This window comes from Salmo salar, chromosome ssa14 (genome assembly GCF_905237065.1).
Source record: "Salmo salar chromosome ssa14, Ssal_v3.1, whole genome shotgun sequence".
Taxonomy (NCBI): domain Eukaryota; kingdom Metazoa; phylum Chordata; class Actinopteri; order Salmoniformes; family Salmonidae; genus Salmo; species Salmo salar.
Window position 1 is genome coordinate 15796046 of NC_059455.1, and position 144179 is coordinate 15940224.

The 144179-nt window shown below is 42.3% G+C and overlaps 2 protein-coding genes across 6 annotated transcripts; one reads left to right on the top strand and one right to left on the bottom strand.

Annotated features, from left to right (window-relative positions):
* The first annotated feature begins 7205 nt into the window (after nucleotides 1–7205).
* On the top strand, nucleotides 7206–11097 carry LOC106568884 (LIM homeobox 8a). Of its 2 annotated transcripts, none has more exons than XM_014139665.2 (8): nucleotides 7206–7448; nucleotides 8301–8453; nucleotides 8776–8897; nucleotides 9295–9515; nucleotides 9705–9808; nucleotides 10071–10166; nucleotides 10255–10483; nucleotides 10663–11097. In XM_014139665.2, the coding sequence occupies exons 1-8, from the start codon at nucleotides 7365–7367 to the stop codon at nucleotides 10737–10739; spliced, it is 1086 nt and encodes a 361-aa protein (XP_013995140.1). In that variant the 5' UTR covers nucleotides 7206–7364; the 3' UTR covers nucleotides 10740–11097. The 2 variants fall into 2 exon arrangements, with proteins under 2 accessions (XP_013995140.1, XP_013995141.1); XM_014139666.2 differs by having other exon boundaries at nucleotides 10255–10453.
* Nucleotides 11098–11268: 171 nt separating this feature from the next.
* On the bottom strand, nucleotides 11269–118197 carry LOC106568882 (choline transporter-like protein 5-A). Of its 4 annotated transcripts, none has more exons than XM_014139663.2 (22): nucleotides 117999–118197; nucleotides 58702–58750; nucleotides 49364–49437; nucleotides 36259–36343; nucleotides 33516–33600; nucleotides 32833–32961; nucleotides 22087–22147; nucleotides 21877–22000; nucleotides 21663–21746; nucleotides 21412–21524; nucleotides 18154–18285; nucleotides 17344–17443; nucleotides 17127–17219; nucleotides 16813–16900; nucleotides 16433–16695; nucleotides 16158–16252; nucleotides 15956–16059; nucleotides 15670–15743; nucleotides 15499–15569; nucleotides 14881–14969; nucleotides 14704–14788; nucleotides 11269–11461 (listed from the first exon to the last, which is right to left on the bottom strand). In XM_014139663.2, exons 1-22 carry the CDS (start codon nucleotides 118081–118083, stop codon nucleotides 11328–11330), a joined length of 2217 nt encoding a protein of 738 aa, XP_013995138.1. In that variant the 5' UTR covers nucleotides 118084–118197; the 3' UTR covers nucleotides 11269–11327. The 4 variants fall into 4 exon arrangements, with proteins under 4 accessions (XP_013995138.1, XP_045549931.1, XP_045549930.1 ...); XM_045693973.1 differs by lacking the exon at nucleotides 11269–11461 and adding an exon at nucleotides 13487–14391; XM_045693975.1 differs by lacking the exon at nucleotides 17127–17219.
* Between the last annotated feature and the right edge of the window lie 25982 nt (nucleotides 118198–144179).

Below are 144179 nucleotides of genomic sequence, written 5' to 3' on the forward strand. Positions count from 1 at the left end.
AGGAGAGGCGGGGGGCATGCAAATGTCAGATGTCACCCTCCTCTGATGGGGAGAGGGGAATAGGGGGAGTCAGCCTCCCCCTGGTGTTTATGTAGCCTTGGCAGGATTTCCTGCAACATGATGAAATAATTAGAGGCCCAGTGTGGAGGGGCAACGCCATGCCAGGAGTCTGACCAGGAGGAGGCGGTGAATCTATTACTGGTTCTGTAGAAGATGTGTCTTCTTTCTCTCTGGCCTCTTCAATGCCCTTTGTCTTGGTGAAGCAAAACAACGCTTCGTCCACTAAATGATCTTCAGATCTGAATATCGTTTGAGCTTAAGAGGACACAAATGATTTGTCAATAAAATGCTGGAAAAGTTCATACATTTTTATGATGATTCTATTCTTCAACCTGTCTTTACAGCTCATGAGCAAGCAAAGGTCATTCACTTCTGCAACATCACTGCTCGTTTACTTGTGGATGTTCAGAAACCCTGTCAGTCATTTCATGGTGTATGATTACCCTTTCTCCCCAGATCAGGAGCACTGAGGTACGGTGCAGGGTCAGAAGGTCAGGCAGATTTGGTGCAAGGACACGTGCAACAGATCAGACTTGTCAGTAGAGGCCCAACTCACTGGAGCAGGATAGGGATGACTGCCAGTCAGCCATGTTTGGTTACAAAGCAGCTCAAGTGTTTTCTGAAGACTCAGTCTAACACACATCAATATAAAAGTATTGAGTATGTCAGTTTTAGTTGTACTTATATGAATGTCAATTTCCATGCACGAATAAATTGTAACTACACACTTCGGCTAAGGGCTTTCTGACTGTTTGGCAAGGTAACTCGCCCACATAACAACACTCAACTGTTTTCAGACTGGATGATGTCATGTTTTTGGTGTGTATGTGTGTCCGCCCTTCTTCACATTGTCCATTTGTTTCTCCCCATACAGCCGCGCTGAGGTGTTACCCCAACGCCCTCCTCCACTCCTGGTTTCTCTGCTGGGGCAGCTGCGACAGGTGTCAATGGTGCCTGAGTTCCCTCTGACCTCGCATTTGTTGTCATAGCTGGAATAATTGTGCAGGTTACCGTCATCGGCCTGCTTCATGCCTGCCTTCCTCTCAAAGCTCACCTTTACACCCTTTTCACTTGTGTTATGTTCACACCTTAAAATAGGAGGGGTTGTAGAGAGGGGATGTGTGTGTGTGTGTGTGTGTGTGCTGCATGCATACTCTTACCTGTGGGTGTGTGTAAGCAGGGCAGATTCTGAAGCCTCCAACAGGCAAGCCATTTATCCCCTGGTCATGGCTGTTACCTCTTACATCCCCCAAAAAACACCCAGAATACAAGAGGCATATAAACAAGACTTGACATTTGTGTGCTTGTATTGTGTGGGCTGATGGTTCTGGTTAGTTGGTGTTTACCTTCACCTATGGTAACACAAATGTGAAACTTGTGGTTTCTGTCAACATGCCAGCTACAACATGTGGTATGTACTGTATAGTGGGAAAGACATACATCTTTTGGCTCAGTGAGAGCTCTGTGTGTGTGTGTGTGTGTGTGTGTGTGTGTGTGTGTGTGTGTGTGTGCCTGCACATGCACTTTGTGAATGTATTTGAGTGTGTGTGTGTATATGTGTGTGTGGGGGGGGGGTATGCCTGTGTGCATTATGGGCTGTTTAAATAAGACCAAACATTGTACAATAGAAAATCTGATCAGATGTTATTCAATGGAGAGAGTATTGCATCTTCCGTTCAACGCTTAATGATTTGTACACTCATTGTACAGTAGGTATAAACATTAATGTAGTGAGAGATGCAGACTCCATAGCCCAGCTTGTGTCATCATCAGCAAAGTTGAGAAAGTTGATGCATTTGTCAGATCATTAATATAAACTAGAATTAAAATAATAAAGATCCAAAGATCCCCTGTTGAACACCACACTTGAAAAGTGAGGTAGCAAAATGAAGGCATCAGAAAAGTTCAGCTCATTTTAAATCATGAGGTAAACGACCCTGTCGTGGCAAGCGTCAACAACTTCATGAAAATCCATCAGTCAAAATAGAGGAAATATCATCGGTCATACTTACTCTGAAACACCGTGCCAGTAAATAAGGTCTGTTTGAGTACATACAAGCAGTTTTATTTTCATCCATTTCCTCTGAGTATGCGAATATGCAAGGCTTTAGAGCTCCTCTCTCATTGCTCAATCAAACTAGATCCTGTTCCAGAGCAAGTGTAATGGAGCAGTGCGTGCGACTGCTCCAGAGGGGCTTCCCCTGGCTTACGTTCCCTAGCCTCGGTGACTCAGCCCTGGCCAGATGAAAGGAAGCTGGGCCCTGAGCACTCCTCTTACATTCAGGCCTTTTTCCTCCGGTCGCTCTGTAGCCCAGCCAAACCAACCGTCCCTCTGTGGGTATGAAGTGGGGGGCTTCAGCGGATGTGGGGGTCCAAGGGTGGTTGTCAAGGGGTGTGTAAAGGGGTGTAAGGAGGTATAGATTGGAACCGGAGCGGTGTGACCGAAGCTGAAGCGATGTCGGCTCACCTGGGACGCAGGGAGAAAGGACAGAGTTCAAAGCTGAACGTCTAGACAACATCTTCCTGTCTGGAGGGATCCAGTGTGGCACCAAGATGGTCAACAGGGGTGCAGAGAGGGAGGGGGTTTGTCAGCAACTGGCTGGGCTGACAGAGCTCAATTTACAATCCACATTGAATATGAATAGCATGGTTAAGAAGCCAATGAGAGTGTGCTCTAAAGTTCACAGGTTTCTTGATCCCCTTGTTCATTCTTGATCCCCAAACTTCCCTCTGAAAGTGACTCTCGTTGTGTTAGGGTTAGTGACTATGGAGGGAAAGAGTATGTGAAGAGTTTTGAGTTAATGTCAAAGAAGTAGGGGGTGGGTTCTACAGCACAAAGTGCAATGTTTCACGGAGTCATAATGGCATTAAACATACAACCTTAGCAGCACTATGCACCAAACAACTGAGCCATTTGACAGCCAAGAATGACAACATAGTTCAGGAGGTCAGTAAGGGTTTTTGCAGGACACTCCTCTTAAGCAACAAAACAAACACCAGCTCAGAGACAGAAGGTCTGGGCCAGAGTAGGCAGACCCAGAGGAGCAGGCATTAAGGGCAGTGTGTTTTGGGTCGGACTTCCACGTGGGAGTGATGTTGTATTCTCTGTTTCCTAAGGCCAGAGTGATAGTGGCTGCACAGAGTCGTGTCGCTAGCCAAGGAGCTGTCATCAGCTCCATTTCCTACCACCACAACAACATCCATGGACTGAAGTCCTGACATGCAACACACTAGAAGAAGTGCATTGTTCCGGCCAGCCTGACCAGCCAAGCCATGAACATGGCATGTACAGTAATGCCATAAGAAGCACCATATTTTCATCCCAGTCATTCTTTCTATCCTCAATGTAAACCTTTGCCGTTCCAACAAACAACACACCAGCCTGTTTTATAAGTTGTCAACATGACTTTAAATCAAATACATCTAAAAACACCTACATCTTCACATGGGAAGAGCTGGGCTCAGCATTGAGATCTGATGTCACTGAATGAGACCTGATGCATATGCCGTGACACCAGTGGAGATTTATCTTTCTTCCAGAAAACATGACCTCTGCAGCCCTCCTCTGTCCCCCAGGTTAGCCTGTCACAGCTTATTTGGATGACAGGCGCTCTGAGGGCTCTAGCCCCCCAGGCCTGCTGGGTAATAGGACTCCTGCCCACCTCCACCTTAATTTTCTATATTTCGTATTTTGGTCAAAAAGACGTATACGGTCAAAATTGTGGTTATATGCCAATGGCAAATAGCCTCCTGTTGAATCGTTATCATTTGGATTAACCTCTCTGAAAGTGTCTAGCCTGAAAACATATTTAACAATGTCAAAACTCATCAACATGGCTTGAAATTGTATAACAAACCCCCTAACTTAATGATTAAATAAAAAACAATAGCCATAGGTAAATGTGCTGTGCCTTTCCATCAACACCAAAATAGCAAAACAAGACAATTTCCATTAGGTTTGTTATTCTTCTATGGCCGATGACAAGATGCAATGCCTTGAGGGGTATTATCTTACACACACAGGCATATCTGTGTGGACCAAGCATATCTCCACTGTCACAATAGAGAAAGCCCTACCGAGACGTTGCTGTAAGAACAATTGCAATGCAAGAGGAAAACGGGATGTGAAATGTTTTCAGACTGTTTTGAGGGAGGAAAAACAGCAACAGAAGTCTCGAATAAAGAATCCATTTCCTTTTTTAGACTTTGATCACTTATCAGTTTGCTTTGTAATGTCTATCCTTCACCAGTTGTTGTACTAGTTGCCATTTCTACTGTGCGTAAATGCTTGTCCCTCCTCTTCCTTCTGCTTCCTCCACATGTGTGTAACAGGATGGGGGTTTCACTATGATGGGAAATAGAAAGAACGTTAGAACCACGTCACTCTTGGATTGGGCCCATTTCCCGACAAAGTTCGACAACATAAAGCAGCATCAGAATCCAGAGGACCCCTCTCCTCTCTAGGGCCAATCGAATGGAGCGGACACTGCAATTTATGTCATCGTTTCATATTTGATGTGCAACCCATAAATCTCTAGACTGAGGATCTTTGTCCGTTCTATCAAATCTATTTCTATGGTTGTACCCATCCAGAGCTCAACAAGGTATGAGCTTGGTGTCACACACAGTACAGTGAAAAAAGGGAGGCAGAGAGAAGCCAAGGAACAAATATTCTTCAATCTTCAGCTGTGCCGCAGAACATTTCACATTTAGGCCTACATGTGGTTTTGCAGATAAACTTATCCAGAGCAACTTAGATTCAGTAAGTACTGTAGCAAAGAGTAGCACAGTGCACTTTGGTGATCACTGCAGTTCTATATGAGACAACCCCAAAAAGAATCACCATGCAGGTGGGAAAAACAAAGCCTTTGAGTTTGGAGTTTGGAGCAAACAAACACACACTGATGTCAAGTCAACCAACAGTATTGCCCCAATACATTTTTATATGATGTCACCTGATATGATATCATGACCTAACCAAAAGATTAGACTCAATGCACCTTTATCTGAGCCTTGTACACAATGGTCTGAGTAACAGGGAGCACTAACTTAGAAAGATTACAAAATCCAGATGACTGTTTTGGCAATTATGTCAGGCATACTTTGATTCCTCTTTCACACAATTATGTCAGGCATACTTTGATTCCTCTCTCACACAACTGTATCACACATGCGTTACCTCAAATGGACCTACACCAAAAAATAAGATATCATCTTGTAACCCAAGACAATAGCTTCCTAGTTCCAACAAGACCCTCTAACAAACTCCAGATTAACAGTTTCTACTGTCTGTTTGTCTCAATGATTCAATGAGGTGAGTTATCCAATATAATGATAACGGGCTTCTATGGAAAGAGCTAAAATGTGAGCCATTATTATGAGGGACTCAATTTACATGTTTGTCATCATACCTGTGATGGACATGAATTGTTAGACGTTTGTGTCCATATTGCCTAACCCCCATGCTTTCCCATTAACAGCTTAGGGGAAAACATTTGGAAATAACGTTGTGAAGAGGGTCAATTAGGTTTTTTAAATGGTGAAATTCACTGGCGAAGGATTTAAGTCGGAGTGGTTTACTTGTCTTTGTAATTATGTAAAAAAATAAAAAAACGTTTTTCCCAAGCGTCTGAAAGTTGATATTTTGAACGGTTGTGGGTTTTTATGAAATTCCCGCAAAGGGAGAAACACAAAGATGAAGAGGCTGATATTGTCAATCACACACTCAAAAACGAAATATAAAAATGTGCATATTATATTAAGCATACCGTTCATTTGATCAGATTCAGTGGGTTTCAGTGGTAGCCCAGAGAAAGGTTTAAATGGTTCTGTCTGCTCGTGAAATGTGATAATTACATATTCTAGCAACGGTGAATCTAATAATAATTATGTACCGTCATATTTTTCCATTACAAGAAATCGATTTCTTGCACTTTGGAAAAAATTTAGTTTAAGTCGAATTTATCAAATTATCATTTAAGAATTGTGTAGCTATAATAATAATAAAAAGCATTTGTATGAATGTAATTGGCACGTTTAAAATAGGCATTGCTGATAACAAACAAATAAATATATTTTAAAGAAAGGATAAAAATGTACAAAATACTTCAATAAAATATTTTCAACGGTGATGATAAAAAAAATCCGCTGTGTGTATGTGTCAGAGCTGATGTGACGCGCACAAAGTCAGTGGTCAGGTGCTCTCTTATAAAAACAAAACAAGAAACGAACTTTGTAAAAACAAATAAACGTTTATACAGGCATAAATGTTAGAGCAAGGCTATCACAATTAGCATAACTCAACGTCAATACAAGTAATTATTAAATACTATGCTGGCTATTATAGCAAATGAGCACAATTTCACCACTATATTAGAATTTGCATGCATTTGTATTATGAAAACGAAAAAATGAAAGAGACCTGCTGAAAAATTAATTTAGAGCAAAATTATACCATTTCAGTAAAACAGGGAGGTTAAAGAATTGCTGCAGTGGGCCATACATCGCATAACTTTAACAGTTGCATGATGATCATTGATATACTGCTTTTCCTATTGAAAAGGGTCCCCACTCCTATCAGGTTTAACTAATGCTTTGTGCGTACAATGGCAAAACAAATAATGGCCAAACAAGAAATTATTTTTAAATATTAGAGGTTTCACAAACCTGCTTGTATTTAGCAATTATAGGGCCCATTGTTCATTTAACTACTACCACCATCATAATCAGCTGCAGGTAGCAATAACGATACTGAACTCAGCTGGGATACAATAAGCCAAAATTGGGTGCTGTCCGTTGCTTTCTGCCCAGATGCCACCGGTTAGTCCTAATGGGGTGCATTAAAAAAGAAATGATTGCGGCTGTACGAGTTCTCTCTTTTCTGAAACTAAGGTTGCAAACATTCGGCTACAGTAGTAGTTGTAAGATATACACCAGGCCTAAATGGGCTGTTAAATTTTGTTCGAATTTCTTTTCACGTTTGGCATTGGAGCAGCCTACTGTGAAATGGGAATTAATCATGAGCGTCTTATCCAGGAAGATTGTTGCATATGTTTCCCCCCCCCCCCCCGAAGATCAAAGGTTACATCGAAATACTTGCCCTATGGATAACATGTCATATCCACTGCAAGGCGGGCATGTGTAAAGGAGGTGCGGCCAAGACCGTGATGAAAATGGAGAGGGAAAAAGCTACACCCTCAGTAATGTAAAGACCGCTTTCAGTGGAGCATGGTTGGTGCAGCAGCGTCTGACACTGGAATATATCGGATTATTCTCCTGGTTGATTTGTTCTAGGACTACAAGTAATGTATTGGAAAAGTGAACTAATGTTGGCTTACTCCAAGGTGGACGATATTGAAAATGGGTTCAACTCGATTTCCAACAGCACGGTAAGCCTATGTTCAATATTGGCAAAAAAGTATCGGAGCATTCATCGTGTTTTTGAGAATATATTTTTTTCATTTCATGCTATTACCATTAGTTTAAATGGCCTATAATTGGAACGAATTGTGGCTACTGCAAACCGATAGGATATGAATCGGTTCTAAGTTAACGAAATTATAGTTTTATAGTAGATTTCTGATGTGCCCACCATTTAGTTTTCTGGGCACAAATCAGTTAATTCATTACCTGAGTGAGTGTGCGTTTATTAATCAAAAATAAATCCCTGCAGCTGTGACAGCCGCGGGCTGATCGCACGTTGGTTTGAAGTGGGCTGCAGTGGCGCTAATTGCCAAAAGTCAGCAAACATTTTGTTTCTTTGATTTGGCCATTAAGGCTATTTTTGTTTTTTTAATATAGCCTATTTTGTTCGACCATTTGTCTTAAATTTCACTTTGAGAATTGCCCTCCTGCAGACAACTAATTTGACATCAGAAACGGATGAGTTGGTAATGTGATCCATCCTGTTGCGGAAAGTGCTTGAAGTAGGCTATAACATTTTCTCAATCGTGCAATTTGGTTTGTAAATTCTTATTCTTCGAGATGGCATCTTATTTTGCTCCAGTTTCTTTTGACCCCTCGCTATGCCTAAGGAGTGATGTGGAGGTGCATCTTCCGACCCTCGGAGCATAGGCTACCAGTGATTCGTACTTTTACTTGTAGGCCTATTTTAGTATGTGGAAATTGACAACTTCCAAACTCCGTTAGACCACATTTTGTCAAATATTTTTGTCCGTAGTTTACGCATGGAAAATATTGTCAATTTTATTTGACTTTAATGTACTCCATTTTATATCCAGGGCACCTCGGAAGAAATTTTTGAAGACGAGTCATATTCACCGTCTTCGTCTTTTTCGTCATCCTCGACACTGCAGACGATGGCATCAGCCTCTCTGGGGAAAAGCCTTTGTGCAAGTTGTGGTTTGGAGATAGTCGACAAATACCTGCTCAAGGTAAGTTGCCGAGCCCATGACAGGCTTTTATTAGGCCTATTCAACCAAGGCCTAAAAGTCTTATGTTAAATGGTTGTCCCACGTCCATAAACTAATAGGCCTACAGTATTTACATGTTCAACTGAGGAGAAAGTTTGACATTGACCTATTTGGTAAGTTAGTCTAAATAAAATCACATTTCAGTTGAGATTTGTTTAAAAAAATATTAAATATTTGTCACTGACATCGAAAGATATTCATACTTGCCTTTCGTGTACTGAAACTGTAGATGAAGCTACTATTTCGGTTGAATAAATGTCTGACTGCTATGGCTACGTTTCAGGTGAACAACTTGTGCTGGCACGTGAAGTGCCTCTCGTGCAGCGTGTGCCAAACTCCTCTTGGAAGGCATGTCAGTTGTTACATCAAAGAGAAAGAGGTTTTCTGCAAACTCGACTACTTCAGGTAATTATATGGCCTCAGATTGTGTATCTTAAGCCTGTTTAAATAAAAAAAAATATTGATTCTTAGAAGGAAGTGTTGACATTACCTTGGGCCCTATGAGGCCATGCACCAGCTCAGCCTACAATTTACATTTCTTATGTTTGAGAACAAAGGTTTCAATCTTAAATTTGAACATAAATTTTTACATCAAACAAATTAACTTTTCATAACACATACAAGTTTATAAAAGTAGCTATAAAGAATATTTGCATTCCCCACAGTTCTCCATTATTAGTAGGCTAGAAAGTATTTGTCTATCATGCAAAATTATATAATACAAATGTGTTGAATTATGTAGCTTACTGTAAACTACAAACATAACTGTCATGTAAAAAAATACAATCCAACTTTCTCACAGGAAGTATGGAACTCGCTGCGCCCGCTGTGGCAGGAACATCCACTCCAATGACTGGGTAAGGAGGGCAAAGGGCAATACCTACCACCTGGCCTGCTTTGCCTGCTTCTCCTGCAAGCGCCAGCTCTCCACGGGAGAGGAGTTTGCCCTGGTGGAGGAGAGGGTGCTGTGCCGCATCCACTACGACTGCATGCTGGACAACCTGAAACGGGCTATGGACAGTGGTAAGCAACATTAAGGGTGTATAGAAAGAACAGGAAGGCCTGTATTTTGAGAAAAGGTGTTTATTGTACAATATTCAGACGGTACATAGGCCTCTTTTCTACACATTTATGATGTAGCAATTTAATTGAAGCTTGTTCTTTTGAAACATTCATTGATAACTGAATGTTTGTGGTCGCATGTCCTTACAGGAAAAGTTGTGAATGTAGAGGGGGCCCTACCATCAGAGCAGGAAGGGTCCCAGGCCAAACCAACTAAGAGGGCTCGCACTAGCTTCACTGCAGACCAGCTACAGGTGAACATCATGGCTTTATATTTACTTTTCTGTTCCCCCCCCAACAAGCACTCACTCTACTGATAGTTACTGTACTTTGAGGAAAAATGTACTTTCTTTGCCTGTGGTATGTGGTTGTCCCACCTAGTTATCTTAAGATGAATACACTAACTGTAAGTTCTGGATAAGAGCGTCTGCTAAATGCCTAAAATGTAAGTGCCAAAACCATACCAAGAACAATATTCATGTGTGCATCTTGCATTCTCTGTATCTTGTCTGTCAGGTGATGCAGGCTCAGTTTGCTCAGGACAACAACCCAGATGCTCAGACCCTCCAGAAGCTGGCAGAGAGGACTGGCCTTAGTCGCAGGGTCATCCAGGTGAGCGCGCTAACATTTAGCCTAGTCAAATAATTAGGTGTCCCTGAAATTACAAAGAAGGCTTAACCCATCCCTGTTTCATCTCTAGGTTTGGTTCCAGAACTGCCGAGCTCGTCATAAGAAGCACGTGAGCCCCAACCACCACATGTCCTCCGCAGCAATGTCATCGCTACAGCAGTCCAGGCTCTCTCCGCCTCTCCTGGATGATCTCCAGTACACAGCTTACATCCCAACAGACACACCCATGCACACGCCCATGCTTACCGCACTACACACATACATGGATGGTGAGCAAAGTCGGCACTTGGAGATCACAGGTTCATATTTTTACATGTCTTGTGTATCATGAGTGACATTTTATTTGTTTTGTTAGAAATCAGTGCAAAGATCTGAAGTCACAACAATATTTGAAATCACAATAATATGAATAGTGTATCAATATTACTATAACCAATAATGGGTTTTGGACTAACAATAGCATGTTTGTGTTCTTCAGTGCACTCTCCATCCTCACTGGTGTTCCAGCCTATTATGTCCCATTCCATGACACAGCTGCCAATCAGCCATGCCTGATCGTTATATTCCACCCCCTGCAGAACCGGGTCAGAATGCTGCGGAGCGATACTCACCGTCCATCAAAGGGCGTGTCACCTACATTAAATTATTTGTTGAGGGTTTATCGAAGGAGATACATTGGTCAGAATTTAATGTAAAATAAGGAGGTTGATGTCTAAACTTTTTGTTAATATATATATAATCTATATTGGTTATGAAATTTCATATTTAATTTATTTGTTGCATGTGACAGCACTTTGTTTAAAGTAATGAAATGATTTGATATCTTAGTTTCTGTTTTGTCGCTGATATATAGCTGAGCTCTGTTTTTGATGGCTGTGAAGAAATACTGAATAAAAGCCATATGATCACTGCTGACAATGAGGGACTGGACTTTACTAGATGCTGTCTTGTTCTGACGTTAATGAGGATCATAACATTTGACACACTTCACATTTAACTGATTGAAAAGTCTTTAAGGGGCATATGCCTTAGTCATGTTTCTGTTGCTGGTAAACTATTTAGCTTGGGCGGTGGCACATGCCCATTGGCAAGAATGCTGTTAGAACATTGAGACTTATCCTCCTGCCTTCAGTCCTCTTCATTTCACTCTTCTGAATCTTTTTCTCTCTTCCTACTCTTCTGTCTTTTCGTCCGGCGCCTGCGGAGCATCCTCCTCAGAGTGCTGGTCATGTGGTAGGGTCGAGCTGCTGAACCATCGTTGTACTCTTGGTCCAGCACTGGAATAAGAGTTGAGAAGACTAACTGAAACTGAGTGAGAATAGACTGGGATTTATGGGTTCTGTGAAAAAAGTCTTTGCTGCAATAGCTGTAGCTTTGTATCATGTTTTTACCTTATTTTTATTTTTTTAGGGTGTAACTGCATTGTGGCACAGCAAATGCTGTAAAGCACATGGAACTATTCAAATGCTTTTTATTTATAGAAGTCACTTCATGTTCTCATTGACTACATTTTACAAAAGAAAATCCCAAATGAAAAATACATTAAATACTGATCCCAAAATGTAGAAAAGAGCATGTACAAGTAATTGACAATATTAAAAATGTAGCACTTTTTTCATCTGTACCACTGATGTACAAATTCGACAAATGGCTTTGACATCCTTCCATTGCCAGGAGTCTAAAATATGTTTAGCCTAAAGTAAAAACCTCAATTTTCCACTAGCTAGGCACGCTAACTAGAACCTGCAGTTGTCATACATAACACCTTATGCTCAACTAACAGAACTGCATTTTTTTTTAAACGGGTCTTCATTGCAGTGACACTGACACATCCTCTGTATTTGATAGTCTCCCCAAGTATTTGCTAGAGCCACGGTGATCAAGGTAAAAGAAAATCACTTCAGACAACTAATCCACCAAACATCAGCCAAAACTACACATAGGGATTATTTTGCTTGCAGGCTTTCCTACCAGACAACATACAGTATTTGTATGGCTTATGGAAAGCAGTCCATTGGCCAGGAAGTAACACCATTCAGTTGTAAGGACATCCCATCAAGACCAAGAGATGACATGCCTTCAAATCCTGAGCTCTGGTTGAGGTGAAAAACCAGGTTTGACGAAGTCGATTCACTATTCATACAGCAGGGGAGGAGCATATTAGATTTACAGGAGCCCTTATTTGAAACTGCTTGTCCCCCCCATACATACAGTACCAGTCAAAAGTTTGGTCGCCTACTCCTTCAAGTTTTTTACAATTATTTTCCAAATTTTCTACATTGTAGAATAATACTATGAAACTATGAAATAACACATGGAATCATGTAGTAACCAAAAAAGTGTTAAACCAATCAAAATATTTCAATTGGGTTGAGGTTGGGTGATTGAGGAGGCCAGGTCATCTGATGCAGCACTCCATCACTCTCCTCCTTGGTCAAATAGCCCTTACACAGCCTGGAGGTGTGTTTTGGGTCATTGTCCTGTTGAAAAATCTCTGAACAGTTGAAATTGAGATGTCTGTTACTTGAACTCTGTGAGGTATAATCTGAGGTGCAGTTAATTGCTGATTTCTGAGGCTGGTAACGCTAAGGAACTTATCCTCTGCAGCAGAGGTAACTCTGCGTCTTCCTTTCTGGGGGCGGTCCTCATGAGAGCCAGTTTCATCACAGCACTTGATGGTTTTTGCACCTGCACTTGAAGAAACTTTCAAAGTTCTTGAAATGTGTCTTTGCTTATTTAAGCTGTTCTTGCCATTATATGGACTGTCTTTTACCAAATAGGGCTATCTTCTGTATACCCCCCTCCCCTCCCTTGTCACAACACAAATGATCGGCTCAAACACATTAAGGAAAGAAATGTCACAAATGAACTTTTAAAAAGGCACACCTGTTAATTGAAATGCATTCCAGCTGCTTGAGAGAATGACAAGAGTGTGCAAAGGGTAGCTACTTTGAAGAATCTCAAATAGAAAATATATTTAGATTTGTTTTACACTTTTTTGGTTACTACATGATTCCATATGTGTTATTTCATAGTTTTGATGTCTTCACTATTCTACAATGTAGAAAATAGTTTAAAAAAATGAAGAAATACCCTGGAATGAGTAGGTGTGTCTAACATTTGACTGGTACTGTACATATAGGGTATCACACACATGATGTAGGCTACCTGTGCTATACATTACATGAGCCCATGTGTGGGTGTAAAGGTCATCACAGTTGCAGGTTTTGACTGCAAACTGCACTGTTTTCTGCAGTAGTGGGATAGAGGGCAGAATTTGATCATGATTGTCCTTGACACTGTTGTTGCTTAACATTTATTGGCTGAATATTTGGAACTCCATTAGTACCCAATATTGACTTCGAGTAGCATAAATCAACCGGTTTGAGCATTAGCTAAAAGTCTGCAGAACAAGTATTAGTCGGACTACAATTTAGAGTTCTGTCAGTCTGCTGAACCCAAAAGGTTCCTTTTGTTCTAAATATGGAAGTTCATAACGTGATTGTTTTTGCAGTAAGGGCCATCGTCCATGTAAACTGCAGTTACAGTACAGCTGCTGAGGACTAACAATGATGCTAGGGATGAGACAGTAGTGTACTGCATGTTGGATATGCATAGCCTCTGATCTGTTTGGAGCAAACCAGAAGTGTTTCTCTCTCTCTCTCTCTGGACCAGAGAGTTACAAGTTTGTTTCATTATCAGCACAAGTCACAGTGAAGTCTGACCACCTGAACTTGTTCCAAAATAGTTCCTGCCTGTCAGTCCCTAGTCTTGAGGTAAGGCAGTAGCAAAGTCTAATGGCCACACTATTAGTCTCATTGTTCGACTCTCTAAGTCTAACAGTTATTCTAATGATCACACATGTCATAGTCAATGTACGTGTTCGTATGAGTCTCTCAAAATCAGTCAATGTTAGTTCTGAAGACAATAGAAGTTTCTGAGTTGCAAAAGTCACAGTCAGTGGTCTCATTCTCCATTAGAGACTGATATCTCCTTGTTAGCTGATAGGCAGCATAGTGTAGGTAGCCAGAGTTGAGCTCTGTTCAGTTTAAAGCATGCTAAATAACTTGGAAGAAGTAAAGCTATTAGTTTGTAGGAGAGTGTTGTGTTCCTCAGTGGTGCTCAGTTTTTCTCAGAATACTGTGCAGCTCAGCAGACATGAGGAAGGGTTTCTCAGGGCTCCCGTCGTTCCTCTCCAAGTCCTCACCTGGAGGGGTGTACGGGAGGAGTGGAGAAAGGAATACAGGAGGAAGGGAGAGGTGGAAAGGAGATGAGCGAGAGGGATTAGAGGTGCTCAGATAGAACGTGAAGCAAAGCAAGAGAACAGCCATGATGGTTTTTACAGTTGTAAAAGAAGAAGGTCAAAGCGTTGATATTGGGATCGACTGAATAGCCAAGGATGAGAGCAGGTGTATTTCTTCAGATGTGATTTTTGAATTAAAATGGAAATGAATCAAAAACCAACACCACAGTGTTTTGGAAGCATGTCTATGAAGAAGAATACGTAGGCTTTACTTACAGAAACACAGAAACAGCGTGTCCACACACATTGCATAGACGCTGAAGAATCCATGAGCGATCAAATAGGACCCGAATATCACCGTCTGCCATTGAGAAGACACGATAATACACCATCAATACCCAGCTGAATGTAGGATATACCCATTTCTACACCCTTTCTATTGTTGTATCTTACCAGTAGAGGTACCCAGTAGTAATGCAAGGTCGGCACATCTTCCTGAACAATTGGTATTTTGTGTGTGAAGAAAAAGAAGGCTATGACGCCTGCAACACACAAAAGACACAACATTGTAAATACCCCAGCCAGGTCACCCGTGATACAATTCGGTATTCGACGTCCATCCATGTCTGAGGACGTCGGGAGTTTATGTGGAAACCGGCCACTAGGTGGCACCAGTGAGCGCTGTTAACTTAAAGTAGGTTTCGGTAAGCATCTGCCTTTGATTACAAAGGTTGTACGTTTGAATCCAGCGATAACTATTAACTTAATCATTCAGAGTTAATGACTAACCTTAAGAATTTGGAGTTAATGTCTAAACTTAACCTTAAACACTTGAAATTCAACGTTTGGAACAACTTTGAAATTTGACGTTTGAGAAACATGGATGAACATCTAATTCTGACATGAAACTGTGAGAGCTTGTTGAAAAACCCACAGATATGCTTCATCATTTATTTAGACTTTAAAACGCGACTTTTGACTGATTGCAGTCAAATAAAATATCAATTATTATCCTAAAAGGGTTATTAAGTAGTCACAAGAAAAAATATATGTTTTTTTGCAATGACTCACCTACACTCCCTGCTATTAGCACTTTCCCCAGGAAGAGTAGGAAGTCTGTCACTCTGTCCAGCACCGCCACTCTGCAGGAGAGAGGGGTGAACCCAGTAAGGTTACCCCAGTGAAGTGCCAGCCAACACTGGGTAGCCTAATAATCCAATCCCTGGCTTCAGAGGGCCTTACCTTACTACGTTTCTCATCAATAGGCAGAAGGCATCTCGAGCTGACGTGCAGAAGCACTTCCCATATATCGCAATCTAGAGGGAACACACAGACCATGGGACCATATTGAGTTATAGCATACGCAGTAGCTAATCTACCCTTGATTCAGTTGCTACATAAGCAGCGATTAACACAGATCAAAGCCATGTAATTACATTTATAATTAATTTTTATTTAATTTATATTAATTTATAAATAATTACATGTAATAATATCAATACATACAGACACACATCACACTACTCACCATAATGTAAGCATTTCTGTTCATGAATTTGATGAAGCGCTCTAGACACCAGAAACAGCATTTGAGGCAGCAGAGCAGGAAGCGTGCTGCCACGTTACTGGCACCTGAACACAGACCACCGACCATTAGTGATGAGTAACTCCACAGAGTCACATCCACGACTAGATGATGTACGACTGTGCTTTACTAAAGCCGAACTCACCTTTGAGTTTCGAATCTAGATACTCCAGGATAATTCGAGCCATCTGAACCAGGGCCAGAATCAGAGCACCAAATGCCAGCGAGCCAGTGTGATACCTGTAACCCAGCCACACACACATCTTTAGTCAGTCTATCATGAAAAAAATCAGAACCTCCCAAACACTCCGAAACATCTAAAAACCTGCCTCAAACAATCCCTGAGCCATAGTGAAATGAACACTTCCTGTTAGATTGCTAATCTTCTGTACTGGCAAAATGGTATGGAAGGCTCCTTACCGTATGGCCCTGCTAAATGAAGAAAACAGGGGGCAGGTGGGGATGTCCTGGGGCTTCCTCCGGGCCCAGTAGTAGGAGGCGAAGGCCCCAGCCAGGGTACACTGGCCCAGAGCGATGATAAAGTTGACCAGCCACAGGAAGATGAGCAGGTTGGACAGCTGGAGGATGAAGAGGTAGCGGTGGTAGGGCGTCTCCCCGCCGTAGAACGCAAATGTACACTGGGCGCCCGGACACGTCTTGGACACGTTGGTCTTGTTGAAAGTCTGGGATGAAAATTGTGATAATAAATGACTATTTATACAAATCGGGGGTACTCCACACCAGAGTTTCTGTGTACGTCTGCAGGATACTTAGATTGAGTTGAGAAAAAGGGGACTCACCTCAGGATCGCATGTCTTGTTTGCGTACATGCAGTTGGGCTCAGCAGCCATTACTTTATAGATGGCATCTCCAGAGGAGGCCAGGAATCTGTGTGTAACGCTGATTAAGCATCAAACATGTTGCACAATACACAACAAAACAGCACTTTCTTAGATCAATCTCTATGTCTCTGTTTCTGTATTCCATAAGTCATTCAATACAATATACTTTATAGAATCTGGGACTTAGGTCGGAATCATGAACAGCACGATGAACAAAGAAATGCATCAACAGTGCCCTCTAGTGGAGAAACACCACACCAGTAAGAGGATACACAGAGGTGACGGAAAAGTAGGAGATGCAGATGGCCAGCAGCAGGAAGGTGATGATTGGGTAGAAAAGTGTTGACATGATGTAGCTAACAGCCCTAGAGATAGAGGCACAAGAAGACCATTGAAAATAAATTATTCTCAAAAAACAGTCATGAGGAAAGACGGCGGGAGAACACAAACAGTTACTGCGAGAGAAACTGTTACTATTAGTCGACTTACTTGCTTCCCTCCCTCAGTAGAGCGATAGCGATCCGTACTCTCTTCCTCAGAAAGATCAGAATGATCAAGATGGAGGCCTCTATGGTACACAGAGCTATCACTAACAGAGAGAGGGGGGGGGAACACAGCAGAAGGTTAGAGAGAGTCTGAGCCAAACCATAGTAACATCAACCCATAGTAACATCAACCCATAGTAACATCAACCCATAGTAACATCAACCCACAGTAACATCAACCCACAGTAACATCAACCCACAGTAACATCAACCCATAGTAACATCAACCCATAGTAACATCAACCCATAGTAACATCAACCCACAGTAACATCAACCCATAGTAACATCAACCCACAGTAACATCAACCCACAGTAACATCAACCCATAGTAACATCAACCCATAGTAACATCAAACCATAGTAACATCAACCCATAGTAACATCAACCCACAGTAACATCAACCCACAGTAACATCAACCCACAGTAACATCAACCCATAGTAACATCAACCCATAGTAACATCAAACCATAGTAACATCAACCCATAGTAACATCAACCCATAGTAACATCAAACCATGGTAACATCAAACCACAGTAACATCAACTCATAGTAACATCAAGCCTAACCCAAATTATCCTCTCCAAATGTAATGTATTAAGTAAATGACAGACTGTGTATTTACAGAATATCTATTTACAAATTTTCAACTTTTTCAGGAACTGGTAATCAGGCTAAATTGTTTGAAAGAGGCTTATCCCTAAGACAAAGCTGAGAGAGAGAGAGATTGTCATGAGTGAGGTGATAACATACAGAAGATGAGCCATGTCTGACTGAGATGCAGGTAAACCGTGACGTCTGTCTGGAAGCCGATGTCTACGATGGTCACATCTGCCCCGGGCTGCTGCCTCAAGAGGGAAAACTCCAGGTAACAGTGCCATATCCCTACAGAGACACAGGAAGCAGAGGTTAGAGAGGTGAAAACAGACACACACCGGTACACACTGGTATACACTGGTACACACTGGTACACACTGGTACACGGCCATGCACGCACACGCGTATGTACAGTTACACACACACGTACAGTTACACACACACTTTATTATAGTAAACTAAAACTGAAACTGAAAACTAATCATTTTAAAACATTTTGTAAATAAAATAAATAATGAACAAACCCATTTGAAAACTAAAACTATACTGAATCTATTATCTTTGACCCCAAAATGAACAAAAATGCAATAAAAAGCATAATGAATTATGTTCAGTTTTAGTTTTTTTTGGGGGGGGGGGTAAAAATCAAATAGGTTTTCCAATGGGGTTTTCAAGCTTCTGAATCTGGAGGGTCACATTGAGATTGACTTTATAATTTAAAGGTAGACTCAATGAGATGACGTTGCCACAGCAGCACTGCAGATATTGGTCGCGTTTGAATGGTAAGGCTAAAGCAAACAACTGTAGACACAATTGGGGTGAAGTCGGGGGAGGTGCATCTGCGACAGCTGAAAGTCTATCATTGATGTGTTTTTTCAACAGCAAGGCTCAGATCAACATGGCAGTGTTGCCATTGTTTCTAAAAGGTTTTCTGTGTAATGTTGAAATAAACATGTCTCCAACCCCCATATCACACACTCACAAACTGAAATCATGATATAATATTATGTGTGAACATTGTATAGTCGTGACCAAAAGTTTTGAGAATGACACAAATATTAATTTCCACAAAGTTTGCTGCTTCAGTGTCATTAGATATTTTTGTCAGATGTTACTATGGAATACTGAAGTATAATTACAAGCATTTCATACATATCAAAGGCTTTTATTGACAATTACATGAAGTTGATGCAGAGTCAATATTTGCAATGTTTTTCAAGACCTCTGCAATCCACCCTGGCATGCTGTCAATTAACTTCTGGGCCACATCCTGACTGATGGCAGCCCATTCTTGCATAATCAATGCTTGGAGTTTGTCAGAATTTGTGGGTTTTTGTTTGTCCACCCACCTCTTGAGGATTGACCACAAGTTCTCAATGGGATTAAGGTCTGGGGAGTTTCCTGGCCATGGACCCAAAATATCAATGTTTTGTTCCCCGAGCCACTTAGTTATCACTTTTGCCTTATGGCAAGGTGCTCCATCATGCTGGAAAAGGCATTGTTCGTCACCAAACTGTTCCTGGATGGTTGGGAGAAGTGGCTCTCAGAGGATGTGTTGGTACCATTCTTTATTCATGGCTGTGTTCTTAGGCAAAATTGTGAGTGAGCCCACTCCCTTGGCTGAGAAGCAACCCCACACATGAATGGTCTTAGGATGCTTTACTGTTGGCATGACACAGGACTGATGGTAGCACTCACCTTGTCTTCTCCGGACAAGCTTTTTTCTGGATGCCCCAAACATTCGGAAAGGGGATTCATCAGAGAAAATGACTTTACCCCAGTCCTCAGCAGTCCAATCCCTGTAGTTTTTGCAGAATATCAGTCTGTCCCTGATGTTTTTCCTGGAGAAGTGGCTTCTTTGCTGCCCTTCTTGACACCAGGCCATCCTCCAAAAGTCTTCGCCTCACTGTGCATGCAGATGCACTCACACCTGCCTGCGGCCATTCCTGAGCAATCTCTGTACTGGTGGTGCCCCGATCCCGCAGCTGAATCAACTTTAGGAGACGGTCCTGGCACTTGCTGGACTTTCTTGGGCGCCCTGAAGCCTTCTTCACAACAATTGAACCACTGTCCTTGAAGTTCTTGATGATCCGATAAATGGTTGATTTAGGTGCAATCTTACTGGTAGCAATATCCTTGCCCGTGAAGCCCTTTTTGTGCAAAGCAATGATGACGGCATGTGTTCCCTTGCAGGTAACCATGGTTGACAGAGGAAGAACAATGATTCCAAGCACCACCCTCCTTTTGAAGCTTCCAGTCTGTTATTTGAACTCAATCAGCATGACAGAGTGATCTCCAGCCTTGTCCTCGTCAACACTCACACCTGTGTTAACGAGAGAATCACTGACATGATGTCAGCTGGTCCTTTTGTGGCAGGGCTGAAATGCAGTGGAAATATGTTTGTTGGGATTCAGTTCATTTGCATGGCAAAGAGGGACTTTGCAATTAATTGCAATTCATCTGATCACTCTTCATAACATTCTGGAGTATATGCAAATTGCCATCATACAAACTGAGGCAGCAGACTTTGTGAAAATTTATATTTGTGTCATTCTCAAAACTTTTGGCCACGACTGTACAATCACTTAGTGAGATAGAGCCTCAAATATCAAATTCATTTGTATATATCCACACATAAATTGCGGAAAATTGGTTCGTTTTTCAGTCACGCCTTTGGTCACGTTCGCGTGGGTCAAATAAAACCACCCTAATGATTGGTTGACAATAGAGCCTCCAATTGCAGAAACTTGCGGTTGACTGCGGTCAAAACTTCATGACCTTCGATCACATGATTTTTGTCAAGTTCATGCACCTGACATGTGGGTGCAAGTCGGACCATTTTTATCCCCAGAATGTAACACACATTGAAAGGTGGTTACCAACGATGGTAACCGACTTGATAAAATTGATCCGCTCGAATGCAGCCATTGAGATGAGCATGATGCAAAACCTTGCTCTCACACAGACAGTCAGACAGAGTATCTGCGCATGTGCACGGGTACGCTTCACGCTGGACCAAAACAGAGGAGAAGTTTAACCTCGCGCTTCACCGCTCCTGGTTGTTGTGGAAATTGACCCACTATTACGGTTTACTTCGTGCATCTATGTAATTTCGCTGAGTCTACCTTTAAACCTAACCTAATCTATAACCTGACTCATCACCTTACGCATTACTGTCCCACACTGGCAAGAACTGACATCCCCAAAACACACTAAAACTTCAACTAAATAATATAAAAACAAAATATAAATGTTTTTGTAAAACTTCAACTAAATAAAAACTAGTAAAGTGGATCGTAAAACTAACTGAAACTAAACTGAATTTCAAATAAAAGTCTTAAAATTAATAGAAATAAAAACAAATATTAAAAACACAAACTCTAACAACTTTGACACACACACACACAGACCGACCGTAAGCGATCACCAGTATGACGGCGATGATGGTGAACCAGAGGAGGAGTCCGGCAGTGAAACGTAGCAGCAGGATGAAGATCAGACTGACCACCAGTGCTATCACCAGACCTCTGGAAATAACACACAGTACACTCTCTAAATATAGTATTTTACAGTACCGTAAAAGTACAATAAAGTACCGTACAGTACAATCCATTGTCCGTTATAAGAACTCAACCCAGTGTATCTCTGCCAGTAAGAGTTCTTACATTAAGATCCAGTTCCATGAGGCGGCGTAGTCCTCCACAATCTTCATCCCAACCTCCTTAGCATCCACCAGACCTGTGATGCCACTGCAGGAGACAATACCCATTATAAAACTGCCATAATTACAGAAATGTTTGTGTGTGTGTGTGTACTGTATGTGCCCGCATGCATGTATACACATATCCACATGTATGTGTGGGTGTCTTTGTAACTCACTTGGCGGCGTCTCTTAGTTCAGTCACACTGCGGGCTTTGTCCAGGGCATCTTTGAAGTGGGTTCTTTTGGCCACCGTCAGGGTTCCATTCAGAGTGATGAAGTCAGGAAAACAACGCTGTAGGACTGGTAGACAAGATCATTCAGTATCATAACTTCTTCCTTATTGCCCGCCAGTTGCTGTCATTTTTTGTTGTTGTTGCTGAACTTACATGGTCTGCTAGGCACAATCATTGATGGACAGTCCTCGTCTCGTAACACTTGTGCAACAGGCTTAAAGCAAAAAGAGGAGGAATGTCAGTCATGTCATACTAATTGTCGTTACGCTCTGTGAACAGAAAATTACAAAAGGTGTTAAAGCTCCGTCTTTAATTAATAATCTTTAACACAACGCAGCACAGTTCAGTAGCCTGGGTGTGAGGTATTTGTATTTGTATTTATTATGGATCCTGTGACGACCCTCCCACTCTGTCTGCCGTATTCTCTCTCTTTGTTCTTGTTTCCTTATTAGGATGCCGGTGGGCGGAGTTGGGAGGGTCGTCAGTTAGATGGGAAACACCTGGGCTCGGGTGTGTCCCAGGATAAAGAGACCTCTTCCACAGTCATTGGGAGACTCTCTCCATGCAGACACCTTGTTGTTTTTGGTTGTGGTAGTTGTGGCTTTTTGGCGGTTTGCTTTGGCCCCCTTCAACACCCTGCATTATTACATTTATGCATGCAAGCACTCACTTACACTACTGATTACGCACACCATTGTTAATTACTTTATTTAATAAATATATATTTTGATACTCCTTGTCTCCCTTTTGTTGTGAACTCTGAGCCGGTTCGTAACAAGTGGGGGCTCATCCGGGATTTTGAACATCTTGTGTTTGGGAGGTAATGTTAAATTCTGTAGGTGCTTTGTTTGTATATGTTAGTTTGAGTTTGGTGCTCGGTATTGGTTGCTTTTGTTTGTTTGGTTTGTGTGCTGCGTTGGAGAGTATATTGGTTAGTTTCCAGGCCCCTGCCCAGCCTGGAAAAGCTTGTTCTACTTGCTGTTGGGACATCGGTCTGAGGTGAGTACAATTGGCTGTGTACCTCAGTGGGAGATTTGGATAGGGTAGTGAAACTTACTACCCGGAGCTATAGCCTTTTCCCCCTGATAGGCTTAGCGATGTGTTTCATTTTTGGAATATGTTGGGCATGGATAATGTTTGTTATTTTTGTGTGGTGTCTGTGGACTGAGCAGTTGTCTCGGGGGCACATCTGTGGCTTGGTGGAATCTGCCAGCGTGCTGGGGGGTTACTTCCTTGCCAGCGGGCTATAGTGCATAATTACCCACTGCAAATCTGCATGAAGACTAGGGTTGAGTTATTGTAGGTTTTGGGGAAGCTCCATATCTCATCTCTTTCTGTGGTGCCAGTGTGATTGTTATTTCTCTTGCTGTGGTCTGGTGTGCTCAGTAGAGGGGTTGAGTGAGAATTTTTTTTCTCTCTGACTATGGTGTCTAATGTAGATGAGTTAATTCGCTTTCCATCAGAGGAACTGTTAGACTTGTGTACTAAAGAACAGCTGGTGAAGGTTGCTGAACACTACAAGTTTGAAATTAGTGATAAATGTCTAGAATTCTATTAGGTTAACCTCTTGGGGCTATGTGGGACGCTAGCGTGCCACCCGTGGTGCACCCTATCAACAGCAGGTGCATTTCAAGAGCGGCAAATTTGAAACCAAATAAATGTCAAAATTCAAATTTTTCAAACATACAACTATCTTACACCCTTTGAAAGATAAACATCTCCTTAATCTAACCACGTTGTCCGATTTCAAAAAGGTTTTACGGCGAAAGCATAAAGTTAGATTATGTTAGGAGAGTACATTGACAATAGCTGTGTGTAATGTTTTGTCAATTCAAAGACAGGCGTCACCAAAACCATAAAATCAGCTAAAGTTATGCACTAACCTTTGACAATCTCCATCAGATGACATTCCTAGGACATTATGTTAGACAACACATTCATTTTTAGTTCTATCAAGTTCATATTTATATCCAAAAACAGCGTTTTACTATGGCGTTGATGTTCAGGAAATCGTTTCCCTCCAATAACCGGCAGTCAAGTCAGCACAACAAATTAAATAATTAATATTAGAAAACATTGGTAAAATATTATATTGTCATTTAAAGAATTATAGATTTACATCTCTTGAACGCAATCGACTTGCCAGATTTAAAAATAACCTTACTGGGAAATCACACTTTGCAATAATCTGAGCACTGCGCCCAGAAAAATACGCTTTGCGATACAGACTAACCGCCATGTTGGAGAGATCTAAAATCGAAAATACTATGCAAATAATCCATTACCTTTGATTCTCTTCATCAGATGTCACTTCCAGGAATCCCAGGTCCATAACGAATGTAGTTTTGTTCAAAAAAGCTCCTCATTTATGTCCAAAAAGCTCCGTGTTGTTAGCACATGATCTAAGCCCGCCGGACTTCACTTCATGAACGAGGGGAAAAAATATATTTACGTTCGTTCAAACATGTCAAACATTGTATAGCATAAATCATTAGTGCCTTTTTTAACCAGAACATGAATAATATTCAAGGTGGACGAATGCATTCTCTTTTAAAACATATTGGAACGAGGGTACCCAACATGACCTTGCGCGCCAGAGTCTAATCGGCCATCACCGTTCCAAGGCTCTTGTTCGGTCAGATCTCACAGTAGAAGACTCAAAACACTTTGTAAAGGCTGGTGACATCTAGTGGAAGCAATAGGAAGTGCCAAAAGATTAATAAGCCCCTGTGTGTTTCAATGGCATAGGCTTAAAGGTAATTCAACACATCAGGTATCCACTTCCTGTCAGAATCTGTCTCAGGGTTTTGCCTGCCAAATGAGTTCTGTTATACTCACAGACACCATTCAAACAGTTTTAGAAACTTTAGGGTGTTTTCTATCCATATATAATAAGTATATGCATATTATAGTTACTGGGTAGGATTAGTAACCAGATTAAATCGGGTACGTTTTTTTATCCAGCCGTGAAAATACTGCCCCCTAGCCCCAACAGGTTAATATTGAAGGCCAATCTGATGGAGAGTGGTATTCTTGACGTTACCACTGGGGCAGCCTCTGCTGAGGACTCACCATCTACCCGATATGTTACAATTACCGCTCCATCGGTTAGTCCTAGTAGTCTTCTTGAACAGCAGAAAGAGCTTCTGTTACAACTAGAGCATGATCGTGAGAAGCTAGAGCACGATCGCGTAAAATATGAAAAGAAATTAGCTGCTGATCAGTTAAAATATGAAAAGGAATTGGAATTTAAACAGGATATGGAGCGTGCTAAAATCAAGCTGCAACAAGAGCGACTAGAGTTGGTTAGGGAAGGAAAGCTCTCAGGGGAGAGTTTGCTCTGGGAAGGTGATGCAGATTTACCTAGGAGTCGTTCCTCTTTTGGTCGTGCCCCGGACACATTTGACATTGTTGGGAATTTACGGTTGTTGCCTCAGTTTAATGAAAAGGACTCTGAGACATTATTTTTGTTTGAGCGTGTTGCTGACGCTAGGAGTTGGCCTGATTCTGACCGCACTTTAATGTTGCAGAGTGTGCTGACTGGTAAAGCGCAGGAAGCATATTCAGCTCTTAGTGTAGCCGACAGTGTCAGTTATGATAAGGTTAAAACGGCGGTGTTACAGATTTACGAATTGGTTCCTGAGGCTTACCGCCAATGATTTAGAACTTTAAAAAGGGATGATAAGCAGACTCATGCTGAGTTTGCGTGCGCATTATCATCACAGTTTAATCGCTGGTGTTCCGCCTCTGTAGTTATGACTTTCCAAGGGCTATGTGAGCTGATTATGTTAGAGCAATTTAAAGACACAATCCCTGATCGAATAGCGCCGTACATTAACGAACAAAAAGTAAAGACTGTCGCTGAAGCTGCGGTTTTGGCGAATGAATATGTTTTGACTCACAAAAGTGTCTTTGCAGAGCCCCGTATTCGGAGTGAGTGGGGGCGTTCGGAGAGATTTGGGCCTCGCTCACCGAGATACTTTGGTTCACGGGCAGAGTTCCATTCAGCTAGGGTTGAGCCTGACTCCTGTGGTAAAGCTGACTTTGGTCAAGTGTCAGTACTGTCAAGGTTCAGGTCATTGGAAAAACGAATGTCCGGTTCTCAGGTCTAGGGGTAAATTCAGTTCGTGTGCTAACGTTAAATCTAGGCCTACGGCGTTAGCTGCGCCTGTTCCACATCAGTTCACTGCCGACACATTGTCTCATGCCCAGGGGCATGTGAAAGTCCATATTGATCCAGACTATTTACCTTTCATAACGGAGGGTTTTGTGTCTATGTTAGGAAGTAAGAACCTAGTGCCAGTGAAGATCCTAAGAGACACAGGTGCCTCTGAATCGTTTGTTGGAATCTGTGTTACCCTTCTCTGCTGAGACTGATTCAGGGAATAGTGTTCTAAGTAGGGGAATCGGGTTGAACACTCTGTCAGTTCCATTACATAAACTGATGCTGGATTGTGGACTGGTGAAGGGTGAGGTTGTTGTGGGGGTGCGTCCTTCATTGCCTATTGAGGGTATCGACATTATCCTTGGGAATAACTTGGCTGGTGAGCGTGTGGCCTGTCGTGTTTCCATCTCTAGTGGTTTCCACTAAACTGTCAATTGTAGGGATTCCTGATGAGAATGCGCAGAGTTTCCCAGAGGTGTTCTCTGCGTGTGCAGTGACGCGGTCTATGAGCCATGGTGACCTGGTCACTGCTCCGGTAAATGAGAATACCGCAAAGATGTCTGTCGCTGTTTTCCCTGTTATCCCGTTATCTGTATCCCGCTCCGATCTAATCGACGCGCAACGGACTGACCCCACATTAGAAGAGTTGCGTGACCAAATTGTGCCTGTGGAACAGTTGGGAGATATCGCACATGGTTATTTTCTCCAAGGGGATGTCCTGATGAGAAAGTGGGTGTCTCATGGTAGTTGTTTTCTGGGGGAGGCGATTAGTCAGGTTGTGGTGCCAGTGAAGCTTCGTGAGTTGGTGTTGACAACTTCTCACAACAACGTTGCTGGACACATGGGTGTGAGGAAAACCTACAATCGCATATTAAGACATTTCTTTTGGCCTAGTTTAAAGAGCGATGTTTCTGATTTCATCAACTTGTCACACCTGTCAATTAACTGGTAAATCTAATCAAGCCGGTACCACTGTTTCCTATTCCTGTACTCAGCCAACCTTTTGAGTATTTGATTATTGACTGTGTTGGTCCTCTGCCTCTTTTCTAAAAAGGGTAGTAATTATTTGTTGAATGTGATGTGTCAGACCACTAGGTTGCCTGCTGCCTATCCTCTCCGGTCTATCACCGCTAAGTCTGTGCTAAAAGCTTTGACTCAGTTTCTCTCACTGTTTGGAATCCCTAAGGTCATTCAGAGTGATCAAGGATCTAATTTCACATCTAATCTGTTTGGTCAGGTTCTCCAACAACTTCATATTAAACACAATTTGTCTAGCGCCTATCATGTGCAACGTCAAGGAGCGCTGGAACGTTTCCATCGAATACTTAAGTCTCTGAGAGCTTATTGTACTGATATGGATAAGGATTGGGAGGAGGGGTTGCCTTGGTTACTGTTAGCCGCTAGGGGGGTTTCACAGGAGAGCATGGGTTTCAGTCCAAATGACCTTGTATTTGGACATAGGGTGCTTGGACTTTTATCAGTTCTCCAGGATGACGGGAAGTCTCCCGAGCCTCCTCAGTCCCTGTTATCGTATGTGTCTGATTTCCGGCGACGCTTGTACTCCGCTGGTGGAATGGCTAAAGAGAAGCTATCATCTTCACAGGACAGGATGAAGGGCATATTTGATCGCCGAACTGAGCCTCGTCACTTTAGTCCAGGTGACCAGGTTCTTGCTCTGCTGCCAATTGTTGGTTCTGCTTTTCAAGCCAAGTTTCAAGGGCCATATACAGTGGTGCGCCAGTACACTAAGCAAAATGATCTAGTTGCCACTCCAGAACGGAGGAAAGCACACCAACTGTGCCATGTAAATTTGTTAACCCTATTATGCACGTTCCTCTGCGACTGAACAGTGGGAGTTTACAGAGGATGGTAAACCTGTTCGTTTGGCTGTTACTGTTACTTCCCTTGGTCATTGTAATGCTAGGTCTGTGCATGAGGAGAAAGATGTTCCTGGTCCCGACGATTGCATACTGCAGGGTAGATTGAAAAATTCAGAGATACTGAATATTTTGAATAGCACTCTTACTCATCTACCTGTTGATGGGCGGAAAGAGATGGTTGGTCTGATTCGGAAAATTCCAGGTTTGTGTTCTGATACACCTACACGTACAAACTTGATAGAGCATGATATTGACATTGGAGATGCTGACTCCATTCGTCAGTGGTTCTATAGAGTTTCTGCAGAGAAACTGCGTTGTCTGGATGCTGAGGTCAGGTGCATGCTGGAGAGTAAGATAGCAGAGCCTTCTTTCTCCAGTTGGGCTTCTCCCTATATCTTGGTCAGTAAACCGGATGGAACAAACAGATTTTGTATGGACTACCGTAAGGTAAACGGTGTCACTAAGCCAGATTAATTTCCTCTTCCTCGGATGGAGGACTGCGTTGATCAAGTGGGCGCAGCTAAGTTTGTGAGCAAATTTGACCTGTTAAAGGGCTATTGGCAGGTGCCACTGACGAGTAGGGCATATGAAATCTTTGCCTTTATTACACCCTCTGGTCTGTACTCGTATTCGGTTATGAGTTAAGTAACTGAATCGTTGAGAAGTGACTATGAACCGTTGGGAGATGTTCTTTTCGTTGGAGCTGGTAGCTGACGGCCTCTTGTGTGCCCTGTTCCTGAATGTTATTGGACTGACCATTGTTTGGTTTTGTCATGTTCTATCTTTCCTGTCTGTTCCCTCCTGGTCTTGTGTTCTTCTTTCCTCTTAAACTTGCTTCCTGTGCGTAAAGGTTGCTGAGGTCTGGGGAGGAGGAGGTTAGCTGGGGCAAAGGGAGCTGTGAACACGTAACCCCTCATCAATTTGGGACGGTTTTTATGGGGGGTGGGTGGTGGTGTGTGTGACGACCTTCCCACTCTGTCTGCCGTGTTCTCTCTTGTTCTTGTTTCCTTATTAAGATGCCGGTGGGTGGAGTTGGGAGGGTCGTCAGTTAGATGGGAAACACCTGGGCCTGGGTGTGTCCCAGGATAGAGACCTCTTCCACAGTCATTGGGAGACTCTCTCCATGCAGACACCTTGTTTTTGGTTGTGGTAGTTGTGGCTTTTTGGTGGTTTGCTTTGGCCCCCTTCAACACCCTGCATTATTACATTTATGCATGCAAGCACTCACTTACACTACTGATTACACACACCATTGTTTATTACTTTATTTAATAAATATATATTTTGATACTCCTTGTGTCCACGTTGTCTCCTGACTCTGAGCCAGTTCGTAACAATCCCCATTAGTTCCTGCCAAAGCAGCAGCTACTCTTCCTGGGGTCCAGCAAAATTAAGGCAGTTTATACAATTTTAAAACATTACAATACATTCACAAATTTCACAACACACTGTATGCCCTCAGGCCCCTACTACACCACTACCACATATCTACACTACTAAATCCATGTGTATGTATGGTGCGTGTGTATGCATGTGTCATCTGTTTTTTTTAAATAAAATGTTACTGCTTGCGTCAGTTACTTGATGCGGAATAGAGAGCCATGACTACATGGAACTATGTAGTACTTTGTGCCTCCCATAGTCTGTTCTGGACTTGGGGACTGTGAAGAGAACTCTTGTGGCGTGTCTTGTGGGTTATGGATGGGTGTCCGAGCTGTGTTCCAGTAGTTTAGACAGACAGCTCTGCATTCAACATGCCAAACCTCTCATAAATAAAAGTAGTGATGAAATCAATCTCTCCTCACACTTTCAGCCAGGAGAGATTGACATGCATATTATTAATATCAATTCTCTGTGTACATCCAAGGGCCAGCCGTGCTGCCCTGTTCTGAGCCAATTGCAAGTCCTTTTTTGTGGCACCTGACCACACGACTGACCAATAGTTAAGGTGTGACAAAACTAGAGCCTGTAGGACCTGCCTTGTTGATAATGTTAACCTCTATGGGCTAGGCGGGACGAATTCGTCCCACCTACGTAACAGCCACTTGAAGCCTGTGGCGCGATTTTCAAAACCTTAAAAATCCTATTACTTCAATTTCTCAAACATATGACTATTTTACAGCTATTTAAAGACAAGACTCTCGTTAATCTAACCACACTGTCCGATTTCAAAAAGGCTTTACAACGAAAGCAAAACATTAGATTATGTCAGCAGAGTACCAAGCCAGAAATAATCAGACACCCATTTTTCAAGCTAGCATATAATGTCACCAAAACCCAGAAGACAGCTAAATGCAGCACTCACCTTTGATGATCTTCATCAGATGACAACCCTAGGACATTATGTTATACAATACATGCATGTTTTGTTCAATCAAGTTCATATTTATATCAAAAACCAGCTTTTTACATTAGCATGTGACGTTCAGAACTAGCATACCCCCGCAAACTTCCGGGGAATTCGCTAACATTTTACTAAATTACTCACGATAAACGTTCACAAAAAGCATAACAATTATTTTAAGAATTATAGATACAGACCTCCTCTATGCACTCGATATGTCCGATTTTAAAATAGCTTTTTGGTGAAAGCACATTTTGCAATATTCTAAGTACATAGCCCAGGCATCACGGGCTAGCTATTTAGACACCCGGCAAGTTTAGCACTCACCATAATCATATTTACTATTATAAAAGTTTGATTACCTTTTGTTGTCTTCGTCAGAATGCACTCCCAGGACTGCTACTTCAATAACAAATGTTGGTTTGGTCCAAAATAATCCATCGTTATATCCGAATAGCGGCGTTTTGTTCGTGCGTTCCAGACACTATCCGAAATGGTAAAGAAGGGTCGTGCGCATTTCGTGACAAAAAAATTCTAAATATTCCATTACCGTACTTCGAAGCATGTCAACCGCTGTTTAAAATCAATTTTTACGCCATTTTTCTCGTAGAAAAGCGATAATATTCCGACAGGGAATCTCCTTTTCGGCAAACAGAGGAAAAAATCACAAAGGCGGGGGCGGTCGGGTCACGCGCCTAAGCCCAGAGTCCCTTGATCGGCCACTTGAGAAAGGCGATAATGTGTTTCAGCCTGGGGCTGGGATGACGACATTCTGTTTTTTCCCGGGCTCTGAGCGCCTATGGACGACATAGGAAGTGTCACGTTAGAGCAGAGATCCTTAGTAAAAGATAGAGATGGAAAAGAAGTTCAAGAAATGGTCAGACAGGCCACTTCCTGTAAAGGAATCTCTCAGGTTTTGACCTGCCATTTGAGTTCTGTTATACTCACAGACACCATTCAAACAGTTTTAGAAACTTTAGGGTGTTTTCTATCCATATGTAATAAGTATATGCATATTCTAGTTACTGGGTAGGAGTGGTAACCAGATTAAATCGGGTATGTTTTTTATCCAGCCGTGTCAATACTGCCCCCTAGCCCTAACAGGTTAAGGCAGAGCATCGCTTTATTATAGACAAACTTCTCCCCATCTTAGCTACTGTGTTTTGACCATGAAAGTTTACAATCTGGGGTTACTCCAAGCAGTTTAGTCATCTCAACTTGCCTAATTTCCACATTATTTATTACAAGATTTAGTTGAGGGTCAGGGTTTAGTGAGTGTTTTGTTCCAAACACAATGCTTTAGGTTTTATAAATATTTAGGGCTAACTTATTCCTTGCCACCCACTCTGAACTAACTGCAGCTCTTTGAGTGTTGATGTCATTTCAGTTGCTGTAGTAGCTGACGTGTAGTGTTGAGTCATCCGCATGCATAGAAACTCTGGCTTTACTCAGTCAGTGGCATGTCGTTAGTCAAAATTGAAAAAAGCAAGGGGCCTTAACAGATACCCTGGGGAATTCCTGATTCTAACTGGATTATATTTGATAGGCTTCCATTAAAGAACACCCTCTGTTGTTAGACAAGTAATTCTTCATCCACATTATAGCAGGGGGTGTAAAGCCATAACACAAATGTTTTTCCAGCAGCAGACTACGATCAATAATGTCAAAAGCTGCACTGAAGTCTAACAAGACAGCCCCCACAATCATTTTACCATCAATTTCTCTCAGCCAATCATCAGTCATTTGAGTAAGTGCTGTGCTTGTTGAGTGTCCTTCACTATAAGCATGCTGATATTCTGTTGTCAATTTGTTTACTGTAATATAGCATTGTATCTGGTCAAACACAATTTTTTCTAGAAGTTTACTACGGGTGGGTAACAGGCTGGTTGGTCTGCTATTTGAGCCAGCTTTAATATTCTTGGGTAGCGGAATGACTTTAGATTCCCTCCAGGCCTGAGGACACATGTTCTCTAGTAGGCTTCAATTGAAGATGTGGCAATATCGTCTGCTATTATCCTCAGTAATTTTCCATCTAGATTGTCAGGCCCTGGTGGCTTGTCATTGTTGATAGACCATTTTTTCACCTCTTCCACACTGAGTTAACGGAATTCAAAAGTACAATTGTCTTTCATAATTTGGTCCGATAATACTTGGATGTGTAGTCAGGGTTTGCTGCTAGCATGTCATCCCTAAGTTTGCTTATCTTGCCAATGAAAAGTCATTAAAGTAGTTTGCAATATCAGTGGGCTTTGAGATGAATGAGCTGTCTGATTTAATAAATGAAGTCAAGTTGGCTTATTTTCCCAAAATTTCATTTAAGGTGCCCCAAAGCTTTTTACTATCATTATTTTTATAATTTATCTTTGTTTCATAGTGTAGTTACTTTTTCTTTTAATTTAGTTTATTTAGGTTGTTCCTGCTTTAGACAACTAGTCGTTGTTACACACGATGAAAGCAGTTCACATCCTAACAGTACACACTTCCAAACAGTGCTACGCCTACATGCATACCTTTGTTGGGTTGTTGAATCCTGGTTTGCAGAACCGCCTGTAATATTCCCAGGGGGCTGCAGTGATTTGGTATTGCATCTGCATATCTGTGTAGGTTGCAAATCTGTCCGGGCACTTGGAAACACACATCTGAGGATGTATTGAACACACTAATGAATACTCAGTAAGCTGATATGTCACCCTTTTTTTAAAGGCCCAATGCAACTGTTTTTATATCAATATCAAATAACTTCTGAGCAACAATTAAGTACCTTACTGTAACAGATTTCATAAAAAATTGACAAATTGCTTTTTAGCAAAAAACAATTTCTCAAGCTAGAATTTTCCTCAGACTGTCTGGGAGTGGTCTGAGTGGGGAAGGGAAAACTGAAAACTAGCTGTTATTGACAGAGAGGTTTGGAACTCTCTCTGTTATTGGTCTATTAACCAATTCACTTCATGGTGAGGTCACCATGGAAAGCTGGAACTCCCACCCATGCAAACCTGCTGATTAGAAGGTCCTGTGTAAATTGTATTTTCAACCAGCAACTACCAGGAAATAACACTGATATTTTGTTCTTGGTTTTTACAGTGTTAGTTTCATCTGCTGTTGTACAATATGATATAAAAGAAATATTTTGACTGCACTGGGCCTTTAACAATAACTGTACCAATGTACTCTGAGTCAATATTGTTATGAATACCTGAGTGGTGGGACACTGGAGGTTGATGAGGACAGCAGGGTTGGCACATTTCAGGATATTGAAGTAGAACAGTATGGATTTTTTTCTATAGAGAGAAAACAAACATTGACACAGTGCTGATACAGTATTAGCACTAGGTGGCTGTAGAGTACAGAGCACACATTCAAAGAAAAACCCTCACAAACAATGATGTAACAGTCTCGTATACAATGATGTTAAAATGGACAACTATCTCTTCCCTTCTATTCTTAATATCTCAATGCATTTTTGGTGAATTTCAGGATGATATTCTCTAGTATTTCAGTATAATGGTTGAGAGAATGGTGTAGTCTCTCCCCGACACGTGTTCCAGACTAAACTCTATCGTAATCCTTTAAGCCTGGGAGAACAACACAGTGCTAATTATGAGCGGATGAGATCTGAGGGCCCTAGCTAGCTGGGAGTAAACACACTACTCCCTATCTCACAGCCCGGCTCCACAAACAGCCTTATCACCGCTCCGCAGCCACCACTAAAGAACTACTTTAATCATTGCCAAGGTTACAGCCTGTCAATCACACTTGAGGTTTATGAGGGGAATTCAACACCGAGCTGTTTAGTGTGGGGATCCAGTACCAGACTTTAGATTCAATGGGTTGGATTCTGTTGACAATGGGAACTGTGTGTGTGGGGGTGAGCTGCCTTTCAAATTATAATGGTCAATATAACAACATTGAAGCATGCAGGGCTAAGATAAAGAACCAGCCAATGGCCCAGAGGGCCACACTAGGGCTAGATTGAAGTTAACATTAACAACAGATCTAGGATCAGATTATCCTACATTGAATTCAAGGGGATGAAAACCTATTTAACCCTGTATCAGTGGTAGGGGGGAAATTCTACTACTGGAAGGTGTGTTAATTGGCAGGTATGCACCCATTAATAGCAGCAAATTGGGCACAAGGGAATTATCATGACCTCAAATTGCTCATAGGTATGTCCCTATGGCTGCGTTTACATAGGCAGCCTAATTCTGATCTTTTCCCAGTAATTGTTCTTTTAACCAATCAGATCAGATCTTTTGCCAATAATTGGGCAAAAGATCAGAATCGGGCTGCCTGTGTCAATACAGCCTAATTACTCATATCAAGATATACAGTTGAAGTCGGAAGTTACATACACTTAGGTTGGAGTTATTAAAACTAGTTTTTCAACCACTCCACAAATTTCTTGTTAACAAACTATAGTTTTGGCAAGTCGTTTAGGACATCTACTTTGTGCATGACAAGTAATTTTTCCAACAATTGTTTACATACAGATTATTTCACTTATAACTCACAATTCCAGTGGGTCAGAAGTTTACATACACTAAGTTGACTGTGCCATTAAACAGCTTGGAAATTCCAGAACATGATGTCATGGCTTTAGAAGTTTCTGATAGGCTAATTTACATAATTTGAGTCAATTGGAGGTGTACCTGTGGATGTATTTCAAGGCCTACCTTCAAACTCTGTGCCTCTTTGCTTGGCATCATGGGAAAATCAAAAGAAATCAGCCAAGACCTCAGAAAAAACATTGTAGACCACAACAAGTCTGGTTCATCCTTGTGAGCAATTTCCAAATGCCTGAAGGTACCATGTTCATCTGCACAAACAATAGTACGCAAGTATAAACACCATGGGACCACGCAGCTGTCATAACGCTCAGGAAGGAGACGCGTTCTGTCTCCTAGAGATGAACGTACTTTGGTGCGAAAAGTGCAAATCAATCCCAGAACAACAGCAAAGGACCTATATCCACAGTAAAATGAGTCCTATATCGACATAACCTGAAAAGCCGCTCAGCAAGGAAGAAGCCACTGCTCCAAAACCGCCATAAAAAAAACACACTACGGTTTGTAACTGCACATGGGGACAAGATCATACTTTTTGGAGAAATGTCCTCTGGTCTGTTTGGCCATAATTACCATCGTTATGTCTGGAGGAAAAAGGGGGAGGCTTGCAAGCCGTAGAACACCATCCCAACCATGAAGCATGGGGGTGGCAGCTTTGCTGCAGTAGGGACTGGTGCACTTCACAAAATAGATGATATCACGAGGCAGGAAAATTATGTGGATATATTGAAGCAACATCTCAAGACATCAGTCAGGAAGTTAAAGCTTGGTCGCAAATAGGTCTTCCAAATGGACAATGACCCCCAAGCATACTTCCAAAGTTGTGGCAAAATGGCTTAAGGACAACAAAGTCAAGGTATTGGACAACAAAGTCAAGGTATTGGAGTGGCCATCACAAACCCCTGATCTCAATCCTATAAAAAATTTGTGGGCAGAACTGAAAAAGCGTGTGCGAGCAAGGAGGCCTACAAACCTGACTCCGTTACACCAGCTCTGTCAGGAGGAATGGGACAAAATTCACCCAATTTATTGTGGGAAGCTTGTGGAAGGCTACCTGAAACATTTGACCCAAGTTAAACAATTTAAAGGCAATGCTGCCAAACACTAATTGAGTGTATGTAAACTTCTGACCCACTGGGAATGTGATGAAAGAAATAAAAGCTGAAATAAATCATTCTCTCTACTATTATTCTGACATTTCACATTCTTAAAATAAAGTGGTGATCCTAACTGACTTGAGACAGGGAATTTTTACTAGGATTAAATGTCAGGAATTGTGAAAAACTGAGTTCAAATGTATTTGGCTAAGATGTATGTAAACTTCCGACTTCAACTGTACCTGGTTAATCAGTCACTACAGTAATTACTCACGCGTTTGGGGTGCCCTTCTGCCCACAGAACTGTCCGTAGCTGTCTGTAGGGTAGATCACCTTCCTGGGGTCACCGTGTAGCCACGCTAGAGAGAGAAAAGGGAGGAGGTAGAAGGAGGGAGAGAGAGAGAAAGAGAGAAACCAGTGAATTAATTAATCACCCTCTTGTATCTCTGTATTCCATTACCAAAATAAAAGAGCAACAGATGGAAAGTCTCTTTGCACGACAGACTGAAATCGTATTCCCATTCACTGGATCTAACTGCTCTGATTCTTTTGTGTCGGACAATCTTGATGTGTTCTTCAGCTCCTGTGGCAGGGTTTTAAAGACGAGGTCATTGTGTGTATGTTAGTGCCTCTCTACTGCTCTAGCTGAGTGTTGAGAAGAGTCGATAGTGTTCGCCATAAGCACAATCCCTCTTCTAAGGCTTATTTTCCGCATCGTTTACAGCACTGTTCAGAAAGTGTACAGGAAAGGAGATGGATTTCCCTTTCTAAGACACCGTATGTGTGTGTGTGTGTGTGTGTGTGTGCTTGCGTACGGGCATGTTTATCTGTGTCCTTTCGTTGGGATCAATAGCAGTACCTTTCTCCCTGAATGAAAGCCTGTCAGTGACTACCTCTCTCTAAGAGTCTGACTGACTAATGGGATCATTGATTCCTGGCTGGCATTAAATGAGTGGCAGGTAATGTACTTCACGGCACAGTCTGTATTGTCGCCACATCAAAACTGATGTTTACAACTCACTCCGCGCAGTAAGTACCGTATTCATGTTTTCACCCATGTCTCGGCTCTTTCCTTATTCATTAAGGTAGTATTCCACAGTCACCCATCCATAATGGGGTATCAGAATCCAACTGTAATGTGTCTGTACAGTATCTGAACTACAGATAGAGAGTGGACTGGCATGTAGGGACCTGGACCTGTAGATACACTCACAGTTTATTAGGTACACCACCCTGTTCACGAAAATGGTTCACTCCTACAGACAGTGAGTCACGTGGCCGTGGCATGCTATATAAAGCAGACAGGCATTGAGGCATTCAGTTACTGTTCAATTGAATGTGACCTAAGTGACTTTGAGCATGGTATGATTGTCGGTGCCAGGCACGCCGGATTCAGTATCTCAGAAATGTCCGGCCTCCTGGGTTTTTCACCAATGACGGTGTCTAGGGTTACCGAGAATGGTAAGACGAATAAAAAAGAACTGCATCTTGGAAACCACAACTCGTCAATCCTTGTCACGGATGGGCTATTGCAGCAGATGACCACACCAGGTTCTACTCCTATCAGCTAAAAACAAGAAGAACAGAAATATAAAATTCACAAAAAAATCCATGCCCTGAAGAATTCAGGCTGTTCTGGAGGCAAAGGGGGGTCCGACCCAGTACTAGATGGGTTTACCTAATAAATTGGCCGGTGAGTGTATATAGTGTAGTTGCCACTACTCTACAAATCAAAGAGAATCAGTAATTATGCTGAATTAATTATACACTGTATGGTGTCAGACTAATCTTTTTATTTTGTTCCAAGGGTACTTTAAATCAGTACAGGCAGAGGCTTCCCCAAACCACACATGATGCTTCTGGGGTGAGAGAGAAATTGTGTGTGTGTGTGTGTGTGTGTGTGTGTGTGTGTGTGTGTGTGTGTGTGTGTGTGTGTGTGTGTGTGTGTGTGTGTGTGTGTGTGTGTGTGTGTGTGTGTGAGAAAGAGAGAGAGAAAGAAGTGGGGTGAGTGACCATGTCTGAGAGGATGAAGTCATTGTGGATTTTTTTTTGTGTTGTAGAGAGGGTTGGATTGGAGTAAATTGTAGTAAGGTGTGTGTGTGTGTGTGTGCACGTGCTCATGCTTGTACGCATGCATCCATCCTTTTTTTGTGCAGGTGTGTACGGTGTTTGCAATGCCTGTCTGAGTGAGTTTGCAATGCCTGTCTGAGTGAGTTTGCAATGACTGTCTAAATGTGTGTTTGCAATGACTGTCTTGTGTGTGTGTGTGTGTGTGTGTGTGTGTGTGTGTGTGTGTGTGTGTGTGTGTGTGTGTGTGTGTGTGTGTGTGTGTGTGTGTGTGCGTGCGTGTAGTATGTGTGTGTGTGTGTGTGTGTGTGAGGGTGGGCTCTCCTCTCCTGATAGCATGAGGTCATTTATAGCTGGCAGGCGGGATGAAGAGTAAAGAGTGACTTCATCATCGCTCCGATATCAAGAACTCTACGCTCTATTGGTTATGTCTGCCTGCATCCCTTCTGCTCTTCAAAGGATGAGATCACACTAAAATATGAGACAAGAGCTACAACACACCATTACCGAGGAGAACTCATACTAAAATATGAGATGGAATGGCTGTGGCACATTGAAAAAGGATGAACTTGAGTCTAGAGGACTGGGCTGCAGCAGAGTGGACAACTTACATTATAATGGGTCTGGATGGCACGTTTAAATAATGACATTGGAAGGAATAAGGCCAGGTCGGAGGTTAAAGGTCATGAGTCTGGTGGCCAGTTCTGAGTATGCTGCCTTCATAAATATGTCTATCATCTGTCTCAAAGAAGGGTTGGGATTGGGAAGCTCCTCATCTCAATGTTTCAGAAGCAAATATATATATTTAAAAACACTGATGCCTGCATTCACTCATCTTATTCTGAAAACTGGAGGAATGTATTTGTGTGCTAAGTTGCCAAGGCCATTCTGTGGTTTAATTTGACTACAGGACAAAAGGTTTGTTTCTATTGTGTGCTACTAAGGACTGCAATGTAGGTTTGAACTGAATGAAGCCCTATGTTCTCAAAGGCAATGTCACAGTAATATATATATATCTCTATCTGTCCCTTTTTCAACAAAAAGACCCCTTGCTGCGACTGTCTGAATCAAAGGGACTTTTTAACAAAGGGGCTCTCACCCGTTTTCACTCTCTCCCTGGCTGTCCTTTGCAGCATATCACTTCTCTATTTCAACACTGACCAGATATCAGTCATAACCCAGCTCTCTAGAACCGGAATCAATACACAGGACTGATGTATTTTACATTTCTGCGTTTTATCCTTCTCTCTCTTTTCTCAACAATACAGCTCCCTCTTACTGAGCTACTGTTGGGCATAGGGAGTAGGGCTGCCTATAACGTTTGTACCTAGTGGTGATGCTAATAGAAGGCGAACAGTTGATTGCATCAATAAGTATTCAGAATGGAAAACACATATCCGCTAACAGGGGAAATTGTAGAGCACAGCATGCATAGTAATTAGCTGCTTGTATTCGATGTTTGAAGCAACTTTACCTTCAGTGCAGAGTCACTTCTAAAACTACACTTTCAATTTGCTGGCTGCTTACCATTTCTGAGATCATTACGATGAGAAAAGGTACAGAACTTTTGAAGCAGAAGCAATCATTGACTGATGGATTGATCTTTACCAGAACAGGGGAGGAGGAGAAGAGGAGAGAGGGATTAAAATTCCCCAAAAATGAGAGAGGAGATAAGAAGCACTTCATAGAGCTGTGAGGCATGAAACATTCATTTCTACCAGAGGTGCTGGGAACGTGTTCGCACTCTGTCTCTGTGAATAGAACAGATGCTACACACTTATCTTTTTATTTATCTCTCTCTCTCGCGCTCTTTTTCTTTGTATCTCTCTACTGCACACTCTATGATGGCGATGTTTACTATATCTCTCACACTTGCTACTTCTTTCTCTATTTCTCTCTCTCTCCCACACACACGCACACACTTTCTTGTTTTTACCCTTTTATCTTCCTACTCCACCAGCTAAACCCCAGTAGCTAGTTAGAAAAGATAAAACAGAATACCATTCATTTCTAACACAGAGTTGAGTATTGAGTGGTGGGTTTTCAGAGCCCTCTGTGATCAAAGGTTAATCTGCTGACTCGCACTCAGGGGGACAGTGTGTTTGGGTTTAGGCCAGTGTGGCATCACTGCTTTCAAAGAAGATTTCCAAACACAAGGCTTCTCATGTAGCATCTCCCTTTACACCGCTTGTTAACACCGTTTTTTTTTTTTTAAAGTAACAGAAATTTGACTCAACTAGGACGATGAAATAAGGTAAGGATATAATTTTACAGAATGGGGACCTGGAGGATAATGGCGGGTCATGCTTTTTCAATTTCAGTCAGGGGGAGGGTTTAGTATTGTTTTAAATCTAGTCCAGGGGAGGGTTTAGTATTGTTTTAAATCTAGTCCAGGGGAGGGTTTAGTATTGTTTTAAATCTAGTCGAGGGGAGGGTTTAGTATTGTTTTAAATCTAGTCCAGGGGAGGGTTTAGTATTGTTTTAAATCTAGTCCAGGGGAGGGTTTAGTATTGTTTTAAATCTAGTCCAGGGGAGGGTTTAGTATTGTTTTAAATCTAGTCCAGGGGAGGGTTTAGTATTGTTTTAAATCTAGTCAAGGGGAGGGTTTAGTATTGTTTTAAATCTAGTCCAGGGGAGGGTTTAGTATTGTTTTAAATCTAGTCAAGGGGAGGGTTTAGTATTGTTTTAAATCTAGTCCAGGGGAGGGTTTAGTATTGTTTTAAATCTAGTCCAGGGGAGGGTTTAGTATTGTTTTAAATCTAGTCAAGGGGAGGGTTTAGTATTGTTTTAAATCTAGTCAAGGGGAGGGTCATGAAATTTGTAATTGATTATATTTCAATATTTCTTAGTGTTTTAGAATTAGTCGCTATATATCGATGTGTGTCCAATACCGCCCCTCATCTCTGATTCTTCGCTGGGCGCGCAATACCAAGTGAGCCTATAGGCTATTTAGTGATGTCTCAATAAATGATCTATAGGCTATGAAGTGCATGCTCGGAGAAGCACAGAGCAAAGTTGCATTTCTTAGATAGCTGCTGGCATGGTGTAAATAAAACTACGCTGCATTACACACTGCAATGGATAATCCAAACCTGAGCCCCGGTCCTGCTCTGCTCTTAATGATCAAACATGTCTTTGTGTTCTGCCTAACCAATGGCTGTGCTGTGTAGGCCTACGGTGGCAGTTCAGTAATTTGTGATTAGGTTTAGTCCAAAAAATCTTGCACGAGGACTAGCCTATAGCCTATGTTCTGTTCAGTTTGAGAAGGAGAGCGCGAAGATGGAAAGGAGGACCGGTGGCTACCACTATAATAGATGTTATTAAAAACAATATGTTTCTTGCCCATGATGTATTTATCAGAGTTATTGGCCTCTCAATAAGACAGATTAGAGAAATTTACACTGTGGTGCTGAAACTTGAAGCAGCAGCCGCAGCACAATCAATCGGAAATGGGCAGCAAATATTGCTGAAGTAGGCAAATTAGAGTAGGTATAATTAATTTGAATAATTCATTTGAATTTGACTTTACTAACAACAAGAGGGCTTTGTGTTGGAACCTATTTCTTCCTATTTAAGAAATAAGAGGTAGACCTACCTGTTTGACAGATGAAATCTAGCTATAGGCTGCTATATCCATATCCACCATTTGTCGGTCAATTTCTCCACCCACCATGCACCCTTTAAATAGCCTACCTCCGTGTCAGTTAAGGGCTGTTAAGTTAAAACCAAGACTCGAATTGAGGGGGTATGAGAGGGTATGCCATAGATCTTTCGTTAATTAAAGAAAATGGTAATAAGCACAGGCCTACCACGTGTTAGCTTAAGATTTTAAAGAAAATAAAACGGATCCGATTATATAAAGAGATCAATAACAGCGATTTGGTCCGCGATACTTTATGCTACAAAGACGTGACTCTGATGCATATGGCGATATCATTGTTTCGTTTCTTTGACATTCAAAGGCTGAGCTACAACCTTCTAAAGCCGAGGAGACAAAACATTTACTTTGCTTGGGAAGTAATCTAATTATGTCACTATCCATTGATTAAGCTATTCACTTTCTGTACAATAGAAGATGTTTAAACCCAGACAGCTTTTGGGGAATCACTTGTGACCTTCTCTCGTTGGGTTAAGCAAAGGAAGAAGAGTAGCCAGCAGTTCAAGCTTACGTTTTTCTGCCTCGGTAGGCTTACTCTGTCTGGGGTGGAAAGGTAGGCTTACTCTGTCTGGGGTGGAAAGGTAGGCTTACTCTGTCTGGGGTGGAAAGGTAGGCTTACTCTGTCTGGGGTGGAAAGGTAGACTTACTCTGTCTGGGGTGGAAAGGTAGACTTACTCTGTCTGGGGTGGAAAGGTAGGCTTACTCTGTCTGGGGTGGAAAGGTAGGCTTACTCTGTATGGGGTGGAAAGGTAGGCTTACTCTGTATGGGGTGGAAAGGTAGGCTTACTCTGTATGGGGTGGAAAGGTAGGCCAACTCTGTCTGGGGTGGAAAGGTAGGCCTACTCTGTCTGGGGTGGAAAGGTAGGCCAACTCTGTCTGGGGTGGAAAGGTAGGCTTACTCTGTCTGGGGTGGAAAGGTAGGCTTACTCTGTCTGGGGTGGAAAGGTAGCCTTACTCTGTATGGGGTGGAAAGGTAGGCCAACTCTGTCTGGGGGTGGAAAGGTAGGCCTACTCTGTCTGGGGTGGAAAGGTAGGCCTACTCTGTCTGGGGGTGGAAAGGTAGGCTTACTCTGTCTGGGGTGGAAAGGTAGGCTTACTCTGTCTGGGGTGGAAAGGTAGGCTTACTCTGTCTGGGGTGGAAAGGTAGGCCAACTCTGTCTGGGGGTGGAAAGGTAGGCCTACTCTGTCTGGGGGTGGAAAGGTAGGCCTACTCTGTCTGGGGGTGGAAAGGTAGGCTTACTCTGTCTGGGGTGGAAAGGTAGACTTACTCTGTCTGGGGTGGAAAGGTAGGCTTACTCTGTCTGGGGTGGAAAGGTAGACTTACTCTGTCTGGGGGTGGAAAGGTAGACTTACTCTGTCTGGGGGTGGAAAGGTAGACTTACTCTGTCTGGGGGTGGAAAGGTAGACTTACTCTGTCTGGGGGTGGAAAGGTAGACTTACTCTGTCTGGGGGTGGAAAGGTAGACTTACTCTGTCTGGGGGTGGAAAGGTAGACTTACTCTGTCTGGGGGTGGAAAGGTAGACTTACTCTGTCTGGGGGTGGAAAGGTAGACTTACTCTGTCTGGGGGTGGAAAGGTAGACTTACTCTGTCTGGGGGTGGAAAGGTAGACTTACTCTGTCTGGGGGTGGAAAGGTAGACTTACTCTGTCTGGGGGTGGAAAGGTAGGCTTACTCTGTCTGGGGTGGAAAGGTAGAATTACTCTGTCTGGGGTGGAAAGGTAGGCCAACTCTGTCTGGGGTGGAAAGGTAGGTCAACTCTGTCTGGGGTGGAAAGGTAGGCCAACTCTGTCTGGGGTGGAAAGGTAGGCCAACTCTGTCTGGGGTGGAAAGGTAGGCCAACTCTGTCTGGGGTGGAAAGGTAGGCCAACTCTGTCTGGGGTGGAAAGGTAGGCCAACTCTGTCTGGGGTGGAAAGGTAGGCCTACTCTGTCTGGGGTGGAAAGGTAGGCTTACTCTGTCTGGGGTGGAAAGGTAGACTTACTCTGTCTGGGGTGGAAAGGTAGGCTTACTCTGTCTGGGGTGGAAAGGTAGGCTTACTCTGTCTGGGGTGGAAAGGTAGGCCTACTCTGTCTGGGGTGGAAAGGTAGGCCTACTCTGTCTGGGGTGGAAAGGTAGGCCTACTCTGTCTGGGGTGGAAAGGTAGGTTTTACTCTGTCTGGGGTGGAAAGGTAGGCCAACTCTGTCTGGGGTGGAAAGGTAGGTTTACTCTGTCTGGGGTGGAAAGGTAGGCCAACTCTGTCTGGGGTGGAAAGGTAGGTTTACTCTGTCTGGGGTGGAAAGGTAGGCCAACTCTGTCTGGGGTGGAAAGGTAGGCCTACTCTGTCTGGGGTGGAAAGGTAGGCTTACTCTGTCTGGGGTGGAAAGGTAGGCTTACTCTGTCTGGTGTGGAAAGGTAGACTTACCCTGTCTGGGGTGGAAAGGTAGGCTTACTCTGTCTGGGGCGGAAAGGTAGGCTTACTCTGTCTGGGGTGGAAAGGTAGGCTTACTCTGTCTGGGGTGGAAAGGTAGGCTTACTCTGTCTGGGGTGGAAAGGTAGGCTTACTCTGTCTGGGGTGGAAAGGTAGGCCTAACTTTTAAAAGTACCATGCTCAGATTCCTAGTGACATCTCAAATTTAAATATTTGCAAACAGGGACAGTTTTGTTGCAAACAAGACACACTGATTTGGCATTACAGAAATATAATAAGGTAGGCCTAGCTAGGCCTATTTCTCTGTAGCATCTCCCTTTACACCGCTTGTTAACACCGTTTTTTTTTTTTTAAAGTAACAGAAATTTGACTCAACTAGGACGATGAAATAAGGTAAGGATATAATTTTACAGAATGGGGACCTGGAGGATAATGGAGGGTCATGTTTTTTCAATTTCAGTCAGGGGGAGGGTTTAGTATTGTTTTAAATCTAGTCCAGGGGAGGGTTTAGTATTGTTTTAAATCTAGTCCAGGGGAGGGTTTAGTATTGTTTTAAATCTAGTCCAGGGGAGGGTTTAGTATTGTTTTAAATCTAGTCAAGGGGAGGGTTTAGTATTGTTTTAAATCTAGTCCAGGCGAGGGTTTAGTATTGTTTTAAATCTAGTCCAGGGGAGGGTTTAGTATTGTTTTAAATCTAGTCAAGGGGAGGGTTTAGTATTGTTTTAAATCTAGTCAAGGGGAGGGTCATGAAATTTGTAATTGATTACATTTCAATATTTCTTAGTGTTTTAGAATTAGTCGCTATATATCGATGTGTGTCCAATACCGCCCCTCATCTCTGATTCTTCGCTGGGCGCGCAATACCAAGTGAGCCTATAGGCTATTTAGTGATGTCTCAATAAATGATCTATAGGCTATGAAGTGCATGCTAGGAGAAGCACAGAGCAAAGTTGCATTTCTTAGATAGCTGCTGGCATGGTGTAAATAAAACTACGCTGCATTACACACTGCAATGGATAATCCAAACCTGAGCCCCGGTCCTGCTCTGCTCTTAATGATCAAACATGTCTTTGTGTTCTGCCTAACCAATGGCTGTGCTGTGTAGGCCTACGGTGGCAGTTCAGTAATTTGTGATTAGGTTTAGTCCAAAAAAGGTAGGCCAACTCTGTCTGGGGTGGAAAGGTAGGCCAACTCTGTCTGGGGTGGAAAGGTAGGCCAACTCTGTCTGGGGTGGAAAGGTAGGCCTACTCTGTCTGGGGTGGAAAGGTAGGCTTACTCTGTCTGGGGTGGAAAGGTAGGCTTACTCTGTCTGGGGTGGAAAGGTAGGCTTACTCTGTCTGGGGTGGAAAGGTAGGCTTACTCTGTCTGGGGTGGAAAGGTAGGCCTACTCTGTCTGGGGTGGAAAGGTAGGCCAACTCTGTCTGGGGTGGAAAGGTAGGTTTACTCTGTCTGGGGTGGAAAGGTAGGCCAACTCTGTCTGGGGTGGAAAGGTAGGTTTACTCTGTCTGGGGTGGAAAGGTAGGTTTACTCTGTCTGGGGTGGAAAGGTAGGCCAACTCTGTCTGGGGTGGAAAGGTAGGTTAACTCTGTCTGGGGTGGAAAGGTAGGTTTACTCTGTCTGGGGTGGAAAGGTAGACTTACTCTGTCTGGGGTGGAAAGGTAGGCTTACTCTGTCTGGGGTGGAAAGGTAGGCTTACTCTGTCTGGGGTGGAAAGGTAGGCTTACTCTGTCTGGGGTGGAAAGGTAGGCTTACTCTGTCTGGGGTGGAAAGGTAGGCTTACTCTGTCTGGGGTGGAAAGGTAGGCTTACTCTGTCTGGGGTGGAAAGGTAGGCTTACTCTGTCTGGGGTGGAAAGGTAGGCTTACTCTGTCTGGGGTGGAAAGGTAGGCTTACTCTGTCTGGGGTGGAAAGGTAGGCTTACTATGTCTGGGGTGGAAAGGTAGGCTTACTCTGTCTGGGGTGGAAAGGTAGGCTTACTCTGTCTGGGGTGGAAAGGTAGGCCTACTCTGTCTGGGGTGGAAAGGTAGGCCTACTCTGTCTGGGGTGGAAAGGTAGGCCAACTCTGTCTGGGGTGGAAAGGTAGGCCAACTCTGTCTGGGGTGGAAAGGTAGGCCAACTCTGTCTGGGGTGGAAAGGTAGGCCAACTCTGTCTGGGGTGGAAAGGTAGGCCAACTCTGTCTGGGGTGGAAAGGTAGGCCTACTCTGTCTGGGGTGGAAAGGTAGGTTTACTCTGTCTGGGGTGGAAAGGTAGGTTTACTCTGTCTGGGGTGGAAAGGTAGGCCAACTCTGTCTGGGGTGGAAAGGTAGGTTTACTCTGTCTGGGGTGGAAAGGTAGACTTACTCTGTCTGGGGTGGAAAGGTAGGCTTACTCTGTCTGGTGTGGAAAGGTAGGCTTACTCTGTCTGGGGTGGAAAGGTAGGCTTACTCTGTCTGGGGTGGAAAGGTAGGCTTACTCTGTCTGGGGTGGAAAGGTAGGCTTACTCTGTCTGGGGTGGAAAGGTAGGCTTACTCTGTCTGGGGTGGAAAGGTAGGCTTACTCTGTCTGGGGTGGAAAGGTAGGCTTACTCTGTCTGGGGTGGAAAGGTAGGCTTACTCTGTCTGGGGTGGAAAGGTAGGCTTACTCTGTCTGGGGTGGAAAGGTAGGCTTACTATGTCTGGGGTGGAAAGGTAGGCTTACTCTGTCTGGGGTGGAAAGGTAGGCTTACTCTGTCTGGGGTGGAAAGGTAGGCCTACTCTGTCTGGGGTGGAAAGGTAGGCCTACTCTGTCTGGGGTGGAAAGGTAGGCCAACTCTGTCTGGGGTGGAAAGGTAGGCCAACTCTGTCTGGGGTGGAAAGGTAGGCCAACTCTGTCTGGGGTGGAAAGGTAGGCCAACTCTGTCTGGGGTGGAAAGGTAGGCCAACTCTGTCTGGGGTGGAAAGGTAGGCCTACTCTGTCTGGGGTGGAAAGGTAGGCTTACTCTGTCTGGGGTGGAAAGGTAGGCTTACTCTGTCTGGGGTGGAAAGGTAGGCTTACTCTGTCTGGGGTGGAAAGGTAGGCTTACTCTGTCTGGGGTGGAAAGGTAGGCTTACTCTGTCTGGGGTGGAAAGGTAGGCTTACTCTGTCTGGGGTGGAAAGGTAGGCCAACTCTGTCTGGGGTGGAAAGGTAGGTTTACTCTGTCTGGGGTGGAAAGGTAGGCCAACTCTGTCTGGGGTGGAAAGGTAGGTTTACTCTGTCTGGGGTGGAAAGGTAGGTTTACTCTGTCTGGGGTGGAAAGGTAGACTTACTCTGTCTGGGGTGGAAAGGTAGACTTACTCTGTCTGGGGTGGAAAGGTAGACTTACTCTGTCTGGGGTGGAAAGGTAGGCTTACTCTGTCTGGTGTGGAAAGGTAGGCTTACTCTGTCTGGGGTGGAAAGGTAGGCTTACTCTGTCTGGGGTGGAAAGGTAGGCTTACTCTGTCTGGGGTGGAAAGGTAGGCTTACTCTGTCTGGGGTGGAAAGGTAGGCTTACTCTGTCTGGGGGTGGAAAGGTAGGCTTACTATGTCTGGGGTGGAAAGGTAGGCTTACTCTGTCTGGGGTGGAAAGGTAGGCTTACTCTGTCTGGGGTGGAAAGGTAGGCCTACTCTGTCTGGGGTGGAAAGGTAGGCCTACTCTGTCTGTGGTGGAAAGGTAGGCCAACTCTGTCTGGGGTGGAAAGGTAGGCCAACTCTGTCTGGGGTGGAAAGGTAGGCCAACTCTGTCTGGGGTGGAAAGGTAGGCCAACTCTGTCTGGGGTGGAAAGGTAGGCCAACTCTGTCTGGGGTGGAAAGGTAGGCCAACTCTGTCTGGGGTGGAAAGGTAGGCCTACTCTGTCTGGGGTGGAAAGGTAGGCTTACTCTGTCTGGGGTGGAAAGGTAGACTTACTCTGTCTGGGGTGGAAAGGTAGGTTTACTCTGTCTGGGGTGGAAAGGTAGGCTTACTCTGTCTGGGGTGGAAAGGTAGCCTTACTCTGTCTGGGGTGGAAAGGTAGGCTTACTCTGTCTGGGGTGGAAAGGTAGGCTTACTCTGTCTGGGGTGGAAAGGTAGGCCTACTCTGTCTGGGGTGGAAAGGTAGGCCAACTCTGTCTGGGGTGGAAAGGTAGGCCAACTCTGTCTGGGGTGGAAAGGTAGGCCAACTCTGTCTGGGGTGGAAAGGTAGGCCAACTCTGTCTGGGGTGGAAAGGTACACTTACCCTGTCTGGGGTGGAAAGGTAGGCTTACTCTGTCTGGGGCGGAAAGGTAGGCTTACTCTGTCTGGGGCGGAAAGGTAGGCTTACTCTGTCTGGGGTGGAAAGGTAGACCAACTCTGTCTGGGGTGGAAAGGTAGGCTTACTCTGTCTGGGGTGGAAAGGTAGGCTTACTCTGTCTGGGGTGGAAAGGTAGACTTACCCTGTCTGGGGTGGAAAGGTAGGCCTAACTTTTACCATGCTCAGATTCCTAGTGACATCTCAAATTTAAATATTTGCAAACAGGGACAGTTTCGTTGCAAACAAGACACACTGATTTGGCATTACAGAAATATAATAAGGTAGGCTATTTCTCTGTCTATTCTTAGCCTGTAATTTTGGTAATTTGTGTGGTATTAAAAAAGATTCTGCTAATATATAAAATCACATACAATTGCATTAAATATTTACAAAAGGCAATTTTTTCTTGGACCTACAAACAATATGATAAATTCCTGCAAAGCTTTTACTATAAAGGAGATCTGTCCACCCCTACTCTTGTCCACGGTGGTCTGCGACCCCACAACATTCCTGCATTGCCATGTAATGCTTACAGACAATTACCTTAGATATGCAGTTTTAGAAACTGAAGAACAGTTTCTAAAACTGCATATCTAAGGTAATTGTCTGTCCAAGAAGTGAGGGTAAATGGTAGGCATGTTCTGTATCCACTTTATGTTTTAATTATTATTTTGGGTATAGGGGAGGGTCACTTGTTTTTGTTTTTTTCAAGTGTTAAGGGAGGGTTTAGGTCAAATATATTGTGCTGAGGGCAGGGCCATCCATTTTCATTTCCGAGAGGTCCGATTTTCTCCAAGTAACCCTGATTATAAACAGTGTTCACTCCATAAAGGCAAAAATGTAGTCTGTCCAATGCTAGTCTCACATTGGCATACTTCCTAGACTCATGGGAATGTGAGAGATCGGGTTTTGTCCAATACATGTAGACCTATATGTCATGAAAAGTTGTATAGACATCCTTACACTTTCCTGGTAATAGTGGTTATGGTTTTGTATCCACTCACCCACAGTCCCCAGTGCTATGTATCCAAGGATGACGATGATGAAGATCACACAGCAAAACACGTCTGTACAGCTTCTGTCGAGAGAGAGAGAGAGAGAGAGAGAGAGAGAGAGAGAGAGAAGGTAAATATCCTTGACAAGGCTTTCAATATTCAACATACCCACAGAGAGAGAAACGATTGGAGAGAGAAATTAGAGTGTAAAGAGAGAGAGAAACAAGAGGAGAGCGATAAGTACCCATCAAGGCCTCGTTCATTATTCTGTTTAAGATCAAACCTCAGCAGAGGGGAACCATGGTGATGATGAGATGTTTTCCAAACGTTTAAATGAAATATTAACCTCAACAATCTGCTGCTATGAATCCCTGTGGACACATCACATTCCCACACTCTCTTTCCCAGGGTTTGGCCATTGGAATGGCTCTTGCAGTGTCTGTACTAGTGTGTGTACCAGTGTGTGTGTGTGTGTGTGTGTGTCAAGTGCTTACATGTTTCTCTCCAACCGAGGACTGGATATGGTAACATATCCACAATGGGTAGTGTGCATTGTGTTCCGATCCATGATTTGATTTGATTTGAGATAATTGTTAGCGTGGCCTCCAGGAAATCATTGATCCAGCGACCTATATAGTATCATGTTTAATCACAAAGGGGACTGTGAAGAGACAAAGCCATTTTATATATATTGTATTGTAATTTGAACTGTACTGTATTATGTATTATGTCATGTTTCATGTGGACCCCGTGAAGAGTATCTGATGCTTTTGCAGCGGCTAATGGGGATCCGAATAAATACCAAATTAATCAGCTTACATATCAATCGAATGTGTAGAAATCCCTCCCTTGCCTCCCAGCTGACTACTTATCGAGCACTGAGGTAATGTCTGATTACTCCAATTTGATTGGTTGGGATTGACCTCTATCAATGAGAGTTATGCCCAGCCCCTCTCTAACCTGTCAGGTAAGGCCTTCATAAGTGGCAGCGTTTGTTTTGGGCGGAATTTCCACATTTTAGACCATTCCATTGGTCCTTAAGTGAAATCTCCACCCAGCCCAGGGACCGGGCAATACAAAATGAGAGCACCCAGTCCCTTTCACCAGCAGTATGCTTTCATTGGAATGAATGAACCTCAACAGTCCAGGTTAGTGGGTTATAACAGACCATGACTGTAAGGTGATGTGTTTAGGGAATAGTGATCAGGTTGTGATTGGCAGCACTGGGTCATTGAGTTGACAGTGTTAGTATGAGACCTGGTGTTGAGCTGCACAGCAGGCTTTCACAAACACATTGCTCAACGCTCCCCACCGCTTCCTAGTGCTCAATAATTCAGTCTTTAGCTGAGCAGCACTTTTCCCAGATCCAACAGGCCTGCCGAGACACACAGAACTGTACACAAATACACAAGCACCTGCACACAGGTGCACACACGCATACACACGAACAGTCATGCATGCATGTATGGTGCACGCACGCACGCACACACACACACACACACACAGTGTTGAGCCGTGTGAATAGTTTAGGATCCCCATTATCTACTGCACATGCAACAGCTACTCTTCCTGGGGTCCTCATAAAACACACGACAAAGTACAGAACAGTTATAGACAAAGATGTTACATTCACATAAAAATAAATCAATAAAAATTAAACAAACCAAATAACTGAATAAAATAAGCGTTATATATTGGAAAGACACTAAGAAACAACAAAAGTACTATTTACACACAATCCTATTAAATATTCATATTCTTAAATACAGTTAAGCAGTAGTAGTAGTAGAAGGAATGGTCTAAATGACAGGTTGAAGGTTCTGCCTCCCTAGTGATATTGGGTCTGCCCATAGTACAGTAGTTAGTGTTTTCCTGCTCTGTCCTTTCCAGTCCTCTGGAACGACCATGCGTGATGCTGAAAGCATAACATCAGCTAAACTCAAGCAGGGAGAGAGGGAGGAGGAGAGGGGGAGGAGAGAGAGAGAGAAAGTGTGTGTGTTTGTGTGCAGGATTGTGGATGTTTGTGTGCAGGCTTGTGGATGTTTGTGTGCAGGTGTGTGGGTGTTTGTGTGCAGGCTTGTGGATGTTTGTGTGCAGGCTTGTGGATGTTTGTGTGCAGGTGTGTGGGTGTTTGTGTGCAGGCTTGTGGATGTTTGTGTGCAGGCTTGTGGGTGTTTGTGTGCAGGCTTGTGGGTGTTTGTGTGCAGGCTTGTGGGTGTTTGTGTGCAGGCTTGTGGATGTTTGTGTGCAGGCTTGTGGATGTTTGTGTGCAGGCTTGTGGGTGTTTGTGTGCAGGCTTGTGGGTGTTTGTGTGCAGGCTTGTGGGTGTTTGTGTGCAGGCTTGTGGGTGTTTGTGTGTGCGAAATAAAGTTGGAAAGATAATACTTTTTCAGAATCAGGATTCTAAAAACCCTGAGGACAATAAAATCAACTCAGAGTAGCACACATTGATAATGTCCCTATATACACTACCGATCAAAAGCTTTAGAACACCTACTCATTCAAGGGTTTTTCTTTATTTTTACTATTTTCTACATTATGGAATAAAATTGAAGACATTACAACTATGAAATAACACATATGGAATCATGTAGTAACCAAAAAAAGTGTTAAACAAATCAAAATATATTTAATATTTGAGATTCTTCAAATAGTCACCCTTTGCATTGATGACAGCTTTGCATACTCTTCGCTTTCTCAACCAGCTTCATGAGGTAGTCACCCGGAATGCATTTCAATTAACAGGTGTGCCTTGTTAAAAGTACATTTGTGGAATTTCATTCCAGGTTAATGCGTTTGAACCAATCAGTTGTGTTGTGACAAGGTACAGAAGATAGCCCTATTTGGTAAAAGACCAAGTCCATGTTATGGTAAGAACAGCTCAAATAAGCAAAGAGAAACGACAGTACATTATTACTTTAAGACATGAAGGTCAGTAAATACAGAACATTTCAAGAACATTGAAAGTTTCTTCAAGTACTGTTGCAAAAACCATCAAGCGCTATGATGAAACTGGCTCTCATGAGGACCGCCACAGGAATGGAAGACCCAGAGTTACCTCTGCTGCAGAGGATAAGTTCATTAGAGTTAACAGCCTCCGAAATTGCAGCCCAAATAAATGCTTCACAGAGTTCAAGTAACAGACACATCTCAACATCAACTGATCAGAGGAGACTGTGTGAATCAGGCCTTCATGGTCGAATTGCTGCAAAGAAACCACTACTAAAGGACACCAATAATAAGAAGAGACTTGCTTGGGCCAAGAAACACGAGCAATGGACATCATACAGGTGGAAATTTGTCCTTTGGTCTGATGAGTCCAAATTGAAGATTTTTGGTTCCAACCGCGGTGTGAGTGAATGGATGTGCATGTGTATTTCCCACCATAAAGCATGGTGTGGGGGTGGTTTGCTGGTGACACTGTCTGAGATTTATTTAGAATTCAAGGCACACTTAACCTGCATGGCTACTGCAAGATACACCATCACCTCTGGTTTGCGTTTAGTAGGACTATCATCTGTTTTTCAACAGGACAATGACCCAACACACCTCCAGGCTGTGTAAGGGCTATTTGACCAAGAAGGAGAGTGATGGAGTGCTGTATCAGATGACCTGGCATCCACAATCCCCCGACCTCAACCAAATTGAGATGGTTTGGGATGAGTCGGAGTGAAGAGTGAAGTAAAAGCAGCCAACAAGTGCTCAGCAAACAGTATGTGGGAACTCCTTCAAGACTGTTGGAAAAGCATTCCAGGTGAAGCTGGTTAAGAGAATGCCAAGAGTGTGCAAAGCTGTCATCAAGGCAAAGGGTGGCTATTTGAAGAATCTCAAATCTCAAATATATTTTGATTTGTTTAACACTTTTTGGTTACTACATGATTCCATATGTGTTATTTCATAGTTTTGATGTCTTCTCTATTACTCTACAATGTTGAAAATAGTCAAAAAAAAAAAAAACTTGAATGAGTAGGTGTTCTAAAACTTTTGACCGGTAGTGTATTCAAACAAACAACCTGCAGAGTGCAGTATCTATCCTTCAGTATGTTCCCATCTATCTCCCTCAGAGTGATACAATAGACAGGGTTCCCCAATTACATAGTTAGAAATAATTTGTACACTGCAAATTGACCGCAAGAATCCGAAACAGATATAGTATTTGAAAAAAAAACAGAATTTCAAAAATTGGGATACGATCATATATGCCTCTCTATTTATACCTGGGAATACTTGGTTACAGATTTCCTAAATTAAAATCACATTTAGCTTATTTCCTAATAATTTTTTTATATTTTATGTCCAAGAAAAATTATTTTAAAAGATAAAATAAACCTGCGACCTGGCCAAGATAAAGCAAAGCAGTGCGACAAAAACAACAACACAGAGTTACACATGGGATAAACAAATGTTCAGTCAATAGCACAATATAAAAATATATGTACAGTGTGTGCAAATGTAGTAAGATTAGGGAGATAAGGCAATAAATAGGCCATAGTGGCAAAATAATTACAATTTGTCATTAACACTGGCGTGATAGATGTGCAGATGATGATGTGCAAGTAGAGATACTGGGGTGCAAAAGAGAAAAAAAATAGATAACAATATGGGGATGAGGTAGTTGGGTGTGCTATTTACAGATGGGCTGTGTACAGATACAGTGATCGGTAAGCTGCTCTGACAGCTGATGCTTAAAGTTAGAGAGGGAGATATAAGTCTCCCGCTTTAGTGATATTTGCAATTTGTTCCAGTCATTGGCAGCAGAGAACTGGAAGGAAAGCCGGCCAAAGGAAGTGCTGGCTTTGGGGATGACCAGTGAAATATACCTGCTGGAGCGCGTGCTACGGGTGGATGTTGCTATGGTGACCAGTGAGCTGAGATAAGGCGGGGCTTTATCTAGCAAAGACTTATAGATGACCTGAAGCCAGTTGGTTTGGCGACAAATACGTAGCGAGGGCCAGCCAATGAGGACGTACACGTCGCAGTGGTGGGTAGTATATGGGGCTTTGGTGACAAAACGGATGGCACTGTGATAGACTACATACAATTAGTAGAGTGTTGACAATTAGTGTTGGAGGCTATTTTGTAAATGACATCGCCGAAGTCGAGGATCAGTAGGATGGTCAGTTTTACGAGGGTATGTTTGGCAGCATGAGTGAAGGAGGCTTTGTTGCAAAATAATAAGTCGATTCTAGATTACATTTTGGATTGGCGATGCTTAATGTGAGTCTGGAAGGAGAGTTTACAGTCTAACCAGACATCCCAGGTATTTGTAGTTGTCCACATATTCTAAGTCAGAACCGTCCAGAGTAGTGATGTTAGTCTGGCAGGCGGGTGCGGGCAGCAATCGGTTGAAGAGCATGCATTTAGTTTTACTAGTATTTAAGAGCAGTTGGAGGCCACAGAAGGAGTGTTGTATGGCATTGAAGCTCGTTTGGAGGTTTGTTAGCACAGTATCCAAAGAAGGGCCAGATGTATAAAGGATGGTGTCGTCTGCGTAGAGGTGGATCAAAGAATCACCTGCAGCAAGAGCGACATCATTGATATATACAGAGAAAAGAGTCAGCCCGAGAATTGAATCCTGTGGCACCCCCATAGAGACTGCCAGAGGTCCGGACAACAGGCCCTCCGATTTGACACACTGAACTCTATCAGAGAAGTAGTTGGTGAACCAGGCGAGGCAGTCATTTGAGAAACCAAGGCTATTAAGAATGCGGTGATTGACAGAGTCGAAAGCCTTGGCCAGGTCGATGAAGACGGCTGCACAGTACTGTCTTTTATCGATGGTGGTTATGATATCGTTTAGGACCTTGAGCGTGGCTGAGGTGCAACCATGACCAGCTCGGAAACCAGATTGCATAGTGGAGAAGGTAAGGTTGGAATCGAAATGGTCGGTGATCTGTTTATTAACTTGAAGAGGGGGATGACCGCGGCAGCTTTCCAATCTTTGGGGATCTTAGACGATACAAAAGAGAGGTTGAACAGGCTAGTAATAGGGGTTGCAACAATTTCGGCAGATAATTTTAGAAAGAGAGGGCCCAGATTGTCTAGCCCAGCTGACTTTTAGGGATCCAGATTTTGCAGCTCTTTCAGAACATCAGCTATCTGGATTTGGGTGAAGGAGAAGCCTGGACTAGAAGAATTAACAATAATAAACATCTGCCTGTGAGCTCTATGATAAGAAGCGACCATCTCAGTTTGAAGGGTGATGGACAACTTATTGAGATAAATCACCAAGACAGTCACCTCTCAACGCCGTTCTGCAATTTATGTGTTGCCTTTCAGGAGTTATCGGCACACAAAATGTTGTTTTATATATCACTGCCTCTGAACCAGTCATGTGTGTGGGGGGGCCTGTGCTGTTCGCTTAATCGCTGTCATAAATTCAAATTTCACAGGAGAATTTAGGAAGGAGAGCAACAGTCAGAGTATGAGAATTGATGTGACCTGGGATTCAATAGCCTGGTCCCTGATCTGTTTGTGCTCTTTTGCCAACTTGCGGCAATCAGTGACAAGAAGTCGGAAAGGTAACACAAACAGATCTGAGACCAGGCTAGAGATTCAATAGTCGACTGGTTTAATCTGCGGCCATCTTTAAAATCCCATCATTAAACGACTCCACATCTCTCACTCAAAATAGACATTGAAGAGACTGAATTAATGTCTCTGGTTTTTAATTAAAACCACTGATCCATTCCTACAGGACTGCTTTATGTCTCTGAATAGGAACTTGATTAATGATTCTAACAATGGCTGTGAACGGTAATGAGAAGATGGCAGTTGGCACCCTGAGTGAAATATGGGCTTGAAATTATAACTGCACATAACAAAGCAAATCTATATTTATGAGCTCAAAAAGAACAACCAGACAAAAGTGTCCCCAAATAGGCCTAGTCAAAGTTTTCAGCATCTTTGAGCTACTGTAAATGATTGGATAAACAGACTGGAGGAACAAAAACTATTCCTCTTCTGTGTGGCGAGCCAGAGAAAATATATGGTCAGCAGCAGAACTAGTAAATGGGTGGAGGTGTGTGTGGTGGGTGGGTTCCATACGTCTCATCCTTGACAGGAACAGAGTGTGTTCTTAGAGTCGAGGGTGGGGTGGGGGGGCAGAACTTGACAAATAGAGGGTCGCTAGCTGGCTACAAACCCTTCACTTCATCATGTCCACTCATTGGTTTTATAACAACTTTGCAACACACTGCACTTGTAAGTTTGAACACGGATATCATAAGGACATGAGACAGTCATTAACCAGCACTTACTTATGAAATAGCAAGCGACCCAAGCGGGTATCTTGAGGTATGAGTGTGTAAGACTCTCATAGGTAGCTCTCATTATACAGGTGGGACTCTCACTGTTTTAAAGGTGAAAACTAACTATATTCTAACACAGCAAAAGGTTTAGCAATACACATACACAGCTTTTGAAAACTTTTCAACATAGTCTTAATCATCTGGGGAGGATCTCTGTCTTGCTGAAACATATCTTTAAGAAGATATCCACTGAGCCCTGAAATTGCTGCTGGGGTGAAAACACTGATACAGAGAAATCCTAAAAGAATAAAATAGAACAACACTTATTGTGTAGCTATAAAAAGCCTGGTAATTTAATCATTAACTCCTGTGTAATTTTTGCCACCACAAGAGCTTCACACACACACACACACACACACACACACACACACACACACACACACACACACACACACACACACACACACACACACACACACACACACACACACACACACACACACACACACACACACACACACACACACACACACACACACAGAGGATCTATAATTACATCTCTGCAGCTCCCTACTCTGACTTTAAGGGAAGCCTTCAGTAAAGGATCAATTAATTTTTCACATTCTCCATCGGAATAACTGTAATAATGTACTCTTACCCAATTAAGAACTGAAATATACTTTCCCTCATCTGCTAGCTAAGGTGTTATTTATCGTCAATTGAGCCTTGTGAATATAAGCTGATGAATAAACAGTTGAAGATGGGTTGATGGCAGATCTGAGGTCTGTGCACCCACACCGCTCTTCAAATCATACAATTAGTCCTAATACATTTCCATTGACAAACACTCAAAATAAAACCACAAAGATGACTACCATCTCCACAACACCAATCCTCCAGCACTGTCCCACCATAACAATCAACCACCCAGACACTTTCATTTCCCCTCTCTTTTCCCCTGGATAGGTTTTGTCAGTGACGTCTAATAAAGGACTTGAAGTGTCCTCGTTGCTTATTTAAACATGCCACTCCGCTCCACTCCTTGCCACCCCTGTCTGTCTGGGCTAGTGGGGCTCTAGCCGGTTGACCTGGTCCCTGTTCCAGCTGGTTGGCACTGCAGCCACACTGATTGCAGTCAGTCAGTCACCTGAGTCTCTAATAGCCATCGATTTCCTCCCTTTTTTTCTCCCTATTTTCTCTGACAGGCTTTTAGCTGTGACACTGTCAGACGGGAGAGAAAAGGCTCCTGTCAGGTTTAATGCTAGGAGATGGGTAAGGAAGGGAGGGGTCTGTATCATCTGTGAAGGTTGGAGAAGGAATCTCAAATGTTTGGGTTTGTGATGTAGTGGCAAAGACATGTATAATATGATTGGTATTAGAATAGAACGTTTTATCTCCATGGTTAATAGTCTTTCTGTCTGAGGAGATTTGTGCGTTTCCAAAGCACCAAATAATTCTATTAAATTCTATGGATTAATATTTTGTTATTTCACCAAAGGATCATCTCTTATAATATCTGAAATGCAAGTTAAACACTGGGTCTACACTGACATTTCACAGGGTCTGTATGAGAATAGGCTTAACTCACATTCAATATTAGCTTGAAAGTTAATGGCTATAGCTTATAAAGGTAATTTCCATTTTCAGTTCAGCCAAAGCAGGGATCAGAGCAGACCATGGGCTCTGTCTCAAATTACACCCTATTAGTTCTTATTATTAGCGCACTACTTTTAAAGGGTAAGGGACATAGCCCTTCATTCATTAAAATATGATGTTTTATATCAAATCAAACACTACTGTCGATATGGGCAGTTCCATGGTGACTGAGTCTTTAACATTGATGTGTGGTACTAAAAGTTGTGTAGTACATCACCAAAGCCCTAAAATGTGAGCAGTACATCACCAGTGGGACAGCCCTTTGGCAGCACTCTCATTTCATCACCACTGCTAGCTAATAGCAGCAGTATAGTGAAAACACTCACCGTCTGGAAATGGGATCACACATAGCAACAAGCACTCAGTGCCTCTCACAAATGAAACAAGACCCACTGTTGAGCTGTGAAGGCAAAAGCAAAGAAGGCAAAAGCGGGAAATTACCTGTTGCTGATTGGTCCTCTGAATGTCGGGTCAAACTTGCGTGGTTCTCCTGAAAAAGAGAGGTTTGCACATTAGTCAAAGTGATACGAAGAGTAACGATACGAAACCTAATTAAACCGCCGTCAGCTTACACTTAATAACCAAACAGCAAGACCCAACAGACATGATTCTGTCCATGGTCTGTCTGTGGTGCTCCTGGTCTTTGTGCGAAAAAAGTTGAAGAAGCTACAAAAGAAGAAAAACAAAAGGTAGAAAAGGTTCAAGTCAGTGACCTGGAAAGCTTTGGGGAGAGAAGACTGAGCTGTGTTTGAAGGTATTCTGCTCATAAATTCTGTATCTGTCTCCAGTATAGTTCCACTTGTCTGCCTGTGGTGGTTGCAGTGTGAGAGAAGAGTAGTGAAAAGGGTGATGGTGTGTGTGTGTTGGGGGGGGGGGTGACAGAGGTTAAGAGACTGAGGCAGAGAAAGAGTTTGTGATTCTGGATGGAAAATTACTTCATTGTGGTTTGTTGAAGGTGACTTTCCTGAGTTTGTGTTTTCACATCCTCACTCAGGTGTATGAATGTTAGTCATCCCCCATCCAATTTCTCTCTTCTTGTCCGACTAATGCACCTTGAGTGATTTTGCTGAATGTAAATCCGGCACTTGAAATATGAGTGTGAAAAAATGAGTATGCTCACCCCACAATTATTTAATCTCAAACCAAAAACAAAAGATTCAGTTGATTGGCATGCCGCAGTTTGTAGAACGAACACCTCAATTCAAGTTGCCTTTAAAGGGGAAATGCACCTGCTGATTTGGCCTTGTTTTTTGGATTACTCCTCAAGAAATGCTGGCGGCCATGAAAAGAAGACAAATGTGAGTTGGCTTGGGGGTGTGGTTTGATATTTTTCTTGGGTGTGTCCTTGCCACCACCCAGACACACCCATCTGTCAGAACCTTGCCCGCAGCTGTTTCCTCCCACTCAATCACAACAAATAAACCTCCTGCAGGTTGAGTTCAATAACTACAGGCAGATGTATGGTGAGATGCTGGAGGACGCTTTAAATAGGTCAGTAACCTACAGAGTAATATGATAAGAAGGCAATTGATGAATTTATGTAGATATTCTAAACCAAGTGTTTTGGTACATTTCAAATGTAGTAACAGGTCCATGTAGAGTAAACAACCCTTTACATAATACCATAGAAGCAGTGTTCTGCTAATATAACAATGTGCATGTTTCACCTTTCATTGTCAATCCCAGCCGAAACAGATACTGTGTCCATTTTGTCTGGTGGTAATGGGGCTACCTTGGCAAACATGTCAGAGTGGTCATACCTTCCTGTGTGGTGTCCCGTATACAGCAGGAGTTCCCTGATCCTAGTGCAGAATACACAGGGTTTCTCCCTCCCCATATTGACTGATACCATTCAATTCAATAATAAAAAAGACATTACAGGTAAAAGTTGTCGAGCAAAATTTTAATGCCGAGAGTCAGGTCCCTCTCCATTCAGAGACATTAGTATCAAGCCCGTCTGTCAGTTGACTCCATCACATCATCTTGCAAGTCTCCATGTACTGGCTCCGTACATGTTTCTATGAACACACACACACACACACACAATCACTGTTCTATTACCAATGGCAGTTATGATAGGTGATATCTGACACACTAACAGGTACTATGTCGAAGTTTGAACGGTCAGATAAAGCCTACCTAAATCTGTTCTCCCCATCGACGACCGTTGGTGAGCAGGCAAGAGGTGAGGCTGGAGGTGAGGTCTTTGCCAGAGCCTCATTGATGATCATAGCAGCGTAGATTCGTTCCAACATGCGGCTGACCGTTATATTTATAGGAATTCTCACAGCGAGGACATGTCTGTACGATGCTGATGAGGGTCCCCTTGTTGGTCTTCTCTATGCTGCATGTTCGGCTGCAAACTGGACATGTCTCCAACAACTGCAGCAGGCAATGTTGACTGGGGGGGGCCTATGACAGGGTGATATGAGAGAGCCAAGCCTATGTGTTCGTAGCCTCAACCCCGCAGCACACACACACACACACACACACACACACACCAATTTATTAATGGACTGCAGAATGTATATTTTTTTCTCTAGCTTTGTCTGCTCTTTTCAGTATTATGTTTATCTCTGATAAGCTACCCAGGAAAGGGCTGAAAATAGCCCATATTAATAGAGTTGACGTCGGACGTCTACATACACCTAAGCCAAATACATTTAAACTCAGTTTTTCACAATTCCTGACATTTAATCCTAGTAAAAGTCCCTGTCTCAAGTCAGTTAGGATCACCACTTTATTTTAAGAATGTGAAATGTCAGAATAATAGTAGAGAGAATTATTTCTTTCAGCTTTTATTTCTTTCATCACATTCCCAGTGGGTCAGAAGTTTACATACACTCAATTAGTATTTGTTAGCATTGCCTTTAAATTGTTTAACTTGGGTCAAACGTTTTGGGTAGCCATCCACAAGCTTCCCACAATAAGTTGGGTGAATTTTGGCCCATTCCTCCTGACAGAGCTGGTGTAACGGAGTCAGGTTTGTAGGCCTCCTTGCTCACACACATTTGTTCAGTTCTGTCCACAAATATTCTATAGGATTGAGGTCAGGGCTTTGTGATGGCCACTCCAATACCTTGACTTTGTTGTCCTTAAGCCATTTTGCCACAACGTTGGAAGTATGCTTGGGGTCATTGTCCATTTGGAAGACCCATTTGCGACCAAGCTTTAACTTCCTGATTGATGTCTTGAGATGTTGCTTCAATATATCCACATAATTGCAGCAAAGCACCCCCACAACATGATGCTGCCACCCCCATGCTGCACGGCTGGGATGGTGTTCTTCGGCTTGCAAGCCTCCCCCTTTTTCCTCCAAACGTAACGATGGTCATTATGGCCAAACAGTTCTATTATTGTTTCATCAGACCAGAGGACATTTCTCCAAAAAGTACGATCTTTGTCCCCATGTGCAGTTGCAAACCGTAGTCTGGCTTTTTTATGGCGGTTTTGGAGCAGTGGCTTCTTCCTTGCTGAGCGGCCTTTCAGGTTATGTCAATATAGGACTCGTTTTGCTGTGGATATAGATACTTTTGTAGGTCCTTTGCTGTTGTTCTGGGATTGATTTGCACTTTTCGCACCAAAGTATGTTCATCTCTAGGAGGCAAAACGTATCTCCTTCCTGAGCGGTATGCCGGCTGCGTGGTCCCATGGTGTTTATACTTGCGTACTATTGTTTGTACAGATGAACGTGGTATCTTCAGGCATTTGGAAATTGCTCCCAAGGATGAACCAGACTTGTGGAGGTCTACAACTTTTTTTCTGAGGTCTTGATTGATTTCTTTTGATTTTCCCATGATGTCAAGCAAAGAGGCACTGAGTTTGAAGGTAGGACTTGAAATACATCCACAGGTACACCTCCAATTGACTCAAATGATGTCAATTAGCCTATCAGAAGCTTCTAAAGCCATGACATAATTTTCTTGAATTTTCCAAGCTGTTTAAAGGCAGTCAACTTTGTGTATGTAAACTTCTGACCCACTGGAATTGTGATACAGTGAGTTATAAGTGAAATAATCTGTCTGGAAACAATTGTTGGAAAAATGACTTGTGTCATGCACAAAGTAGATGTCCTAAACGACTTGCCAAAACTATAGTTTGCTAACAACATCATTTGTGGAGTGGTTGAAAAACGACTTTTAATGACTCCAACCTAAGTGCATGTAACTTCTGACTTCAACTGTATATGTAGCCTTAGAAATAAGGTTCATGAAATCAATTACTTGCTATCATCAGATAACATTCATATGTTAGCCATTTCTGAGACTCACTTAGATAATTCATTTGATGATACATCAGTAGCAATACAAGGATATAACATCTATAGAAGAGACAGAAATGCTTATGGGGGAGGTGTTGCTGTATATATTCAGAGCCATATCCCTGTATTGCTTAGAGAAGATCTTATGTCAAGTGTTATTGAAGTGTTGTGGTTGCAGGTTCACTTGGCACATCTAAAGCCTTTTCTTTTGGGGTGTTGCTATAGGCCACCAAGTGCTAACAGTCAGTATCTAAATAATATGTGTGAAATGCTTGATAGTGTATGTGATGTAAACAGAGAGGTCAACTTTCTTGGGGACCTGAATATTGACTGGTTTTCATCAAGCTGTCCGCTCAAGAGGAAGCTTGTTACTGTAACCAGTGCCTGTAATCTGGTTCAGGTTATTAATCAACCTACCACAGTGTTTACAAACACTACAGGAACAAGATCATCCACATGTATCGATCACATTTTTACTAATACTGTAGAACTTTATTCTAAAGCTGTATCGGTACCCATTGGATGCAGTGATCACAATATAGTGGCTACATCCAGGAAAGCCAAAGTTCTAACAGCTGGGCCTAAAATTGTGTATAAGAGATCATACAAAAGATTTTGTTCTGACTCTTATGTGGATGATGTTAAAAATATTTGTTGGTCTGATGTGATTAATGAGGAGCATCCAGATGCTGCATTTGATGAATTTATGAAATTGCTTCTTCCAATTATTGATAAACTTGCATCTGTTAAGAAACTGACTGTTAGAACTGTTAACGCTCCATGGAACGATGACGATAAAAAAAGCTATATTTTTTTATAGGGGACAATGCACATTAATCAACATCAATATTACAATAATGCAACATCCATGTAAATGTGGCGGGGTTAGCCAAAAGCTAAATTTGCACCCGTAGTCTCAGGGCAGCTAAGGGCAATTACACAGCCACAACACACATACTCACTAAAACAATGCAACATACCAATACATTACATCCAATAATATATCATTCTAACGACAACAACAACACTATCATCAACTGTCGTCTTACATATGAGGAACCACAGATAACTCATGTGTACAGGTTTGGATAGATTTTAGACGTGTTTTAAATTCAATTTTAAAAGCATAATAATCAGGGCAGTTTCTCAAGTCCATGGGCATTGCATTCCAGTATATTGTAGCTCTAACAGAGAAGGCCGATCTAGCTACTGCCCTTGTTATCCTGGAGGTGCTTTCCTTGAGCATGCTATGCCGGCATAGGGGTGGAGGAGCAAGACCATGCAGGATTTTAAAGACAAGGCTTGCATCTACATACTGTTTAAAGCTATACAGACAAAATAAATGATGTTTGTAAATTATATGACAATGGTGGTAACTGTTTGGTTTGCTATCAAAAATCTTAAGTTCTTGTTTGTAGAGTGATTCAATTGGTTTCAGAATAGTAGCTCCTGCTTTTGACCAGCATGTGAGGCAATATCTCAGATGTGAGAAGATTATAGCATGCATATATACACTGCTCAAAATAATAAAGGGAACACTTAAACAACAATGTAACTCCAAGTCAATCACACTTCTGTGAAATCAAACTGTCCACTTAGGAAGCAACACTGATTGACAATAAATTTCACATGCTGTTGTGCAAATGGAATAGACAACAGGTGGAAATTATAGGCAATTAGCAAGACACCCCCAATAAAGGAGTGGTTCTGCAGGTGGTGACCACAGACCACTTCTCAGTTCCTATGCTTCCTGGCTGATGTTTTGGTCACTTTTGAATGCTGGCGGTGCTTTCACTCTAGTGGTAGCATGAGACGGAGTCTACAACCCACACAAGTGGCTCAGGTAGTGCAGCTCATCCAGGATGGCACATCAATGCGAGCTGTGGCAAGAAGGTTTGATGTGTCTGTCAGCGTAGTGTCCAGAGCATGGAGGCGCTACCAGGAGACAGGCCAGTACATCAGGAGACGTGGAGGAGGCCGTAGGAGGGCAACAACCCAGCAGCAGGACCGCTTCCTCCGCCTTTGTGCAAGGAGGAGCACTGCCAGAGCCCTGCAAAATGACCTCCAGCAGGCCACAAATGTGCATGTGTCTGCTCAAACGGTCAGAAACAGACTCCATGAGGGTGGTATGAGGGCCCGACGTCCACAGGTGGGGGTTGTGCTTACAGCCCAACACCGTGCAGGACGTTTGGCATTTGCCAGAGAACACCAAGATTGGCAAATTCGCCACTGGCGCCCTGTGCTCTTCACAGATGAAAGCAGGTTCCCACTGAGCACATGTGACAGACGTGACAGAGTCTGGAGACGCCGTGGAGAATGTTCAGCTGCCTGCAACATCCTCCAGCATGACCGGTTTGGCGGTGGGTCAGTCATGGTGTGGGGTGGCATTTCTTTGGGGGGCCGCACAGCCCTTCATGTGCTCGCCAGAGGTAGCCTGACTGCCATTAGGTACCGAGATGAGATCCTCAGACCCCTTGTGAGACCATATGCTGGTGCGGTTGGCCCTGGGTTCCTCCTAATGCAAGACAATGCTAGACCTCATGTGGCTGGAGTGTGTCAGCAGTTCCTGCAAGAGGAAGGCATTGATGCTATGGACAGGCTCGCCCGTTCCCCAGACCTGAATCCAATTGCGCACATCTGGGACATCATGTCTCGCTCCATCCACCAATGCCACGTTGCACCACACTGTCCAGGAGTTGGCGGATGCTTTAGTCCAGATCTGGGAGGAGATCCCTCAGGAGACCATCCGCCACCTCATCAGGAGCATGCCCAGGCGTTGTAGGGAGGTCATACAGGCACGTGGAGGCCACACACACACAACTGAGCCTCATTTTGACTTGTTTTAACCTGTTAGGGCTAGGGGGCAGTATTGACACGGCCGGATAAAAAAACGTACCCGATTTAATCTGGTTACCACTCCTGCCCAGTAACTAGAATATGCATATAATTATTGGCTTTGGATAGAAAACACCCTAAAGTTTCTAAAACTGTTTGAATGGTGTCTGTGAGTATAACAGAACTCATATGGCAGGCCAAAACCTGAGAAGATTCCATGCAGGAAGTGGCCTGTCTGACAAGTTGTGTTTCATCTTGGCTCTTTTTATTGAAGACTGAGGATCTTTGCAATAATGTGACACTTCCTACGGCTCCCATAGGCTCTCAGAGCCCGAGAAAAAGCTGAACGATATCGAGGCAGCCTCTGGCTGAAACACTTTATCGCGTTTGGCAAGTGGCCGATCAGAGTACTATGGGCTTAGGCGCGTGCCCGAGTTGACCGAATGCTTTATTTTCTTTCGTCTGTTTACCTAAACGCAGATTCCCGGTCGGAATATTATCACTTTTTTAATGAGAAAAATGGCATAAAAATTGATTTTAAACAGCGGTTGACATGCTTCGAAGTACGGTAATGGAATATTTAGAATTTTTTTGTCACGAATTGCGCCATGCTCGTCACCCTTATTTACCCTTTCGGATAGTGTCTTGAACGCACAAACAAAACGCTGCTGTTTGGATATAACAATGGATTATTTTGAAACAAACCAACATTTGTTATTGAAGTAGAAGTCCTGGGAGTGCATTCTGACGAAGACAGCAAAGGTAATAACATTTTTCTTATAGTAAATCTGACTTTGGTGAGTGCTAAACTTGCTGGGTGTCTAAATAGCTAGCCCTGTGATGGCCGGGCTATCTACTGAGAATATTGCAAAATGTGCTTTCACCGAAAAGCTATTTTAAAATCGGACATATCGAGTGCATAGAGGAGTTCTGTATCTATAATTCTTAAAATAATTGTTGTGCTTTTTGTGAACGTTTATCGTGAGTAATTTAGTAAATTCACCGGCAGTGTTCGGTGGGAATGCTAGTCACATGCTAGTCACATGCTAATGTAAAAAGCTGTTTTTTGATATAAATATGAACTTGATTGAACAAAACATGCATGTATTGTATAACATAATGTCCTTGGGTTGTCATCTGATGAAGATCAAAGGTTAGTGCTACATTTAGCTGTGGTTTGGGTTTATGTGACATTATATGCTAGCTTGAAAAATGGGTGTCTGATTATTTCTGGCTGGGTACTCTGCTGACATAATCTAATGTTTTGCTTTCGTTGTAAAGCCTTTTTGAAATCGGACAGTGTGGTTAGATTAACGAGAGTCTTGTCTTTAAAATGGTGTAAAATAGTCATATGTTTGAGAAATTGAAGTAATAGCATTTCTAAGGTATTTGAATAACGCGCCACAGGATTCCACTGGCTGTTACGTAGGTGGGACGATTTGGTGCCACCTACCCTAGAGAGGTTAACCTGTTATGGATAGGGGGCAGTATTTTCACGGCCGGATAAAAAAAACAAAAAAAAAACAGATCAATTTGAGTTTTTTCCTGCAAGTTTTGTTTTCCCAGTTTATATTGAAATCACCCATGAAGATAATCTCCTTTTTATGATCACATTCTTTAAGCATGGCATTTAGATTGTCATAAAACAAGATATCAGATGTTGGTGGTCGATATAATCCAATAATAGCAAGAGACATATGAGGGGAGAGGAAGACATTCAGCCCCATACAGTCAATACCATTGGCATGTTTCCATATGATACGATTGCATTTAAAGTTATCTTTCATGTACATAAACAATCCACCCCCTCTGCCCTCTCCCTTGTCCCTCGATATTAAAGGCAGAAATAGGAGAAGATTTCTTCAGCCATGTCTCAGAGAAACAGAAAACATCTAGATTAGATTAACATCTAGTTCAATAAATGAATTGAAAAACTGTATGGTTGAAAGAGATGGGGCAAAAGAGAGGCTAATAAGTCTGGCTGCACATCTGACTGGCTTACTTACTTACTGCAAATTGAGAAATGATGTGACTAAACTCAACAAAAAGAAGAAGAAACTTTATTATGAAGCCAAGGTCAATGATTTAAATTCAACTCCATCTTTCATCGAATCAGGTGGCTGATTCATCACAAAACCATTTGATGTTGCCAATTATTTTAATGATTATTTCATTGGCAAAGTGGGCAGAATTAGGCAGGAAATGCCAACAACAAACAGTGAGCAATTGGATTAATGTATAAAACAACAAGAAAATGAAAGAAATACAGTGCAAGTTTGAATTTTGTAAAGTTAGTGTGGGAGAGGTGGAAAAAATGATTGTTATCGATCAATAATGATAAACCTCCTGGCATTGACAATTTAGATGGAAAGCTACTGAGGATGGTAGGTGACTCTATAGCCACTCCTATCTGTCATATTTTTAATCTGAGTTTATAGGAAAGTCTTTGTCCTCAGGCCTGGAGGGAAGCCAAAGTAATTCCGCTATCCAAGAGTGGTAAAGCAGCCTTTTCTGGTTCTAACAGCAGACCTAAAAGCTTGCTACCAGCTCTTAGCAAACTGTTGGAAAAAATTGTGTTTGACGAAATACAATGCTATTTCTCTGTAAACAAATTAACAACAGACTTTCAGCATGCTTACAGAGAAGGGAACTCAACATGTACTGCACTAACACAAATGACTAATGATTGGTTGTATGAAATTGATAAAAATAAGATTGTGGGAGCTGTACTGTTAGATTTCAGTGCAGCCTTTGATATTATTGACCTTAACCTGTTGTTGAAAAAACGTATGTGTTATCGCTTTTCAACTTCTGCCATATTGTGGATTCAGAGCTATCTATCTAATAGAACTCAGAGGGTTTTCTTTAATGGAAGCTTCTATAATGTCAAACATGTAAAGTGTGGTGTACCACAGGGCAGCTCTCTAGGCCCTCTACTCTTTTCTATTTTTACCAATGACCTGTCACTGGCATTAAACAAAGCATGTGTGTCCGTGTATGCTGATGATTTAATCATGTACGCATCAGCAACCACAGCAAATTAAGTCATTGAAACCCTTAGGTTAACCTCTTGGGGCTAGGGGGCAGTATTGAGAATTTTGAAAAAAATATGTGCCCATTTTTAACTGCCTCCTACACCAACTCAGAAGCTAGAATATGCATATTATTGTTCAGGTTTGGATAGAAAACACTCTGAATTTTCTAAAACTGTTTGAATGGTGTCTGTAAGTATAACAGAACTCATATGGCAGTCAAAAACCTGAAACAAATTCTGACAGGAAGTGGATACCTGATGTGTTGAATTACCTTTAAGCCTATGCCATTGAAACACACAGGGGCTTATTAACCTGTTAGGGCTAGGGGGCAGTATTGACACGGCCGGATAAAAAACATACCCGATTTAATCTGGTTACCACTCCTACCCAGTAACTAGAATATGCATATACTTATTACATATGGATAGAAAACACCCTAAAGTTTCTAAAACTGTTTGAATGGTGTCTGTGAGTATAACAGAACTCAAATGGCAGGTCAAAACCTGAGAGATTCCTTTACAGGAAGTGGCCTGTCTGACCATTTCTTGAACTTCTTTTCCATCTCTATCTTTTACTAAGGATCTCTGCTCTAACGTGACACTTCCCACGTCTTCCATAGGCGCTCAGAGCCCGGGAAAAAACAGAATGTCGTCATTCCAGCCCCAGGCTGAAACACATTATCGCCTTTCTCAAGTGGCCGATCAAGGGACTCTGGGCTTATGCGCGTGACCCGACCGCCCCCGCCTTTGTGATTTTTTTCCTCTGTTTGCCGAAAAGGAGATTCCCTGTCGGAATATTATCGCTGTTCTACGAGAAAAATGGCGTAAAAATTGATTTTAAACAGCGGTTGACATGCTTCGAAGTACGGTAATGGAATATTTAGAATTTTATTGTCACGAATTGCGCCATGTGCGCGACACTTCTTTACCATTTCGGATAGTGTCTGGAACGCACGAACAAAACGCCGCTATTCGGATATAACGATGGATTATTTTGGACCAAACCAACATTTGTTATTGAAGTAGCAGTCCTGGGTGTGCATTCTGACGAAGACAACAAAAGGTAATCAAACTTTTATAATAGTAAATATGATTATGGTGAGTGCTAAACTTGCCGGGTGTCTAAATAGCGAGCCCGTGATGCCTGGGCTATGTACTTAGAATATTGCAAAATGTGCTTTCACCAAAAAGCTATTTTAAAATCGGACATATCGAGTGCATAGAGGAGGTCTGTATCTATAATTCTTAAAATAATTGTTATGCTTTTTGTGAACGTTTATCATGAGTAATTTAGTAAAATGTTAGCGAATTCCCCGGAAGTTTGCGGGGGGTATGCTAGTTCTGAACGTCACATGCTAATGTAAAAAGCTGTTTTTTAAATATAAATATGAACTTGATTGAACAAAACATGCATGTATTGTATAACATAATGTCCTAGGGTTGTCATCTGATGAAGATCAAAGGTGAGTGCTGCATTTAGCTGTCTTCTGGGTTTTGGTGACATTATATGCTGGCTTGAAAAATGGGTATCTGATTATTTCTGGCTTGGTACTCTGCTGACATAATCTAATGTTTTGCTTTCGTTGTAAAGCCTTTTTGAAATCGGACAGTGTGGTTAGATTAACGAGAGTCTTGTCTTTAAATAGCTGTAAAATAGTCATATGTTTGAGAAATTGAAGTAATAGGATTTTTAAGGTTTTGAAAATCGCACCACAGGCTGCAAGTGGCTGTTACGTAGGTGGGACGCAAGCGTCCCACCTAGCCCATAGAGGTTAATTGTTGAGCACTTCCTATGGCTTCCACTAGATGTCACCAGTCTTTAGAAAGTGTTTTGAGTCTTATACTGTGAGAACTGAACGAACAAGAGCCTTGGAACGGTGGTGGCCGATTAGACTCTGGCGCGCGAGTTCATGTTGGGTACTCTCGTTCCAAAACGTTTTAAAAGAGAATGCAAACGTCCGCCTTGAATATTATTCATGTTCTGGTTAAAAAAGGCACTAATGATTTATGCTATACAACGTTTGACATGTTTGAACGAACGTAAATATTTTTTTCCCCTCGTTCATGACGAGAAGTCCGGCTGGCATAGATCATGTGCTAACAACACGGAGCTTTTTGGACATAAATTATGAGCTTTTTCGAACAAAACTACATTTGTTATGGACCTGGGATTCCTGGAAGTGACATCTGATGAAGAGAATCAAAGGTAATGGATTATTTACATAGTACTTTCGATTTTAGATCTCTCCAACATGGCGGTTAGTCTGTATCGCAAAGCGTATTTTTCTGGGCGCAGTGCTCAGATTATTGCAAAGTGTGATTTCCCAGTAAGGTTATTTTTAAATCTGGCAATCCGGTTGCGTTCAAGAGATGTAAATCTATAATTCTTTGAATGACAATATCATATTTTACCAATGTTTTCGAATAGTTATTATTTAATTTGTTGTGCTGCTTGACTGGCGGTTATTGGAGGGAAACGATTTCCTCAACATCAACGCCATAGTAAAACGCTGTTTTTGGATATAAATATGAACTTTATAGAACAAAAAATGCATGCATTGTCTAACATAATGTCCTAGGGGTGTCATCTGATGGAGATTGTCAAAGGTTAGTGCATCATTTTAGCTGGTTTTCTGCTTTTGGTGACGCCTGTCTTTGAATTGACAAAACATTACACACAGCTATTGTCAATGTACTCTCCTAACATAATCTAACTTTATGCTTTTGCCGTAAAGCCTTTTTGAAATCGGACAACGTGGTTAGATTAAGGAGATGTTTATCTTTCAAAGGGTGTAAGATAGTTGTATGTTTGAGAAATTTGAATTATGACATTTAATTGTTTTCAAATTTGGCGCTCTTGATATTTCACCTGTTGTTGATTGGGTGTACCAGGGGTGGGACGCTTGCGTCCCACATAGCCCATAGAGGTTAACAAAAAGTTGCAGTCTGTTTTGGAATGGGTGGCCAGCAATAAACTGGTTCTGAACATCTCTAAAACTAAGAGCATCGTATTTGGTACAAATCATTCCTCTCTGGGAAATGTGGGATGCTAGTGTCCCACCCGCGGGACACACTATTCAACAGCCAGTAAAATAGCAGGGCGGCAAATTCAAAACAACAAAAATCTCATAATTCAAATTTCTCAAACATACAACTATTATATCCCATTTTAAAGATACACTTCTCGTTAATCCAACCACATTGTCTGATTTCAAAAAGGCTTTACGGCGAAAGCATAACATTAGATTATGTTAGGACAGCGCTGAGACAATAAAAACCACACAGCCATTTTCCAAGCAAGGAGAGGCGTCACAAAAACCAGATATACAGCTAAAATGAATCACTAACCTTTGATGATCTTCATCAGATGGCACTCATAGGACTTCATGTTACACAATACATGTATGTTTTGCTCGATAAAGTTCATATTTATATCCAAAAACCCCATTTTACATTGGCGTGTAATATTCAGAAATGTTTGACCTCCCAAAACTTCCGGTGAATGAGCACATCAATTTACAGAAATACTCATAATAAACGTTGATAAAATATTAAACTGTTATTCAAAGAATTATAGATACACTTCTCCTTAATGCAACCGCTGTGTCAGATTTCAAAAAAACTTTACAGCGAAAGCACACTTTGCAATAATCTGAGTACAGCGCTCAGACAACAACAACAAGCAATACAGATACCCACCATTTTGGAGTCAACTAAAATCAGAAATAGCATTATAAATATTCACTTACCTTTGATGATCTTCATCAGAATGCACTCCCAGGAATCCCAGTTCCACAATAAATGTTTGTTTTGTTCGATAAAGTCCATCATTTATGTCCAAATACTTGCTTTTTGTTCGCGCGTTTAGTCCACTACTCCAAATGCAGGAAGCGCGCGCAAAATAACATGACGGAAAGTCAAAAAAAGTTATATTTACGTTCGTAGAAACATGTCAAACGATGTATAGCATTAATCTTTAGGATGTTTTTATCATAAATCTTCAGTAATATTCCAACTGCACAATTCCAATGTCTTCAGAAATGAAAAGGAATACAGCTAACTCTCACGGGAGTGTGCGCCACTGAACTCATGTCATTCTCTCAGTCATCTGACTCCAGGAGCTCTTATTCTCTCCCCATTCACAGTAGAAGCATGAAACAACGTTCTAAAGACTGTTGACATCTAGTGGAAGCCTTGGGAAGTGCAAAATGACCCCACAGACACTGTATACTGGATAGGGAATCACTTGAAAAACTACAAATCTCAGATTTCCACACTTCCTGGTTGGATTTTTCTCAGGTTTTTGCCTGACATATGAGTTCTGTTATACTCACAGACATCATTCAAAGCCATACAAAAGTTGCTAGAAGGTAAAGGTTTATTCTAAAGCACATAGAAGATCATAGGAAATCCCAAGACATGTGTGTCTATAATACTGTAATAAGGTCATATAGTTGCTGGCACAAACTCCAAACTCTACACAGTTGTCACTGACTAGTTGGATATTCATTTCCCAACAATTTATGTACTTAAGCATTCATATAAATATATTTTTATCAGGTTTTTGCTTTGGCTGAATTCATTTTTTATTGACATTTGTCAATAAATAAATAAAAAATAACTATAAAACTCATGAATGCAACTGTTTATGTCATATTGTTTTGTGTTCTACTTGTAGCCCTGGTTGTCCTGAAAAGAAAATGTTAACACTTAATTGTGAGGGTAAATATAAGAGCTAGACATGCAGATAAATGAAATTCAGATAAATGAAAAGCAGATTTTCTGCTGGGGTCTCGGAACTTATAGGGTTAAAATAACTACTGCTATTCTGCTGTTTAACTACCTTCAAACTACTCCACTGGATAACCAGCATCTCCAACAGCATTCTACTGTGAAACAAAATAAACCCTGACCTAAAATGGAGAGTAGGTACTGAATAATCCACATTTTTCAAGATTCAGTCAAAGCTTTTGTAAGCTACTGTAAATCTCTCTCTATAATTGGCTCAGTTTATGCATCATCCCTCCATGTAGTGTGTTAAGCAAAGGAAACAGAAATAGGACAGAGTTACTCTCATTTCTTATTTAACACTCTTTCATAAACAGCCACACACACACACACACACACACACACACACACACACACACACACACACACACACACACACACACACACACACACACACACACACACACACACACACACACACACACACACACACACACACACACAGAGCACTGATTACATTATCAATGGTGGTGATGATTAACATGGTGGAACCAACCTGATCACTGCATTCAGCTTTCAATTTCACTTCAGATATCATAAACAAAAGTCAGATAAATGAAAAGACGATTTTTGCTGGGGTCTCAGGACTGATAGGGTTAAAATACCTACTGCCATGCAGTAACTTAACTATAGTACAGTATGTACATGTACTTACTGCTGACGAACTACCTTCAAACTACTGTACTCCACTGGATAACCAGCATCTCCAACAGCATTCTACTGTGAAACAAAATAAACCCTGACCTAAAATGGAGAGTAGGTACTGAATAATCCACATTTTTCAAGATTAACTCAAAGCTTTTGTAAGATACTGTCACTCTCGCTCTATCCACTCAAAGGCCAGTTTATTAGGTACACACATCTAGTACCGGGTCGGAACCCCAATGCCTCCATAACAGCCTGAATTCATCGGGGCATGGATTATACAAAGTGTCTGAAACATTCAACAGGGATGTTGGTCCATGCTGACGCGATGACATCGCACAGTTGCTGCAGCTTGGACGGTGGTACATTCATGCTTCGAAGAGCCCATTCCATCTTAGAGATTTGGTCAGCAACAATGTTCAGATACGCTGTGGCGTTCACTCGTTGCTCAATTGCTATCAAGGGAACAGGAAAACATTCCCCACACCAGTACACCACTGCCACCAACCTGTACCGTTGACACCAGGCAGGATGGGTCTATGGACTCATGCTGCTTATGCCAAATCCTGAATCCAAAACCACGGCCACGTGACTCACTATCTGTAGAAGCGATCCATTTTCGCAAACAGGGGTGTATACCTAATAAACTGGCTAATAAGTGTACAGATGTCGGATCTTAACTTGATCACTCTTTTGTCTGGGAGAATGTTCCTGATGCATCAGGAAATTCCAATAAGCCCCGTGAGTGGAGGAAAATGAGCAGTTCTCTTTCTGTCCATGCGGAGGCAGTCGACTCACTGGGATCAGGGCTTGCTATTATTATGTTCTCTTGCTCGTTCAAGCGCTAGGCCTAGCTACTATTACTGCAACATTCAAATATACATAAATGGATCTGAAATGCAGCCATACACATCAACAAACATTGTTTTATATAGCTTAATAACATAAGATAGAAACTGGTCTCAACTAGGCTACTACATACAAGTGTCAGGTGTATCCTAAGGTTACAAATTAACAACAACATTGAGGCCTGGGGTGGTCTAGCGGTTAGAGCAACTGCCTTCACCGCGCACATATAGGCCTACCATGTCACCGTGGGTTTGATTCCAACCCATGCCCTTCTGGCACAAATAACTCAATCCCCTGATTGACTTAATATAGTTATACGTTTCAAATATGGACAGTCTAGGGTTATTTTCCCTGTTCTCTCAACACTCTAGTGTTTTTGTAAGTGACCTGGCAAATACTTTATTTCTATTGTACGGAATGCTTGTCAAATAGATAAATCGCCTTTAGTCTGTTCAAAAATAACTAAATTGTTGCGATGACAATACCAACCAGAGGCTGAACATATCTTGAAAGACTTTGGTTGCAAGCATCTTTTAGGGTGTGGTAATGAGGTGACCAATAATGGTTGCAATTGAGATGAGCTGTGAGGGTGAATTTAGCGAGTATTGATGGTTTAACGAGACAAACTTGTGATGCTTGGAGCTGAAGCGTGCTGCTCAGACCACTGCGCTACGGCAGTTCACAATGCTTCGGCAAGCCGTGAGAATACTTGATGATACTTTATGGTATGATGTCGGTTGGTTTGCAGAGCCTTCCCCAAACCATAGCCCCATAGGTATGGTACTGCATTTTAAAGCAGTCTACAAACACCGCTTCCAGCTGCCCCCAGCTGCAATTATACATTTTAAATATTAAAATCCTCCTGCTAAAGGATTATTTTCCTCCTGCGATGACATGGGTCATATTAAGATCTGACTATAACTGGCTCAGTTTGTGCATCATCCCTCCATGCAGTCTGCTAAGCAAAGGAAACAGAAATAGGACAGACAGAGTTACTCTCATTTCTTATTTAACACTCTTTCATACACAGTTAAATCAAAGGGTGTCATCAGAGAATAGGCCACTGGAGTATGGGAGTTGATTATAAGGTTTGCCTGGCAAGGATCCTAGTTATTTCTGTGTTATTGTGATGTTTTCAGAAGCTTTAAGTATCGAATAGAAGTACAGTACCAATCAAAAGGTGTTTCTTTATTTGTACTATTTTCTACATTGTAAAATAATAGTGAAGACATCAAAACTATGACATAACACATATGGAATCATGTAGTAACCAAAAAAGTATTAAACAAATAAAAATCTATTTTATATTTGATATTCTTCAAAGTAGCCACCCTTTGCCTTGATGACAGCTTTGGACACTCTTGGTATTCTCTCAACCAGCTTCACCTGGAATGATTTTCCAACTGTCTTGAAGGAGTTCCCACATATGCTGAGCACTTACTTTTCCTTCCCTCTGCGGTCCAACTCATCCCAAACCATCTCAATTGGGTTGAGGTCAGTTGATTGTGGAGGCCAGGTCATCTGATGCAGCATTCCATCACTCATCTTTTTGGTCAAAAGGTCCTTACACAGCCTGGAGGTGTGTTGGGTCATTGTTCTGTTGAAAAACAAATGATAGTCCCACTAAGCACAAACCAGATGGGTTGGCATATCGCTGCAGGATGCTGTGGTAGTCATGCTGGTTAAGTGTGCCTTGAATTATAAATAAATCACAGACAGTGTCACCAGCAAAGCTCCACCACACCATCACACCTCCTCCTCCATGCTTCACGGTGGGAACCACACATGCGGAGATCATCCGTTCACCAACTCTGCGTCTCACAAAGACACGGTGGTTGGATCCAAAAATCTCAAATTTGGACTCATCAGACCAAAGGACAGATTTCCACTGGTCTAATGTCCATTGCTCGTGTTTCTTGGCTCAAGCAAGTCTCTTCTTCTTATTGGTGTCCTTTAGTAGGGGTTTCTTTGCAGCAATTCAACCATGAAGGCCTGATTCACAGTCTCCTCTGAACAATTGATGTTGAGATGTGTTTGTTACTTGAACTCTGTGAGGCATTTATTTGGGCTGCAATTTCTGAGGCTGGTAACTCTAATGAATGCATCCTCTGTAGCAGAGGTAACTCTGGGTCTTCCTTTCCATTGGCGTTCCTCATGAGATCCAGTTTTATCATAGCACTTGATGGTTTTTGCGACTGCACTTAAAAAACGTTCAAAGTTCTTGAAATTTCCGGATTGACCGACCTTCGTGTCTTAAAGTAATGATGGACTGTCGTTTCTCTTTGCATATTTGAGCTTTTCTTGCCATAATATGGACTTGGTCTTTTACCAAATAGGGCTATCTTCTGTATACCGCCCCTTCCTTGTCACAGCACAACTGATTGTCTCAAAGGCATTAAGAAGAAAAGAAATTCCACAAATTAACAAGGCACACCTGTTAATTGAAATGCATTCCAGGTGACTACCTCATGAAGCTGGTTGAGAGAATGCCAAGAGTGTGCAAAGCTGTCATCAAGGCAAAGGGTGGCTACTTTGAAGAATCTCAAATATAAACAAATATATTTGTTTAACACTTTTTTGGTTACTACATGATTCTATATGTGTTATTTCATTGTTTTGATGTCTTCACTATTATTCTACAATGTAGAAAATAGTAAAAATAAAGAAAAACCCTGGAATGAGGATGCGTCCAAACACTTGAATGAAAGCATTCACACCCCTGACTTATTCCACATTTTGTTGTTGTTACAGCATGATTCAAAATAGATTAAATATATATTTTTTCTCACCTACTGTATCTACACACAATACCCTATAATGACAAAGTGAAAACATGTTTTGAGACAATTTTCATAAGTATTCACACCCCTTTGCTATTATACTCCAAACTGAACCCAAGTGCATCCAATTTCCTTAGATCATCCTTGAGATGTCACTACAACTTGGTTGGAGTCTACCTGAGGCAAATGAATTTGTTTGGACATGAAAGAAACACACTTGTCTGTATAAGGTCCCACAGTTGACAGTGCATGTCAGAGCAGGAACTATACCATGATGTCCAAGGAACTGTCCGTAGATCTGTCTTGTGATGAGGCATACACTGTGTGTACAAAACATTAGGAACACCTGCTCGTTCCATGACATAGACTGACCAGGTGAATCCTGGTGAAAGCTATGATCTCTTATTGATGTCACCTGAAGTCCACTTCAATCAGTGTAGATGAAGGGGAGGAGACAGGTTCACAGATTTTTAAGCCTTGAGACAATTGAGACATGGATTGTGTATATGTGCCATTCAGAGGGTGAATGGGCAAGACAAAATATTTAAGTGCCTTTGAACGGGGTATGGTGGTAGGTGCCAGGCGTACTGATTTGAGAGTGTCAAGAACTGCAGCACTGCTGGGTTTTTCTTGCTAAACAGTTTCCCATTTGTATCAAGTATGGTCCACCACCTAAAGGACATCCAGCCAACTTGACACAACTGTGGTAAGCATTGGAGTCAACATGGGTCAGTATCCATGCCTCGACGAATTGAGGCTGTTCTGAGGGCAAAAGGGGGTGCAACTCAATATTAGGAAGGTGTTCCTAATGTTTTGTACACTCAGTGTATATCTGGGGAAGGGTATAAAATAATTTGTAGAGTTTTGAAAGTTTCCAAGAGCACAGTGGTCTGAATCATTGGGAAATAGAAAACATATAGAACTACCTAGACTGTCTAGAACTGGCTGTCCGACCAAACTGAGCAACCGGGCAAGAAGGACGTTGGTCAGGAATGGAAGCAAGTCCCTGCAGCAATGTTCCAACATCTAGTGGAAATCCTTACCAGAAAAGTGAAGGCTGTTTTAGCAACAAAGGGGTAACCAACTCCATATTAAAGTCATTACACATACATGCCACCAGGTGGGGTAGCACTTGAGTACCTATTGGTATCATAGTTAGAGGATTGGGATGCACCCAGTACACACGTTGTGTGCAGCTGCGACTGCCTGCCTGTTACACTACGCATCGGTTTAGTAATAAAGTCATCAGTTTATAAAGAACTACTCCTTCCAAGGCATAAAGAGTTCCATGGGTTATTATAGCAAGACCTGAAAATTGTTGTCTAGCAAGGATCAACAACTAATTTGACTGAGCAAATAGAAAGTTAACATAGAAAATAAATATGACACTTGCGTGCTAGGGGGCGTTTCCATTTAACTATTTGGTTTCGATGAAAATAGTAATGACGTCAAACAAATGAAAATATGCGGAAAAACCTAGTGTTGAAAACAAATGTAGTGGTTGAAGTGTTTCCATTACCCATTTAGACAAATTGTGCATTAATAAATTGCCGACAGCCTCTATGCCTTCCCACCTGTCTGTTTCATGTATCAGGTAGCCTGCGAAAGCCAGCATGGATAGAATACAATAATTGACTAATATTTGCCATATTCTAATTATTCACGTGCCAACATATCGCCACGGTCTGTGCCATGGTAAAACTTGCACTCCTGTACATCTGAAATAATTGGATGGTGAAGCCAACCAGAAAAGCAAGGCAAAACAATTCAGGCATTCTTGAAAGTCAAGACAATCCTTGTCCTGCAAAGAAACATTTTTATAGTTGAAAAAATTGATTTTGCAAAACGTAAGCATTTAGAATTAATTGTGGAGTGAAGCTTTATAGTTACCTGGTGACATCACATGCCCCGTGATTCGCAATCAGAATTTATTCGAAAAAACGGTTTCCATAATCATTTGTCGCAATAAAGAAAGTTAGACAGAAGAAATATCCACCTCTGTCGAACTGAATTTTGGTTTTGATCTTAAGAAAATGTCTCCTATATCTGCCGTTTCCAGTACACGTCGCAAATATTTTTTTTGCGACCATTGCTTTTTTTGAATAGACCTGGGTCAATGGAAACCTGCATATCAACAGTCATGGTAGCTGTCGTCATCTTATGGCAATAGTACGACATCCATATTAGGAAATGGTCAGCTATCAGACAAAACTGTAAGTGGTCAGACAAAACTTCCTCAGCTGTCAGATAAAACTCCCTTTTCACAGTCATGACACAAACCGTGAGCTAGTTGGCTAGTAAAGTGTAAGTGCCTCTCCTCTCCACTCCCCAGCTCACTCAAAATTCTCCACACGTACGTACCTACCCTGTACTCAATGCTAGCAGTGGAGAAAACAACACCACTCTAGCTCTATCAGTGGACTTAGGTTCCCTCCCCAGCCACCTAAACAGATCAATCCAAGGCTGGTAGGGGTCTGTGGGCCAGGCCAGCAGACTTGGCAGGGTTTGGAGCTGCACATCCGATTCAATAGTGTCAGCACACTTCTTCCCCTGTAGTCTTGCCTGACTGGAGTAAAAACAATATTTCTGCTCTCTTTCTGCCTCTCTCCTGGAGATTCTAGGTGCAGTACACACAGTCACACACACACACATGCATGCATGGATACACACACATGCATGCATACACCATGAATAAACACACACACACACACACACACACACACACACACACACACACACACACACACACACACAGACTTAACACAGACTTACGTAGTAATAATTCACTAATATCCCCCTCCTCAACTCAAAGCAGCTTTAGTGAGAGTGTAACCCATCATCTCTCTCAGCTCAAAGCAGCTTTAGTGAGAGTGTAACCCATCCTCTCTCTCAGCTCAAAGCAGCTTTAGTGAGAGTTCCCCGTCCTCTCTCTCAGCTCAAAGCAGCTTTAGTGAGAGTACCCGGTTCTCTCTCTCAGCTCAAAGCAGCTTTAGTGAGAGTGTAACCCATCGTCTCTCTCAGCTCAAAGCAGTTTTAGCGAGAGTGTAACCCATCATCTCTCTCAGCTCAAAGCAGCTTTAGTGAGAGTACCCGGTTCTCTCTCTCAGCTCAAAGCAGCTTTAGTGAGAGTGTAACCCATCATCTCTCTCAGCTCAAAGCAGCTTTAGTGAGAGTGTAACCCGTCCTCTCTCTCAACTCAAAGCAGTTTTAGCGAGAGTGTAACCCATCATCTCTCTCAGCTCAAAGCAGCTTTAGTGAGAGTACCCGGTTCTCTCTCTCAGCTCAAAGCAGCTTTAATGAGAGTGTAACCCATCGTCTCTCTCAACTCAAAGCAGCTTTAGTGAGAGTACCCCGTCCTCTCTCTCAGCTCAAAGCAGCTTTAATGAGAGTGTAACCCATCGTCTCTCTCAACTCAAAGCAGCTTTAGTGAGAGTACCCCGTCCTCTCTCTCAGCTCAAAGCAGCTTTAGTGAGAGTGTAACCCATCATCTCTCTCAACTCAAAGTAGCTTTAAGATGGATAAGAGGAGAGACTGACAAATAGTGAGAGACCAAGAGAGAAAAAGGTTTTTTTTTAATCGTAAATATGAATGTCTGTCCAAAGAAACAAGGTCAAGTGAAGAACGTCATTGTCAGTACAATTTCTTTACCCTTATATATATGCATACAGTGCATTCGGAAAGTATTCAGACCCCTTGACTTTTTCCACATTTTGTTACGTTACAGCCTTATTCTAAAATGTATTAAATTGTTTTTTCTCCTCATCAATCTACACACAATATCCCATAATGACAAAGCAAAAACAGGTTTTTAGAAATGTTTGTAAATGTATAAAAAATGTAAAACTGAATATCACATTTACATAAGTATTCAGACCCTTTACTCAGTACTTTGTAATCCCTGCCAAAGGTGCTTCAACAATCTTGTTTGTTCCAGGGTATGACGCTACAAGCTTGGCACACCTGTATTTGGGGGGTTTATCCCATTCTTCTCTGCAGATCCTCTCAAGCTCTGTCAGGTTGGATAGGGAGTGTCGCTGCACAGCTATTTTCAGGTCTCTCAAGAGATGTACGATTGGGTTCATGTTTGGGCTCTGGCTGGGCCTTTCAAGGACATTCAGAGACTTGTCCCGAAGCCACTCCTGCGTTGTCTTGGCTGTGTGCTTAGGGTCGTTGTCCTGTTGGAATGTGAGCCTTCACCCCAGTCTGAGGTCCTGAGTGCTCTGGAGCAGGTTTTCATTAAGGTTCTCTCTGTACTTTGCTCAGTTCATCTTTCCCTCGATCCTGACTAGTCTCCCAATCCCTGCCCTGAAAAACATCTCCACAGCATGATGCTGCCACCACCATGCTTCACCGTAGGAATGGTGCCAGGTTTCCTCCAGACGTGATGCTTGGCATTCAAGCCAAAGAGTTCAATCTTGGTTTCATCAGACCAGAGAATCTTGTTTCTCACGATCTGTCCTTTAGGTTCCCTTTGGCAAACTCCGCTATCATGTGCCTTTTACTGAGGAGTGGCTTCTGTCTGGCCACTCTATCATAAAGGCCTGATTAGTGGAGTGCTTCCTTCTGGAAGGTTCTCCCATCTCCACAGAAGAACTCTGGAGCTCTGTCAGAGTGACCATCGGGTTCTTGGTCACCTCCCTGACCAAGGCCCTTCTCCCCCGATTGCTCAGTTTGGCTGGGCGGTCAGCTCTAGGAAGAGTCTTGGTGGTTCCAAACTTCTTCCATTTAAGAATGATGGAGGCCTGTGTTCTTGGGGACTTTCAACGCTGCAGAAGATTTTTGGTACCCCTCCCCAGATTTGTGCCTCGACACAATCCTCTCTTGGAGCTCTACAGACAAGTCCTTTGACCTCATGGCTTGGTTTCTGCTCTGACATGCACTGTCAACTGTGGAACCTTATATAGACAGGTGTGTGCCTTTCCAAATCAGGTCCAATCGTTTGAATTTACCACAGGTGGACTCCAATCAAGTTGTAGAAACATTTCAAGGATGATAAATGGAAACAGGATGCACCTGAGCTCAAGTTCGAGTCTCATAGCAAAGGGTCTGAATACTTATGTAAATAAGGTATATCTATTTTTTATAAATTTGCAAATTATTATTTTTTTTTCACTTTGTCATTAAGGGGTATTGTGTGTAGATTGATGAGGAAACTTTTTTATTTAATCCATTTTAGAATAAGGCTGTAACGTAACAAAATGTGGAAAAAGTCAAGGGGTCTGAATACTTTCCAAATGCTCTGTACTTATATAGATGTCAAATCTTAACTTCATCACACTTTTGTCACAGAGAATTTCCCTACTGCATCAGGAAATTCAAATGAGCCTCATGAGTCCCTGAAAAAGAGCAGTTATCTTTCTCTTCATGTGGGAGCAGTCGAGTCACTGGGATCAGGGCTTGCTATCAAAATTATTTTCTCTCTCGCTCGCTCGCTCAAACGCTAAGCCTAGGTCTTTTACTGCAACATTCAAATGTACAAAAGAATCTCTGAAATACAGCCATACACATCAACAACTGTTGTTTTATATAGTTTAATAACAGAAGATAGATATTGGTCTCCACTAGTGTCAAGTTTATGCTTAGGTCAAAATTTAGTTCAGTCATAGCCTGGAGTGGTCTAGCTGTCAGGGTCGTGGCCACGCACATATAAGCCTACTGTGTTGGCGTGGGTTCGATTCCGTTCCATTCCCTTTTGGCACAAATAACTTAATCCCCATGATTGACTTGATTTATTTAAATATAGACAGTCCAGGGATATTTTCTCCCCGATCTTTATAAAACATTACCATACCAGACACTTTTGGATAGCATAAACAAATAAAATGATAACAGATGTAGGATCTTAATTTGAGCCGGTTTGCTACAGCAGGGAAATAACCATCCAGCAACAGGAAATGTGAATTATTATGTGGATTACAGTGGCGGTCGGTGCCACTTAAGATGAGGGAGGCCAATAATTTTTTTCATGAGCATGGCCTTATTTCTATTACATCATATTGTATGACTGTCATTTATATTCCATTCACCCAGTTCAATTTAACATCGTGTCAGGGCTTTTGGAAGGATCGGACCAATACGCAGCGTGATCGTAGTTCCACATCAATTATTCAGTCGTGAAACTAATGCAATAAACCATAAACTTGAAATACAAAAAAACAAGAAAGCCGTGACGCAGAGCAGGCATACACTACTCACAAAATAATCACCCACAAAACACCAGTGGGACAAACATCAACTTAAATATGGCCTCCAATTAGAGACAATGACAACCGGCTGCCTCTAATTGGAGGTCATCCCAAACAAAAACTTAAAAATACAAAACTAGAAACTAAACATAGAAATACAAAAATGGACAAACACCCCCTGTCACGCCCTGACCTACTCTACCATAGAAAATAACAACTTACTATGGTCAGGACGTGACACATCGATAGGCTTAGGGTACTACCCTACATTACCAAAAGTATGTGGACACCTGCTCATCGAACATTTCATTCCAAAATCATTGGCATTAACCTCTTAGGGCTAGGGGGCAGTATTTACACCGCCGGATAAAAAACGTACCCGATTTAATCTGGTTACTACTCCTACCCAGTAACTAGAATATGCATATACTTATTAGATATGGATAGAAAACACCCTAAAGTTTCTAAAACTGTTTGAATGGTGTCTGTGAGTATAACAGAACTCATATGGCAGGCAAAAACCTGAGAGATTCCTTTACAGGAAGTGGCCTGTCTGACCATTTATTGGCTTTCTTTGACATCTCTTTCCAAAACAAAGGATCTCTGCGGTAACGTGACACTTCCCACGGCTCCCATAGGCTCTCAGAGCCCGGGAAAAAGCTGAATGTCGTCATTCCAGCCCCAGGCTGAAACACATTATCGCCTTTGTCAAGTGGCCGATCAGGGGACAGTGGGCTTAGGCGCGTGCACTGGTCGCCCCCGTCTTTCTTTTTTTCATCTATTTACCGAAACGCAGATTCCCGGTCGGAATATTATCGCTTTTTTATGAGATAAATTGCATAAAAATTGATTTTAAACAGCGGTTGACATGCTTCGAAGTACGGTAATGGAATATTTAGAATTTTTTTGTCACGAAATGCGCCATGCTCGTAACCCTGATTTACCATTTCGGATAGTGTCTAGAACGCACGAACAAAACGCCGCTGTTTGGATATAACGATGGATTATTTGGGACCAAACCAACATTTGTTATTGAAGTAGAAGTCCTGGGAGTGCATTCTGACGAAGAACATCAAAGGTAATCAAACTTTTGTAATAGTAAATCTGATTTTGGTGAAGGCTAAACTTGCTGGGTGTCTAAATAGCTAGCCCGTGATGGCTGGGCTATGTACTTAGAATATTGCAAAATGTGCTTTCACCAAAAAGCTATTTTAAAATCGGACATATCGAGTGCATAGAGGAGTTCTGTATCTATAATTCTTAAAATAATTGTTATGCTTTTTGTGAATGTTTATCGTGAGTAATTTAGTAAATTGTTAGTAAATTCCCCGGAAGTTTGCGGGGGTATGCTAGTTCTGAACGTCACATGCTAATGTAAAAGCTGTTTTTTTATATAAATATGAACTTGATTGAACAAAACATGCATGTATTGTATAACATAATGTCCTAGGGTTGTCATCTGATGAAGATCATCAAAGGTTAGTGCTGCATTTAGCTGTGGTTTGGGTTTATGTGACATTATATGCTAGCTTGAAAAATGGGTGTCTGATTATTTCTGGCTGGGTACTCTGCTGACATAATCTAATGTTTTGCTTTCGTTGTAAAGCCTTTTTGAAATCGGACAGTGTGGTTAGATAAAGGAGAGTCTTGTCTTTAAAATGGTGTAAAATAGTTATATGTTTGAGAAATTGAAGTAATAGCATTTTTAAGGTATTTGAATATCGCGCCACGGGATTAGACTGGCTGTTGCGTAGGTGGGACGATTTGGTGCCACCTACCCTAGAGAGGTTAACCTGTTGGGGATAGGGGGCAGTATTTGCACGGCTGGATAAAAAACGTACCCGATTTAATCTGGTTACTACTCCTGCCCAGTAACTAGAATATGCATATAATTAGTAGATTTGGATAGAAAACACTCTAAAGTTTCTAAAACTGTTTGAATGGTGTCTGTGAGTATAACAGAACTGATATGGCAGGCAAAAACCTGAGAAGATTCCATGCAGGAAGTGGAAATCTGATTTGTGGAATCACCTTCAACACTTTGCCTATGAGACACGCCGTGAGTTAGGATTCATTTAGCACTTCCTAAGGCTTCCACTAGATGTCAACAGTCTTTACAAAGTGGTTTGAGTCTTCTATGGTAGAAACTGACCGAAAGAGAGGCTTGGGAAGTTGGTAACAGGGGGAGGGCCATTACTACTATGACGCAGGCGCCCATGGGAACCCTTTTGTTCCGAAACGTTTAGTAAGACAATGCAATCATCCGCCTTGAATATCATTGAAGCTCTGGTTGAAAAAGGCCCTAAAGATTTATGTTATACAACGTTTGACATGTTTGAACGAACGTAAATATATATTTTTTGCTCTTTCGTGGCAACAAGTCCCGCGCGCTACAGTATATTATGAGTAGCCTTCGGAACGCGCTAACAAGAAGGAGCTATTGGGACATAAATTATTAACTTTTTCGAACAAAACTACATTTGTTGTGGACCTGGGATTCCTGGAAGTGCCTTCTGATGAAGATAATCAAAGGTAAGGGAATATTTACAATAGTATATTTGATTTTAGATGGTTCCAAGATGGCGCTAACATGTATCGCCTAGCCTACTTTTCTGAGCGTACCACCTCGTTTATTGCAAAGTGTGATTTCCCAGTAAAGTTATTTTTAAATCTGGCAATGCGGTTGCATTCACGAGATGTTAATCTATAATTCTTTGAATGACAATATTACATTTTAACAATGTTTTCGAATAGTAATTTTGTAAATTGTAGCGCTGATTCACCAGAAGCATTTGAGGGAAAATATTTTCTGAACGTCACGCGCCGATGTAAAATGCTGTTTTTATATATAAATATGAACTTTATCGAACAAAAAAATGCATGTATTGTGTAACATGATGCCCTAGGAGTGTCATCTGATGAAGATTGTCAAAGGTTAGTGCTGCATTTAGCTGTGTTTTGGGTATTTGTGATGCATGCTAGTTGCTTTGAAAATGGCAGTGTGATTGTTTTTGGCAGGGTACTCTCCTAACATAATCTAATGTTTTGCTTTTGCTGTAAAGCCTTTTTGAAATCGGACAACGTGGTTCGATTCAGGAGAGGTGTATCTATAAAATGGTGTAAAATAGTCATATGTTTGAGAAATTGAAGTTATAGCATTTATGAGGTTTTGTATTTCGCGCGACGCGATTCCACTGGCTGTTGACTAGGGTCTTGCCCAGACAGGTTAATACCACATTACCAGACTTGCCATAGATTTTCAAGCAGATTTAAGTCAACTCGGCCACTCAGAAACATTCACTGTCTTCTTGGTAAGCAACTCCAGTGTAGATTTGCCCTTGTGTTTTAGGTTACTGTCCTGCTGAAAGCTCAATTCATCTCTCAGTGTCTGACGGAAAGCAGAATGAACCAGACTTTTCACTAAGATTTTGCCTGTGCTTAGCTCCATTCCGTTTCTTTTTCATCCTGAAAAACTCCTCAGTTCTTAATGATTACAAGCATACCCATAACATGATGTCACCCCGCTCCTCCGCTCTCTCCACTGGCTTCCAGTTGAAGCTCGCATCCGCTACAAGACCATGGTGATTGCCTACGGAGCTGTGAAGGGAACGGCACCTCCATACCTTCAGGCTCTGATCAGGCCCTACACCCAAACAAGGGCACTGCGTTCATCCACCTCTGGCCTGCTGGCCCCCCTACCTCTGAGGAAGCACAGTTCCCGCTCAGCCCAGTCAAAACTGTTCGCTGCTCTGGCACCCCAATGGTGGAACAAGCTCTCTCACGACGCCAGGACAGCGGAGTCAATCACCACCTTCCGGAGACACCTGAAACCCCACCTCTTTAAGGAATACCTAGGATAGGATAAAGTAATCCTTCTAACCCCCCCCCCCTTAAAAGATTTAGATGCACTTTTGTAAACTGGTTGTTCCACTGGATATCATAAGGTGAATGCACCAATTTGTAAGTCGCTCTGGATAAGAGCGTCTGCTAAATGACCTAAATGAAAGGAAATGATGCAGCCACCACTATGCTTGAAAATATGGAGAGTGGTACTTAGTAATGTGTTGTATTCGATTTGCTCCAAACATAACACTTTGTATTCAGGACAAATAGTAAATTGCCTTGCCACATTTTTGCAGTTTTACTTTAGTGCCTTGTTGCAAACAAGATGAATGCTTCTGAATATTATTTATTATGTACAAGCTTCCTTCTTTTCACTCTCAATTAGGTTAGTATTGTGGAGTAACAATGTTGTTGAACCATCCTCGGTTTTCGCCTATCACAGCCATTAAACTGTGTAACTGTTTTAAAGTCACCATTGGCTTCATGGTAAAACCCCTAAGCAGTTTTCTTACTCTCCAGCAACTGAGTTAGGAAGGACGCCTATATCTTTGTAGGGACTGGGTCTATTGATACACCATCCACTTCACCATGCTCAACGTGATATTCAATGTCTGCTTTTTTTACCCATCTACCAATAGGTGTCCTTCTTTGCAAGTCATTGGAAAACCTCCCTGGTCTTTGTGGTTGAAATTCACTGCTTGACTGAGGAACCTTACAATTATCTGTATGTGTGGGGTACAGAGATGAGGTAGTCATTCAAAAATCATGTTAAACACTATTATTGCACATAGAGTGAGTCCTGGCAACTTATTATGTGACTTGTTAAGCACACTGAACTTATTTAGGCTTGGCATAACAAAGGGGTTGAATACTTATTAAGACATATCAACTTTTCATTTTTAATGAACTTGTAAACATTTCTAAAAACATAATTCCAATTCGACATTATGGGGTATTGTGTGTAGGCCATTGACAAAAAAAAATCTCAATTGAATTAATTTTAAAATCAGGCAGTAACACAACAAAACGTGGACAAAAATCAAGGGGTGTGAATAATTTCTGAAGGCACTGTAGCTAACGACATCATTCTTAAATGGCCTTATGATGAATAGATCAAGTAAAATGTCACCTCTTTGTCTATAGGCGTGTTTGTTCAGCAATACCCTCTGCCACATAGTGGATGTGTTCAGTACTGAGACTCAGGCCTAGTAAACACACCTGTCATTCATGCCCTGCATGGTTTAGGCTGTGTCACACTGTGTCACTCTGTGACTTTAATCCTGTAACAATCCCATTAGCGACACCATGGCTACAATCTGTGCTGGTGTCCCCTAAATCCCTGTTTAGTTTGGCCTGCCACACTTGTTTACATTAGCCTTATGTTCCTCAGTACTACGCTCAAGTCAGGGGTACAGGTCGAATGGACCAAGCAAGTTCTATAGGCCAAGCTAGATAGGTGAGACTAGAGCGCTTATTAGAGTCCAAAACATGTGTACGTGTCTGCACACTTATCTAATTCTCAGACCGGCTCAAGCTATTTCTCCAACGGTCACCACATTCAAATTAATACAGGCGGACAGTTGTCTCAGAGCAGCCTAGCTATGCCACAATGGACCGCCATACTATCGCGTCTGTGGACTGCATTGCGCTTAACAGAGGTGAGACAGACCAGTCCTAAACATATGTGCAAGATAGTGGACCACTACAGCCAAGGAAGGTGACAGGAAGGCAGGCTTGCATCAAGGTCTTAAATGCAGATTAGATCATTTTAGAGTGAAGGAATTGAAGATGTCCAGATCCCACCACTGTCAGCAAATGTAAGATAGTGAATCTTATCTTAACGGCTTCAATTATACCAACCTTTGCTGAAATTTGCGGTGATGAATTGGTGAATTCCTATTAACTGAACCATAAAGGCCAGTCTCGCAAGTGTAGCATAATTTAAGTGAATATCCAGTGTGAGTTTCTTCAGCTCTCTCATGTCCCTCATCCAGCACTGTGAGCAGTCAAACTATCTAAACTATCAGACAGTCTCGCCATGCCTCACGCACCACACATTCCCCAGCAAATATACTACCAGGAAATCTCCCCGTTTTAATTCTGCTTTAATTCCCTGGCCTACAGTAAAAACACACATTAGCATTATTACTGCTTGTCAGGAGCAGACCCCATAAATGACAAACCATCTGCGTTCCTCCTACAGGAAGATTGCTGTGCAGCGGTGTGCAGAGAGGATGACGACAAAAAGTTTAGTGGAGTGGTTCTGCTCTGGGCTGGCAAATCTCATGGTCAGACAGATGCTCATGGTCAAGTGAGTGCTAAGGGTTCTCACAGCTAGACGGTCACGGTCAAACACGGTCAGACAGAGTAGAAATCGAGGTAACATTTTACAATAAAGGGTCAGACACACTGAGAAATCTGACTGCCGATAGGTACTTAGTACCTCTGCCCAGAGTGTTGGCAGTTAACTTTTTGTTGTTCACATGGAAAATGTTTACCCCCGATTTGCTTCGTTTAAATACTCCAGGCCACAAAGTGGTAGTAGCCTGTTTGGCGTGTACCTGCTGTATCTAATGTTATTGCTAGCTAGATAGAATTTGTTGTAAGCCCTTGTTGATACTAACCAGATGGCCACAACTAGATAAATAGTGTAGCGAGCAAAATTATAATTCAATCACAATGGATTCATTTTTGAATGAAGCAGATGCCTGTTAGCTGTTGAGAGTCAGTGGAGTAGCTAGCGAGCTATGTTGTGCTAAAGAGCGTTGCTAACCTTTTAGCTAATGTTAGCTAGCAAGCGAACTGGCACTGGCAGTATGGGAGAGTGAATTAAATTAATTCTTTATCTTGCCAGATAGCTAGCTTTGTAAAGCATTTAGTGTTGTGTGCATTATCCTGCACTTACCACCTCCTTAGTTTCATATGAAGTGTGTGTGACTGCCTGGCTAGCTAACTAATGAGCAGGTGCACATTATCAAACTGAACCTAACAAAAAAAATCCTTCTTCAAGAACAACATTTCTTAGCTATGTGTAAAGACTTGCTCTAGAAAATATGCATTATGCAGCTTTATTGTTTTAGTTAGAACAATCGTGATGAAAAGGGGGCGGATCACACTGGGAAAAGTGCCCTTTTTTCCTTTTCTTTTCATTTCTGTCAGCTCCCTCACGTGGAGGTTTGTGCTCTCTGATTGGCTTAAAGTCAAATTTTCTACCACTGACGAGGATTGCGATTCTATAAGCAGAAATGGCAGGTTCCAGGTCGGGACACAGCAGGGACATATTTTGTTCTAGCAAGAGAAAGACCGGTCTCCTACTGTGCTAAGTACCTATAACCAGTCAGTACCTATAGCCAGTCAGATTTCCCAGTGTGTCTGTATCATAAGACTTTGCGGTGCCACAGCTATTTCTACCTGGAGTAGCACAACACAGCAGTGCAGTAAGAACTTATTTTCTTCACAGCAGTGCAGCTCCCAATACTGTAGTTGTGTTTGTTTTTCATGGTCAGGAGGATTATTAGACCACGCAGGGTTAACATTGATGAAGGCCACAGGACCTGCTGTCTGTGCCATCCATTTAAGAACTGTTTTCAACAGAATCGGCAGAATGAATTCACCCCTGATCACGCATAAACACAGTTCACTTTCATAACAGCGACGTTATATTCCTTCTCACATCTATGCACTCTCCTCCTTTCAGCTTTTCCCTTTGTTTGTGAACTTCAACGCTCAACACATCATCTGTATATGAGCAGGCAAAAACATCTTACCAATCCAAACCATATCATAAACGCTACACACAGCCTACATAGTTGTCACCATATTAGCTAAAGTAATGCCAAAGTCAACATAGCTATAGAACTAACGCGCCAGTAAACCCGCTACAATCATGCAGTAATGTTACAGTGTATAGTCAGTAAGCAGTTTAGCAGTTACACCGGTGGGCCCCATTGAGAAATTAGTAAAACCAAAAGCTTACCTTGACTTGGAAGAGTTCCAGTGTAGTGTTGGATAGTCATAGCCAGCTAGCTAACATAGCATCCCTCTGTTTGAGCAGGGTGTTTGAGTAGGCTAATCTAGCTAACTGCATTTGCTAGCTACTAGTAAGTAAGTGAACCTGAAAGTGAAACAAAATTAAGAAATCTCTCTTGCTTCTCCTTCATTTTTGAAGAAATTAATTTGTTAAAAACTGTTCAACTATTGTCTTTCTCTTTGAGACAACTACTCACGACATGTTATGCACTGCAGTGCTAACTAGCTGTAGCTTATGCTTTCAGTACTAGATTCATTCTCAGATCCTTTGATTGGGTGGACAACATGTCAGTCCATGCTGCAAGAGCTCTGATAGGTTGGAGGATGTCCTCCGGAAGTTGTCATAATTACTGTGTAAGTCTATGGAAGGGGGTGAGAACCATGAGCCTCCTAGGTTTTCTATTGAAGTCAACATACCCAGAGGAGGACAGAAACTAGCTGTCCTCTAGCTACACCATGGCGCTACGCTACAGAGCACTGTTGAGGCTACAGTAGACTTTCAATGCAAAACAGTGTGTTTTAATCAATTATTTAGTGACATGTGAATAGTATAGTTTTATCTAAAAAGGATTACTTTTTAAATGTTTTTTATGAAATTCACTGAGGAGGATGGTCCTTCCTCCTCTGAGAAGCCTCCACTGGTATTCACACATATCTCACCACCACATAAAGGTAGCAACTTCCAGGTCTTCAATCAGGTCGAGCTGAGATATGGACAACTGTACTTCAGTGGCACATTGCAACAACAATAAAACTCTCTTACAGCTAACTTCAGCTGAGATACAGAGGGACTTGATATAGGAACAAAAACAGAGGGAGCACTTTCTCGTGTGTTTGGCTTCCCTCCCAGTACTAGCAATGATAGATTGAGGCACTTTGTTCCAGACAAGATGATTCAAACACCAACACCCACAGTCAATGACTCTATCTACAGAAGAAGGAAGTCAGATTGGCTCGTTCAGTCATAATAACACAGTGAGGTAGAGGAACAACACTTTGTCCTGTCTCAGGGTGGTTAGAGCTCTGAGCTGTCTTGACTACCGTTCCGCTGAAATACATCACACTGGAACACACAAACGCGCGCAAGGGTGCATGTACGCACACACACAAACACATAGCTCCATTTCGACAGAGCTACGGAATTAATTGTCAAAAGGTCAAATCAAATCAGACACGGAATTACATGTCAAAAAGTGTTGCTGTACTACCGTGATCAACTCGCAAATGTTGTCATCAAGCCTCAACGTCTCGGGAACGTTATCAAATAACTAAAATTGTTTGCAATTCAGCAAAGTTCGCAGTTCAAAGGTTTGTTTGATTGGAAGTTTGTTGTGGAGTCTGCAATAGTGGAGGAAGTAAGTTGAGAATTTATGCTTATTGCTCCCCATATAAGTAGCCTAAATACACTACATTACCAAAAGTATATGGACAAGTCTGCTCGTCGAACATCTCATACCAAAATCATGGGCATTAATATGGAGTTGGTCGCCCTTTTCTGCTATAACAGCCTCCACTCTTCTGGGAAGGCGTTCCAAAAGATGTTGGAACATTGCTGTGGGGACTTTCTTCCATTCAGCCACAAGAGCATTAGTGAGGTCGGGCACTGATGTTGGACGATAAGGCCTGGCTCGCAGTCGGTGTTCCAATTCATCCCAAAGGTGTTCGATGGGGTTGAGGTCAGGGCTCTGTGCAGGCCAGTCAAGTTCTTACACACCGATCTCGACAAACCATTTCTGTATGGACCTCTCTTTGTGCACGGGGGCAATGTCATGCTGAAACAGGAAAGGGCCTTCCCCAAACTGTTGCCACAAAGTTGGAAGCACAGAATCGTCTAGAATGTACTGTATGCTGTATTATTAAGAGTAACCTTCACTGGAACTAAGGGGCCTAGCCCAAACCATGAAAAACAGCCCCAGACCATTATTCCTCCTCCACCAAACTTCACAGTTGGCACTATGCATTGGGATATGTAGCGTTCTGCTGGCATCCACCAAACCCAGACTCGTCCGTCAGACTGCCAGATGGTGAAGTGTGATTTATCACTCCAGAGAACGCGTTTGCACTGCTCCAGAGTCCAATGGCGGCGAGCTTTACACCACTCCAGCCAAAGCTTGGCATTGCACATTGTATCTTAGGCTTGTGTGCGGCTGCTCGGCCATGGAAACCCATTTCATGAAGCTCCAGACGAACAGTTATTGTGCTGACGTTCCAGAGGCAGTTTAGAACGCTTCCAGAGGCAGTTTAGAACTCGGTAGTGACCGAGGACAGAGTATTTTTACATGCTTCAGCACTTAGCAGTCCCATTCTGTGAGCTTGTGTGGCCTACCACTTTGCGGCTGAGCCGTTGTTGCTCCTAGACGTTTCCATTTCACAATAACAGCACATACAATTGACTGGGGCAGCTCTAGCACGGTATACATTTTACGAACTGACTTTTTGGAAAGGTGGCTTCCTATGATGGTGCCACATTGAAAGTCACTGAGCTCTTTAGTAAGGACATTCTACTGCCAATGTTTTTTTATGGAGATTACATGGCTGTGTGCTCGATTTTATACACCTGTCAGCAACAGGTGTGGCTGAAATAGCCGAATCCACTTATTTGAAGTGGTGTCCACATACTTTTGTATATATAGTGTATAATAGACAGTGGAGGTAGTAGGAACAAAAGTTATAGAAACAGAGGAATTCTCATGACTCAATCTACGCAGTAGGAGGTACAGAATCAGACTTAAGCGCCTCCATGTAAAATGTATGATTGAGGCATCATAAGCTGTTAGGCTCCATAGACTTTCCCATCTATTTTCCACAAGCTTTATGATTAGACTTTCGCCAGTGTGAATTTAGAGCAGGTCTTGCTGTGTGGTATATAGAGGGTGATACACCCAGCTGCGTTTGTAATAACCCTTTTCCTTCTCCTGCACCAAGTGTAGGGGAATATAATGCTGGCTAATAATTCATTTTGAAACTGAATTATGGAGGGTGTTATTCTCTCCTTTATCACGCTGCCACAGGATGTTTTACACATTAAGAACAGTTTCATCTTTGCAGATATGGGAGTCTCTCTCTCTCTCTCTCTCTCTCTCTCTCTCTCATTTGGCTTGAGAGCTGCACCCATATCCTGGGTAAGAACAATAAATGAGAGAGGCATCCATACATGACGACGGAACAGGAGGTATAAATAAAACCAGGCCCTAACTCATCTGACGCCTCCCTTCTCAGATAAATCTGTTTACCTCTTGGAGGGAAAAAACGGAAATATTGGGCGAGCATGTGACATCACTCCCCTCTCATCCTGCTACTTCCTGTGAGTGTGATCAAAGCGTTGAGTCGTTATGTAACAGCCAATCAACCACCCCCGTCTAAGCCAGGGCCCAGATACTGGAATCTCTATGTTCTCTTCCTTCTCTCTTTCTTTCTTCTTTTCCCTCTCTCTTTCTTCCTCTTCCCCTCTCCTCCCTCCCCCTCTCTCCCTCCCCCTCTCTCTCATCATCTTGTCATTACTCTCAGTGAGGGATAGTTTAAATTGCCTCACTAGTATCCACTATCCTGAGATGGAAAAAAATCAATAATTTAATAATAAATTAATAATAATAAATAACTTCCTCGATATGAGTCATCTCTCCATGTCTCTTAGTGAGAGAGAGTGATGGCTCAGCAAGGCAGGCGGGCAGGCAGGCAGGCGGGCAGGCAGGCAGGCGGGCAGCGGGCGGGCAGACAGAGCTCTGTGGGGTAGCTGTATTCTCCAGCCACCCTGACTTTATCCACTGCTGGGCCATACAATGGAACCCAAAGCAAGGTCAGAGTTCAAAAGCACTATCTGGACCATGGATGGACAAGATGGCCACCTCGATGTAACACCACACATACTGGCTTTTAGAAAACCGACAACAATAAGTAGTCGTATTGACTGAGGCTCACTGACTGTAGAGCCCATAGGCTGTATCAGTTTATTGAAAATAATGCAGGCCATGTTTGGGCTAATTGCATCAGTGAGCCTCAAATGAAAACAGACTTAGTTTGTTTTCACTCTGAGTACCACCTGCTAATGTGTCTTGAAGCCTCACGCTTCAGCCAGGAAGAGCATGTCAACGGAAATAAATGTAAAGAGACAGAGACAGACTAAGACAACTTGAAGGCAATGTCCAGGTACTATTATAGAGTAGTAATGCTATACTGGATCACCATCACCATGAAATGTTTGACATTTCTAAACACTTAACCCATGACGATCATCCAGACCATGCTCAGCTTTTAGTCGCTGTTTCATATAGTGTCCGAGTTCTATTGAGACTGACACAACTCCTGCTGACACTGACAACTCCTGCTGAAACTAACACAAGTCCTGCTGACACTGAGGCTGTCCTAACATGGACACCGTATCCATACGGCTGTTTTAAAACTGCCTCTACAGTCCTAAGGTAGCGAACTAGACCGGTGAAGACCAATCGAGAGAAAAACGCTAGGGAGGGTTGGAGCTCCCCACAGTAATGGGATCTAGTTTGTTAGCAATTATTAAAGTTTAATACGATGCAGCCTGTTCTAAACTAGGTCACATCCACTGGCTGTGTAGATCACTGCTATCTATGGCAGTGGGAGAAAGAATACTGCACTCTTCATCTTTCCCTTTCTCTTCCTCTCATATCCTCTCTCTCTCTCTCTCTCTCTCACACACACACACAAAACCACACACAACTTTAAACATAGATTTTTGTTGAGTCACGTTCAAAGAAAGATGCCAGATCCCTCCCTCCATATTTCCTTTAATCTTTTCAAATAACAAGGGATGTCAAGCTTGTGTCTTCATTATGTCATTAACAGTGCCTTGATTAGGCATAATGAGTAGTGCTCTAATTACCACAATACAGGATCATAAACTATCAGCCAATGTTTATCTTTCATTTACAGTCTGTAGAAACTATGAGAATAGAAAGGTTCAGAACGTTTGTGAAAACATCACAACACAGCTGAAGAATATATGGCAAATAGAAATCAATGTCCATTAATTTACTCCAATTAGGGGAGGGGTGAAAGGTTTAGGGGGAAATTATTAAATATATATCTGGGATTAGAAATAATGCAGACAATTACATTGATGGAAAATATCTATTTTTTTTTGTTGCCATTAGACATTGATTAAAAACAATAAATTACTGTAACAACAATCAATTCATATATAGAGATGTAAAACCACAATCAATTCATCCTCACACACACACACTACCACCTCCAGGGCATATACTAATATTCATACACACGCCTTAGCCAAATTTAAACACGTAGGCTAGAGCACCGACATCTCCTTGTCTGGCTCTCCAGTATCACTGGCGATGTGACAGACCTGAGGAGAGAGCAAGTAGTGAGGTGTCCAGTCATCCTAAATCACCGTCACCATTTGCTGAAGTGGCAGGCTACTTACTACTGTCTGTCTGCCTGCCTCTTCTTCAGTGACTCATTACCAGTCTTCCCTGTCCTCCTTCTGTCTGTCACTCTGCACCGTGTGGTTCTCCACAGGGAGTTTGACACACTGTTGTCTGTCTCAGCTTGGTACATAATACAGTAGGTAGTTATTAAATGAAATTGTATTGGTCGCATATTCATATTTAGTCGATGTTATTGTGGGTGTAGCAAAATCCTTGTGTTCCTAGCTCCAATAGTGCTGTAATACCTAATGATTCACAACAATACACACATCTAAAAGTAAAAATATATAAATATTAGGACGAGCAAAGTCCGGAGTACATATATACAGTTGAAGTCGGAAGTTTACATACACTTAGGTTGGAGTCATTAAAACTAGTTTTTCAGCCACTCCACACATTTCTTGTTAACAAACTAGAGTTTTGGCAAGTCGGTTAGGACATCTACTTTGTGCATGGCACAAGTAATCTTTCCAACAATTGTTTACAGACATATTGTTTCACTGTATTACAACTCCAGTGGGTCAGAAGTTTACATATAATAAGTTGACTGTGCCTTCAAACAGCTTGGAAAATTCCAGAAAATGTCATGGCTTTAGAAGCTTCTGATAGGCTAATTGACATCATTTGAGTCAATTGGAGGTGTACCTGTAGATGTATTTCAAGGCCTACATTCAAATACAGTGCCTCTTTGCCCGACCTCATGGGAAAATCGAAAGAAATCAGCCAAGACCTCAGAAAAGAAATTGTAGACCTCCACACGGCTGGTTCATCCTTGGGAGCAATTTCCAAACACCTGAAGGTACCACGTTCATCTGTACAAACAATAGTACGCAAGTATAAACACCATGGGACCATGCAGCCGTCATACCGCTCAGGAAGGAGACGCATAATGTCTCCTAGAGGTGAACGTACTTCGGTGCGAAAAGTGCAAATCAATCACAGAACAACAGCAAAGGACCTTGTGAAGATGCTGGAGGAAACAGGTACAAAAGTATCTATATCCACAGTGAAACGAGTCCTATATCGATATAACCTGAAAGGCCGCTCAGCAAGGAAGAAGCCACTGCCCCAAAACCGCCATAAAAAAGCCAGACTACGGTTTGCAACAGCACATGGGTACAAAGATCGTACTTTCTGGAGAAATGTCCTCTGGTCTGGTGAAACAAAAGTAGAACTGTTTGGCCATAATGAAGATCGTTGTGTTTGGAGGATAAAGGGGGAGGCTTGCAAGCCAAAGAACACCATCCCAACCATGAAGCACGGGGGTGGCAGCATCATGTTGTGGGGGTGTTTTGCTGCAAGAGGGACTGGTGCACTTCAAAATAGATGGCATCATGAGGAACGAAAATTATGTGGATATATTGAAGCAACATCTCAAGACATCAGTCAGGAAGTTAAAGCTTGGTCGCAAATGGGTCTTCCAAATGGACAATGACCCCAAGCATACTTCCAAAGTTGTGGCAAAATGGCTTAAGGACAACAAAGTCAAGGTATTGGAGTGGCCATCACAAAGCCCTGACCTCAATCCCATAGAAAATTTGTGGGCAGAACTGAAAAAGTGTGTGCGAGCAAGGAGGCCTACAAACCTGACTCCGTTACACCAGCTCTGTCAGGAGGAATGGGACAAAATTCATCCAACTTATTGTGGGAAGCTTGTGGAAGGCTACCCGAAACGTTTGACCCAAGGTAAACAATTTAAAGGCAATGCTACTAAATACTAATTGAGTGTATGTAAACTTCTGACCCACTGGGAATGTGATGATAGAAATAAAAGCTGAAATAAATCATTCTCTCAACTATTATTCAGACATTTCCCATTCTTTAAATAAAGTGGTGATCCTAACTGACCTAAGACAGGGAATTTTTATTACTATTAATGTCAGGAATTGTGAAAAACTGAGTTTAGATGTATTTGGCTTAGGTGTATGTAAACTTCTGACGTCAACTGTATAAAATGCAAATTTGGGCAGCAGCCTCTAAAGTGCAGTAATCGCGTGGTAGCCGGCTAGAGACAGTGATTAAGTTCAAGGCATTGTACTGGGTGGAGGCAGGCTAGTGATGGCTATTTAACAGTCTGATGGCCTTGAGATAGAAGCTGTTTTTCAGTCTCTCTGCCCCAGCTTTGGTGCACCTATACTGACCTCGCCTTCTGAATGATTGCGGGGTGAACAGGCTGTGACTTGTCTGGTTGATGTCCTTGATGATCTTTTCGGCCTTCCTGTGACATCAGGTGCTTTAGGTGTCCTGGAGGGCAGGCAGTGTGCCCCCAGTGATGCGTTGGGCAGACCGCACCACCCTCTAGAGAGCCTTGCGGTTGCATGCAGTGCAGTTGCCGTACCAGGCTGTGATACAGCCAGATAGGGTGCTCTCAATAGTGCATCTGTAAATGTTTGTGAGAGTCTTAGGGGGCATGTCAAATTTCTTCAGCATCCTGAGGTTGAAGAGGCGCTGTTGCGCCTTCTTCTGGGTGACCATTTCAGATTGTCAGTGATGTTTACACCGAGGAACTTGAAGCTTTTCACCTTCTCAACTGCGGCCCCGGCGATGTGGATGGGGGCGTGCTCTCTTAGCTGATCAGTTCCTTCATTTTATTGACATTGAGAGAGAGGTTGTTTTCTAGGAACCACTCCGCCAGGGCCCTCACATCCTGTATCATCATTGTTGGTAATCAGGCAAACTTGATGTTTAAGTTGTAAGCGTGCGTGGCCTCTCAGTCATTGGTGAACAGGGAGCAAAGGAGGGGGCTGAGCACCTTTGTGGGGCCCCTGTATTGTGGATCAGCATAGCGAAGGTGTTGTTTCCTACAGTACCTTCACCACCTGAGGGCGGCCCGTCAGGAAGTCCAGGACCCAGTTGCACAGAGCGGGGTTCAAACCCTGGGCCCCAAACTTAATGATGAGCTTGGAGGGTACTATGGTGTTGAAGGCTGAGCTGTAGTCAATGAACAGCATTCTTACATAGGTATTTGCCTTAGTTATAGAGTTAAAATAACCCTTCATTCTGCTAGGGACTGGTGGTTATGGCTCGTTCAGATATTATCCAATCAGGGCACTGTGTCAGGGCCTGGGACACCTATAGTATTAATAAGGGATGTGTACAAAAACTATTTCTGTATAATTCATCTGGATAGTAAGGCAAATTCAATGTAAAGTGTAACTGACCCAAGTAGTTGCACAGAGGTAAATATTGGCTCATAGTTGTATTTTTTTATTGTTTACATATGACTAGAGAAATATAGGCTTGTTAACAAAAATCCAAAACCAGAGAGCCTAGAACTAAAGCAAATATGTGATTTTAAAGATAATCATATTCGTTGTATCTGACTATAATAGATTGAGTGCCTGGAAGGTAAATGAGATGAACACATATTGTCCTACAGTAATAGAGACTGAGTGGGTGGCGGTGTAGCCCCAGCACAGGATCGATATTGATATGATATCGCGCTCACCCTTCTTCACTGCTACAGTAAAACAAGAACATGATCAAGTAGAGTGAGAGAGATGAAAATAATGTTTTTTTTTCAAAATGGAGAGCACTCTTGGCCTAGCTTTATATCAGCAGTGTCATATCATATTACGCACACACACACATACACACACACCCGTACACACGCACATCTCTGAAGGAGAGCCTCAGCACAAAACAAAACAGGAATCAAAGCCCAATTAGGCACCAGATGGCTGCTTAATTTATCTATTTTCAAAAGAAGCCTGGTAATGAGAAACTGCAGTGGCAGCTAAGCTGCTGAAATAACAGCTTTTTGCATAAAAGATTTCTGCTGCTGAAAGGATGTGAAGATTTGAAGAGGGGGTGCTGGAGGATTATGAAGTAGAACAGACAATGCAGTGGGTCTCATGGTTGGGAACTTGTCCAACCATCTGTGAGATGTGTCTATGTAACTCTGGCATCTTCACTCAAAATGGGAATGCAGAAGATGGAGAGAGTGTGTTTGTGTGTGTATGTTCGCACAGTGTGTGTGCATATGTGTGTACGGTGCCGTCTGAAAGTATTCATACCCCTTGACTTATTCCACATTTTGTTGTGTTACAGCCTGAATTCAAAATGGATTAAAAAAATGTTTTTGCACCTATACACATACAATACCCCATTATGAGAAAGTGAAAACATGTTTTTAGAATTTTTTGCAAATGTATTAAACATTTAATAAAGAAATATCTAATTTACATAAGTTTAAGTACACCCGAGTCAATTCTTTGTAGAAGCATCTTTGGCAGCGATTACAGCAGTGAGTCTTGCGTCTCTAAGAGCTTTCCACAACTGGATTGTGCAACATTTGCCCATTATTCTTTTCAAAATTCTTCAATCTATGTCAAATTGGTTGCTGATCATTGCTAGACAACCATTTTCAGGTCTTGCCATAGATTTAAGTAGATTTAAGTAAAAAATGTAACTCTGCCACTCAGGAACATTCACTGTCTTCTTGGTAAGCAGCTCCAGTGTAGATTTGACCTTGTGCTTTAGGTTATGATCCTGCTGAAAGGTGAATTAATCTCCCAGTGTCTGATGGAAAGCAGACTGAACCCGGTTTTCCTCTAGGATTTTGCCTGTGCTTAGCTCCATTCCGTTTCTTTTTTATCCTGAAAAAAACTCCCCAGTCCTTAACGATTACAATGCTTACCCATAACATGATGCAGCCACCACTTTCTTGAAAATATGGAGAGTGGTATTCAGTAATGTGTTGCATTGGATTTTCCCCAAACAACACTTTCTACTCAGGACAAAAAGTGAATTGCTTTGCCACATTTTCTGCAGTAATACTTTAGTGCCTTGTTGGAAACAGGATGAATGTTTTGGAATATTTGTATTCTGTACAGGCTTCCTTCGTTTCACTCTGTCAATTAGGTTAGTATTGTGGAGTAACTACAATGTTGTTGATCCATCCTTAGAGTTGAATTGCTGTGATAGGAGAAAAAAAACTGTTTTAAGGTCACTACTGGCCTCTTGGTGAAATCCCTGAGCGGTTTCCTTCCTCTCCGGCAACTCAGTTAGGAAGGACGCCTGTATCTTTGTAGTGACTGGGTGTATTGATACACCCATCCAAAGTGTAATTAATAACTTCACCATGCTCAAAGGGACATTCAATGTATTTTTTAAATGGATTTTTTACTCATCTACCACTAGGTGCCCTTCTTTGAGACGCATTGGAAAACCTCCCTGTTCATTGTGGTTGAAAATGTGCTTGAAATTCACTACTCAATTGAGGGATCCTACAGATAATTGTATGTGTGGGGTACAGAGATGAGGGGTTGAATACTTGACTAAATACATTTCAGCTTTTCATTTGTAATTAATTAGTAAAAATGTTGAGAAACAAAATTCCACTTTGGCATCATGGGGTATTGTGTGTAGGCCATATAATACATTTTCAATTCAGACTGTAACACAACAACATTTGGAAAAAGTCAGGGGTGTGAATACTTTCTGAAGGCACAGATGTGCATATGTCTGTGTTCCCAAAGCCAAGAATGTGTTGTCAGTCTGAAGCATTTCAGCAACTCTAGCTTTCATTTACATCATCCCTGTCAATCATCCATTATCTGACCAAAAGAAAGTGCAACACAAGCTAAATCAAAGACTCTGACACAACCTAATTGAAGTAAGAGATAAGACATTGACAAGAAGGATGTAGATCACCTCTCTCTGCTGTGTTTCATCTGAGTGCTGAGGTGTGATTGAGAACGAGAGCTCTGCTGCGGCTGCAGTGTGTGTGAATCTTTGTTCCAGAGCAATCGCAGGGCGAGAGAGGTCGACTCACTTCAATCCACCGGAGGGAGAGCGAGACAAGGCCTACAGGGCTTCAAAACAACACACAGACAGAGAGAGAGAGAGCGACAGAGACAGAGAGAGACAGAGAGCGAGAGACAGAGAGACAGAGAGAACTCATGACAGCGGCTGTCAACACAAGCCTTTGAGAGCGTCTGACGCAAAACGAAAACAGAGATGTAAGGAGATGGGGGTGTGGCTAGATGAGTTTTGAAGAAGAAAAAAAGCCAAACAGAACGGTCCCGGTATCAAAGCTTAAAAGAGAGGGAGGAAAAAAGGCAAGCGGAACATGGGATGTATCAGAATGAAATATATTCACATTATTCCGAGAAGAAAAAGGGAGACGAAAAGAGGATATTACATAAGAACTCTCTAAGGCTCTGGGACAATCAAACTCTGTTGATGCCAACTGGGAACGTTACACAAAATCTGCCGGAAAACAAGTGATGAAGTCTGTTTGTATTTCTTCTAATTAAAACTGCCATTGCCGATACAATAGAGATTGTTTCTAGGGAGTGTGTGAAAAGGAATTGAAGCACTTTGTTAGATACACCACCTTATTTTACATATAGACTCGTTGGCTGACAATGTCATGAAAATAATGCATGTGCATCTATGTGGCCGGAAGTCGTGCTTTGTGCTTTGTCATGAATCTGAACGGTCAGATAGCTAGCAACAATGACAAGAAGCTACCATGTGGGGAATCGTAGGTGGCTTGTTTAAGCTAGTTTTGTCTTGTTCTTGACACCATGTCTTGTTTGGAGGTGTTTTGACTGATTTCAAGTCAATGCTAAAAATGCTAACATTTCCTAGCTAGGTAACCTACAACTGTAACGATGTACACTATATATACAAAAGTATGTGGACACCCCTTCAAATTAGCCTAATCCACTATTTCAGCCTTAACCATTTCTGACAGGTGTATACAATTGAGCACACAGCCATGCAATTTCTATAGACAAACATTGGCAGTAGAATGGCCTTACTGAAGAGCTCAGTGACTTTCAACGTGGCATCGTCATAGGATGCCCCCTTTCCAACAAGTCACTTCGTAAAAATTCTGCCATGCTAGAGCTGACCCAGTCAACTGTTAGTGCTGATATTGTGAAGTGGAAACGTCTCAGGCGTGAAGTGGTAGGCCACAAAAGCTCACAGAACGGGCCGCCGAGTGCTGAAGCGTGTAGCACGTAAAAATCTCCTGTCCTTGGTTGCAACACTCAGTCTGAGTTCCAAACTGCCTCTGGAAGCAACGTCAGCACAAGAACTGGAGCAGTGGAAACGCCGATGACTCACACTTCACCCTCTGGCAGTCCAACGAACAAGTCTGGGTTTGGCGGATGCCAGGAGAACGCTACCTGCCCGAATGCTTACTACCAACTGTAAAGTTTGGTGGAGGAGGAATAATGGTTGTTTGTCATGGTCCGGGCTAGGCCCCTTAGTTCCAGTAAAGGGAAATCTTAATGCTACAGCATACAACTACATTCTAGACGATGGCCCTTTCCTGTTTCAGCATGACAATGCCCCCGTGCACAAAGCGAGGTCCATACAGAAATGGTTTGTCGAGATCGATGTGCAGAACTTGACTGGTCTGCACAGAGCCCTGACCTCAACCCCATCGAACACCTTTGGGATGAATTGAAATGCCGACTGCGAGCCAAGCTTAATCGCCCAACCTCAGTGCCCAACCTCCCTAATGCTCTTGTGGCTGAATGGAAGCAAGTCCCCGCAGCAATGTTCCAACATCTAGTGGAAAGCCTTCCCAGAAGAGTGGAGGCTTGTAGCAGCAAAGGAGGGACCAACTATATATTAATGCCAATGATTTTGGAATGAGCAGGTGTCCACATACTTTTGGTCATGTAGTGTATTTGAGAGACAACAAGTGCTCATTGTGCAAATGTCTTTATATATTTAATAAATATTTGGAGACCAAATATAGTTTACATGTTGTCAACAATCTAAGCCAACCCTGTCTATTTTGCCATAGTTGCGCACGCATAGTTTTTGTTGCTAAACAACAAACCCATCTACCTATATATTACTACGCGTTCCCAAGTGGGAATTATTGCACTCAGTAGTTAGTATAAACACTTAGAGGTGCACTCAATTTGTAATACATGTGCACACACACACATGTGCACACACACACACACACGTGCGCACACACATATGCACACACACATGTGCACACACACACACTCACTTGAAGATGCAGAGTCACACATAGCAATAACGAGACAATTACGCATTTCCAGAAACTAATTTGGTGCAAATAGTATCTCTAATTGAACTGCTATGGATTGTGAGAAAATAAAAGCTATTTCTTATTGCACAGAATGTCTGTGTCATTTGATTACCCTACTCAGAGCCTCCATTCCACTCATCCCATTCCATTCTCATTATTAGCATGCACTAAAAACAGGTTAGAATATTACTGGAATACAAAACATCATCCTCAATCAGTAGTGAAAATCCCAATTCTTCTCTGTGTAAATGTGTATCAGCCCTGCACCACCAAGGGTATTTGCATAAGAAGTGAGATGCATACTGGGTGAAGTTAAAACATTTGCTTTTTTCTTCCAAAAAGAAGTTGGGTAACAACATCCAGAGCCATATACACAACATGACCAAAGGTATGTGGACACCTGCTCGTCGAACATCTCATTCCAAAATCATGGGAATTAATATATAGTTGGTCCTCCTTTGCTGCTATAACAGCCTCCACTCTTCTGGGAAGGCTTCCCACTAGATGTTGGAACATTGCTGCGGGGACTTGCTTCCATTCAGCTACAAGATCATTAGTGAGGTCGGCCACTGATGTTGGGCGATTAGGCCTGGCTCACAGTCGGCGTTGCAATTCATCTCAAAGGTGTTCAATGGGGTTGAGTCAGGGCTCTGTGCAGGCCAGTCAAGTTCTTTCACACCGATGTCAACAAACCATTTCTGTATGGACCTAGCATTGTTACAGGGGCATTGTCATGCTGAAACAGGAAAGGGCCTTCCCCAAACTGTTGCCACAAAGTTGGAAGCACAGAATTGTCTAGAATGTCATTGTATGCTGTAGAGTTAAGATTTCCCTTCACTGGAACTAAGGAGCCTAGCCCGAACCATGATAAACAGCCACAGACTATTATTCCTCCTCCACCAAACGTTACAGTTGGCACTATGCATTGGGGCAGGTAGCGTTCTCCTGGCATCCGCCAAACCCAGATTTGCCTGTCGGACTGCCAGATGGTGAAGCGTGATTCATCACTCCAGAGAATGCATTTCCACTGCTCCACAGTCCAATGGCGGTGAGCTCTACACAACTCCAGCCCACACTTTGCATAGTGCATGGTGATGTTAGGCTTAAGTGCGGCTGCTCTGTTATGGAAACCCATTTCAGGAAGCCCCCTTGACGAACAGCTCCTGTGCTGACATTGCTTCCAAACAGAATCCACTAATTTGAAAGGGTGTCCACATACTTTTGTATATATATATAGTGTATTTAGATATATTTACATATATGGCTCTGGCATCACCCGTATAGACTGGAACCAAAAGCAGCATAGAGTAGAGTACTGCACCTTCTCTGACACTGTCCATTCTCAAACAGCCCTGACCTTTAGAGCCGTGAGTCCTGTAGTACACTGGAGAGCTACATCTGGTAATATAACCAAAGATATCTCTCTGCAGTTTCTGTCGACTCCACAGTCAACACTAAGGTCACCTACAATATTAACAATATACAGTGCTGTTCATTTTAGCACAGACTGTGACTCACCTCCGAAACTGACAGCTACTCTCTCTTCTGCTCCACAACACCTATTACATAACAGAAATCTGAAATTCAAATCACACCCACAGTACAGTATGCAAACACGTAGACATTCCATTTCTCTTCCTCTCATATCCTCTCTCTCACACACACACACACACACACACACACACACAAGGGCAGGGGGGGTTGGTGGACTCCTGGTACGTCTGCCAGGGAGCTCCGGCAGTCAGCTCAGTAAGGCCCAGCAGCCCAGGACAGCCTGCCCCCCTGGGGTGCCTCGTTCCTGGGTATCCTCCATGCTCCGCCTGCTTCCTCTGATCCACCCCTGGGGAGATCCCTTCCCCAGCCAGCTCCCATATGCCCACTGTCTCCTCCTCTTGACTTTGTGATGGCTTCTCTCTGGAGTTAACCGTCACAGTCATGTCCAACTGTAGCCGAACATTTTCCTGTGGAAAAGAAAGTTTTCCCCCCTTTGACTTTCCCCCCCCTCGCTGTCTCCCCTGTCACTCTGCAGAATAATAGCACTGTAATAACTTAGGATCGCACCATAAATAAAAGTTGCTCACTTCCTCATTGAGTTTAGTTACAACTTGCCCATCACAGTGACTCAAATAACATCCTTTACTCAAACAACTATGAGAGACATCAGACAAAAAAAGAAACAGGACCAGATTCAGTCAGGACGCAGCCATCACAGAAGTGTATATAATCAACAGCTGGTGCTGTAAACATATCCCTACTGAAAGTATTATGGTGACCAGCTGCTTAGTAACAGATGACAGTGTCTGCAAGAGAAAGACCTGCGTGGCTGACGGTTGTCTGTGTGTTCTTGTAAACTCACTGTGGCATCCCATCCAGAGTCCTGTCCTCTTGTGTGAATCTCAATTTTCCACTCGGTTAATCACTTTCACTGTTGATTAGCTTGCGCATTAGCTTCGTCACAAGCCAAGCGAACACGCACGATTACTAATAACTGCACAGACACACACACACACACACACACACACACGTACAGATGCACCCACCCACATGCACGGATGCCCACACAGGTACGTATGCACACACACGCATACACACACACACACGTTACTAATAACTGCACTCACACACTGACAAAAGCTCCCTCCTTTACGATCCAAATGAATTTCACTCAATTAAACAGAGACATGCAAACACCAGCATCAGTCAACATGTACTACCTCTACTCAACTCAAACAACCACACAGTCCTCCAAACCACAACCACACAGTCCTCCAAACCACAACCACACAGTCCTCCAAACCACAACCACACAGTCCTCCAAACCACACAGTCCTCCAAACCACACAGTCCTCCAAACCACACAGTCCTCCAAACCACACAGTCCTCCAAACCACAACCACACAGTCCTCCAAACCACACAGTCCTCCAAACCACACAGTCCTCCAAAACCACACAGTCCTCCAAACCACATCCACACAGTCCTCCAAACCACATCCACACAGTCCTCCAAACCACATCCACGACTAATACAACTTGAAACTTGAAACGCCCCCCCAAAAATGGCTCAACTATAGACAAACAAACACATCTAAGAACCAAATATAGTGAATTCTCTCAATAAAACCATACGAAAGGGAGATCATCGCCTTCCTGGGTTTGCCTGCACACGCAGACCTTCAATCCACCTCGCTAAATCTGTCCAGAATCCCTGTGACATCCAGCAAACAAGACAGCTAATGGCGTGTACAGAGTGTTAATGGAGTCAACGCTGAGCTTGACACTCCCAATTAGTATCTGAACGCCAGTGGGAATTGTCACTTCAAAGATCCTCACAGCAGGGGGAGAATCTGGAGCCCACTCCCTGACTTAACTGATTTGGCATTTCTTTCGATTCTAAGACTTAGAATGTCTTACAGTAGCCAAGGACAAAGATAAGATGGTCTGTCTAGTGGAAAATGTTGCTAGCGGCAGTGCAAGTCTACGAGGATGACCTTCATTTCTCAACATATTAACTCATTTGACATCAGACGATAAATAGATTTGAGCGAACGTGTGTGCGCATTTACAGTATGCACAAGCATACACACTACGGAAGATAGACCGCATGGTATATACTTAAAATGTCACTCCGACAAGCACCAAGTTCTCCTCAAGCACCAAGTCTCACAAACGTAGACAAACACTCAAAAAAGACCAGCTCATTCCCTAGTTTAGTCTACACAAAGCTAACCCAAGTTTCAACCTTCTCAGCAGTGCCTCTCCCATCCATTGCACTTGTGTTTACCTCGCAGTAAGATAAAGTACCTCCTAGTTACTCTCCAAAGGGAAGTTTATCAAACAGACTGTTGTTTGAAACAGATTGTTGTTTACTCTGAGTCAATCCTACAGGGAGTCTTCCAGCAAGTACACAAGATGATGAAGCAGGCACAGCGGTCCAGTCCAGAACAACAAAAGCGTCCAACTACGAAACAAAACAATCCAGCTATGGATTAAAGACTGTTGTCGAGAACCTTTAAAGAGAAGATGTGAACCATGGGAAAGTTCATTCATACACTCTGCTCATTTGCGTCAAATGACAGCCTTTTCCCCATACAGAGCACTATGTTTTCTAAAATAGAGTGGAGGAATAGTCATTTGAGGACACTACCATTTTCTATGTCATTCTGCACAGACCTTGCATATTATAGCATATTATAGAGTTACTGTAGCTATTCAGTTCATGCATATTCCCTGTGTAGATGAGCTGAGTCATTTCTAACTCCCAGATACAGTCCCGTCCCTGGTGATGCATGTCAATGAGCCCAGAGGGGACAGAGACAGTAGGAGACAAACCCCGACAACAGAGAGCATCCTCAGTGAGGGCCTCCAAATTACACCTCTCAGAGAGACAAGTCAAGTATACAATGTAATGGGAAAAATAGCAATAAAGCAAATTGCTTTAGCAACAGCTCACATCCATTTTGATGAATAGTGGTAATGTATTTAGTGACCAGAATTGTTTTGGAGGCTATTGGTTTGGTGTTGTCCATACTGTGTGTGTGTGTGTGTGTGTGTGTGTGTGTGTGTGTGTGTGTGTGTGTGTGTGTGTGTGTGTGTGTGTGTGTGATGTGTGTGTGCACGTGTGTGAGCTGATGTTTATTTGCTGGCCTTATCTGTCCTCAAACACAGTGAGCGGGCTGCTTTCCCGGTCTGTCAGCCAGAGATAATCCTGCCCGTCCTGTCCTGCTCCCTCCGCCGGCAGTCACATAATCTGGGAGAAGGTGTCTCACTCACTCACACACACATTCGCACACATACAGCCCAAACCCTTAACACACAACCCTTCTTCACAAACCATACCTCCCAATACTTTCCCACCTCCAGTACTAAAAATGATGTTCCAAAGATGATCCCTTACTGCCCCACATCCAGACACTCACAAATACACCTATCCGACCTACACCATCACTCACTCCCTTCCTGTGCAAAGCATCATACTCTTCCTGCTCTGCTCTCTCAGTATGTCTGAATAGCATGGGTGTCTGACTGTCTGTAGCCACATCATTGCCTTCCCATTGACAAAGCCAACCATGCGTGGCAAAGCCCCAACAAGTTGGCTGAGGCACAAACAGACTGGTACCGGTCTACTGAGACTTGTGTCTGAAGACATGAGACACCATTAGGAGTGGAGCTGACAAGAGTGGAGCGAGAGACTTAAACGACGCTGACAAAGCACTTTTTAGGTTTTAGGAATTCTTTTGGGAGTGAGTTAGCTTTTACCTGGGGGCTCGGTAAATCCCCTTGGCTTAGGGAGTGAGGATGAACGGTAGAGATATCATCTCGGTTTTCACAGGGAGTAACAGCTTGCAGCTCTTTATCAATCTGATGATAAAAATCCTGTAGGTACAACCAATTACTGAATACTCTACAGGTCATACTGATATGCCCTGATCGATTCATTACCACACAGACAATAACATACTTCAGTTAAGAGGTCTGTTGTCTTGGTGTTGTCTGCTATAATCGCATAGAGCTTCGTTCCCGACTGATACCTCACAAGGTAAAGACAAATAAACGTGTAACGACGACCGACAACTGTCAACTGTCACCTGACAGTTGTAAAAGAAAAGAGAGCACCAATCGACAATGCAAACAAACCAATGTACATTGTACAGTTATATTCACAAGGACAAGCGGTTTGGGTCCTGTTTATATTCCATTTCCCATTTCCCATTCCCGTGTGTTGAAACATTTTCTCAAGATGACTTCCACCTATTTGAGGTTAACCAGGTGTAAAATATGGCAGCGATGGATCATCCTTTACTCCACAGACGTTTCAAAAAGGTGTGGAACAGAAAATCTATTATTGATGTCACCACATTAAAATTTCAATCTCAACTCCTAAATTTGTAACACTAAATAATTCAAGGATTTTATGCTCTAGCCCAGGGGTGTCAAACTCATTTTGGCCCGGGGGCCTCATTCAGTTTTTAACGAGGTCCGGAGGGCCGCACTGAAAATTTGTTATATTACCTGGCCGTCAAAATTTGCTCAAAATTTGTTTGGGGAATTTTCTACGCTCCCTGACTGTCTAGCTTCCACTTTGGTGATTATTAGCAAGCTGGTAACAGTCAAGAAACTGTATGAATGTAGGTCCATTATAATTTCGACACAGTTTCAATTTGGTTTTAGTCATTTTAAAGTATATTGAGTTTGTTTCTCCCACCAAAAGAAAAAAGAAAATAATAATAATCTTTTACTCAAACCACCTGTGGGCCGGATTTAACCCGGGCCTCATGCTTGACAAATTGACACCCCTGCTCTATCCTCACCTAAAATAGGTGTTTAATGAAAAGTTTACAAGCACAATGGGGAGATGTTACTTGTGGCAAAATCATCCAAAATGATTTAGCAGGGGAGTGAACACAACCTTGCTGTGCCATACATGAATAATCAAGAGTGTTCAGAGCAGAGGCTTCCCAAGCCTCAACATAGCCTGGTCCCAGATCTTTTTGGCACTGTTTGCCATGATAAGGACCATAGGAGTTGGCAGGATGGCACAAACAGATCTGGGACCATGGCTAGCTGCAGCACACTGAATTTGAACAGCTTTTCCTGGTACGCTGGCTGATAGCCCATAGGGAAACAGAATCTGTGCCTCACAGCCTTTGGGTTTAATGTTCGAGGTTGTCCATAAAAAAACACTTCTGGAATGATGCAAAGCCTGCACACAAACGGCAGTCATATTACAGTTACTATAACATAGTACTCAGGCAGTTGATATGGTCTGCAAAGGTGTATACTTGTATGAATATGGTTGGTCTTTTAGTTGGTTTTGAATGTATTTAGTATATCTTCTCTTGCAATATGCAGCGTCCTCTTACTGGAATTGAGCCTTTATTTTTAAACAAATGTTTCTGTTCAGAAAATGTCTCATGGATCATAGGTATCTTCATTTCACACTGCCAATCAGTGATGTAAAGTACTTAAGTAAAAATACTTTAAAGTACTAGTTAAGCATTTTTGGGGGGTATGTGTACTTTACTTTACTATTTATATTTTTGGCAACTTTTACTTTTACTTCACTACATTCCGAAAGAAAATAATGCACTTTTTACTTCCATACAATTTTACAGGAAAATTGTCCAATTCACACACTTATCAACAGAACACCCCTGGTCATCCCTACTGCATCTGATCAGGCAGACTCACTAAACACAAATGCTTCGTTTCTAAATTATGTCTTGAGTGTTGGAGTATGCCCCTGGCTATCCGTCAATAAAAAAAAAAGAAATTGTGCTGTCTGCTTTGCTTAATATAAGGGATTTTAAATGATTTATACTTTTACTTTTGATACTTAAGTACATTTGAGCAACTCCATTTACTTTTGATACTTAAGTATTTTTAAAAACAAATACTTTTAGACTTTTACTCAAGTAGTAAAAGTTATATTCTATAAAGGTATTTTTACTTTTACTCAATTATGACAATTTAGTACTTTTTCCACCACTGCTGCTAATCAGCAAATAGAAGGAAAAAAGTTAGAGAAACATTATGTTAAAGAAAAACTGTAAGAAGATTGAAGCGAGACATTGACAGAGACCGGGAAGCAAAAGCATAAAGAAAAAAATATGTTCTTCCTCAGAATTATTTCATAGGAAATGGGCCCCACACAGCTACCGTATACAGCAGTACCCATTCGGAGGACTGTCAAACTGTGTAGACACACACACAAACACCGTTCCCAGGCAGCTCGAGGGAGGTAACCAACAGATTAGAACCACATCTCTGGATCAGAAGGATGCAACAGAGACACAGAGAAGACAACACTGGGAACCTGCTTCATTATTCATAAGCCTTAGTAACAGGGGAAAGAAACTTCTCCAACTACAAAGGCACACTGGCCCACTCTCTTCCTCACTACACTGCACCACCTCTGGCCCTACACTGTAGACACCTAGGAAGTGAGACACAAGCCAGTGATGTCTGTCCTTGGGAGTTTTAGTGTAACCAACCAGATACTAAACCCTGGTATCTGTGCAATTTGAGACTGTGTTAGCTCGCTGAACTAAAGCTTTGACACTGGGGGGCTTCAGGTCTCAGGCAAGGTTAGCTAAAACTGAAAGTGCAAGAGACAGGTTTTGGAAATGGAAAACTGCCGAAATCACTGTCAGCAAACAGCTTGACTTTGACTCAGTAAGAGTAGCAGTGCTTTACACTCCATGTAAATGTGTGAAAATTACTTAAGGCCTGTTATTCACTCATTTTAATAGCATCGTACATCCCAGTACTCATTCGCACATCCCACACCAGCACTGCTTCAATGCCTCCAACAATGGATTGTTCAAGTGAGAGAAAATCCTTTCTCCACTCTGCTTAGGAATAAGGCATTCAGGCCAGTGAACATAATACTGGTTTATACTGGTCTGGTGCACAACCAACCCTCTCACTCAAATGGCAGACTATACACATGTATACCTGACAATAGTTGACAGATGTCAGATTCTCTTCACTGAGCACAATCATATTGCATTCCAAAACAGTGCACGTTCCTGTATCCAGCTGGCACTCCAGTACCAATCTACTTTGTCACAGAGAGCAAGGTAATCCGCAGTGCAGAGAGAAATATCCTGAAGCTATGTCTCAGAGAAAAAGGCAATGACAATTATGAACAACACAGCAACAATATCAGCCTGGTCTCATAGACTAGGCGTAACATAGTAAATGAAAATCCATGATGCCAAAATTAGTATGATAAGTTACGTTTGGTATGGTTACATAAGACAGAAGGTTACTTAAAGCAAAGACTAAAGGTGGATTGTTGGTCGGGGTGGTTGATCGGGGTGGATGGGTAGGCATATAACGCAAATGTCTAACAACCCAAAGGTTGCGTGTTACTACTTACTACCGTTTAGCTACATTGCAACTACACTGAAAACAAATATAAACTCAACATACAAAATGTAAAGATTTGACTAAGTTACAGTTCATATTTCTTAAATCATTCAATTTAAATAAATTCATTAGGCCCTAATTTACAAGCATTTCACTACACCTGCAATAACATCTGCTAAATATGTATATGCGACCAATAAAATGTGATTTGATCTATGGATTTCACAAGACTGGGAATACAGATATGCATCTGTTGGTCACACATACCTTAAAAAAAGGTAGGGGCATGGATCAGAAAACCATTAACCTCTTACATCTAGACGTTCCGCTAGCGGAACACCTGCTCCAATATCCAATGATAGGCGTGGCGCGAATTACAAATTCCTCAAAAATACAAAAACTTCAATTTTTCAAACATATGACTATTTCACAGCATTTTAAAGACAAGACTCCTGTAAAGGAATCTCTCAGGTTTTGACCTGCCATTTGAGTTCTGTTATACTCACAGACACCATTCAAACAGTTTTAGAAACTTTGGAGTGTTTTCTATCCAAAGCCAATAATTATATGCATATTCTAGTTACTGGGCAGGAGTAGTAACCAGATTAAATCGGGTACGTTTTTTATCCAGCCGTGAAAATACTGCCCCCTAGCCATAACAGGTTAATTATCCGGTGTGACCACTGTTGGCCTCATGCAGTGCAACATCTCCTTCGCACAGATTTGATCTGGCTGGTGATTGTAGCCTGTGGAATGTTGTCCCACTATTCTTCAATGGACATTGTGAAGTTGCTCGATATTGCCGGGAACTAGAACACTCTGTCGTACACGTCAATCCAGAGAATCCCAAACTTGCTCAATGGGTGACATGTCTGGTGAGTATGCAGGCCAGCAGAACTGGGACATTATCAGCTTGCAGGAATTGTGAATAGACCCTTGCGACTTGGGGTTGTGCATTATCATGCTGAAACATGAGGTGATGGCGGCAGATGAATGGCACGACAATGGGCCTCAGGATATCGTCACGGTATAACTGTGCATTCAAATTACCATCGATAAAATGCAATTGTGTTTGTTGTTTGTAGCTTATGCCTGCCCATACCATACCACCACTCCCCATACCACCATGGGGCATTCTGTTCACAACATTGACATCAGCAAACCGCTCGCCCACGACGCCATACACGCTGTCAGCCATCAGCACAGTACAGTTGAAACAGGAATTATTTTGTGAAGAGCACATTGAAGGTGAGTATTTTCCCACTGATTTCGGTTACGGCGCAGAACTGCAGTCAAGTCAAGACCCTGGTGAGGACGATGAGCACACAGATGACAGTTTGTGCAGAATTTATTTGGTTGTTTCATCAACTGTCCGGGTAGCTAGTTTCTGACAATCCCTCAGGTGAAGATGCCGGACATGAAAGTCCTGAGCTGGCATGGTTTCACGTGGTCTGCGGTTGTGACGCTGGTTGGACATACTGCCATGGTATGGTAGAGAAATTAACATTCAGTTATCTGACAACAGCTCTGGTGGACATTCCTGCAGTCAGCATGTCAATAGCGCAGTCCCTCAAAATTTAAGACATCTGTGGCATTGTGTTGTGTGACAAAATTGCACATTTTAGAGTGACCTTTTATTGTCCCAGCACAAGGTGCACCTGTGTAATGACCATGCTGTTTAATCAGCTTCTTGATATGTCACACCTGTCAGGTGGATGGATTACCGTGACAAAGGAGAAATGCTCACTAACAGGGATCTACATAAATTTGTGCACAACATTTTTATTGAAATTGTGTGTGTGTGTGTATGGAAAATGTCTGGGATCTTTTATTTCAGCTCATGAAACATGGGCCCAACACATTACATGTTGCGTTTGTTTTTGTTCAGTGTACTTAGCATGTTTGCTAACCCTTCCCCTAACCCTATGCTTAACCCTATAACCTAGCTCCTAAACCTAACCTTAACCCTAACTTTAACCCTAGCCTAGCTAATGCTAGCCACCTAGCTAGCATTAGCTAATGTTAGCCACAACAAATAGGAATTCGTAACATACACTCACCAGTCAGTTTATTAGGTACACCCATCTAGTCCCGGGTCAGACCCCCCTTTGCCTGCAGAACAGCCTGAATTCTTCGGTGCATGGATTCTATAAGTTGGAAACGTTCCACAGGGATGTTGGTCCATGCTAATGCGATGGCATTATACAGTTCCTGCAGATTGGCCACCAGCCTGCACCGTTGTCACCAGGCAGGATGGGGCCATGGACATACACTGCTTACGCAACAGGAACCGGGATTCGTTGGACCAGGCAATGTTTTTACCCTCCTCAATTGTCCAGTGTTGGTGATTGGGTGCCCACTGGAGCCGCGTGTTCTTGTTTTTAACTGATAGAAGTAAAACCTGGTGTGGTCATTTGCTGCAATAGCCTATACGTGACATGGATCAACGAGTTGTGCATTCCGAGATGTTGTTCTGCACACCACTGTTGTACTGCGCCGTTATTTGCCTGTTTGTGGCCCGACTGTTAGCATGATTCTTGCCATTCTCCTTCGACCTCAAATAAACTAGCTGTTTTCGCCCACAGAACTGCCGCTGACTGGATGTTTTTTGTTTGTCGCACCATCCTCGGGAAACCCTAGACACTGTCTTGCGTGAAAAGCCCAGGAGGGCGGCTGTTTCTGAGATACTTCTGATCCGGTGTGCCTGGCACCGATGATCATTCCACACTCAAAGTCGCTTAAGTCACTCATTTTGCCCATTCTTCTAACGTTCTTTTGAACAGTAACTGAATGTCTCGATGTAGGAGCAATCCATTTTCGTGAACCGGGTGGTGTATCTAATAAACTGGCCGGTGAGGTATCCCCTTTGCTTTTCCTTTCCTTTTCCTAATTTGTAACTTATCATATGAATTGTAATTCATAACATATCACAAGAAATGCATGATGGACACCCACAAATTAATACATAACATACCATATGTAACATATCATACTAATTTGAGTGTCCTGGACTTTCGTTTACTATGTTACACCTATCTCTGAGTCCAGGTTGACAATATAGGCTACAATAGCAGCTTAATGACCTTGAAAACCAGAAGTAGCCTGAGAATGGTGTTTGTGAAAAGCTTCAGAAAATAGATAAGGTCATTTAAATGTGGAATATAAAAGAAAACCTTTCTTTCATCATCTTCAAATGCTCTGCACACGTGCCTGAGTATCGATTGTTTGTGTTTTGTGCTCAAGGTTCAGTGAGCAAAGGCCAACAATACAAGGATGTGAGTCATCTAGTTATAAACTCAAATATAGACTATAGCCTATAAAAGTAGCCTAAAGAATGATGAATAGTGTTAAATTCAGAGAGTTCGGTTATAGTTCACCGTCAGATGAGGTTGCAGTGGCCTACAGTTGGATCGTCACTAGTTAGCACAGCCACAAAGTCATAATTATGGTTTAACCCCGCCCTTTTCTACAATTTATCTTCTTACATTTTTATTTTAAACCTAAATCTAACCTTAACCACACTGCTAACCTTATGCCTAACCCTAAAAAGCGAGTTTGACTTTGTGGCTGTGTTATCTAGTGGAAACCCTACAGTTGCCATCCTCCATATCTTCGGCGCCGAGATGTGCCCTGTGCGCGAGCTGCACATGAGGCCCTTACTAACAACAAAGTTGCATCCGATATTCAGGCGAGCGGCTCGTAACATTGGTTAACCTCCGGGCTTCGAATCATTAAGCATGCCAAAATTGCAAAGCCAGTTGATGCCAAGTTGAGGATTTCACGCAAGGCTGTTGTTATGTTATAGCTTTAGCATTATTAATGACATAGACAAACATTTCCTAATCAATCGATTTCGATGTAATAGGGTAGGGTTTCATATGAATGTTGCTTGCGCTCATGGAGGCACGAGAACATGCTCTATAATTAGTGGTCAAAATAACACCATAAGAACCTGAGACAAAAATACGACTTAAAATCCCTTTCCCTGTTGCTTTGACAATATTTTGAAAACTCAATTTCACCTTATGCCATATATCCTAAATATAATGTGCCGGTAGGTAGGCTGAGGGTCCAATTTCTGACCCATGCTACATGCGCTGTGAACGTGCCATATTCAATAACAAAACCCATCACTGTGAAACACTTGACTTAAATTAGGCTAGGCTACTCACCGTAATAAGGGGAAGAGACGTCCGATTTTCTTGCCATTTCACTTTGAACGATGGAATTGTCTAATGTGTAGAGGTTCGATGGCATGGATGTGAATGAACAGTCGCGTATTTGACTCCAAGTTTATAGGATTCCTCCTCTCTCCCAGCGTTTCCCTAGAGATGCACGGACGCAGCTCAGCGTCAGCACTGTTTATAGCACGGAGCGTCATCAAGAGAGGGGATGTATGTGAATAGCGCACCTTAGTGGAGGCATGTGCCTTTGTGTGCCCAATGGGCTCCTGTAATGATAAAATGTGTCTGCTGTACTTTTTACTTGCGTATTTTTTTTCTTGGGGAATTGAGATGGGTGTATGGGATACTGTTGTTGTTGTGTGACAGACAGATATTAATATTGTAGGAAATTACATTCTGTGAAATACATCTAAAAAATGCATACCAGACTAGAATTTAGTTTCAAATCAAAATAAAATATATATTTTTTGTCACATACATGTGTTTACCAGATGTTATTGCGGGTGGAGCAGAATGCTTGTGTTTTTAGCTCCAACAGTGCAGTAATATCTAACAAGTAATATCTAACAATTTCACAACAATACACACAATACACACAAATCTAAAGTAAAGGAATGGAATTAAGAATATATAAATATTTGACGAGCAAAGTCAGAGCGGCATAGATACAGTAGAATAGGATAGAATACAGTATATACATATGAGATGAGTAATGCAAAATATGTAAACATTATTAAAGTGACTAGTGTTCCATTTTTAAAGTGGCCAGTGATTTCAAGTCTATGTATATAGGGTACCATGGCTATTTAAGAATCTGATGGCTGTTTTCAGTCTTTTAGTCCCAGCTTTGATGCACCTGTACTGACCTCGCCTTCTGGATGATAGCAGGGCTCAGGTGGTTGTTGTCCTTGATGATCCTTTTGGCCTTCCTGTGACATCGGGTGCTGTAGGTGTCCTAGAGGGCAGGTAGCCCCCTGTGATGCTTTGGGCAGACCGCATCACCCTCTGGAGAGCATCACCCTCTTCAGACCCAGAGCCTCAAGCTTAATGATGAGCTTGGAGGGTACTATAGTGTTGAATGCTGAGCTATAGTCAATGAACAGCATTCTTACATAGGTATTCCTCTTGTCTAGATGGGATAGTGCAATGTGCAGTGCGATGGCGATTGCATTGTCTGTGGATTTATTGGGGCGGTAAGCAAATTGAAGTGGGTCTAGGGTGTCAGGTAAGGTAGAGGTGATATGATCCTTGACTAGTCTCTCAAAGCACTTCATGATAACAGAAGTGAGTGCTACGGGGCAATAGTCATTGGTTCGCGCTTTCAGTTTTGCGCGAATGCTGCCATCTATCCACGATTTCTGGTTTTAATAGTCAGAGTGGGTACAACATCTCCTATATACTTCCTGATGAACTCAGTCACTATATCAGTGTTTATTTGTCTATGGTATTCTCGGAGGCTACCCGGAACATATCCCAGTCCGCATGATCAAAACAATCTTGAAGCGTGGATTCCGATTGTTTAGACCAGCATTGAATAGTCCTTAGCACGGGTACTTCCTTTTTGAGTTTCTGACTATAGGAAGGGAAGTGCAAAATGGAGTTGTGATCAGATTTGCCAAAGGGACGGCAGGGGAGGGCCTTGTAGGCATCCCTTGGAGTAGCAGTGGTCGAGTGTTTTAGCAGCGCGAGTACCACAGTCAATGTGTTGATAGAATTTTGGTAGCGTTTACTTCAAATTTCTTTGTTAAAATCCACAGCTGCAATATATGCAGCCTCAGGATATGTGGTTTCCAGTTTGTATAAAGTCCAGTGAAGTTCTTTGAGGTCTATCGTGGTATCAGCTTGAGGGGGAATATACATGGCTATGACTATAACCAAAGATAATTATCTTGGGAGGTAATACACGCGGCATTTGATTGTGAGGTATTCTAGGTCGGGTGAACATAAGGACTTGAGTTTCTGTATGCTATCACAATCACACCATGAGTAGTTAATCCTGAAGCATACACCCCCCCCCCCCTTCTTCTTCCCAGAGAGATATTTATTCCTGTCTGCGCGATGAACTGAGAACCCAACTGGCTGTACGGACTCAAACAGTATATCCCGAGAGAGCCATGTTTCCGTGAAACAGAGCATGTTACAATCCCTGATGTCTCTCTGGAAGGAAATCCTTGCCCTAAGTTCGTCAACTTTATTATCCACAGACCGCACTAGAAGAACACTCCGAGTACCTCTTTTCTGCTGGTGGTGTTTTGGGTGAGCCTCTGGAATCAGTTCAATTGCCCTGGGGGGTACGAACAAAGGATCCAGATTCGGGAAAGTCATATTCCTGGTCGAAATGCTGGTAATGCTGGTGAGTTACCGCCTCTCTGATATCCAAAAGTTCTTCCCGGCTGTATGTAATAGCACAGAAAATGTCCTGGGCTAATAATGTAAGAAAAAACACATAAAAAAACGAAATATTGCAAAGTTTCCTAAGAGCTAGAAGCACGGCAGCCCTATCCATCAGCGCTACTTTCAGTGTCTTTCAGAGCTCTATTTAAAAAAAATGAACTCAGTCATAAATCTAAGAGGTGTCGGTAGTGCTATAGGTTCGGGTCTGTCAGAAATAGGCCTATTTTTGCCATTTTTACAACCACAATTATGGGCACAGTTGCTCGTGAAAGGGCTGGGTTTTGAGGAATAAACGAGGTGTCGGTGTGTTGAGGCTTCAGAATGTGCTCCATGGATAAATATGTGTTTCAAGGTGTGTATTTACAGTCTTATGTATTGCGTTGTTATCAACTCCAATTCGAATGTTATGCTGCGTTCAAAACTACTGGGAACTGGGAACTCGGAAATCTCCATCTTCCGACTACAGTGCTTTCAAGACAACAGGGAACTCGGAAAAAAACGATCTCTGACTGGGAAAGATCTTTTGAACGGTCATCCAACTTGGAATTAACAAGTAAGAAACTCAGGCATCTTTCTAGAACAACTCCGTTTTTCTGACCTTAAGATCACTGACATTGTGATTTGACCTGATTAGAGTTCCCAGTTGTCTTGAAAGCACCATTAGTACAAACCCAGTAGCATACAGTATGAAGACAGGCAACAACTCTTTCTCCAATATAAATCCCCGATCACACTTGTAGATGATGTTATGGCGACATTGGCTAGCAAAGCTAATGCATAGAAATACGTAATCAGGTCTAACGGTCATCTCGCGCCAAACTGCACATGTGCAGGCCGTCAAATCAAAGGCACTCCCTCTATATACAGTTGTTTTTGACGAATATAAAATGTGTCAGTTTGTCAATTTCATGAGGTTGGAATAATAACATGTTCAACTACTTAAGACATTGGCTCAAATCTAGGTTGTGCCTTTCGATTTCGAGAATATAAACAACTAAGGAAAATTGTTCACTTCTCTCATTGACTTCTCAAACCGCAAACCCCGGCCTGGTCTGTTTGGTCTCTTTCACAAGCGTCCCTGGAAGTCTCGCGATGTTGCGCCTCTGGGTTTAGAAACTCCATGGTTACCCCCTAAAAATTAAAAATAAAAATAAAAAACTCTGTGGTTAGGAGAGCTTGGCAGCGCTCTCCTAAAAAACTTTAATGTTTTACCTCTTGTACTTTCAGACATTTCTAGAGGCAAAATTAATGGGGAAATGATATAGTTTTGGAATAAACCCCTGAAAATAAGGTCTGAGGTTAACACAAGCTCATGAGATCTTATATATTTTGCAAAACTGCCCATAATTCTATCCTCCTGATTCCTGCTTACAAGCCAAAACTAAAGCAGGAAGTACCAGTGACTCGCTCAATATGGAAGTGCTCTTGAGCATCTGATCCCGTTAGCGGGATCAAAATCCAGCGAAAAATCATATCGCCAATTAGCATTAAAAAATTAGCATAATTTTTTACAAAAATAAAATTTTTTTTTTTTTTTTAGATACACCTCTCCTGAATCGACCCACGTCGTCCGATTTCAAAAAGGGTTTTACAGGAAAAGCAAATCATTAGATTATATTAGATGAGTCCATCGTAAAAAGCAGCTTCATAGCCATTTTCCGACCAACCACTTCCATCACATATTATCAATAAACAGCTAAATGTAGCACTAACCTTTTACAAACTTCATCAGATGGCACCCCTAGGACATCATGTTATACAATGCATGCATTCTTTTGTTCAATAAAGGTCATATTTATATATAAAAACAGCATTTTACATCTCTGTCTGACGTTGACTACCTAATTTCCCCTCAAAAGCGTCCGGTAAACAATGCTACGTTTCAATAAATTGCTATACTATAACGATTTTTTAAATGTATATTGTCAATCTAACATTTATAGATGAATATCTCTTGAGAACACCCGTCATACCAGATTTTAAATTAACTTTACTGGGTAATCACACTTTGCGATAAAAGGAGATGCGATACTCAGAAAATCAGCTAATATACAGTGCTCGGCGCCATCTTGGACGCAACAGTATGAACCATCTCATCTTCAATAATATTGTCAATAATCGCCTACCTTTAGTTGTCTTCATCAGAAAGCATCCCAGGTCCACAACAGATGTATTTTCGGTCAAAAAGTCCATACTTCACGTTCCATTAGCCTGATGTTGGTAGCGCGTCCTATGGCTCTCTCCAAACGCAGCTCTGCACTTCATACTGAAAGCAATCCTCGCGCATGTAGGTTCGTTCAAACATGTCAAACGTTGTATAAAATAAATGTTCAGGGCCTCTAACACCAAGAGAGCCAATAAGATTCGAGGGGGATGATTTCATTGCCTTTAAAACCGTTTCCAAAGGTGGGGGCAGACATAGCCGCCGGCGTCATAATGGTGATGGCCCATCCCCTGTGACCAATTTCAAACTCCTGTCATTCACTGAGTTTTGACTCTATAAGGCTCAAACCACTGTGAAAGGACTGGCGACATCTAGTGGAAGCAATAGGAAGTGCCAAAATATTCCTAAACCCCTGTGTTTTTCAATGGGATAGGTTTAAACTCAATACAACACATCAGGTATCCACTTCCTGTCAGAAAATGTCTCAGGGTTTTGCCTGCCAAATGAGTTCTGTTATACTCACAGACACCATTCAAACAGTTTTAGAAACTTTAGAGTGTTTTCTATCCATATATAATAAGTATATGCATGCCCTATCTTCTGAGTTTGATTAGTAGGCCGTTGAAAATGGGAACGATTTTTTTTCAAAATGCGCTGTGGCGCCCCCTATCCTAGGGTATCCTCAAGAGGATAACACAGATGCTACGCTGCAGGACTGTTTTGCTAGCACAGACAGGAATATGTTTCTATTTTTGTTTTTTGTGGTGTTTTTTCATAATTTTTTACTTCAATTTATTTTAGTAAATACTTTCTTAACACTTTTTTTTCTTTAAACGGCATTGTTGGTTATGTGCTTGTAAGTAAGTAATCCCTGTACTAAAACTGATATTTCTTATTCGTTTGGAAGTTACAAGCCTGAAACCTTGAACATAGACTGCTGACACCCTGTGGAAGCCATAGGAATTGCATCCTGGGAGCTAGAATTCAGTATGCCCCTATACTTTCCATTGTAAGAGCATGGTCTCTCAAAAACCAAAAAAAATCTGTTTGGTTTTTCTTTGGATTTTCTCCTACCATATCTATTGTGTTATAGTCTCCTACATTATTTTAACATTTCTACAAACGTCAAAGTGTTTTCTTTCCAATGGTACCAATTATATGCATATCCTGGCTTCAGGGCCTGAGTAACAGGCAGTTTACTTTGGGCATGTCAGTCAGGCGAAAATTTTGAAAAAAGGGGCCTAGCCTTAACAAGTTTTAAAATTAAGTAAACATTTCACAGTAAGCTCTACATCTGTTGTATTCAGCGCATGTGACAAATACAATTTGATTTTATATGATTTGATATGTTTTGTTCCATGAGATAATATCAGTCTGTTAACATTACCTTTATGAATTATGAAGCCTTCATGTGCGTTAGGTTTTTTAAATGATACATCCTTCAAAAATCTCAAAAGGTGACATTAGCTGATGAAGATGATCTAATTGAAAAAAAAATGTATAAGATCTCCTAATCCTGTGTTTATGACAGACCTTATTTTTGGTGTTTATCCAAATACCCTACAAAAACTCAATTTTCCCATAGGCTTTGTTCAACGAACCATGGCTGAGTTAGTGCCTACAAAAATAAGTAATTAGTATTGCTCTCTATAGCCTATTTCGGTAAATAGCCTGCCATTTGCAAAATATGTTGAATGTGTTTGCAGTCCATATTGTTGTAATTGTATATATAGTATGTATAGTATTTGCACTGATATAGGGGCTAGGCATACCGTAAATTGTAGTCTGGACAAGGACATGCCAAACGTAGTCAATAAGCAAGACACAATTCAGTATGAAAGACAGTGTATGATTCTATATCAAATTCAATAAAATTCGAAGAAAAATGAAATAACAACTTTAAATAGGCTGTCTATATACAGTTACAGGCACCATAATTGCTCCCTGTTGGAGTATAATACAGACGAGGCAACTTCGTATAATACAGACAAGGCAATTTAGACTATGTCGGGGTTTTACGCACATCTAAACTTTTCACAGGAGCTGGATAAAGATACAATATAAAGAAATCCAATACTCACCGTTATAACTGCTCGGAAATGTAGGCTAATGTTTTATAAACATAATGAAACCATCTTACAGGTCATATTTGCACTTCTATAGAAATAGCAGAAGAAATTGTATTGCATTCGAGCCATGTAGCCTACGTTCTCACCCTAAACTCATGGATGGCGAATATTTCTAAGAAGTTTGGTTTTTAATAAAATTAAACGAAAAACAATCAATCAAGCTTTTTAAACCAACATCAATATTTCTAAATAGGATCGTGTCAGAAGCATGATACACTACATGACCAAAAGTTTGTGGACACCTGCTCGTCACCCATCTCATTCCAAAATCCTGGGTATTAGTATGGAGTTGCTCCCCCCCTTGCTGGTTTAACAGCCTCCACTCTTCTGGGAAGACTTTCTGTGGGGATTTGCTTCCATTCAGCCACAAGACCATTAGTTGGAAAGTTGGAAGCACAGAATCGTCTAGAATGTCATTGTATGCTGTAGTGTTAAGATTTCCCTTCACGGGGGCCTCCTGGGTGGCACAGTGGTCTAAGGCACTGCATCGCAGTGATAGCTGTGCCACTAGAGATTCTGGGTTCGAGACCGGGAGACCCATGGGCCCATGGGCCGGCGCACAATTGGCCCAGCATCGTCCGGGTTAGGGGAGGGTTTGGCTGGCAGGGATAGGTGGTCAGGTGTACGGTGTTTCCTCCGACACATTGGTGCGGCTGGCTTCCGGGTTGGATGGGCATTGTGTCAAGAAGCAGTGTGGCTTGGTTGGGTTGTGTTTCGGAGGACGCATGGCTCTCGACCTTCGCCTCTCTAGAGTCCGTACGGGAGTTGCAGCGATGAGACAAGACTGTAGCTACTACCAATTGGATACCACGAAATTGGGGAGAAAAAAAAGGGGTGAAAATAAAAAATTTTTAAAAAGATTTCACTTCACTGGGACTAAGGGGCCAAGCCCAAACCAAGCATATGTGGAGCTGCTTGGCCATAGAAACCCATTTCATGAAGCTCCCGATGAGTTTTGCAATCAAGGAAGGACAGACGATTTTCATTTGCTACACGCTTCAGCACTCGGTGGTCCCGTTCTGTGAGCTTGTGTGGCCTACCACTTCGTGGCTGAGCCGTTGTTGCTCCTGGACGTTTCCACTTTACAATAACAGCACTTACAGTTGATCTGGGCAGCACAAGCAGGGCAGAAATTTGACGAACTGACATGTCGGAAAGGTGGCATCCAATGACTGTGCCAAGTTGAAAGTCACTGATCTCTTCAGTAAGGTCATTCTACTGCCAATATTTGTTTGTGGAGATTGCATAGCTGTGTTGTCGATTTTATACACCTGTCATCAATGGGTATAGCTGAAATAGTGGAATCCACTAATTTGAAGGGGTGTATATATATAAACTATCATAAATCGATTATCTTGTTCCATGGCACTGTGTACACATATAGGCCTAACATTGCTCATCTATATAAACTGCTAGGCTCCGGTCAATTGTATCGTTGCCTATGTGCGAGGCAGATTCAAAAAAAATCTGCCATTAATATGGCACAACAGGAGGATTGAATAGTTTGGAGGAGCGCGTGTCTTTGGTAGTCGGACAAGGGTCACTCTGAAAATACGCATGTATTGCCAACTCGAACAAGCGAAATGAAGTATGCAGGTATGTGAATTATGAATAATGAAATAATGAAAAAGCATAAGGGCAAACATCTCCTAATTAATTTCAAAGCACTCTCAGTAGACCATTTAAAACCTCATTATTCATAGGCTAGTTGGCTAATGGTCAGGATAAACAAAAGCAGCTATGCATGCTGCTAAACCACGGGAAGGGTAGGCTAATCAAATAAAAAGGGGGGGGGGGCATTTTTTTGTATTTCTAAATACGAGATTCACAGGTGATGAGCTAACTCTATCCGGTGGAATACGACGATACGAGCGCTTATTTCAGAGAGCGCTCTGTAAGCCACGCTCCAGTGGGTCGAGCTAGGCATGTTGGACTGGGAGACGTTTTAATACGATTCAAAAGCCTCTCATTTTACAGTGGATCCGCAATAGTTCTGTGTAATCTAGTTATGTTCAAATATTTGCAGTTAATTACGCCTTTGACTTAATAAGTAAAAATAACGAGTCCCACACAGTTCTCAATAGAACATACCAGAACAGGCATCGTTTACCAGGCTCCCTAAATTATTGGGATCATCTGGTTACCACAAGTCTTTGGAATACGTTGAGCTCGTTGACAAAACAGACCATGGAACGCATTTTCAAACGAAGGTCAATTGTAAATTGTAAATCATGCGATTATATTGGAGACAGGTTTATAGCAGTGAATGTCATCAATTCATTTACTTGTTTAAGTATTTCTAAGTAGAAGCCGTATCAGCCAGGGAAACTAACTTTCTCACTTTATGATAGAACGTTCAGACTTGTCTGCCTGACTGTGGGGATATTTACCTGAATTATTAGGATTTTCTTGTGATCAACAAAACTACGTATTTTGCTCAAATAGAGATATAATTAAATTGTGTTTTCTTCGAAAATATGTTCCTGGCTGAGAATAGAACATTCCGTTTTCTGCGTGAGTGTGGTGCTATTTACCACAATTTTCTGGATTATTTTGTGACCAGAACAAAACTACTTATTTTACTCAACTGAAATAAGATGAAAAAATATATATATTCTTAAAAAAAAAAACGCTGGACATTTTAATGCTACCTGGATTAACTCAGAAAAGTAGCATAAGTAGGCCTACAGTATCACAGCGAGGTCAAACAGGTGTGGCCTGAGGCTCTGGGACCATGACTGAGCACATACACCCTGGCCTGACACCTGGATGTGCCTGGCCCGATCCCACATTGTCCCACTCTACCTGCTATCTGCCTGTTGCTGCCTCCACTGGTTAGTTCTCCAACACACACACACACACACACACACACACACACACACACACACACACACACACACACACACACACACACACACACACACACACACACACACACAGAGAGAGAGAGAGAGAAACTTGCATTCCATTACTTAGCATGACATCTTTATGAAAGGCCATCTTTCCATTTGACCAGGACTCTGGTCAAAAGTAATGCATTATACAGAGAAAAGTTATCAGGAATAGGGTGCCCCTATATAGTTTTTGGGTGGAATTTTCCTTTAAGTGTGTGCCCTCAGGCCACTACTCTACTACCACATACCTACAACACAAAATCCATGTGTATGTTATCATGTGTGTGTATGCATGGGTCTGTGTCTGTATGTGTGTCTCTTCACAGTCCCTGCTGTTCCATAAGGTGTATTTAAAAAAAAAAGTAATCTGATTTTACTGCTTTCATGAGTTACTTGATGTGGAATAGAGTTCCATGTAGTCATGGCTCTATGTAGCCATTAGCCCCACCCTGCCTATTGGAAACATTTCTCCATCCCATTCCCCCAGTTAAGCAAACGATGGGGAGAGGCTGTGACTACAATTTACAGTGGGGGAAAAAAGTATTTGATCCCCTGCTGATTTTGTACGTTTGCCCACTTACAAAGAAATGATCAGTCTATAATTTGAATAGTAGGTTTATATGAACAGTGAGAGACAGAATAACAAAAAAAATCCAGAAAAACGCATGTCAAAAATGTTATAAAATGATTTGCATTTTAATGAGGAAAATAAGTATTTGACCCCTCTGCAAAACCCTTGTTGGCAATCACAGAGGTCAGACGTTTCTTGTAGTTGGCCACCAGGTTTGCACACATCTCAGGAGGGATTTTGTCCCACTCCTCTTTGCAGATCTTCTCCAAGTCATTAAGGTTTCGAGGCTGACGTTTGGCAACTCGAACCTTCAGCTCCCTCCACAGATTTTCTATGGGATTAAGGTCTGGAGACTGGCTAGGCCACTCCAGGACCTTAATGTGCTTCTTCTTGAGCCACTCCTTTGTTGCCTTGGCCGTGTGTTTTGGGTCATTGTCATGCTGGAATACCCATCCACGACCCATTTTCAATGCCCTGGCTGAGGGAAGGAGGTTCTCACCCAAGATTTGACGGTACATGGCCCTGTCCATCGTCCCTTTGATGCGGTGAAGTTGTCCTGTCCCCTTAGCAGAAAAACACCCCCAAAGCATAATGTTTCCACCTCCATGTTTGACGATGGAGATGGTGTTCTTGGGGTCATAGGCAGCATTCCTCCTCCAAACACGGCGAGTTGAGTTGATGTCAAAGAGCTCCATTTTGGTCTCATCTGATCACAACTCTTTCACCAGTTGTCCTCTGAGTCATTCAGATGTTCATTGGCAAACTTCAGATGGGCATGTATATGTATTCTTGAGCAGGGGGACCTTGCGGGCGCTGCAGGATTTCAGTCCTTCACGGCGTAGTGTGTTACCAATTGTTTTCTTGGTGACTATGGTCCCAGCTGCCTTGAAATCATTGACAAGATCCTCCCGTGCAGTTCTGGGCTGATTCCGCACCGTTCTCATGATCATTGCAACTCCACGAGGTGAGATCTTGCATGGAGCCCCAGGCCAAGAGATATTGACAGTTCTTTTGTGTTTCTTCCATTTGCGAATAATCGCACCAAAATGTTGTCACCTTCTCACCAAGCTGCTTGTCGATGGTCTTGTAGCCCATTCCAGCCTTGTGTAGGTCTACAATCTTGTCCCTGACATCCTTGGAGAGCTCTTTGGTCTTGGCCATGGTGGAGAGTTTGGAATCTGATTGATTGATTGCTTCTGTGGACAGGTGTCTTTTTTACAGGTAACAAGCTGCGGTTAGGAGCACTCCCTTTAAGTGTGCTCCTAATCTCAGCTTGTTACCTGTATAAAAGACACCTGGGAGCCAGAAATCTTACTGATTGAGAAGGGGTCAAATACTTATTTCTCTCATTAAAATGCAAATCAATTTCTAACATTTTTGACATGCGTTTTTCTGGATATTTTTGTTGTTATTCTGTCTCTCACTGTTCAAATAAACCTACCATTAAAATTATAGACTGACCACTTCTTTGTCAGTGGGCAAACGTACAAAATCAGCAGGTGATCAAATACTTTCCCCCCCCCACTGTATGTAGTAAGTTACTTTTCCTGTCAATGACTTTATTTGATAAATGCCCTTTATTGTGTATGTGTGTCCCTTTTGGAGGTTTAATAAAACCTTTATTCAGCCAAGAAATCTATATTTTCATTGATGAAATATTCAACAGACTGAACAGTCATGTACTAATTAGATGACTTAGTTGCATTGCAGTTGTGTGTGGTGTTGTTGCCATTAAGCCTCATCTAGCGTTGGTATGATTTAACATAACTGACAAAGTATCTCAGCCTTAGGAAATCATTGGGGAAAGAAGACACACTTCTAGTTTGCACTAATCTTTATTTGATTTTCTGTAATACAGAAATACAGATGGTATAAAATAATACATTAAATCTAAACAATGTCTTTGTTGTGTTTTAATTGAAAATGAAAGCATAGTATTCCTTTATTCACCATTTCAATAAGGAAAGGGGAATACCAGTATTAATGGCCAGCAGGCTCAGCCAATATCCATAATGACTATAGAGAAAGTACTCACACTTCAAGACCCTATGGACAAATGGCTTTTCATAAAGTCATATGGTAAGTAAGGAAATACAAGTTTCTAGGTGAGTGGGGAGTGGGTCAGTGACTTGAGTGGGAGAAAGAATCAGTGGAGGTAGCAACAGGCTGGTAGAGGGGGGCAAGGTGGGATTGGGCCAGGCACAACCAGGTGTAAGGTCAGGGTGTCCTAATTTGTGGTCCAAGAGCCTCAGGCCCTCCGGAATGAGAGACCGAGAAAGAGAAAAGATTAGGGTTAGTGAGAGCATGGTGTGGTATCCCGGGAGGTCTACCCCGGGGATTGGTGATAGAGGGGAGGTATGTGCCGCGAAGTTGGCTCCCTCTGCTGGGAGTACAAGGGCTGGGCACCCCAACACGCATGGCTCCAAGTAGAGGTAATTAGGGGAAAGTGCCAACCAGCGGTGGAGGCCACATAAAAGGAGCAGTGTGGCACACTGCGGGAGAGAACAGAGAGACCGACACAGAGCAGAAGTGATTTCATTGTTATGTTTATTTTATTGCCTAGTAAAGTTGTGTTTGCTGACTAGAACCTCCCTGTCTCTGTGTTAATCTCTGCATTACATTTTACATTTTACATTTTAGCCATTTAGCAGACGCTCTTATCCAGAGCGACTTACAAATTGGTGCATTCACCTATAATATCCAGTGGAACAACCACTTTACAATAGTGCATCTAAATCTTTTAAGGGGGGGGGTTAGAAGGATTACTTTATCCTATCCCAGGTATTCCTTGAAGAGGTGGGGTTTCAGGTGTCTCCGGAAGGTGGTGATTGACTCCGCTGTCCTGGCGTCGTGAGGGAGCTTGTTCCACCATTGGGGTGCCAGAGCAGCGAACAGTTTTGACTGGGCTGAGCGGGAACTGTGCTTCCTCAGAGGTAGGGAGGCAAGCAGGCCAGAGGTGGATGAACGGAGTGCCCTTGTTTGGGTGTAGGGCCTGATCAGAGCCTGAAGGTACGGAGGTGCCGTTCCCCTCACAGCTCCGTAGGCAAGCACCATGGTCTTGTAGCGGATGCGAGCTTCGACTGGAAGCCAGTGGAGAGAGCGGAGGAGCGGGGTGACGTGAGAGAACTTGGGAAGGTTGAACACCAGACGGGCTGCGGCGTTCTGGATGAGTTGTAGGGGTTTAATGGCACAGGCAGGGAGCCCAGCCAACAGCGAGTTGCAGTAATCCAGACGGGAGATGACAAGTGCCTGGATTAGGACCTGCGCCGCTTCCTGTGTGAGGCAGGGTCGTACTCTGCGAATGTTGTAGAGCATGAACCTACAGGATCGGGTCACCGCCTTGATGTTGGTGGAGAACGACAGGGTGTTGTCCAGGGTCACGCCAAGGCTCTTAGCACTCTGGGAGGAGGACACAAGGGAGTTGTCAACCGTGATGGCGAGATCATGGAACGGGCAGTCCTTCCCCGGGAGGAAGAGCAGCTCCGTCTTGCCGAGGTTCAGCTTGAGGTGGTGATCCGTCATCCACACTGATATGTCTGCCAGACATGCAGAGATGCGATTCGCCACCTGGTTGTCAGAAGGGGGAAAGGAGAAGATTAATTGTGTGTCGTCTGCATAGCAATGATATGAGAGACCATGTGAGGATATGACAGAGCCAAGTGACTTGGTGTATAGCGAGAATAGGAGTGGGCCAAGAACAGAGCCCTGGGGGACACCAGTGGTGAGAGCATTCTCAACCAAACACCCAACGGTTTACTACATATGGTGGAGAATGCGGGCATCTCAGTAGCTTTGGGTGTGCTGTGGGTTCGAGCGTATGGAGATTACCATGGAGAAACTGGTGGCTCAGTTTATCCTCAGCCAGCAGAAGCAACAGGCTCTCCAGGAGCAAGCACTGGAGGAACAGCACCAACAAAACCTCAGACTGGTAGTGGAGGTAGCCCAGTTGAAGGCTGGGATGGCTCAGGAGTCTGGCCCGAATCAATTCCTGATTAAGTTAATGGAGGAAGATGACGTGGACCTTCGAGAGGATGGCCCAAGCCCAAGTGGGCCAGCCTGTTAGCACCCTATCTCTCCGGGAAGGCCCAGAAGGCCTACTTCAACTTGAACGCCGACCAGGCCGCGAATTATGAGGGACTCAAACGTGAGATCCTGAGCCGTTACGGATTCACAACTGGTCCATGACTGGGCCTTTGTCTCCACCCTCTCCCCCCGCGCTCAAATGAGCGGCCTGGTGCTCCTGACCAATGGCTGCTGGCTACTGACCGACGTACCGTCCCTCCCGATAATCGATATGGTCGTCCTGGATCGATATCTTCGGGCCATGCCATACAATATGAAGAACCCCCAGAGCCTGGAGGAATTGCTGACCGCTATGGAAAATCACCAGAACACCCAGGACCTGCTGAAAGGGGCCCGGGCGGCGAGTGGACACGGGGGGGAGCACAGAGGCGAGAGGCGAGGGACACCTCGCGTGGAGCTGCCTGGCCGAGAAGTGGCCATGGCCTCCGCATCCCCCAGCTCTGGGGTAACCCGGATGGTGAGTTATGTCACCTCCTGTTTGGCGCACACCGAGACGGTCCCTCCGATGGTTCCTGTGTGAATCGATGGCGTTGACACCAGTGGTCTGCTGGACACTGGCAGCAGGCTGACCCTGACCCACCCGCAGTGGCTTACACGAGAGGGGAACGATGAAGCGGGACGAGAAGATGACAGTGTCCTGTGTACACGGGGACACAAAGAGGTACGCAACCGTGCCGGTGAGGATAACCACTCCAAGGGGGGAGTGCCAGATGTGCATGGGGGCTGTTCCTAACCTGCCTGTGCCTATTCTCCTCGGTAGAGATTGCCCTCTCTTCCAGGCACTGTGGAGGAGGGACCAGGGGAGGCGCGCGCTCGAGGTAGGAAGGAGGGGAACAAGGACAGTCGCCTGCGCAACCCACGCCCTGCCACGAGAGGTGTCCACTAGACCCGAGTCGTACCCTGAGGAGGGAGACGACCACGCTCCGAGAAGCAAGCCATCGTTCGAGGAAGACCTCAGGCTCCCCTTTATGGAGGTGGAGGCCCCAGACGGACCTCCCGACATGGGAATCCTGACGGGCCAGTTCGGGACGGCCCAGTTAGAAGACCCCATCCTCCAAAACCAGAGGGGCCAGGTGATTGCGGTGGATGGCATGCTGTTACCTGGGGTACGTGAGTGGCGCTAACCCCACTTCGCCATCAAGCATAATTTACTGTATCAGGTAGTAAAGCACAATGGGAAAACAAAATACTTGTTACTCATACCCACCCAGTATGCTAGGACTGTCTTGCAGCTTGTCTTGCAGAGCTATACCACCACCGAGTTCTTCCTTTTGGGCTCCACGGGGCCCCAGCGACCTTTCAGCAACTCATGGACCGCGTCCTGCGCCCGCACTGCGAGTACGCTGCTGCTTATTTGGATGACATAATTGTGCATAGTGACAGTTGGGAGTCCCGTCTCTGTAGGTTACAGGCAGTGGTGAATGCGTTAATAAGGGATGCGGGGCTGACCGTGAACACCCACAAGTGAAAACTGTGCTACGCCGAGGTGGAGTTACATGGGCTATCAAATCGGGTGGGGAAATGTGAAGACCATAGTACACCACATACACTGGGGGTTGAGAATAATCAAGTGTTGCTGTGGACACACCTGTTTGACCTCGCTGTTATACTGTAGGCCTACTTATGTTACTTTCTTTAGTCAATTCAGGTAACATTTAATCTCCTGCATTTGTGTTAACCATGGCAGCCAGCATTGTAAATAAAGAGATGTGCAAAAGGATAATCAGCTTGTGTGTCTTTGGATCCTTTCTCCTTAATACATTTTTTTGTCAGCCAGGCCCATCTTTTCAAAGAAAAGCCATTTATTTCAATCTCTAGTTGAACCAGGGACGAAAATCTGATATCAACTTTGGAGGGGACAATTACATTAAATTTTCTCAAGAGCAATTCCTGAGGGGGACACCAAAAGTAGTGGTGTAACACATAGCCTACATTGTAATATGGTAAATGTATATTGAGGAACCAAAGAAATACGGTGTTTGCCGTACTCCTAACTATCGGTACCCAAAACTACACAACTAATCACAACAGCAATACCATTGCCTTTAACAAATCTTAGTTCAGTCACCAGTTTAAGTTGAGAGTGGGGGTATCCATGGCATTTTCCAATTATGTTCCTATTTTACAAGTAAAAAAAAATTGAGAACCTTTCATAATGTTGCCAAACAAAGACTCATCAAACTTACCTGAGACTCCCTGTCTCTGCCAGTCTGTCCCTGCATATCTGTCCCCAACTCTGCTGTCTGTGTGCCATCTGTTGCCTGCTCTGCCTAATGACATCATTGTGAAACATTTCCATTAGAATTTCATTTCTTTCTTATGAACATTTTATCAACTAGTCTTTGAGATATTAGGCTACTAGGGTTCTTACTATGTGTTTTGGTGTATTGAAAAATACTCTGATGTCCGTCTTTTATTTTTCTGACATTTTTCTACCTGGCTGGCTGGCTGGCTACACACACAGTGTGTAGGTTATTTACAGTAGGAGATGGGCTTCTATCATCTTCAATCATTCTATTTGGGCTTCGATCTAAAAGGTAGCTAGCAAATGTGAAACGGATTAAAATGACAAGAGTTGACAGCTGTATGAGTTCACCATTTACACAACATATGCTGCAACCTTTTGTAATTTTAATAGTTTGTTTCATATTGGCTGGCTTCCAACAATAGCTGAATTTGCAAAGCTAGCGAGCACCAATTCAGTTTCAGTGGTGTTTGCTATAATCTTTGCTACCCGGGTTAAATAAAGGTGAAATAAAATAAATAAATAAAAGTTCACTTGCGACAATTTAGCTTTTGCAACGAGACCATTAAATATATTTAAGACAATGGTAGAAGAGAGTGTAGTTCTGGATTTCAGTTTATCGCTAACCTTATCACAGGGACTTTGAAGCACTAACTTACATCATCTGCATGCTGATTCCATCTTTGACGACGCCACATAAATGGAATAGGTACTAGCTAGCTTAATAGTTAATATTTGCGCGCTAGCTCTGCATATTCAGCTAGTGTGTGTGCGCGATTGACTGGATTAACCTCACGTCAGTTACGTGCATTGAGTGCCTTTCAGACAGTAGATACGACCTCTCTGTTACCTAGCAAACTAAGGAACTGGCAGTGGATCAAACCATTGTGAGGCAAAGGGTGGGGGGTTGTAATCTTTTGAAACTTAAAAACGTGCTATTAAGTGTCTATAATCAGCACAATTGCTTTCATTGCGTATTATTAATATTATTTAAATTACATAGTTATGTTTCAGTGATATATTGGGGGGGACAAATCATATTTTTCCCAGGATGGGGGGGTCGTGTTCCCCCCGGGATTTCCGCCCCTGAGTTGAACAAGGAGTCTATTGCTTCAGTCCTTGTACAGTGTTCACTTCTTGTTACCTGGTAGATAACCACAAAGAGAATAAGATGAGGAAACAGTCCATGTCAGCCAGACCATCTTTTTAAAGAAATCTCTAGTTCAGTAAAATAAATCGTTTTGTTCTGGTCACAAAATAATCCCGACAATTGCGGTAAACAGCGCCACACTCAGGCAGAAAGCTGAATGTTCTATTCGCAGCCAGGTCCATATTTTCAAACAACATTTGAGCAAAATACGTAGCTTTGTTATGATCACAAGAAATTCCTTATAATTCAGGGAAAGAGCCCCACGGTCAGGCAGACAAATCTGGATCGCTGCGCAGTCTCATTGAAGATCTTGATCACTTTTCAAGTTTACCTGGACTAAAACCTAATTATGACAAGTGTACCATATTACGTATTGGATCGTAAAAAAAAGTGTTTACACTACCTTGTAGTTTGCCAATAAGTAAACATTATTGGTATTCACATCTCTCAAAATATAAATGAATTTACCCCAATCAATTTCAATAGAAAGTTAGCAAAAATATATAAGATTCTGCAACCATGGAGAGGTAAATACTTGTCTATTGGAAAAATCACATTGATTAAAACTCTTTGGTCCAATCACAGTTTAATTACTTATTAATAGCACTGCCTACTCCAGACAACTCGTTTTTGAAATCATATGAGCAAAAAAATATTTCTTATTTTTTTGGAATGCTAAACCAGTCAAATTAAACGTGACTGTTTATATAATGAATGAGTTGGGGGGGGGGGTAAAATTAAATATTAAAGCTTTAAACCTCTCACTAAAAGCTTCACTCATACATAAATTATACTTAAAACCAAAATGGTTCTCCAGTAGATTATTAAGAAAGGCTCATCCTTTGTTCAAAAATGGCCTTTTTGCCCTTATACAGATTACAATTTTTCATTTCCGACTAATTCCGCCCTTTAACAAGCCATACAAAGCTGGTTACAATTTCAGTTTTATCCTCCAGAATGGATATAACGAATATTACAACAAATGTCATGGTTAAACTCAAATATACTGATTCATAAAAAAAACATTCTTTATGGAAAAAATGTTGAAAAATTGTATTATATTTATTAATGATATAACTCCTCCATTTCTATTCATGATGTCACATATGCAGCTATCGAAAATATATGGGAATATCGGCTCAATCCAAAATTACAGCCAAATGATTTCAGAATTACCACATAAATGGAGGCAAGTGGAAAAGGGAGAAGGTAGGGAGGGAACTTATTCGCCTGCCATATATTTAAGATACAAATAAGCTGAAAGAAATTGACATAAATAGACCAATATACCAGTTTCCTTTGAGGACAAAAATGTTGACGGCGGCGTCCTACAGATTGCAAAATAAATGGGAAGAGATTTTCGATGTACCAATTCCATTGCACATGGTTTATGAACTGGTACAAAAAAAACATTTGATTCAACACTTAGAGTTTTCAATTTAAATTATTATATAAAATTCTTGCCACCGACAGAATGCTATATATATGGGGCTGGATGGATGGCAGCAAAGCCACTACACAACACAATACTAAACAATAGATTCATTGCACTATAACGGTGACAAACGGTGCCCACAAACTGTTAGGGGCTACATAAAGCTGTCCCAACAGCAGAGTCCTAACATCTTACCACTGCTACACCTGGCTATCAGCAAAGCCTTGTCTGGCAGCAAAACAGTTCATTCAGCCTCATTTACTGCCTTTAAAAAAAAAACATCGCTGACTTGCTTAAACAAATGTGGTTTCTACTGACAATTGAGATCAACAAACTATGGCATAAGAGTACAACAAGCGGATCAGAGGCAATCCGTAATTTCATTTAAGACATTAATGAGCAAGCTAGGACGGAATCTAGTCTATAACTATTTGTTCAGCACTTTTGAAATGTACTGCGACAGAATTCAGAAAATGGGTCGTTCTTACCGTGTTCTCCCTGTACACCAATTCAGAACCGTAGGATAAATGAAGGGGGCATATGAGCAGACAATGAAAGCTCTTACAATATTCAATGATTACATTTCTCAAAAACAGGTTATCAGCAACATGTGCACCAGCAAGTTAGAACAGTAGGTGAAATTAAGAGGTGAAAATAGACCAATTTATTAGGCACATGGGCTACCAAAAGCTTACTACACAACATACACTTAGTATTACTTTCTTAGCTACAGTATACATATCTCCCTGGCATATTACATAATTTATGCAGCAGCATACAATACATTTTTGGACCTTGTTGTGCTGTGCTCACTTGAACAGGAAGGTGGCGCGGCGATCCTTCGTGGGCATATTTTTCCATCAAAGTCTGGCATTCTCTGGATTTATGGTGCTTTCAAGACAACTGGGAACTTGGAAGAAGAAATATTGCCAAAACATCAGTGATCTTCAGGTCATAGCTCTTGAAAAAGACCTGAGTTCCCAATTTACAATTCCGAGTTGGATGAAAGTTCAAAAAGTATGTTCACAGTCGTAGCTCGTTTTTCCCCGAGTTCCCAGTTGTCTTGAACTCATTAAAGTCAGATTTTGTAGTTCAGAGTTAACAGTTGTTTTGACCATGGCACAAATCATGCTTCATTGACAGCATGGCCAATGTTGAATGTTTATCATTTTAAACTTTAAAATTAAGGGACTTATTTCCAACTTGGGAACACACAGCCACTCCACTGAATAGCAGGATAATGATTGCTTTGCAATGCTTGCAGTTAGCCACTGATTCCTTCCAAACCACTCATTGTTGAATTTGCGATTTCTAACTTGTTGTGTAATGTTTATGGCCGATGAGCACCAATACATATGAAAAGGATTTGCCAGTAGATTGTCGACTTGATTCATGATGATGACAGCTAGCTGAGATTTTGAAAGTATGATAACATGATCAGTCCAATCAAAGCTACTGTAGATATAACATGATTTGATGTAATTGTATCTGTGGCCAATGACCTTGAGCCTTTTTGGATGGGCACTTCTAATGTAACTCTATGGCAGCACCTAAGGGGCTTCAATTTTCCAGCTCTCCCCTTAGACTTGGCGGTGACGTAGTGTCCCCATGAGTGACAGAACACTGAGCCAATCACGGCACGACGCTCCGTATTTTCTAATGGCTTGCCCCACCAACACCAAAAGCACTGAGCTAGGCTGAAACACCTGCATTTTGGAACTGCTTTACTCAAGAAAACAAAAAAGAGACCATGTTTGTATGCGGCTTTATCAACTCAATTATATATATTTTTTTACATTGTTTGTAAACTGAAATGTGACACATTAATGCCAAAATAACATGCAAAACAGGCAAGCCCCCACCAACATTTTTTAAATATATATATTTTTAAATGTAGTTAAAAATGTGGGGCTCGAAACTTGCACTGAATGACAAGTCGCCACTGGGCAGACAACAATCTCAGCTCTGTAGATTTTGCTGCGAAAGAGACAGAATCAATAGATAATTTATTCTAGTCTTGCCCCCATGTAGCTTGTTTTTGGTAAAAGGTTCAGGGATGGTTAAAAAAAATCACAACATGCACTTAAAATTAACCTTACAAATAGCAGTGTTTTTTTAAATGTATTTTATTTCACCTTTATTTAACCAGGTAGGCAAGTTGAGAACAAGTTCTCATTTACAATTGCGACCTGGCCAAGATAAAGCAAAGCAGTTCGACAACATACAAAAACACAGAGTTACACATGGAGTAAAACAACATACAATCAATGATACAGTAGACAAAAATAAGACTATATACAATGTGAGCAAATGATGTGAGATAAGGGAGGTAAAGGCAAAAAAGGCCATGGTGGCAAAGTAAATTAAAGTATAGCAAGTATAACACTGGAATGGTAGAATGAACTTTCTTCAAATTATAAAAGTTAAAATATAAATAATATGGTGCAAAGGAGCAAAATAATAAATAAATAAAATAAATAAATACAGTAGGGGAAGAGGTAGTAGTTTGGGCTAAATTATAGATGGGCTATGTACAGGTGCAGTGATCTGGGAGCTGCTCTGATAGGGCGATCCAGTGTTGGGCGATTTGGAAAGCAATAGTCAGTCAATAAATAATATAATAATACTCGTGGGAAAGGTTTTCATCTTTAGCTCACAATCTGTGGATACTATAAGATTGGAAAGGTTAAGAAATTATGTAAAACATCACAGCACAATTGAAAATATATGGCACATGGAAACCAAACGAGGGTGGTCTATGGTGATGGGTGGGATGGGCTGAGAGTGGCTGAGGGTTGGGATTAAAGAGCTTATGTTTGGTCATGTATTATTGTTATGTGACTGCTTTATATAAAAGTACCATGTATGTCAAATGTGTATGCAAAATGTGTATGTAAAATGTATGTATATGTAGCAGAAAACCTGTAAAAAAATATACAAATTTTGTGAGAACAATTAGTTTCCCTGGCTGATATGGCTTCTACTTAGTAATACTATAAGAGTAAATGAATTGATGACATTCACTTCTATAAACCTGTCTCCAATATAATCGCATAATTTACACAGACCCACCACGGACCTTTTTGTGAAAAGGTGTTCCATGGTCTGTTTTGTCAACGTGCTCAATGTATTCCAAAGACTTGTTGTAACCAGATGATCCCAATAATTTAGGTAGCCTAGTAAACAACACCCCACTGTTATGTTCTATGGTGAACTGTCGGGGACTCGCTGTTGTTTCTCTGTTTACTACTCAAAGATATTTTACTTAAGTTAAAGACTAAATGAACTGCAATACACTGGTCGCAAATATATTAGAATAACTAGGCTACACAGAACAATGGCGGACCCACTGTAAAATTAGAGGCTCTTTATTGTATTAAAACATGTCCCAGTCCAACATGCCGAGCTGGCGTTTGGCCGGTAAACGGACCGTCTTTGTGATGGTGGATGATGGTGCTTGGGAAACATAGCGGAAGTGGATGATGAGTTCGAATCAAGCAGAGCGTCGAGCAAAGTTGGTGAAGACAAATGTTCTGAATGGACAACAGTCATATTGAAAACTTAAACAAGAAGGAAATTGTCTAAATTTGAGTGGAGGATACGTGTATGAATGATAATGAGTCTCTTCTTGTTGGGACGTGTTTGTTGAGTAAGGACGCATATGTGGGAGACCCGTTTGAGGTGTCAAATGGTCAAGTATGCGCTGGGAAAAATGGAGACTGTCAGAGTGACCAGGAGTGGTCTTATTTTGATTCATTGTAATTCTGAAGAACAGAGGAAGATTGCAGTGAGCCTCAAAAGAATCCGGACAACAGATGTTCTGAACTTTGGAGTAGAGCACCCGTCAAAGGAGTCATCTCAGGGTTGACGACGGATGTTTTGGCCATGTTTCAAGTGTGTGCAGACGGACAGAGTATATTGAAGAATGGTGTGTAGAAGGACGAGAGTGTTTGTGGTGGGGATCCTGAGATCCTGGAGTCCCCTGTAAGGGTGAAGGACATTGAGGTGGCAAAAGTTAGAGCGGTCAATCGAATCTCCCATGCAGAGGCAATTAAAATAATTGAGAAAACAAGTGATGGTATGGAAGTGGACACATCACAGCCTGTAGTAAATGTTTGCTGCCAGTCAAAAGATACTGTGTGTTAAAATTTTGTCTTTTGTGGCGTTCATTGCCACAGTTATAAACTGTACTGCACAAGTCTGAGAAATCTAAGAAACTGGACATTATTGTGGCTACAGCAGAAACATTTTTGGAACTTTTTACAAAAATGTTGTTTGATTTAGTTTAGTATATATATTTTTTTGGTAGTTTGGTAGTTTTTTTGGTATTTTGTTCCCTTTTTGGGACTCGTTTCCATGCTGCACAGTATGTGGCAGAATGCACATTAAATTGTGCGTTCGCCAATATACCATAGAAGAACAAAATCCATGCAATTATCAACTGCATTACCGTTAAGAGTCGCTTTTTGTGAGTCTTAAAACTTCCCTTCAGCGATGGATGAAATTGTCACTTTTGGAAGTTTTTAAAGACACACCTCAAATATTGCCCCCCTCCCACTGCGCAAGTGAGCTGATGTTAGACAGGTAAAATGCTGAACATGGCATTAGGGCTCAAAAATGCCAGTGCGCCAGTTTTTACATGACGAAATTGAAAATGAACTTGCATTTGATACTTGCGCCTCCTTACTGCCAGCCAAAACTACAGTCCTCAGTCTGCTAGGCTTCTGAGGGTTCCAAGAACAGTAGGCTATATCCCCCTCTGTATGACCCCAGTACCCTCCAGTGAACAAAATGTAGAAAGGCAATGTTCTAAATAATATTCCAACCTACAGCATTTTTACAATGTATTTTCCCCACAATTGACACATGCAAAGGGTATACAAAACATCAGCAAAAATACAAAACATTTCACAAACCCTTTAAAACTCTACATACCTGAACCTGAATACTGCAACTAGAAACACTATCATTATTAACATTAAAAGCCTACATTAATAGTAATACATGCATTTGTCAGAGGGTTGACATCTGTGACAGGCTAACAACCCTAATTCACACCAACCATGACATTAATCAGTAGGACTCCCCTTTTCCCATAAGACTATACAAGCCTACACTAAGGTCAGCATCAGTTGAACAATATTTAATCACTAAGTCAACTGTACTTCACATCTATGGATAATAGGATTGCACTTCTCTACACATGACACAACAACATCTGGATTTGATGACTAGCCTGCTTGACATTGTACACAGCGAGCGAGAGCGCTGCAAGTATGGGCAACTGCATACTTTGAGTGCGTCTGAAAATGGCCGTTGCAAAAGAAGTGGGTGGACCAACAGCGATGGGTGTAACATCAGTGGGTGGACCAACAGCGATGGGTGTAACATCAGTGGGTGGACCAACAGCAATGGGTGTAACAACAGCGATGGGTGTAACATCAGTGGGTGGACCAACAGCAATGGGTGTAACAACAGCGATGGGTGTAACATCAGTGGGTGGACCAACAGCGATGGGTGTAACATCAGTGGGTGGACCAACAGCGATGGGTGTAACATCAGTGGGTGGACCAACAGCGATGGGTGTAACATCAGCACTCAGTTATCGGTTAGTTAGACCAACTGTAGCCAGGTGCACAGCTGGTCAGCATAATGTTTACATAGTAGGTTATGAGAACTAACATAGCAGGATATGAGAATTTACATAGCAGGTCAGGATAATAATGTGGCAGGTTAGAAGAATGAGGTTACGTTTAGGAAAAAGGTTAGGCTTAACTGAAATGCAACAGTTGTCAACAATCGACTCGTCGTGAAATCCAATCAGCCATGCAAAACAGTCTTGAGTGGCAACAAATCTGACAAATTAGTTGATTCGCTTTCCATACACCCACTTCTGTTGATCCTCCCACTTCTGTTGGCATGCCCACTTTCAGACACACTCTATGTATGCAGTTAGCCATGACTCGAGCGATATGCATACAGTAGCTATGTTGCCAAGGTCGTCGATGCCTTTGACCAACACATTTTTATTCAGAGGTTGACTGAAATAGGTCTGGATCAGGCTTCTTACAAGTGGTTTGAAAAATATCTGTAAGACAATGTGTGACCTCTGGTGTTAAATCTAGTTTTCTGGATAGTACAAAAGGTGTACTGCAGGGGTCGGTACTGGGACCTGTTCTCTTTACTATTTAGAAAAATAATATTGGTCTATCTGTTAAAAATTGTAATATGGACACTTATGTATGCCATTGCCCCAACTGTTGAACAGGCTATGTAAGAGCTGCAATCTGACCTTGTTACCTTATATAAAGTCCTGGTTGGTTAAAACGTGTACTTAATGCGAGCAAGACTAAAGACATGTTGTTCTCTAGTTCTTGCAAGAATGTTTCAGATGGACTACAAATTTATTCATTGGATGGTTCTCCCATTGATCAGGTTCCCGCCTACAAATATTTGGGCATCTGCATTGACAAAGACTTAATAAAACATACAGATGAGCTACACTACATTACCAAAAGTATGTGGACACCTGCTCGTCGAACGTCTCATTCCAAAATCATGGAGTTGGTCTCCCCTTTGCTTCTATAACAGCCTCCACTCTTCTGGGAAGGCTTTCCACCAGATGTTGTAACATTGCTGAAGGGACTTGCTTCCATTCAGCCACAAGAGCATTAGTGAGGTCGGCACTGCTGTTGGGCGATAAGGCCTGGCTCGCGGTCTACGTTCCAATTCATCCCACAGGTGTTCGATGGAGTTGAGGTCAGGGCTCTGCGCAGGCCAGTCAAGTTCATCCACACTGATCTCAACAAGCTATTTCTGTATGGACCTCACTTTGTGCACGGGGGCATTGTCGTGCTGAAACAGGAAAGGGCCTTGCCCAAACTGTTGCCACAAAGTTGGAAGCACAGAATCGTCTAGAATGTAATTGTATGCATTAAGATGTCCCTTCACTGGATCTAAGGGGCCTAGCCCAAACCATGAAAAACAGCCCCAGACCATTATTCCTCCTCCACCAAACTTTACAGTTGGAACTATGCATTGGGGCAGGTAGTGTTCTCCTGGCATCCGCCAAAGCGAGATTCGTCCATCGGACTGCCAGATGGT

Excerpts from the sequence above, each read along its gene's own strand:
- LOC106568884 (XM_014139665.2), top strand. The coding sequence starts at position 7,365 with ATGTATTGGAAAAGTGAACTAATGTTGGCTTACTCCAAGGTGGACGAT. Across the intron at positions 8,454-8,775 it reads TCGACAAATACCTGCTCAAG|GTGAACAACTTGTGCTGGCA; the intron begins GTAAGTTGCCGA and ends GCTACGTTTCAG. Across the intron at positions 9,809-10,070 it reads TCACTGCAGACCAGCTACAG|GTGATGCAGGCTCAGTTTGC; the intron begins GTGAACATCATG and ends CTTGTCTGTCAG.
- LOC106568882 (XM_014139663.2), bottom strand. The coding sequence starts at position 118,083 with ATGCCATCGAACCTCTACACATTAGACAATTCCATCGTTCAAAGTGAA. Across the intron at positions 18,286-21,411 it reads CATACTGGTGATCGCTTACG|GGATATGGCACTGTTACCTG; the intron begins GTCGGTCTGTGT and ends GTGTCTCTGTAG. Across the intron at positions 16,060-16,157 it reads TCTAGATTCGAAACTCAAAG|GTGCCAGTAACGTGGCAGCA; the intron begins GTGAGTTCGGCT and ends GTCTGTGTTCAG.